Source organism: Polyodon spathula, chromosome 13 (assembly GCF_017654505.1).
Source record: "Polyodon spathula isolate WHYD16114869_AA chromosome 13, ASM1765450v1, whole genome shotgun sequence".
Taxonomy (NCBI): domain Eukaryota; kingdom Metazoa; phylum Chordata; class Actinopteri; order Acipenseriformes; family Polyodontidae; genus Polyodon; species Polyodon spathula.
Genome location: NC_054546.1, coordinates 27,546,865 through 27,691,043, shown reverse-complemented (window position 1 = coordinate 27,691,043; position 144,179 = coordinate 27,546,865). Strand labels below are relative to the sequence as shown.

The 144,179-nt window shown below is 41.8% G+C and overlaps 2 protein-coding genes across 5 annotated transcripts in view; both read right to left on the bottom strand.

Moving 5' to 3' along the window:
* LOC121325493 (DBH-like monooxygenase protein 2 homolog) overlaps window positions 1-44,900 on the bottom strand; it is a 44,958-nt gene extending 58 nt beyond the window's left edge. Inside the window, exons 1-14 of the mRNA XM_041268009.1 lie at window positions 44,680-44,900; window positions 27,118-27,455; window positions 26,737-26,883; window positions 16,287-16,445; window positions 15,150-15,233; window positions 14,086-14,256; window positions 13,398-13,500; window positions 12,681-12,847; window positions 11,031-11,122; window positions 7,814-7,910; window positions 7,387-7,446; window positions 7,110-7,240; window positions 1,205-1,313; window positions 1-660 (exon numbers count right to left, since the gene is read on the bottom strand). The exon at window positions 1-660 is cut by the window's left edge and continues 58 nt beyond it. Of these exons, the coding sequence (XP_041123943.1) occupies window positions 496-660; window positions 1,205-1,313; window positions 7,110-7,240; window positions 7,387-7,446; window positions 7,814-7,910; window positions 11,031-11,122; window positions 12,681-12,847; window positions 13,398-13,500; window positions 14,086-14,256; window positions 15,150-15,233; window positions 16,287-16,445; window positions 26,737-26,883; window positions 27,118-27,396 (1,764 nt within the window). The 5' untranslated portion in view covers window positions 27,397-27,455; window positions 44,680-44,900 and the 3' untranslated portion in view covers window positions 1-495. The remainder of the gene's footprint in view (window positions 661-1,204; window positions 1,314-7,109; window positions 7,241-7,386; window positions 7,447-7,813; window positions 7,911-11,030; window positions 11,123-12,680; window positions 12,848-13,397; window positions 13,501-14,085; window positions 14,257-15,149; window positions 15,234-16,286; window positions 16,446-26,736; window positions 26,884-27,117; window positions 27,456-44,679) is intronic.
* Window positions 44,901-57,663: 12,763 nt separating this feature from the next.
* LOC121326046 lies at window positions 57,664-118,987 on the bottom strand. Of its 4 annotated transcripts, XM_041269195.1 has the most exons (12): window positions 118,916-118,942; window positions 109,320-109,452; window positions 104,227-104,376; window positions 92,379-92,446; window positions 74,768-74,947; window positions 73,667-73,822; window positions 68,543-68,794; window positions 67,398-67,778; window positions 61,284-61,541; window positions 60,560-60,666; window positions 59,021-59,076; window positions 57,664-58,115 (listed from the first exon to the last, which is right to left on the bottom strand). In XM_041269195.1, the coding sequence occupies exons 4-12, from the start codon at window positions 92,431-92,433 to the stop codon at window positions 58,085-58,087; spliced, it is 1,476 nt and encodes a 491-aa protein (XP_041125129.1). In that variant the 5' UTR covers window positions 92,434-92,446; window positions 104,227-104,376; window positions 109,320-109,452; window positions 118,916-118,942; the 3' UTR covers window positions 57,664-58,084. The 4 variants fall into 4 exon arrangements, with proteins under 4 accessions (XP_041125129.1, XP_041125128.1, XP_041125130.1 ...); XM_041269194.1 differs by lacking the exon at window positions 109,320-109,452 and having other exon boundaries at window positions 118,916-118,987; XM_041269196.1 differs by lacking the exons at window positions 109,320-109,452; window positions 118,916-118,942 and adding an exon at window positions 106,750-106,827.
* Window positions 118,988-144,179: the final 25,192 nt, after the last annotated feature.

Sequence of the window (144,179 nt, the reverse complement as noted above, 5' to 3'; positions counted from 1 at the left end):
CCCAAAAAATTAGAGACTTAAATATTTTTTATTAATATTAGATTTGAAAAAAGATGTATCACTGAAGCCTTGTGTCACTAAAATAATAATAAACATACTAATTATGATAATAGTAATATCTTAACTTTTGACCCATCAGCTTAAGTGATGCAGTTTGAGCCTCACTACCATGCCTGTATAATAGTTTTGCCACAGTATTTTGCAGTGTTTTTGCAGTCTTCCCTCATTTCCTGTGATTATACATTAACCATTGGTTACTCTGGTTTGCCATGTTTATTCATATGCTTTACCATATCTCACTATTCTTTACAATGCTATTTATACTTCACCATGCTTTCACTGTGCTTTCTTACACTGCTGTGCTTTGACTGTGGGAAGCTAAGGGTGGAAATGATTAATAGTCTCAAGAGGCACTCATGTCAGCATGCCCTTGAGAAAGGCAGCGCTGGGCAGGGGAGAGGTGTCTCTCGATCCCCCACAGTGTCGCCTCCCAGTTCAAATGGCCCTGGTGAGACTAGTGAGCAGAGCAATGCAGAGCCCCAGCCCTGCAGTGACCGATGCACAGCTCCTTCCCCCACCGCTGAGGGGACGGATAGGGCAGGCAGTCACCGGGCTGGATTTGAACTCCTGGATGAAACCGAGGTCAACTATATATGTACCCTGGAAAACAAAAAGGAAAATCATGAGACATTGATATTCATACAGCCCTTATAACATTTTAAAATGGTACCTGTGCAGTTTTTCCCTCTGCTATTCCCATGGTTATACTATGCATTTACCATGGCTTGCTATGTCTTTTTGGGCTTTGCAATGTTTATCTATGTAGAGTGGCTCAGGGTGCAGAGCCACACAATGTGGGGTTAATTTAGCAGATGTAGAGTGCTGAATACAGGCCCAGGCACAGAACAGGCCATGGGTGCAACAATAAAACCTAAGCACTGCCCATATGGGGTGCTGTCTGTTGAAGCCCTCATGTTAATGTCGTCATCTGGTTAATGAACTGTGAACAGTTCTGAAGCTGTGTGAGAGTCTTCAGGTCATTCACTCAGCATTGCATCACTTGGTGATGTCACTAGGTGATGTCACATATTGATGTCGCTCAGAGTTCATTAACCAGGTGATGTGTGAGCTTCAGCACGGGGAGAGTCTATGGAGACCCCCCCCCCCCCCCCCCCCCCAGTTCTGTTCCTGTGTTTGTTCTCACATTGGACATGGACACTGCTGTGAGCTGAGGCAGACCGCGCACCGTACTCTCGAAGTTATCGACAGCAGTATCATTCCAGACAAAGGAGTTCATCAGCACAACCAGCTCACTGAAACAGAACAACAATCAAATAAATGAACAAACAATAAATCAACAAGCATGTTAATGACGATCACCTCATCAACGTAACAGTCAATACAAAACCAGAGCTGCCAGTAACACAAAGATCCTTCCCTTCACCACTCTATTTTTGCACAGTATTTTTGTAGTTCCCTTTCAATTCGAAAATAACCATCAAGGATGGGATATCGCCCCCAGGTGGTAGGATTTAGCTGAGCTTATGTCAAAGTTGCCGATAGGCTGGTGCATGCACTGACATCTAAGCCCGCCACCTCGTCAGCTTAGAATACCCAGTGCACGCAGCATCACGTTCTCCTTTGCTTTCAGCCAGGTAGGTATAAGTACGTAAGTATTTTTCTCTCTATCACTTACATTCTTGTATTACACTGTTGTATTCATTTTAGCTTTAAGCTTGGGAAGCTGGCTACTGCCCCTTCCCCGAGTTGATTCAGTGTTAGCTTGGTGAGCGATTTAAACAATTATGTTTTATACTTTTCACACTTGCTCTTACTAAGCGTTTCTATCCATGTTGGCCTTTGGCCGCCCATCTTTTTTGCATATTAATATTTTATTAATATTGCTGATATATTGGTTATTGTCGTGTTTTTTGATCTGTTCTCTCCGTATAGTAGAATAGATCTCAGTACGGGTATGCTGCACGTTCTGCCTACTAGGCCACGCAATTGCAGCCTCAGTCTTGAGTTTTTCAGCAGCCCAGGGTTGGAGCTTGCTTGTCAGCCAGCACAGTAATATCACCCACGGCTTATACTAACTCGCCGCGTGGTCGCTATTAGCTTAGCTATGCGTTATGCATTGGCTATAGTACCACTGCATTAAAAATAAATAAAAAGAAGAAAACTACCACAAACATATTTGTTGTATGTGTATATATTACTGTATTATTGCATTACCATACAGACAGGTCTGTAGCACCTTAGACCTTTTGGCCTGTGTTTTCAGAGCACTGTAGGTAAGTATAGTACCAGCACCCTTCAGACTTGCCTGTTGTACTTTTTAGCACCTGCACCATCTTGGAGTGTTTACATTCCTGAGCACATCACATCCAGCTATGTGCTCTATGCGGCACTTCGACGCTCGGTGCACACGCGCAGCGATTCGGCACTCAACGTTCGGTGCAAGCACCTTGGTGCACATGCTCGGCATTCGACACTCTGCACGCGCATCGGCCCGCGACACGGCACTTCGAGGCTTGGTGCACGCGCTCGCCGCTTCAGCGCACGACGTTTGTTGTACGCGCCTTGGTGCTCGGTGCACACGTTTGAAGCTTGGCACTCTGTTCTCGGCAGAGTGCTTCTACGTTCAGTGCACATGCTCACCGCTTTGAAACTCAGTGTCAGGTCCACGCGTCTTGATGCTCAGTACAGGTACATTGGTGCTTGAACGTACTCAGTGCTTCACACTCATCATACATAATGTCCGGCTTCCATAGATGCCTGACTTGCAACTCTAAGTTGTCAGCATCAGACTCACATGAGGACTGTGTGGCTAGCCTGGGGCTAGAGCATGCTGCGTCTGCCTTGGCAGACAAAACATACTGTTAACTGTACGCTAAATTTCAACTGCGCACTATCCGCCACAGGGCGAATGCTGCAGTTGGGGTTCATTCTCCCTCGTCTCAGGCATCTCACTCCAAGTCCGCCCCACCTTCGGGGTCGTGAACACCTCCACTCAGACTGCAGCTGTCACAGAGCCCGTCTTCCAAGTTAAATGCTAGCCAAAGATCTCCAGACACCAGACGTGCTCGGAAATGTTTCTCCAGCTCGTCTATGCAGCCACGGGGTTATTCTCCCTCTAGCAGAAAAAGCCCCCGCCATCATTTACCCTGTAGGGAAGAGGATCGCCCTAGATCCCACTCCTGGTCACCTTATCAAAGGGATTGATCTCGATCTCCTCATGGGGACAGGCGCCATAGGGACAGGTCGGGCGTGTCAGAGCTCACGTCCAAGATGTCCAAATTCATGGATGTCATGATGGGCCAGCAGTCTCTGCTCATGTCCTTGGTGCCAAATATCGCACCTCGACCCAGGGATGAACCAGTTGAGTCGCTTGCCTGCGGTTCCTCCACAGACTGTCGACTCCATCTGTACAACAGCAAGACCCACCCTTGGCGTCTTGAGATCTGGATGCGATATCTAGGGACGCATCAGACATGGAACCCCTCCTCTATGAGTCAACACAGAGCTGGTCTTGAGGCACTCTGAGCAGGAGCCTGTGTTGGAGGTGTTGGAGACAGGTGACCCTTTGTGTTCAGTAGTTGAGTGGCCAATCGTGCAAGAACCTAGACGGTCCCTTTTTGAATCACTGTCTGCACAGGTACATCATACCAGGATGCTTCCAGCATTCCCGGATTTTATCAAAGAGGTGCAGTCCACTTGGGGTGCTCCGGCCTCTTCTCCCGCCACATTGCGAAAAGCTTCCACTATTTAGGCAATGAAAGGGGCGGACGCAGTTAGGTTGGTGTCTTTTCCACCAGTAGACGTTGCTTTTGCCGTTCTGGTGAAGACCTAGACACTATCGAGGCTGACGATTGACAAAGGATCCTGCATGCCCTAACAGTCAATTCAGGACTACGGAGGTGCACCTCAAGAAAGGATATTTGGTGGCAGAGGCAGTCCGGTTATTTAATGTTGCTAGCCTGTTAACAGTGTATCAGGTGACGATTATTAGGACCTCCCAGAACGACCCTCGGCATTCCTTCAACAGAGTTGGGGTTAGTTGCCCAATTATTGGTGAAACTGGTCCATTTCAATGCTAGGGTACAGGAACGGAGCATAGTCTTGTTCGTGGTGGCTAGAAGGCAGCTCTGGCTATCGTAAATGAGAGTTCAGGAGCCTGATAAGGTTCCCCTGTTAGAGGTTCCTATTAAACTGGGGCACATGTTTGGCCCAGTGGTGGAAGACCTACTCTAATGATCTGCACAGGCCTGGGAGACTTCTAAAGAGATGGTGCAAATGTGGCCTCATTGGCTGCATTCAGCCAAAACGCCCAAAACAACAGCAGCAGTGGCGTAGGACACCACCACACCAGCCGGCTCGCCCAAGAGGTAGAAAGCCCTCACCTGTCAATACTGCAATGCACAGTCAGCCTGTTTTCACCAGACCGCAGCCGGGAGGTTGGCGTTCTAGAGGAGGCGGTAGACCACGTCCTCTTGGCCCCGCACAGACCTCTCAGGAACGACCATAAACCAAAAAGCCCTGAGACATCCAGGCAGCCTCCAACCCACCCCTACACCCCTCCACAGCTCCAATTCCTGCAACTATGCCTCCCTTTCTGGGAGTGATGGTGTCCACAGTGAAAGACTTCAACCAGTCTTCAGCCTTGAGTATGGAAAGCGCCGTGGACTTGAGGGATGCATACGTTCATGTCCCCATCTGTCCCGGTCACAGGAAGTACTTGCGTTTCACCTTTCAGGGTAAGGCATACAAGTTTCAAGTCCTTCCATTCGGCCTGTCACTCGCTCCTTGAACCTTTTCAAGGTGTATGGATGCCATTATGGCCCCTTTGCGGGTGCAGGGCATCTGACTGCTGAACTATCTGGACGACTGGCTCGTCTGTGCGCAGTCAAGGGAGCAGTTGGTAGAGCACACAGTGTGGGTCACAGACCACATCCAACGACTGGGTCTGCAGGTGAACTCAGACAAGAGTCGTTTCGTGCCTAGCCCACAGATCGAGTTTCAACGCCTCCAACAAAGGTTGGGGAGTGGTCTGGAATGGGAAAGGGACCTGTGGAGTGTGGGCAGGACCTTGATCAGCTCACATCAATGATCTGGAGCTCAGAGCGGTGGACCTCGCCCTACGGCATTTCTTGCCGGTGCTTTGAGGAAAGCACGTCTTAGTGCGGTCGAACAACACCATAGTTGTGGCGAATATCACCAGCCAGAGCAGGTTGTAGTCTAAAGAGCTTCACCAGATGGCAGCATGGTTATTGCTGTGGGCACAACCTCGACTAACCTCCATACGGGCAGTCTATTTGCCAGGCCGAGCCAATCACGCAGTGGATCTCCTTCACCCTCAAGTGGTAGCACGCATTTGGGAATGGTTCGGCAGAGCACAGGTGGATCTCTTTGTGTTGCGAGCATCCACGCACTGCCCGCTGTGGTTCTCCATAAAGGACCTCGACAGCCCCCTAGGAACCGCTGCACTGGCCCACGAGTGTATGACCCAATATCGTGCCCGATGGCAGTAATACTACAGTTCCTTCAGAAGCTTTTAGATGAAAGGAAATTTCACTCTACATTGAAGGTATATTTAGCCTCCATATCGGCTTGCCATGTACGTTTTGACGGGTTGTCAACAGGATGCCATTTTTTGGCATCTTGAGAGTGCAAGGCACTTGAGACCTCCAAAACGAACAAGCTTACCGTCGTGGAGCCTTGATGTGGTGGCTAGAAGCTCTTACCAAGACCCCATTTGAACCTCTCCACAATGTGGAGTTGAAGCTTCTGTCTATAAAACCATGTTTTTACTAGCTGTGGTTTCAGCTAAATGGGTGAATGAGTTACATGAATCAGTGTAATCAGTGCATCTCTCTTGTACTCGTTTCGCAGGAGATGGGTCTAGGGTCTCCGTGCGTCCTAATCCGGCAGAAGGTTATATCTCCCACCCATGTGAACCAGTCTGTGGAGTTAATGGCATTCCATCCTCCCCTTTTCCCTAGAGGAAGAATGGTTACATGCGCTCTGCCCAGTGAGGGTATTATGGTGTTATATTGATCGTACATGATGCGTGAGGCAGACACAGCAGTTGTTTGTGTGTCATGGTTCCAAGACCTTGGGGCAGGCGTTATCAAAGCAATGTCTTTCCCATTTGATAGTGGATGCTATTAAGTTAGCATATGAATCTGCACACCTTCTGTCACCAGGGCAGTTGAAGGCACATTCCACTAGGGAGTACCCATGTCTGAGATTTGCGCTGAGGCCAGTTGGGCTACACCACATACATTTACGAGGTTCTACAGGTTGAATGTGCTGGGTTCCTCTGCTCCACCTTTTGAAGCATCTGTGTTAGACTCTCTCATATCGCACGATATGGACATGTAGAACGATTAGTATTCTTGGTGGTGACAATTCTACCTTCGGACAGGTGTCATTTCTAGCACAGACGCTGAGGCGCTGCTCAGCACATGCGCAGATGGACGCCTAGGCAGTTGCGTTGTGATGCAAGACTGTTCTGCTGCCACGCTTTCTCCATCGCAAGGACTTGGGTACACTGTTTCCATACTTGATGGTTAATTTCGAATTGAAAGGGAATAATAGGTTGCGGATGCAACCCTGGTTCCCTGAAAGAGAAAATAACCATCAAGTCGCTAGGTCTTCAGACGCCTTCACGGCCTGAAGCAAAGGAGAACGTGATGCTACGTGCACTGGGTATTCTAAGCTGACGAGTGGGTAGGCTTAGACGTCAGTGCACGCACTAGCCTATTGGCAGCTTTAACATAAGCTCAGCCAAATCCTACTGCCTGGGGGCGATATGCCATACTTGAAGGGAACCAGGGTTGCATCCGCAACCTATCATTTTCCCCATGCTTTTCCCATGGTGTTTACCATAGTTTACTCTGGTTTGCAATGTCTATTAATATGCTTTACCATAACTTGCTATTCTTTACAATGCTTACCTCTACTTCACCATGCATTCACTATGCTTTATTACACACAGCAATACTTTTACTTTGGGAAACTTTTCTAAGGGTTCATTTCCTAATATTGTTTTATGTAAAATTAATGTTTGCATGGAGTTTGACTGATTTATTTTTTTTAAGGCTCACCTTGTGCCTTTCACTCCCAGTGAAGTGCTCATAGCTCTGGGCTCGGGAAGACTCCAGCAACTTGCCAGCTCTGTCCGAGGATAATACAACAGGAACGCCAGACACATCTCATTCGTAGTGCCCAGACCACCCTACGAACAACACACACTACCTGAAACTCACACTCACCATGAGAGACAAAGGGAATCGACTGGACAGATTCACTGCTATTAGCTTATATTAGTGAGGAGACAGAGAGTAGTCTTGTATAGGAGACATACAGTAGTCTTGTTCTTACCTGTGTGACTGTCTGGCGACTTTCTGTATTGTAAGTACATTCCACCAATATTTCATCACCCTGTAACAAATATGCGAGAACATTAGAATCATTCACATTACGAATGGTATTTTCATTTTTGTATATGCTTTAGCACACTTCTCTGGTCTTTACAATGCCTGCCTATGCTTTGCCATGCTTTCACTTTGCTTTATTACACTTTACTATGCTTTTACCATGGGAAATGTTATAAGGGTTAGTTTACCATACCCCTCCGTGATTTATCATGTTTTCACTGTGTTTCACACGTTGCTATGCTTTTAAAATGGGAGATTTTTAGAAGGGTAGCACAATACAAAAGTACACATTTAAAAATTCTTAAAATAATAGCTGGAGTGAGTGATTGTGAGTCTTGTTCTGTGGGGCCGTGTCCTCTCCAGTCACTCACCGCTTTCACCTGGGCCAGGCTCCCCAGGAACTCAGTCTCTTGCAGGTTGAAGTCATAATTTTCATTTTTCCCCAAGAAGCCGATCTGCTCTCCATTTCTGTTGAAATCAATAGCATGATGCAGGGAAGAGGGTGCTGTCCGATAAAAGCTAAGATACAACCCTGCACTACATTTAATAAGATATTCTTAAATAAGAACAATTAATAATATATATATATATATATAGACACACACACACACACACACACACACGGTGGCTTGCAAAAGTATTCAGACCCCTGATCAATTCTTTCATATTACTGAATTACAAATGGTACATTGAAATTTCGTTCTGTTCGATATTTTATTTTAAAACACTTAAACTCAAAATCAATTATTGTAAGGTGACATTGGTTTTATATTGGGAAATATTTTTAAGAAAAATAAAAAACTGAAATATCTTGCTTGCATAGGTATTCAACCCCTGTGCTGTGGAAGCTCCCACTTTGCACCGATGAAAGAAACTGAACCTGTGAACCATTAAAATTGCTGTCACATTTTCTGGATAAAAACCCCACTGTTGAAGGATCATTGGTAAGGCTTTGAATCTGAAGAAAAATGAAGATCAAAGAGCATTCTACAGAAGTTAGAGATACAGTAATACAAATGCATAGATTAGGGAAAGGGTACAAAATAATATCCAAGTGTTTGGATATCCCAGTGAGCACAGTTGGATCAATAATCAGGAAATAGAAGCTGCATCACACCACCCAGGCACTGCCAAGAAAAGGCCATCCCTCAAAACTCAGCGCTAAAACAAGAAAGAGACTTGTGAGAGAAGCCACAGAGAGGCCATCAATCACTTTGAAGGCACTACAGAGTTCAGTGGCTGGGAGTGGAGTAATGGTGCACCAGTCAGCCATATCAAGAGCTCTGCATAACACTGGCCTGTATGGGAGGGTGGCAAGAAAGAAGCCATTACTCAAAAAGTACCATCTGAAAGCACGTCTGGAGTTTGCCAGAAAGCATGAGCGTGACCCAGCTGCGATGTGGGAAAACGTTTTGTGGTCAAATGAGACCAAGATAGAGCTTTTTGGCCAAAACTCAAAGCGCTATGTATGGCACAAACCTAACAATGCCAATGCCTCAAGACACACCATCCCTACAGTGAAGTATGGTGGTGGCAGCCTCACGCTGTGGGGATGCTTCTCATCAGCAGGGACTGGGCATCTTGTTACAATTGAAGGAAGAATGGATGGAGCAAAATACAGGAAAATACTGCAAGAGAATCTGCTTCAGTTTGCTAAAAAACTGAAGTTTGGGATGAAATTCACCTTTCAGCAGGACAATGATCCCAAGCACAAAGCCAAAGCAACATTGGAGTGGCTCAAGAACAAAAAGGTGAATGTCCTACAGTGACCCAGTCAAAGTCCTGATCTCAATCCCATTGAGAAAATGCGGCATTATTTGAAAATTGCGGTCAACGAGTGTCGTCCAACCAACCTGAACAACCTGGAGCAAATCTGCCAAGAAGAAGGGCCAAAATCACTCTGACACTGTGCAAAGCTGGTACATACTTACCCCAAAAGACTTAAAGCTGTTATTGCAGCGAAAGATGGCTCTACCAAATATTAATGTGTGTGGGTTGAATACTTATGCAAGCAAGATATTTCAGTTTTTTTTATTTTTCTTAAAAATATTTCCCAACATAAAACGAATGTCACCTTACAATAATTCATTTTGAGTTTAAGTGTTTTAAAATAAAATATCGAACAGAACGAAATTTCAATGTACCATTTGTAATTCAGTAATATGAGAGAATCGGTCAGGGGTCTGAATACTTTTGCAAGGCACTGTGTGTGTGTGTGTGTGTGTGTGTGTGTGTGTGTGTGTGTGTGTGTGTGTGTGTGTGTGTGTGTGTGTGTGTGTGTGTGTGTGTGTGTGTATATATATATACATACAGTGGCTCTCAAAAGTATTCACCACCCTTGGAATATTCCACATTTTATTGTGTTACAACATGGAATCAAAATGGATTTAATTAGGAGTTTTCACCACTGATCAACACAAAAAATTCCATAATGTCAAAGTGAAAAATCTACAAATTGTTCTAAATTAATTACAAATAGAAAATAGAAAATAGAAAATAACTGATTGCATAAGTATTCACCCTCTTTGCTATGACACACCTAAATAAGCTCTGGTGCAACCAATTGTCTTTAGAAGTTACATAATTAGTAGAATGGAGTCCACCTGTGTAGAATTAAGGTGTTTCACATGATTTCAGGTTAAATACACCTGTCTCTGGGAGGTCCCACAGTTGGTTAGTACATTTCCTAACTAAAACTACATCATGAAGATGAAGGAACATTTAAAGCAAATCCTTTTGAAGGTTCTTCAAAAGCACCAATCAGGAGTAGGATTTATGAACATTTCCAAGGCACTGACTATCCCCCGGAGTACAAGGTTGTCCTGGAAGAAAACTTGCTTCCTTCTGCTCTGACAATGTTCCCCAACTCTGAGGTTTGGTTTTTCCAGCAGGACAATGCTCCATGCCACACAGCCAGGTCAATCAAGGTGTGGATGGAGGACCACCAGATCAATACCCTGTCATGGTCAGCCCAATCTCCAGACCTGAACCCCATTGAAAACCTCTGGAATGTGATCAAGAGGAAGATGGATGGTCACAAGCCATCAAACAAAGCCGAGCTGCTTGAATTTTTGCGCCAGGAGGGGCATAAATTCACCCAACATCAATGTGAAAGACTGGTGGAGAGCATGCCAAGACGCATGAAAGTTGTGCTTGAAAATCAGGGTTATTCCACCAAATATTGATTTCTGAACTCTTCCTAAGTTAAAACATTAGTATTGTGTTGCTTAAAAATGAATCTGAACCTATTTTCTTTGCATTATTCAAGGTCTGACAACACTGCATCTTTTTTGTTATTTTGACCAGTTGTCATTTTCTGCAAATAAATGCTCTAAATGACAATATTTTCATTTGGAATTTGGGAAAAATGTTGTCAGTAGTTTATAGAATAAAACAAAAATGTTCATTTTACCCAAACACATACCTATAAATAGTAAAACCAGAGAAACTGATAATTTTGCAATGGTCTCTTAATTTTTTCCAGAGCTGTATATATATATATATATATATATATATATATATATATAGCAAGAGAGAGAGAGATTGATTGGGATTGATAAAGAGAGGTATGGTCAGGTGTTTCCTCACCTGTAGTGTCCGACTCGCAACCCTCTCCCAGCCAGGTGAGTGTGCAGTAAAGAAGCAAACACGTTCAATACAGGAGGGTCTCCAGAGAATAACTGCACAGACAAACCAGAGACACTGAGATAGAGACAAAGCAACAGCAACACACATACACAGATTCTGAGACGCATCAACACACACACACTGACACTGAGACAGGCACAGCAATACACATGCACTGAGATAGAGACATAGCCACACACACACACACTAAAGTGGAAATACAGCAACACACACACAGAGACACAACAACACACACAATAAGACACACATACACAGAGACACAGCAACAGACACTGAGACAGCAACACACATGCTGAGACACACATACACTGTGTGACAAAGTGATTAAAAATCATTGTGAACCAGAGAACAGAGAGCTTTATTTCCTGTGTTTATATAATCTCCTGTTTTTCCCACTAGAGGCCACTGTTTGGTAGCTCTGCATGTGTAACTGATAAGAGTGGTTAAGGTTCTAAAGGGTCTGATCATATGTTGATAGAACCTTGTTGTCTTTTAAAGGGCTGTTAACATAACTGACACCTTATAAGATGAAGCTTGTCTGTGTGCTTCATTGAGGGTTGTAAGGTGAAGTGGAATAGTGATTATACATTGCCGAAGCCAACTGTGTGTGAGTTATAAAATACAATAAAATAGTGACCATCTCTGTTCTGAAGGCCAGTATTTACTGTGCATCATTCCATCTGTCATGGACACTGTATTTACCTGTACACTTAAACAATTACAGCATGTTTTTTTCATTATTAGGGAAACGGCTTAGCCGTCTGACACCGTAGTAAGGACCAGTGAGACAGACAGTGTCCAGTCCACTTTCAGTGAGATGAGATTAAAAGCTCTAAAACCACGGATACAAAGGAGCCCGAGACACACACTGAGATACACACACTGAGACACACACACACACATAATGACACCGAGACAGAGACACAGCAACTCACACAAACACATACATAATGACACCGAGACAGAGACACAACAGCACACAAACACACACTGATACACATACACACAGACACATACATAATGACACAAAGACAGAAAAGCAGCCACACACTCACACACACACTGAGACACACACACACACACATAATGACACTGAGACAGAGACACAGCAACACACACAAACACACACTGAGACACACACGCATACATAATGACACTGAGACAGACACAGCAACACACACACACACACACACACACTGAGACACACACAATGACACTGAGATAGAGACACAGCAACACACAAAAAAACACACACTGAGACACAAAGACAGAGAAGCAGCCACACACCCACACAGAGAGGCACATAAATACACACACCCAGCTAAGATGTAAACAAGACTCCTATTGCATAGCAATAATTTATTAAGACACCTGAGCTTGTTACCTATACACTGTGGTTAACCAAACTTGTAGTAAAACCTGGAATGGGTGCAACTGCTATACAATAGGAGTCTCAATTCCATCCCTGTATATACGAGTGTAGATTTCCTTCTAAACTCAGAGGATGGTAAACATTAAAAGGTAAGGGCAAACTCTGTAAGTGTGATTATTTGTTTACCCATTAAGAAGGAGGAAGGCAGCAGGGCTCACCTGAGAGAAGGTGGACGTATTGCACAGCCCGTAGGTTTTGAAAACCTTGGCATTTGGGGGGATCACATACGAGGGATCAACGATCAGACCTGTCTCCAACATCCCCACATCGTTAGCACGTAGCTCTGAGGTGTAGTGAAAAACCAGCCCTGAGCTGTCTACCAGACCTGGAAGAATGAATACAGGAACATGAACACAGAACCATTCAAATAGAATTCAAAAATATTTCAAGAAAAATTAATAAACAAGAAAAATAAAAAAATACACAGAATAATAATACAATTAAATAAAGATTGTTTTTATTTCTGAAAATATATAAAGAAAAATGTATAATAATAATAATAATAATAATAATAATAATAATAATAATAATACAAAAAAAAACCAATTAGTAAAGAAAAAAAATTCTGAAAATATGTACCAAAAAAATACCATATTTCTCTGGGCTTTACAATGTGTAACTGTGCTCTACCTTGCTTTCCCTGCTTTATTACACTCTGTTGAGCATTTAAAAGGGAAAACTTGTATAAAGTTGAGTTTAGCATAGTTTATTTATTTATTCATTTATTTATTTTATATGATTTACCATATCTCTTTGCTTGCCTGTGCTTTATCACACTGCATGCTGTGCTTTCACTGTGTTTTATCACACTGCATTCTGTGTTTTTACTATGGGATGTGTTTAGCAGGGTCCCCTGTGTCACTATGAATGCTCACCCTTGCTCAGTTTGCTGTTGCTGTAATGCATTTCCAGTCTGTAGAAGACGGGATCATCACTTGTCCCAATCGAAATCCCTGCATTTGGAGGCATCCAAACGTCCTGCAATAACACAGAGAAACCAGTCATAACAACAATCCCCCATTGCCACAGGCTGTGAATTCAAAATCATAGTGATCAGTGTGATGAAAAACTCAATGCGCTTGACTTATATCAACAGTATGTACAGAATACTATAGAGGGATGGAAATAAGACTCCTATTGCATAGTAGTTTAATCCATTCCACATTTAATACATGCTTGATTAGAGGCAGTGTATCAATAACAAGCACAAGTCCATCAAACTCATAGTAAAACCAGGAGTGGCTCAAACAGCTATGCAGTGGGAGTCTTATTTGTATCCCTGTTACAGAATAAGAATTAGCAATGCAATGTTTAATCACTATTTGATAAGTGATTCTCCAGATATATGCAAAAATGTGTGACTGGTACATTTAAGCAGTCAGATACCTTTATATAGCCCAGAATCTACTACTCTCAATAACTGAAGCTAAATATTGTTAATACCAAGTTTAATGACAAGTGGACAAGCTGCAATCTACAGTGTGGGGGTGTCAGGATGTGGGGTCCTAATCCTTGCTGCACAGGGAGAATGAATCTAGTGTGACAGATGAGATGAATACTCACTTGTCCTCCTACTGCCCAGCCTATCACCACCTGCTGACAGCTGGAGAACATATACATGCTTTCACCTGAGTAGCACTCCCCCTCAAGCTCCACACTCACTGTCGCAGGACAGGCGTACACCAGTATGTGATGAACCAGGTCCACATTCCCAGACTGGATCTTGGGCTCAATCTGAGAAGAAATAAAAAGAAAATAATCAATCCCTCAATCAATCAATGTATTAACTAATAACATACCACATAATATTGTATGAACCATTTTACAATTCTATTGTTATAGTAAGAAAGAATACATCCTTATCTTTCCCCTTGTAATCTCACAAGGCCCTGTTTGTCTGGAGAAACAGGATAAGATCTGGTTACTTTGAAGCTCAGTGTACCCTTTGAACTCGGGTGGAAGATCCTGGTTTTCAAAATGCTGTTTCCTCATATAGAGCGAATTTGGGCATAGGTGTTAAAAAAACCATCACGCCCGTCAGAGACAGGTTTCCAAAGACAAGCTGTCGGCCATCGGTTGGGGAAAGGAGGGGGGCTGATTTTGTTGGCTACTTAACCTCTTTCATCAAGCTCATCTGACGGCGCTGAAAGGTTCTGTAGGGTTAAACCTACAGTATGTTTTTAATATACTACTATACCTCTCCGAACTTTACAGTGCTCACCTGTGCCCTGTGCTTTACCACCATGCTATATTACACTTTGCTTTGCTTTTACTGTGGGGAACGTCTATAAGAGGAAGTCCTGGTGCTGGACCTGAACTTCTAAGTCAAGTTTATCCCTAGTGCAGTCTGGTATGACACAATCCCTGCCAGCCCCCGGGCAAGACTGACAGCTCTGTGCCAGCGGAATTCAAACCAGAGAGCTCCAGATTGCACTCTGTGCCTCTACTGGAGGAGACACTGCCTGGGGAGTCCTGAAAGAGTAACTCCTTCATCCAGTCCACACTCAGGAGTGGTCAGTCCCAAGGGGTGAGCTGGATCTCTTACAGAGTAACTGGAAAGGGAGGACTCCTTCACCCCGTACACACTGAGGACAAGTCAGTCCCTGGGGATGAGTCACATCTCTTACCCGATAAACATGCCGCTTCCCAGGGAGATCGGGCGATTTAATAATTCTGCAGTGGTAGTAAGTATCTCTCTCTGGAACTGCGAACTGGGAGAAAATAAAATGAATTACCTGGTGAGCATCCATTCAAAACAAAGAGGAAAAGGGACATTATGGGGGGGGGGGGGGGGTAGAGAGATCTGGGTCTAGAGTCTCAGAGTGGTGAAAGGGAGGGGGAATCCCTCCCCTTACACCTTTGAGGGACTCCCTCCCTGGAGGGGGGACCTCCCTTCCACAGGGATAGGAGATGGAGAGGGGGAGGTCAGGGTGAGAGAGGGGGGAATTGAGGACAGGGATAGGGAGAGGGAGGGGAGGTCAGGGTGAGGGAGAGAGGGAGGGGTAGGTAGATAGAGGCAGAGGGATGAGAGAGGGAGAGAGAGGAGAGAGGGAGAGGCAAGAGGGAGGGCGAGTTAGAGAGAGGCATAGGGTGAGAGGGAGGGGGAATTTGTACAAGGTGAGAGATGGGTAGATAGAGGCAGATGGGTGAAAGAGAGTGATTGAGGACATGGTGAGGGAGGGAAAGAGGGAGGGTGAGAGAGAGAGGAGGAAATAGGCTGGTGAGAGAGAGGTAAGGGGGTGAAAGAGGAGGAAAAAGGACGGGGATGGGGTAGAGAGAGGCAGAGGGGTGAGGGAGAGGGAATGAGGAGAGGGTGAGGGAGAGAGAGGGGATGAGAGAGGGGGATAAGAACATAGTGAGGGGGAGGTAGAGAGAGTGAGGAGAAAGGTGAAGAGGGAGAAGGAAGGAAAGTTAGAGAGAAGAGAGGGAATGAAATAGGTTGAGAGAGAGGGAGAAACAGTTCATCCCTAACTTCAAACATTAGTCACAAATTCTACTACAAAGTCAAGTAGGAGCCCAATGTTTTGGCTAGTGTCTTCATCAATGTCATTGAAACTAGAAGAAACTGAGTCAAGCAGACAATTATTGAGGCTGTAGTGCCCTCGTCAGTGTTATTGTAACAGGAAGTATCTGTTTATTCTAGTGTTTGCCAAGCGGATCACGCAACGACATAATGAAGGCACTGAAGTGTTGAAATGTTTGTCTGATTGACCGTATCTCTTCTGAGTTTGTTATACAGAACAAGGTCTCTCTCCAGTCATTACTGATTTGACTGTCATCTCAAGCTGCCCCACGGTGTCCTGGGAGGGCGTGGATCTCTGAGTGCTCTTCAGCAGGTTCACGCTCTTCGTTCCTCTGGCGTTGTTATGGTAGACAATGTTGTCATCCGCTCCATATGCGTAAATCAGCTTTATTGCACTTGTCTGAAAAAATTATATGTAACATTTCAGAAAGCAACCAATCAGTGAAGTATTTGCTAAAATTCCAACACATCTTATCCTGTGTACAGATTATGTCTCTTATACAATATAACAAAAACATTGTCAGTGTAAAAAGTTTAAAAACAGCCATTTAAAGTGGTGATATCAAACACAAAAGCCCAAGTTAGGAAAAAAAGGAGCCAAGTTAGAGTTGTGAATGTTGGGCCCCAATACCTTTCCAATTGTGCCTATTTGCTTGATGCTTGGCAAGGTTGCCCAAATTGCTTCTCCTAACTTGGGCTTTTGTGTTTGATGTCACCTTTTAAACTGCTGTTGCATTTTTCTAACTTTTTTTTTTACATTGACAATGTTTTTGTTATAGATATCACTTATTTTTTTACTTCATCAAATAATGAATAACATGAGGGAAAGCCATTCCAGAATGTATACGGTAAATAGACAAACAAGATGAGAGTAATAAGTAGAGTAATGTAAGAGAAATAAGAAAAGATTTGAAAATAAAATAATGGTAGAAGGGACTTTTGGACAGTATTGAAAGTGTAAACATTAAGAACATAAGAACATAAGAAAGTTTACAAACGAGAGGAGGCCATTCGGCCCATCTTGCGCGTTTGGTTGTTAGTAGCTTATTGATCCCAAAATCTCATCAAGCAGCTTCTTGAAGGATCCCAGGGTGTCAGCTTCAACAACATTACTGGGGAGTTGATTCCAGACCCTCACAATTCTCTGTGTAAAAAAGTGCCTCCTATTTTCTGTTCTGAATGCCCCTTTGTCTAATCTCCATTTGTGACCCCTGGTCCTTGTTTCTTTTTTCAGGCTGAAAAAGTCCCTTGGGTCGACACTGTCAATACCTTTTAGAATTTTGAATGCTTGAATTAGGTCGCCACGTAGTCTTCTTTGTTCAAGACTGAACAGATTCAATTCTTTTAGCCTGTCTGCATATGACATGCCTTTTAAGCCCGGAATAATTCTGGTCGCTCTTCTTTGCACTCTTTCTAGAGCAGCAATATCTTTTTTATAGCGAGGTGACCAGAACTGCACACAATATTCAAGATGAGGTCTTACAAGTGCATTGTACAGTTTTAACATTACTTCCCTTGATTTAAATTCAACACTTTTCACAATGTATCCGAGCATCTTGTTAGCCTTTTTTATAGCTTCCCCACATTGCCTAGATGAAGACATTTCTGAGTCAACAAAAACTCCTAGGTCTTTTTCATAGATTCCTTCTCCAATTTCAATATCTCCCATATGATATTTATAATGTACATTTTTATTTCCTGCGTGCAGTACCTTACACTTTTCTCTATTAAATGTCATTTGCCATGTGTCTGCCCAGTTCTGAATCTTGTCTAGATCATTTTGAATGACCTTTGCTGCTGCAACAGTGTTTGCCACTCCTCCTACTTTTGTGTCGTCTGCAAATTTAACAAGTTTGCTTACTATACCAGAATCTAAATCATTAATGTAGATTAGGAATAGCAGAGGACCTAATACTGATCCCTGTGGTACACCGCTGGTTACCACACTCCATTCTGAGGTTTTTCCTCTAATCAGTACTTTCTGTTTTCTACATGTTAACCACTCCCTAATCCATGTACATGTGTTTCCTTGATTCCCAACTGCGTTCAGTTTGAGAATTAATCTTTTGTGCGGGACTTTGTCAAAAGCTTTCTGGAAATCTAAATAAACCATGTCATATGCTTTGCAATTATCCATTATCGATGTTGCATCCTCAAAAAAATCAAGCAAGTTAGTTAGGCACGATCTCCCTTTCCTAAAACCATGTTGACTGTCTCCCAGTACCCTGTTACCATATAGGTAATTTTCCATTTTGGATCTTATTATAGTTTCCATAAGTTTGCATATAATAGAAGTCAGGCTTACTGGTCTGTAGTTACCTGGTTCAGTTTTGTTTCCCTTTTTGTGGATCGGTATTACGTTTGCAATTTTCCAGTCTGTCGGTACCACCCCTGTGTCAAGAGACTGCTGCATGATCTTGGTTAGCGGTTTGTAAATTACTTCTTTCATTTCTTTGAGTACTACTGGGAGGATCTCATCCGGCCCAGGGGATTTGTTTATTTTAAGAGCTCCTAGTCCCTTTAACACTTCTGCCTCAGTTATGCTAAAGTTATTTAAAACTGGATAGGAACTGGATGACATGTGGGGCATGTTGTCAGTATCTTCCTTTGTAAAAACTTGTGAAAAGTAATCATTTAACATATTTGCTATTTTTTTTTCTTCCTTTACGATTTTGCCATTTGTATCTCTTAAACATTTAATCTCCTCTTTGAATGTTCTCTTGCTGTTGTAATATTGGAAAAACATTTTGGAATTGGTTTTAGCTCCCTTAGCAATGTTTCATTTCTATTTCTCTCTTGGCCTTTCTAACTTCCTTTTTGACTTGCGTTTGCAGTTCCGTGTACTCTTTCTGCGTACTTTCTTTTTGGTCCTTTTTTAATGCTCTGTAAAGTGCCTTTTTTCGCTGAATATTTTTTTTAATTGATCTATTAAACCATTTTGGTAATTTAGTTTTACATTTAGATTTGTCTACTTTAGGGATGTAATTGTTTTGATGTAATCAAATGATGTAATTTTTGAAGAACAACCATCCTTCTTCTGTGGGTGTTTTCTCTATTTTACTCCAATCTACTTCTGTTAGTCTCTGTTTCATGCCTTCATAGTTTGCTTTTCTAAAATTGTAAACCTTAACTTTAGTCTTTACTTTTGGGGATTTAAAAAACACTTCAAATGAGACCATGTTGTGGTCTGAGTTTGCCAGTGGTTCTCTGACCTCTGTTTTAGTTATTCTATCTTCGTTATTTGAAAAGACTAAATCAAGGCATGCCTCCCCTCTAGTGGGTGCCTTCACAAATTGTGTTAGGAAGCAGTCATTTGTCATTTCCACCATTTCTATTTCATCCTTCGCGCTACCCACCGGGTTTTCCCATTTTATTTGGGGGACGTTGAAATCCCCCATTAGTATGGCTTCTCCTTTGCTACACACATTTCTAATGTCATTGTATAACAGATTATTATGCTCACCGTCTGAATCTGGCGGTCTATAGCATGCTCCTATTATTATGCCTTTTGAATTTTTGTCTGTTATTCTGACCCATATTGATTCGGTTTTATTTTCTTTGTCCAGGTTTAACACCTGGGCTTCAAGACTGTTTCTTATGTATAGCGCTACCCCTCCTCCTCTTCTGTCCTGCCTGTCTTTCCTATACAGTGTATACCCACAAATATTATATTCGTCCCCATCACTCTCAGATAACCACGTTTCTGTAACACCTATCACATCATAGTTACCTGTTAGTGCAGTAGCTTCAAGTTCTAGAATTTTGTTTCTGATACTTCTAGCATTTAGATAAATACATTTAATGGTTGTCTTACCTGAGTTGTTGTTCTTGTTTTGATGCGGTCTCCCTTCTGTTTTTTTGTTGATTTCTCCCCCCTTCCTTTCTAGTTTAAATGCTTCCGAACCTGCTCGAGGATCTTTTCTCCGAGTAGACTGGTTCCCTTGTTATTTAAATGCAGTCCATCCCGTCTATACAGATAGTCCTCGTTGTAGAATGTGGTCCAATGATCAAGATAGGTGAAGCCTTCCCGTGTGCACCACGTCTTCAGCCATTCGTTTTGATTAATTATTTCCAGCTGTCCATATGGTCCTTTGCAAGGTGCCGGTAGTATACCAGAAAATACCACAGTTTTGGTTTTCTCTTTTAATTTCCTTCCTAGCTCTCTGAATTTGTTTTGCAGGGATTTTGGTCTGTCTCTTCCAATGTTGTTTGTACCGATGTGGACGACTACTACCGGGTCGTCTCCTGTTCGTTCTAGGAGCCTGTCCACGTTCTCAGTGATGTGCTTGACCGAGGCTCCCGGAAGGCAGCACACTGTTGTAGTAAGGGGGTCCAAACTGCGAATTGAACTTGCTGTGTTTCTCAATATGGAGTCCCCAACAATCATGACCTCCCTTCTTTTTGCTGTCTGGTCACCACTGTCAATAGGGTCCTGGATGTTGTTCCTTTCATTCTCTTGTTGTTGGTTCTGCTCATCACAATTCTGAAGTGACTCAAATCTGTTGGTTGTTTTGATTTCTGGTGGTGGTGTTTGACGAAGTTTCTTTTTTTCCCTGCTTCTGCCTACCTGAACCCAGCTGTTCTGACCTTCTATCTCCCTGGTGGCTTTCAGTCTGTTAGGGGTGATGCAGACTTCCATGAATTGTGGGTGTGCCAGTTCCTCAAGATCCTGTTGCTGTCTCACTTCTTCCAGCTCCATTTCTAGCATACTTACTAGTTTATGCAAATCCTGGATCGCGCGGCACTTTACGCACACTTGGTTTAGCTCCGCTGGGTTTTCTCGGATTTCCCACATCAAGCAGGTGTCACAGATTACTGGCTTGAAGACCATGTTGAGGTTTTTTTTTTTGAAGTTTAGTTTCTTCTGCAGCCGTCAACCTGCTTTCAAACTGCTTCGAAACTGCTCTGTACTTTTCCACGCCTGTACTTCTCCCACTCGCTGTCGCTGGGAAGACTGCCTCGTTTAACTGCGTTGTTCTGCTGTGCTGTTGGCTCCTCCCCTCGCCCGTGTCTCAAAACGGCGCTGAATTTGAATCAGCTGCTCTGAGTTTCAGCTTGTTTGTTATCAGAAAAACACACGCGGCTGTTTGACTTTGAGCTGCTGCTGTGTTTCCCCAATGTCCTCTGTTTTCTGATTAAAGCAATTCAAGATGCAATTTCTCCTTTCTGCTTCGAAACTGCTCTGTACTTTTCCACGCCTGTACTTCTCCCACTCGCTGTCGCTTCCACTCGCTGTCGCTGGGAAGGACACACACACAGTCGGGCACACACACACACACAGTCGGGCTCTTCACTCAGCATTGTATTCTTTTAGTTGCAAATGTACATCCATGAGTGGTGAAAACAATATGTCTATATTGGTAGGTATAGATATATTGATATTTACATACTTACAAAACAACAATGTTATAAATGGTTAAAAAGGTACATATACATGTCAGTGCTAAAGGGTAGTACAATAACACATTTTAATGCTGAAAAAATACGTAATTCTCCTTGTGATAGAGGTGTTATGAACTCACGCCAATGTAAGGCATTTGAAAACATTCGATCTCTTCATAAAAGGCCGTATCCATGTCCTTTGCCTTTCTTGGCCATGGTTTGACTTCAATGAGTGTATCATTTGCTGCACCCATTTTCCAGTTCATCCACGACAAGAAGAGACAGAGACACACACACACACACACACACACACACACACACACACACACACACACACACACACACACATAAAGAACATGCTGTTCAGTGGCCACACCCCCCTGCTCGTGCCACAGTTGTGACTGAGGTCTCAGCTGTCAGTCACACATGCAGGAACACCCAGAGTGTGAGCGGAGTGAGCCATTTGTATATGGAGCAGGGGAGCGCAGCGTTGTAGTTCCTTCAGCAGACGTTTCTGGCCCACTCCTTTACAGTACTGAGAAGAACTGAGCACGGTGTTATTTTTCACAAATATATGTTCGGCAATGGATTTTGGACAAAAGAGTTAGAAAAAAAAGGTGACGAATACAGATGCAGTGACTTTGCAGTATTTTCCATAATGCCTGTGCATCATTTTCCAGTTTCAAACCGCAATTAGGCACTTTTATGTTTTGCAGACTTGAAAATTGCATTTAAAAAAAAAAAGCTTATTTTTCTTTTATATTCAATGTGATTGACGTGGCACTTTATTAATTATGATTGATATATATGATTGATGTATATATTATAGATACTAATGAGAGCAAAACAAATACAAAAGAAAAACAAGGGAAGCGCAGATTTTTTCAAGAAAACTGGGAGACTTTGTATAAATGGATTTTATATTTTTAAACACTGTAATAACAGTTCTGCTTGTGAAGCATCCAAACTATAATTTGACAGAACAGGTGATTTATTTGCACTGTGTAGAACCTTATTGGTGCTTGAGCCTCACAGCACTCATGGAATCATCGCTTGTGCACCTATTATCAGTGATTAAAGCTTGATTTTCAAACTAACTTATTATCACTCACCAATACTGTATTGGTATAAGAAAAGTGTGTTTTTAAAAAAGTAATTTCAGCTTTCAATCACTAAAAATATGCTGAAGATAATGTAAACAACACCAAGCTACAGACAGGGAGTCCCAAGCTTTAAACGTGTTACTGTTTAAAATAAGAACTCAGCTTTATTATGAATATTGTGTTATTATGTTTTAAGCAACACACTACAACAGTGTTCATTATGGTAATTATTTGTTTATTAGTTTTAAAATGTTTTTTGACCTCGTTAGTACAACCAGCCCCCTTTGCTAACAACATCTAAGTCAGGGTTGTAACCAAGTATAAATGTCCACATTTTTGTAAAATGACTTTACACTTACTTCTAAAGATGCAACGCGCTTCAGTAAATTAAAACAATACACTTCACATCCTGCGCAGAGAGAAAACACAAGCGTGTTGGATCGACGTATTGCATGACCTTTTAATGTTACTCTCCCCACTCGCTCCCGTTCTTTCACCCTGAACACACAACCCCAAAAGAGTGAATACATGCTGCTTTTATGCAGCTGTACAGAGACTCGATTGCTAATCAATCATACAATTGAAGTATCGGTACAACTGCACATGAATTAATCTAGTGCAATTTCCCGTGCTCACATATTGTTACATTGTACCTGCACGTGAAGTGCTGTGCAATCCTCATGCCTAAATACAAACATACATTTTAAATCACTCGTGTTACACAGACCCAATTATTTCCCGTGTATCAATGACTATACACCAACATTAACATACAACACGCAAAATATAACACAGAAATACACACAGGGGCAAGGCACATTGCCACAGGAGCACATGGTGGGGGATTGGGCGTGGTGAGTGCATGAGTAAATGAGAGGGGAATGAGCAGAGAGTCAGCAAGAGGGAGAAAGAAACCAGATGTGGTAGCCAGCTACAAAAGAGAAAGAGGTGGAGAGACGATAATAAAGAGAAAAAAGCGTGGAGGATTCTCTGCTCGAGAATCAAGTGTTTTCCTATTTCACCCCGACCTGGGAAGAAAGGGAATCTGGTTACAGAAAACGAAATGAAGAGGACAAAACAGAAAGTTAATTTGTTTGTTAGTAGAATGGAATACATTTTTTGTTAGTGTAGTTAGGGAACTTACCTTATTTTTGTAATCAAGACAGACCGATATAATTTTCTTCATCTTGTTGAAAAGGTGTCACATTGACGGTTGAGAGGTGACCCGGAACAATAACACACAGGACAGAGACGTGGAGTTTAGTGAATCTGAGCGCTTGCTTGTGCTCAGCATTCAGTAAATGAACAAGCAGAAAATAAAAAGTTGATCAAAAACAGTACACGTCACTTGAGGCCAAAATAAACAGACAAACAAAACAAATTAACACTAAACGAGACAGGCGCTAACAAACAGCGGACAGACAGACAAACACGGTGAGTTAAATGAACTATTTACTTCTCTTTTTGTTTTCTCCTTCTCCCCACCCATTCTCCACTCCCTGAACACACAACCCCTGGCCATAGAGGCGGCAGCGGGAGCTCCACTTCTCCCTCGTACCCTGGGAATGGAGGCTCCACCAGCGATGCGGAGCCACAGGCAACCCCAGGCAAAGTGAGGTTGACATCCTTGGGCGAAGCAAGGTAGGCATGCCTGGGCAGTGACGGAGTCAGGACCAGTCGTGGTGCTGTGGTTGGCCACTGTGGCAGTGGCTGCGGTGGTGCTAGCCCTCTTCATGCCTGCTGCGGCCAGGCTGTTTTCCACCCTGCTCCCCTCAGCAGACTATGCTGTGGCTGCTGAGGAATGCCAGCATCCTGGACATTCTGGTGAAGGGAGAGGGAGCTCCTGCTTCTCTATCCCTGGTGGTGATGGAGGCAGAGGCAGCTCCAGCTCTTCTCCTCATGATGGTGATGGTGGGGGAAGTGATACCAGCAGGCATTCACCCTCTGCTGGTGGACGGGGACACAGCAGGCATTCACCCTTACTTGCAGGGACTTGTACGACTCCCTCACTTGTAGGGGACTGGTGCGTCTCTCCTTCACTTGGAGGGGACTGGTGTGTCTCTTCCTCACTTGCAGTGGACTGGTGCGGCTCTCCCTCACTTGCAGGGAACAGCAGAACTTCTCCCTCTTGCTCTGGAGACAGTGGTGGGACCTCTCCTTCTGAAGGCGAAACCAGCAGACATTCTTCCTCTGCTGGGGGAAATGGGGACAACAGGCATTCTTCCTCTGCTGGTGGAGATGGGGACAGCAGGATTTTTTCTTCTGCTGGTGGAGGTGGAGACAGCAAGCATTCTTCCTCTGCTGGTGGAGGTGGGAAAGGCCAGCAGTCCTCGTCCCTTTTGGGCTGTGGATGCACAGACTCCTCTCTCTTGAGCGGTGAACACACAGACTCCTTCCCTTTTTTCTGTGGGCTGGTTTCCGGCGAAGCCGCTCCTCTACATTATCCACCCCGATCGAGGGCCTTCAAAAAGAGAGGGTCTTCATAGGGGCATACTTCCCGGAGGTGCCCATACTCCATGCAGGAGGCGCACCATGGAGCCCCTCCTTCCTTCAACTCCTCCAGGTGATTACGCCATGGCTGCATGTGAATTAATTAAGTGGAATTTCTCGTGCTCACATATTATTACATTTTACCTGCAAGTGAAGTGCTGTGCAATCCTCGTGCCTAAACACCAATATACATACAATACAATACAATATACAAGACATTTTTTTAAACTGCAACTGTGACTTCTGTTTTATTATTGTTATTGATGTTGGGATCCCTAGGTTTATTACGAGCTCTTAACAGGTAGTACCACAATTACTTTGTTATTTTTCATATTGTGTGTGTAATTTGAAAAAAGATAAACTAAAGGAACAATATTTTCTGGTTGCATGTAATTTGTTGAAAATATTTTATTGATTTCTACCTAATAAATTATTCCTTTATTTTTTATTTAACAAGGAATTAGAATTTATCAGAGATCAAAGATTTAGACAAGGAATCTACATGCCACTGTTGTGTACAATTCCATTCTATGGTATCTACCAAACAGAAAAGTAGATATTTTCAAACAGCAAATAGAGCGTTTCTAGAATTGAGCAGAACCTTCAGGTTTTCAGCAAAAGCTGGTCATGCATGGATGTAAGCTTAAAAAATTAATTCATTTCAACAACTGCTCAGTGGCGCAGCCAGCTAAAGTTAAGATGTCATGTTGCAAGTTCAAACCACGGTCATGTTTTTTTTTTTTTTTTTTTTTTTTTTTTTTTTTTTTTCTGCGATATGCGCTGTTTTAATTGTTTAATATAAATGGTGTGGATATCAAACTCCTTGCGATCCCTGGTTTATTTTGACATTGACCAGCACGTGGAATCACATGATTGGTAGATGTCCAGTTATTTAGCTTTTCTGTTGGAAAAGTCGTTACACACTCTTAAGAAAAGTAAACAGAAGAAGAATTTTACCTTAGTTTGACGACTTATATTTGTGTACAAGAGGTATTTCTGTTTTTTTTCACATTTGATGTAGAAAGTTTCAGACTTTTGATCCTGGTACAGATAACAATTCTAAGTTATTTAGTTTTGCCTCTGCAAAATGGTGAAAACGGAAAAACTCTTGGAGCTGTATAGAGAATTTCGGTAGTTTCAAATACGTTTTTCTAACTTGTATGAGGAACTACCATTCCTCTCAATAAGAGACACCATATACACAATGTATTAACTTAGAAATGGGATATTGTAATGCATCTCCTCCTAGCGTCTGTAATGGATTGCACTCCTTGCAGTTGATGAGTTACTGACATTGCATAAGAAACTTACCTCTAGACTACAGGACTTGCTCTTACACTAACCCTAACCCTTTCCATTTAATTCAGTGGGCTGAGATGCACATTACAATACTTTATATAAGTATGCAGTTTTCACTAAATATAAATATCTTCAACACAAGAAATGGTGTGTGTGTGTGATGGGGGGGGGGAGGGGGGGCAAGAGAATTTATATTAAAGGAGGTTAGCACTAGGGGCTGTGATACTGGTACTTGTGCTAATAGAGGGCGCTGACTCTTCCTGCAATAAAGACACTGGCTGATCTAGCCTGTTGCACGTGTTTGTAGCTAGCAGACAGAAATGAATAGTGGCTCTTGAACTCACAGTAAAAGCAAAACAACACAGACAGCACAAAAAACCATTAGAATTGACTCTGAGTTCTGATGATTTGACTCACTGAAATCTCCATATCATCTTTATCGCAGGTCTGGACTTTGCGGGAGAATTTCATTGTGGTTCCTGTAGAGTCTTCTTTCATGGAGAGGAGGGTGTAATCTTGGCTGCTATCCACCAGGGGGAGCTGGGCACCAACTGCGTGTCTGTCCTGTAAAGAAGTCAACCAATCACACGCTGAGTTGGAGAGATCATGGGGAGAGCAAACCTCTTAAATAGCGTGACTAATGCATTCTCCTGTCTGTTATTTAGATTCACTTTGTATGATTTTCTGGTTCAGCACCCCTGTGGCTCCAGCATGTTTTTTTTTTTTATTAATATACACTGTATAATATTCAAACTCAATACCTTGATAATAGACAGTTCACAGATGAATGACATGTACCGTGAAGTAGGTGGTCCCGTTGGGATTCACCCCCCCGAGGACAATATCCGCTCCGTCCATTTTCCCGCTGGGGCTGAGGCCGAATCCCACCCAGCCGCTGGTCTTGCAGGCCAGCTGGAAGGTGATGGTCTCCTGCTTGCTATCAAAGCCCCAGCGCAGGGACACACTGCCTGCCGAGTCCAGTGTCTCATTGAAGGGCATGTCTCCCGAGTCCTGACCCAAGACACTAGCCAGGCCAACGCAGAGGAGCAGTTCGCTGCACAAGCCAGGCACAAACATCGTCTACTGAGAGTGTGTGGAGTCTAACCACTACCTTAACCAAACAGGGGCCGATTCTCCTGAGAACACAAGAGTGCATCATGTATACTGAGCATTAACAGAAACAAATCACTTATATTTGAGCATCACAAGAAATGTATCACTTATATTTAATAAAATTCACTAGATCGAAAAATAACAAACTCTATATATCAACAATATGTACAGAATAGTAAAGAACTGGCAATGAAAATTGGATACATGATGTTGTAGACCTAGCAGTAAGCAAGGGGGGGTGGGGGATTATAATAACTCTGAAATTCCATGGAGGGGCTCCTGTGACATATAAATAGGGCTTCTGATTTTTGTTTTTAACTGATAAAAAATGATAAAACACCCCTGATACAAATACAATGAAATTGGTTTATAGCCAATAAACACCAGAAAAAACACTGGAAATGGTTACTCAATTCACGCTGACTTCACCCTTTCCCCATTTAAAAGAAAAAACCTACTACAAAAATACAAAAACAAGCTCCCTTTCCCAGTGAGTTGGGCAATGTCCCTCCTTCCTGACTAAATACTTTAAATCCACCCCAACTACTGAGTGCAGCATATGCCTTCATTTCTATTGGAAACGCTGCTTGAAAGATTTAAAACGAGATTACAATTAGAAGGCTTGTTTGTTGAATTTAAAGCTATATTTAGGCTTGCTACTGTTCGATATTTTTTTTTTTGCCATATCTTCAATTCATTAATTTGTATTAGAAAGAATTTACCATTTTTTCACTTTATTTTTTATTTCAAGCAGAGAATGGGTGAAATCGACCTTTGTGCTTTTAAAAAACAGACTTTTTATGCCGTTGAAAAACATCTCATTTAGTGAAACCCTTTATCATAGTCAACATGCAACAAAATGTTAGTTAGTTTACCTACGGTAAATCTGGTTCCCTGAAAGAGAAGATGGCCACCAAACACCGACCGAGACCATGATGACAATCGACACAATCTCACATTGGTGGCAATCTTCTCTTTCAGGAAACCAGGTTTATAGTAGGTAAACTAACTTTCCCTTTCAATTCGAAGATGGCCACCAAACATTGTTTATGTGAATACAAATACCAGAGCCGTTGCGAGGGAGGTAAGAACGGCAGCACACGAGGGACGCCTTAGCCCTGCCTCACCAAAGGTCAGCGGTGAGAGCATGCAACCTCAAGGACCCTTGTGCCCATTGAAGGCAATGAGGGATCTATCATGTTAAAGTGATAGAACCTGGAAAAAGAATGCGGCATAGCCCAGCTAGCAGCATCACAAATCTCAGCCATGCAGGCTCCTCTAAAGAGGGCCCATGACGTAGCCACAGCTCTTGTGGAATGTGCAGCTACCCACCCAGACGGGGGTCTGGGTGGCTACCCATCATCATACGCAGTCAACACTGTATCCACAATCCAATGTGACAGTTGTGGTGTTGAAAGGGGCTGTCCCAGGGTCTGTGTCCCCTGGCAGATGAAGAGCTGGTCAGAATGACAAAGCGCTCTCATCCTATTCATGTAACATCTCAATGCCCAAACCGGACAGAGGAAATTCAACCTCTTGTCCTCTTCTGAAGTAAACAGTGGTGGACCGAAGGTTCTAGTTCTACAGACTGATTCATGTGGAAGGCTGTAACCAACATGGGGAGGAAAGCAGGTTTTGCATGCAGTGATACTCTGCTACCATTGTCCCAAATACGCATACAGGAGCTATGCACAGACAGCGCCTGAAGCTCACTAACCCGCATTGCAGAGGTGATAGTCAAGAGGAAGGCTGTCTGCATAGACAGATACTTCAACTCAATGCAGTATATAGGCTCAAACGGGGCCTGCGTGAGAGCCTCCAGTACAACTTCAAGGCTCCATTCGGGGAGAGTACCTTCTTAGGAGGGCGCAACAACCAAGCGCCTCAGAGAAACCAGGTAGCCAAAAGATGTGCGTCCAGAGACACTGAGTCCTCGGGCTCATGACTACGTTGGTAACGGATCTGCTTCAGGCCTCGGTTCTCCAGACCAAAGTGGCAGCCATGCTGTGCAAGCGTGCCATTCGTCTCAAAGACCCCACCACTCATGGGGAGGGGTTCTACTCGAGATACTATCTGGTGCCAAAGAAGGATGGTGGCTTTCATCGCATCCTGGACCTGTGGTTCCTCAATCGGTTTTGAAACAGAGGAGGTTCCAAATGCTGACTCATTGTCACATACACCAGTCTGTCTGGCCAGGCGACTGGTTTACCACTGTGGACTTGCAGGACGCGAATTTTCATGTCCCCATTCGTCCAGAGCACAGGAAATATCTTTGCTTTGCCTTCAAGGCAGTGTTTATGAGTTTTCCGTGCTGCCGTACGGCCTCTCCCTGGCTCTCCGTACGTTCTCAAAGTGCGTAGACGATATCCTCGCCTCCTTGAGGCTGCAAAGGTTGATCTGTTCCCGAGGGAGGGAGAGATTGCCCACAAGACGCTGGTGACGGAGCATCTGGTGAGGCTGGGCCTCACCATCAATGATGCCAAGAGTCGGCTGACACCGGTGCAGTGCACAACGTAGTCATGAAGTATGGTTGTGAGGACCCACGCATCTGAGGTGCAAGTGCGCCAGCAGTGCAGCTGTTGTGCCATCAACTGGGTCCGAGGCCGCAAGTCTTCAGAGGAGGGGCTGGCTGAAGCTTCTAGGGTGCTGCTACGTGGAATGGCCACGGCCTGAGCGCCCTTCACGTTACGGGAGAACCCTGTCCCATGCCTGAGGTGTGGTCTGTAGGCAATGCCTAAGGTCACACAGCGGGGCTATGGGGACTGGCACCATCCTGGTGAACGTCCACGTTGGAGGTGCGTGCCAACGGCTCGACCTACCCCGCACCAGAGCGGGGGGAGGGAGCAATGCAGCCACCTGCCTAGACGCCATGCGATCTCGGAAAGATTGCTGTAGGATCTCCTGCACTGCTGGACAAAAGGTATGGCATGGTGATGTAGGCATGTCCAAAAGCACAGCCTTATCAGCATCAGGCACCCACGCCTGCAACAGCCACAGCTGTCTGCGGGTGCCACTAGACCAGCCAGGCTCAAGCCCACGGCCTGCCCTTGCAGGCCAGAGATCTGAAGCAAGGTGTGCAATAATAATTGCAACTCCATGGCCACCTGCAATCCAAAATGCCATACTGGATGTGTTCACCAGACGGTTCCTCTGGGCCCCCGACACGTAAGCCCTACGGACATGTGTCTCCGTAACCCTGCATTGCAGGTTAGGGCACATAGGGTCCTTGGGCAGACCTCCCACCGGTGGAGCCTTCACCAAGGCTGCGATGGTGGTCTACAGGGGGAAACCCCGCCAGGCCAAGCTTCTCCGCCCCTTCCAGCGAGGCCAGTTGAGGTGGTCCCAAGAGGAGTGCACCTCCTCCATGATGTCAGGGAAGGTGGAGAAGGGCTGGGGCTGAGGAGCCACGTCCTGCAGCTGAAAGACGGAGCGACGTGGCTCTTTCCCCCAAAAAAACAATTGCTAAAAATAAGCACTGAAAAATGAAATTAATAAAAACTGTAAAACAGAAACCCTTATGACAGACTGGGGTGTTTTGTTATTGTCCTTTCGGGTCTTGAACACAGTCTGTTGGGAACCAAGCACTCAGGACCACAGTATTTGGTTTTAAACAGGGCTCGGCCTGTATGTTTATTTTAGGCGGGTGCTCTCTTTATCCAGAGTCAGACAAATCAAATTCCAACAATGTAAACAAAATAAACAAAACAAAACCTAGCTCTTTATTACTGAGCGCTACCTAAACCTTATAGCTGTCTTTTAACTCTCCTTTCTACAAGTCAGACAGCTAAGCTGTTTACTGACTACCCAAAACATGCCTTAAACTAGGCAATAAATGTTTCCCCCTTAGGTAGAACACCAACCTTTTAATCTATTTCGGTCTTTCCGTCTGTCATCTCCTCTACACTCCTCGTGTTTGGAAAAACCATGCTCTTTTATGGCTGCCTAATTGGAGACAGGTGAAAACCCTTGTCTCAAAATGGTCGCCCCTGTGGAACTCTGGGAATTGTAGTCTTTTCTGACTTGGCAGTCAAAGACTGCAATTTACTTGTGTGACCCAAATTCAGTGGAGAGGATACAGGCTCATTGTCACTCTTGGACCAATATACACACCCTCCACCACTTTCCCATATATTTTATAGTTCACTTTGTCACACATCCTTCCCCCCAGCTCAGACCTACTGGGATGAGCGACCTTGGTGAACAAACAGTGAACACGTGACAACCCATCAGCATTTCCTTGCAAAAGGCCAGCCCTGTGTTCAATTGTAAAATTGAATGCCTGTAGGTTTAAAAACCACCTGGTTACCCTAGCATTTTTCTCTTTATTGTTCTTCATCCAAGTTAAGGGAGCATGGTCAGTAATTAGTTTAAACAGTCTGCCCAGTAAGTAATATTTAAATGTTTCCAGTGCCCATTTGATTGCTAAACATTCTTTTTCCACTATAGCGTATTTTTTCTCTTGTGGAGTGAGTTTCCTACTTAAAAACATTACAGGGTGCTCCTCGCCCTGTACCTGTTGGGAAAGCACTGCCCCTATCCCTACTTCAGAAGCATCAGTTTGTACCATGAATTCTTTATCAAAATGTGATGTAACTAATACTGGCTGTGTGCATAGAGCCGCTTTCAACCTCTGAAAGGCAGCCTCCGTTTCTGCAGTCCATTTTAACATTAGGTTTTTTCCACCTTTGGTAAGATCTGTTAGGGGTGCAGCTATTGAGGAAAAGTGGGGAATGAACCTCCTGTAGTAACCAGTTAATCCTAAGAATGCTCTGACCTGTTTTTTGCTAACTGGACGTGGCCATTTTTCTATTGCCTCCAGTTTATCAATTTGTGGTTTTACAACACCTCTTCCTACATTAAAACCCAAATATTTGGCTTCCTCCAGCCCTATTGTGCACTTAGTGGGGTTAGCAGTTAAACCAGAGCTTTTTATAGAATTAAGTACTGCTTCTACTCTCACCAAGTGGGTGTCCCAGTCAGTATTGTATATGACCACATCATCTAAATATGTGGCTGCATATTCCCTATGTGGTCTTAAAATCCTATCCATCATGCGCTGAAACGTAGCAGGAGCCCCATGCAAACCAAAAGGCAAAACTGTGTACTGGAATAAGCCTTCAGGTGTGGAAAACGTTGTCTTTTATTTGGCCTTGCTAGTTAGAGGGACCTGCCAATACCCTTTTGTTAGGTCGATGGTTGTTAAATAACGCGCTGGACCCAATCTCTCAATCAACTCATCAACTCTAGGCATTGGGTACGCATCAAATTTGGACACTTCATTCACCTTCCGATAATCATTACAAAAGCGAAGTGTCCCGTTAGGTTTTGGAACTAGCACTATAGGGGAGGACCATTCACTATGTGACTCCTCCATCACCCCAAGCTTAAGCATTTTCCTTACTTCTGCCTTTATGGCTTCCCTTCTAGCCTCAGGTATTCTGTAAGGTTTTACTTTTATTTTTTCTCCTGGTTTGGTCAATATTTCATGGTGTACTGTGTCGGTTCTGCCAGGTATGGCGGAGAACACATCCCTATTTCTTCGTACAAAGTCTCGTACCTCCTGCTTCTGTAGCTCTGATAAAGTATCGACTATTCTAACTTGTGGCTCAGGCTGAACTTCTTTAGAGTCTTCGAATGCACTATTGTCCATAGCCAATAGACCTTCCTTGTCTCTATTCTTTTAAGAGGTTGACATGGTATATTTGCTCCAACTTCTTCTCCCCAGCTGTCTCACTTTGTAATTTACCTCACCAACCTTTTCAATGATCTAATATGGGCCATGCCAGGTAGCCAAAAATGTACTCTCTACCGTCGGAACTAACTCCAGAACCCTGTCTCCGGGCTGAAAAACCCTGACCAATGCCTGTCGGTTATAACTGTGCTTCTGCTGGGCTTGAGCCTGCAGCATATGATCCTTCACAATAGGAATTACAGCAGCTATCCGGTCCTGCATCTGAGAGACATATTCAATAACGCTACGATACGGGGTGAGTTCTCGCTCCCAGACCTCTTTCGTTATGTCTAGAAGGCCCCGGGGATGTCTGCCATATAAAAACTTAAAATGTGAGAATCCTGTAGAAGCTTGGGGCACTTCTCTTACAGCGAACATTAAGTAAGGCAGCAAGAAATTCCAATTTTTACCGTCCCTATTAATTACCTTCCGTAGCATTGATTTAAGGGTCTTGTTGAAGCGTTCCACTAACCCATCCGTTTGAGAGTGGTAGTCTGAGGTTTTCAGGTGTCTAACTTTCAGTAATTTACACAGTTCCTTGGTAACCCCAGACATGAAAGGAGTGCCCTGGTCCGTAAGTATCTCTTTTGGGATTCCTACCCTGCTGAACACCACAAACAACTCTTTGGCAATAAGTTTAGCTGAGGTATTACGGAGGGAAATAGCCTCTGGATATCTCGTAGCATAATCTAGGATAACCAGAATATGCTGATGTCCACGGGCTGACCTATTTAGGGGACCTACTAAATCCATGGTTATGCGCTCAAGTGGAGTCTCTATTATTGGCAGTGGCACTAATGGGCTGTGGAACGTTTTAAAAGGGGCTGTACGCTGGCATTCAGGACAGGAGGTACAGTGTCGGGCTATATCAGCATGTATCCCAAGCCAGTAAAACCTACGAACGATACGTTCTGTAGTTTTCTCTACCCCTAAATATCCCCCTAGGGGATGTCCATGGGTTAAATCTAGCACCACCCTCCTAAATTGTTGGGGCACAATTAGCTGCTCCACAATCTCTTCCCCCCTCTTGTCTATGCGATATAACAAATCATTCTGCATAGAAAAGTGAAGATAGGTGAGAGGGATCTCAGGATTTGTTTAAACCTCATTTATCACTTTTATACTCTCCCTGACGGAAACTAAAGTGGGATCGCATAATTGGGAGGTTCCAAAATTTTCCGCATTTGTTCCCAAATCAGGTAAGTTTTGTTCTAGGTCTGGGACCTTACCCGAGAGGCTAGGACCTTCACGATCCCCATCCTCTCCTATCATTACACCCATTGGAAACTCTGGTTTACACTCCGTAACAATGTCACTCTCTAACACTGGAAGTAAGGGTTCTGGGCAGTTACTCTGTGGCTCCCTTCCTGCCACCTCAATTTCATCGGGCATATCCAATACACCCTGTTTTCCCCACAGTTTCGTAAAACTGGGAAAGTCCCGAGCCAATATTACTTGATACGGCAACGTCAGTACTACTCCCACTCTATAATTAAGAGACCCAGCACTCGTTGTAATACATATAATTGTCGTTGGGTAGTGGCACATATACCCGTGTATGCAAGTAATATTAAGGTCCTGGTCCTTGTCTAATTTTTGCGGGTCCACTAATTGCGCGGACACCAGGGTTACCATGCTTCCTGAATCAAGTAATGCTTTACCCTTAATTCCCTCTACAACCACTGGGCACATGTGTTTATTGCCATTTGGGTTCCCCATGGCTACAGACACTATAGTACAGGTATATAGAGAGCTGGGCTTAGGTTGTTCTCCCATGTTACACTGCATCGGCTCCTCATTTTCTGGACAGTTAGTCGCTCTTTGACCCTATTCAGTGCACCTAAAGCACCTTAAGGGCCTGCTAAATGACAGAACATTAAACCTTGAAACTCCCTTTTGTTTAAGCCCCAGGTCATGTTTACCCTCAGATACCCCACTATCAAAATGTCCCTTCGCAGACCTAGTCTGCTCTTCTGTTCCCCTTTCCCCAGGAACAGTCTTACCAGTTCCGCTGTAGTTCCAGACTTTCGGGATCGGGGAACGTTCTGTTCTGGTGGGTTGAAGCAGCGCTCCTGCTGCCATGTAGCGTTCGACCAGTGCTACTAGCTGATCTCCGTTAGATGGGTCTCCCCATCCAACCCATTTGCGCAGACCTGGTGGCAATCCTCGTAGGTATCTATCCATCACAACTCGCTCCACTATCTGGCCGTTGGTTAAAGCCTCCGGTTGGAGCCATTTCCTGGCTAGATGAATGAGGTTGAACATTTGGGACCTGGGTGCTTTATCCTCCTGGTACTTCCAGCCATGGAAGTTTTGGGGTCAAACTGCTGTAGTGACGTCAAGTAGGGCAAGGATCTCCACCTTTAGTTTGCCGTAATCGGCAGCCTCATCTTGTTCCAGGTCAAAGTACGCTTTTTGGGCATCCCCGGAAAGAAAAGGAGTGACCAGTCCAGCCCACTGGTCAATGGGCCACTTCTCTCTCTCGGCGGTGCGCTCGAAAGTTTTCAAATAAGCCTCAACATCATCGTTACTAGTCATTTTCTGTAAACAGTGAGTAGCACTTATGGGTTGAGAGCTAGGCAAAACCCTGTTAGCCAAATCATTGATTCGCTCTGCCAAGGTATGTATGTCCTTTTGCAGAGTTACACTGGCTCTCAGCTGTTCCTCTCACAGTCACTGATTGGTGTCCTGTTGGATCCGGTTGGTTTCCTGTTGGACTCTTATAGCTATCCTCCTTATAGCTATTTGTTGGGGAAGTGTCAATGACTTAACTTATTTATTTTTCCACAACGGGCGTAAGCAGGTTGCCCTCCTTCTCCACCACAGGTGACAGACTGGGGAGCTTTGTCAAAGCCGTCTTGTTTCAGGTCTTGCAACAAAGTCCACAGTATTTGGTTTTAAACAGGGCTCGGCCTGTATGTTTATTTCAGGCGGGTGCTCTCTTTATCCAGAGTCAAACAAATCAAATTCCAACAATGTAAACAAAATAAACAAAACAAAACCTAGCTCTTTATTACCGAGCGCTACCTAAACCTTATAGCTATCTTTTAACTCTCCTTTCTACAAGTCAGACAGCTAAGCTGTTTACTGACTAACCAAAACATGCCTTAAACTAGGCAATAAATGTTTCCCCCTTAGGTAGAACACCAACCTTTTTTAATCTATTTTGGCCTTTCTGTCTGTCATCTCCTCTACACTCCTCGCGTTTGGAAAAAACCATGCTCTTTTATGGCTGCCTAATTGGAGACAGGTGAAAACCCTTGTCTCAAAATGGTCGTCCCTGTGGAACTCTGGGAATTGTAGTCTTTTCTGACTTGGCAGTCAAAGACTGCAATTTACCTGTGTGACCCAAATTCAGTAGAGAGTATACAGGCTCATTGTCACTCTTGGACCAATATACACACCCTCCACCACTTTCCCATATATTTTATACTTCACTTTGTCACACCCTACATATAAACCACAAGAATGCTAGCCTCAAAACCTTTATTTATCAGGTTTACTAACTATTCCAGCACAAATCCTAAAGGGTACCATATTTTGGTATGGCAGCCTTGAGGAGTCTTTTAAGAAGCTGTTTTATTTCAAAACTGTGATGTCAGCAGAAACATCAGATATTATAGGTAGCTCGCTTTATGTACTCTCTATGTCAAACAAAAGTAAAGTCCAAAAATACCAGCCTGGGATCGCTGGTGTCCCGGTATATTCACCTTCAAAGGAACTCAAGGACAGACACCCAAGCTAACGTAAGGTTGCAGACCTTGAAAAGTGGACAACCCCGGTTCTCTGAAAGAAAATAGCCATCAACTAATGGGTATCGCCATCAGGTGATAGGATTATACTGAGCTTAATATAAAAGCTGCCTTTAGGCCTCCCTAGCTCTGATGTCAGCACCCAGCCCCTCAGGTGCTGAATAACTATTCAGTGCATAGGAAGCTCAGTCTTTATTGCTTCAGGCTGCAAGGGCTACTGAAGCGACCTTGCTGCTTGATGGCTATTTTCTCTTTCAGAGAACCGGGGTTGCATCCACAACCTTACATTCTCTTTCAATTCGAAAATAGCCATCAACTAATTGGTACTATGTACCAAAGCAGTCGCGAGGGAGACCATGCGGCAGAAGGACAAGATCGGTCCACATGTAAAAAATATACAGAACCGCCTCAGCGTCTGGTTCGAAAGACATATGTCCTAAAACTTTTCTATGAACAGAGGGTCTTTAACAGTACGAGATTATATCAGGATACTTTTACCACATGGGTAACGCTGGAGAGTGTACTCAGAGAATACAACAGTCTAATCCAGACTAACACTTTGTGTTCTCTTCCATTGGTGTAATAGAATCCAAGACCGATGCTCCAAAAAATGGAGCAGAGGAATTCAGTACATTCAGTCTGTACAACCTCATGAAAGTGTGTGGCATAGCCCAACTAGCCGCAGCACATATTTCTAACACTAGGACACCTTGAAAGAGGACACAGGACATCTCCATTTTTCAGCCTGCTGACTTGCTGGTTATTATTGAGAGCCTTTATATTTATTTAATTGTAATTAACATTTTTGTTTTCTTTCTTTCAGGAAGAAACACAGGGTGTGTGTGTGTGTTGGCCCTGGGCCTACCTTAAGCTACAGCAGCGGTCTTTATTAGACCTTAGCCTGCTCCAGACACAAGCTGCACACGGAGTTTCTGTAAACCCTGTGTGTTAGTTTAGATATCCTGATCTAAATTTTAATTAGGTTTTTGAAGAGATTATTCCCCAAATGTGTCTAACCACATCCTCGCAGTGACACGCGCACGTTCACACCCGTGGCCGTGCACACTCGTGCACACCCGTGCCCATGCATCCTGTGCACACCAGTGCCCCATGCACATCCATGCCCATGCACCCCGTGCACACCCATGCCCCGTGCGCTGCCATGCTCGTGCACCCCATGCACATCTCGCCCCATGCACACAAAACGTTCTGCACAATATGTGGGAAGTTCCAGAGGAGGGTCCTAAAGACAAGAGCCAACAGGACAGTGGGACTGGGATCTCCTTCCAGCAGGGGATCTCACTCTGAGTCTCCAGGTCACCCTCCCCGTCTCTCGGGCAACGCTCTCGCTCACCTACCAGGAGAGTGGGGCAGCTTCGGCGCTCCTCCTTAGAGGAAGGCTCACATCCTGCTAGGAACCTTTCCCCCGGTGGAGTCTACCATTGCGGCCCTTGAACAGGCGCTGGGCACTGGGCCGGCCAAGGACCTACAATGTCCGAATAGGCAATGTAGGACAACAGAGACGCACCTCAAGAAAGCTAATGCTGCTTGCTCTCAAGCAGCTAGGCTTTCTAACATTTCTAGCATGCTCTCTATTTATCAGACCACCCTTATGAAGGAGCTCCATGATATGATCACAGCAGTTCAGAGACAGAAGCTAAACCAGGTCTCTGATGCAGTCACCAGACTGGCCCAACTCACAGCCAGAGTGGAGGGCCGATGCTTTGTGGAGCTTGTGGTCACTACACATCAACTCTGGCTTTATCAGGCTAGAGCAAGGAGCAGGACAGGTCCTCTCTCATGGACGCCCCTATCACTCCTGGCCATACTTTTGGCCCTGCAGTGGAGGAGATGCTCCAGAGGAACCTTAAGACCAGGGAGGCTTCAAGGCAGTATGCCCAGCTGCTCCCACAGAAGCCCACCTTGCCCACTAGGGTTCCACCCTATCTTGGATCTGAGACTTCTGAACAAACACCTTTAGGTGTTACGTTTCAAATGCTCTCGCACCGCCAAGTTGTCCAGACCATTCGGCCGGACGATTGGTTTACATCCGTAAACCTGAAGGATGCATACTTTCACATACCCATCAGGCTCGGGCACTGGAAATATCTTCACTTCACGTTTCAGGGCAGGTTTTACGAGTACTGCATACTCCCTTTTGGCCTGTCCTTTGTTCCTCGCACTTTTTTTAAATGCATGGATGCCATTCTTGCCCCTCAGCAGGTTCAGGGCATTTGACTGATGAATAACACTATGTAACACAATTTTTGTTCCTGGGTAGTAAGTGTTATTTCCAAATTGCTTATGCCTCAAAAGTATAGAACATGGCTATTATTCCCCACAAACTTTGCTTTTGTGACCAGGACAGTGATATTTCAAAATATCACTATTTCCAATGGGAAAATGGGCAAATGTGTGTCTTTTCGTTCACATAAAGTCAGAAAAAAACAACATATGAATCCAAATTAACATGTATTTATACTAAAGTAATACAAAGATGACTACAAAAGATTTAGAAGTGAGTTGTTTTTCAAGATTTACAATTATACTGTATTTACAGTATAACTGTAAATCTCGAAAAATTACTCACTTCTACTATATGCAAACTTATGGAAACTATAATAAGATCCAAAATGGAAAATTACCTATATGGTAACGGGGTCCTGGGAGACAGTCAACATGGTTTTAGGAAAGGGAGATCGTGTCTAACTAACTTGCTTGATTTTTTTGAGGATGCAACATCGATAATGGATAATTGCAAAGCATATGACATGGTTTATTTAGATTTCTAAAAAGCTTTTGACAAAGTCCTGCACAAAAGATTAATTCTCAAACTGAACGCAGTTGGGATTCAAGGAAACACATGTACATGGATTAGGGAGTGGTTAACATGTAGAAAACAGAAAGTACTTATTAGAGGAAAAACCTCAGAATGGAGTGTGGTAACCAGTGGTGTACCACAGGGATCAGTATTAGGTCCTCTGCTATTCCTAATCTACATTAATGATTTAGATTCTGGTATAGTAAGCAAACTTGTTAAATTTGCAGACGACACAAAAGTAGGAGGAGTGGCAAACACTGTTGCAGCAGCAAAGGTCATTCAAAATGATCTAGACAAGATTCAGAACTGGGCAGACACATGGCAAATGACATTTAATAGAGAAAAGTGTAAGGTACTGCACGCAGGAAATAAAAATGTACATTATAAATATCATATGGGAGATACTGAAATTGGAGAAGGAATCTATGAAAAAGACCTAGGAGTTTTTGTTGACTCACAAATGTGTTCATCTAGACAATGTGGGGAAGCTATAAAAAAGGCTAACAAGATGCTCGGATACATTGTGAAAAGTGTTGAATTTAAATCAAGGGAAGTAATGTTAAAACTGTACAATGCACTAGTAAGACCTCATCTTGAATATTGTGTTCAGTTCTGGTCACCTCGCTATAAAAAAGATATTGCTGCTGTAGAAAGAGTGCAAAGAAGAGCGACCAGAATTATTCCGGGCTTAAAAGGCATGTCATATGCAGACAGGCTAAAAGAATTGAATCTGTTCAGTCTTGAACAAAGAAGACTACGTGGCGACCTAATTCAAGCATTCAAAATTCTAAAAGGTATTGACAGTGTCGACCCAAGGGACTTTTTCAGCCTGAAAAAAGAAACAAGGACCAGGGGTCACAAATGGAGTTCAGAAAAAGGGGCATTCAGAACAGAAAATAGGAGACGCTTTTTTACACAGAGAATTGTGAGGGTCTGGAATCAACTCCCCAGTAATGTTGTTGAAGCTGACACCCTGGGATCCTTCAAGAAGCTGCTTGATGAGATTTTGGGATCAATAAGCTACTAACAACCAAACGGGCCGAATGGCCTCCTCTCGTTTATAAACTTTCTTATGTTCTTATGTTCTATACTTTTGAAGCATAAGCAATTAGGAAATAACACTTACTACCCAGGAACAAATTTTTTTTTTTTTTGTTACACAGTGTTATCTAGGCTACGTCTGCGTTCAGTCACAGGAGCAAGCCCTGGCACATACAGCGTTTGCCACAGACCACCTCCAGCGGCTTGGTCTCAGGATGAACCTCCAGAAATCCCTCCTCACACCAAGCTAGCAATGGAATTTCCGGGGCCTCCACCTGGACTCGGTGTCTATGAAGGCCACATTAACAACTCAGAGAGTTACCGCAATAGTCTTGCTTTTCCCTATTCAGGTTGAGAGAGACCGAAATACTGGTGCTGTGTCAGCACATGCTGGGGTTGATGGCTGATGCCTCGCAGGTCCTTCCTTTGGGCCTTCTCCACCCAATGCCTTTCCAGGCCTGGTTTAACTCGTTTGCGCTTCACCCGCAATGAGACAGACAGGTTGGTGATATCACAGTCCTGCTGGAGAACCCTGCACTGGTTGCGTATCCCCTCCAACCTTTGTCAGGCGACATTGATGGGTCCCATCTTCCGGAGGGAAGTAATCACCACAGACGCCTCCAGCCATGGCTGGGGCACAGTCTGGAATGGTGTGGGGACTCAGGGAGTGTGGACGGGGCCTTGCCTCTCAGCCCACATCAATGCTCTGGAACTCAGAGCAGTAGATCTCGCCTTACAGCACTTTATTCCAGTGAACTTTATTCCGGAACACACTCGTGCTGGTGCGGTCAGACAACAACATGGTAGTGGCATATATTAACAGCCAGGGGGGCCTGAGATCTCCAAGCCTTCACAGCATGGCAGTTCGGCTGTTTCTGTGGTCGAAACCCCAGTTGGTTTCTCTTCAAGCAGTCCACTTATCAGGCCGGCTCAACCACACAGCAGATCTCCTCTCCAGGTCCTCTGGCCTCGGAATGGTGTCTCCACCCCAGGGCTGTAGAACACATCTGGGAGTGGTTCGGCAGAGCAGACGTAGATCTCTTTGCCTCACGGGAGAATACGCACTGCCCTCTTTGGTTCTCGATGAGAGACCTCGACAGTCCCTTAGGAGTCGACGACCTAGCCCACGAGTGGCCGGATTGTCTTCTATATGGCTTCCCTCCGATACCACTGCTCCCCGCCGTCCAAGAGAAGGTCAGGGTAGAGAAAGCTACAGTGCTTCTGGTAGCTCCTCGGTAGCCCTGAAAGACCTGGATCTTGACCCTGGTGCAATTACTGCATGGCCAGCTGAGGCAGATTTCCCTGCGGGTGGATCTCCTCTCTCAGCCTCAGGGCAATCTGTGGCAACTGAACCCCCAGCTGATGCAACTATGGGTCTGGCCTCTGAACAGGAACTCCTGTCAGCTCTAGGGCTGTCATCAGCAGTTATTGCCACTATTCAGAGAGCGAGAGCTCCCTCTACCAGGTAGTTACCTGCCCCATGGTAGTTAGCTTACAGTTTCTCCAGAAACAATTACATGACGAAAGGTCACCTTCCACATTGAAGGTGTACATAGCAGCCATATCTACTTGTCATGTATGCATAGATGGGAACTTCTTAAGGGTGCGTGGAGGATGCATCCTCCCAGGACATCGAGCCTCCCCTCGTGGCACCTTGATGTGATGCTGGAAGCCCTTACAAAAGTCCCCTTTCAGCCACTCCACACTGTGGATCTGAAGCTCATGTCTCTAAAGACTACATTTTTGCTGGCTATTGCTTCAGCAAAATGTGTGGGCGAGCTGCATGCACTTTCAGTGCACCCTTCTTGCACTTGCTTTGCTCAAGACAGGTCTAGAGTGTCCACTCGACCAAACTCGGCGTTTTCGCCTAAGGTAATATCCCAGTTCCAAGTGAACCAATCTGTGTAGTTGATGGCATTCCATCCTCCTCCCCCCTCTCCCCGGAGGAGAAACAGTTGCACATGCTTTGCCCGGTGTGAGCATTGAGGTGCTATATTGACTGTACAAGGGGTGTCAGTCCCAATTGAAGGCACATTCTACCAGGGTTATGGCGACGTCCTGTGTCCTCTTTCAAGGTGTCCTAGTGTTAGAAATATGTGCTGCGGCTAGCTGGGCTATGCCACACACTTTCATTAGGTTCTACAGACTGAATGTACTGGATTCCTCTGCTCCATTTTTTGGAGCATCGGTCTTGGATTCTTTTACACCAACGGAAGAGAACACAAAGTGTTAGTCTGGATTAGACTGTTGTACTCTCTGAGTACACTCTCCAGCGTTACCCATGTGGTAAAAGTATCCTGATATAATCTCGTACTGTTAAAGACCCTCTGTTCATAGAAAAGTTTTAGGACATATGTCTTTCGAACCAGACGCTGAGGCGGTTCTGTGTATTTTTTACATGTGGACCAATCTTGTCCTTCTGCCGCATGGTCTCCCTCGCCACTGCTTTGGTACACAGTACCAATTAGTTGATGTCTATTTTCGAATTGAAAGAGAACGTAAGGTTGTGGATGCAACCCCGGTTCTCTGAAAGAGAAAATAGCCATCAAGCAGCAAGGTCGCTTCAGTAGCCCTTGCAGCCTGAAGCAAAAAGGACTGAGCTTCCTACTCATCGAATAGTTATTCATCACCTGAGGGGCTGGGTGCTGACATCAGAGCTAGGGAGGCCTAAAGGCAGCTTTTATATTAAGCTCAGCATAATCCTATCACCTAACAGCGACACCCATTAGTAGATGGCTTTTTTCAAATTGAAAGAGAACTGGTTTTATATCGGTTTAGCAGGTTTTTTTTGTGTTGGATTCGGCAAACACCCTTCAAATTAAAGTTTAATTCACTCCTATTTTGTGAAAGGGAACAAAGAACAGTTAAATAAACCCTCTGATCAATGATCATTGTTGAACTAATAATAGGTCAACAAAAAGACGACAGGTACAAACCAGTTTCAAGACCACAATGAGCTGAATTCTGAAAGGTCTATACTCAATTATACTCCTTATCCCCAGGCTGTAATTCTATCTAGAGTTTCTGGTGACATAACTCACAAGACCGCTAACAGATCAAATAACTAGCTGTGTTTATCTTTTAACAATTAAAGTATTGAGAATAGCATTTTAACCCTTTTTTAAACTATTCATTTTAAACCAGTATTTTTCTCATTTTTTGGGCGACAAAACTATATGTTTATTACTAAGAATCTGAGTAGAAAATTGGTTTGGCTGTTTTGTATTTTTTGTCATTCAAGAACTTTTGCTTTCTGAGGGCCACCTGTCAATACACCTAACATCCATCATACACAAGACTGACATCACCACTGTGTAAATCCTTGATGTTTGTAAAATCATTGTTCACACCCAAAAAAAGTTATAAAACAAAAAAAAAATGTAACTGTTAAAAAAGTTTTTTTTTTTTTTTAATTCTGTTTTCCGATGTTATTCGCAACATTATTTCAAAATAAATAGTTATTTAACAATATCCGTCTGTCATTTAACAATGTATTTAAAAAAAAAAACTGCATAAAAGGGTCTGCTTAATTAAATCACTTATTGATTATTAATCTCCCAATTCCTTTAATTGTCTCAATTAGTCACTCTAGTAACGCGCATTGGTGTGTTGATTAGGCAGCAGCAGCAGCAGCTCCGGACATTTATTTAGTCAAGCATCCCTTTATTACTAATATGTCTTATTCAATATTATTTCTCAGAATGTGTCAATAAATCATTTAAAAGTTTCAGTTTACTAGAAGGAACTCATCATTTGTCAACAAAATATTTAAAAAAAACAGTATTGATTCCCAGAACAATTTATATAAAATACTGAAATCATAACATCAATGCTGTAACATATATATTACAAATAAAACATAATAATAATAATAATAATAATAATAATAATAGTTAACTTACCTGTGCTGTGTGTGTCTCTGTGTTGTCTTCACTGCACAGGATAAAGTGAGTAGTGTAACAGATAAACTTTAAATCCACCAACAAAGAGGAGTCCAACCTACTTCACACAGACACAGCCACTTCTCACGATATCATTACAACCTCCAGCAATCGAGGAATCTGCACCTTTTTTTTAATAAAAATGTATCATTTCTTAACATTGCATCTAATGAGTGCAATTCATCGACCATCCATTCAGTCCCAATATTATCACTGGCCCTCCCTTTAGAGGTGTGCTAACAAACTTTTAAATGCATTCTCTTACTTCTTATTAACCACTTCAACTCCAGATGTAAAAATGAAACCCCTTCCCAGGTATCAGATTTTGAAAATAATAATATTTTCAAACCTGTAATTGCTATAAAATGTTAACATATGATGAATAAAACACAAATAAATGACGTAAACTGTGTTTTCTGTACCCATGTTCAAAATAGAGTTAAAAAACAAGTTTTTGGGGGGTTTTTTGTGTTTTTTTTTTTTTAACAATGAAAGCAAAAATGCTGCTTAACAATAATGATCAGTAAACAGCAATTATCAAATAAAAATCAAACAACATCAAAATGTGTGTCATTATCGACTTGCTCTATTCCATTTATTGAAATGTTCAATACAACAGAAGCCAGGGTTGCTTTCGCAACCACTGCACATTTTTCGTGTATCCTTTCTTTTTTTTCATTTTCGTAGCAGACCCTGCACCTTTTTTGTGGTCTCTGCTTCCCTTGTGTTGGAGGGAAAGTCACAAATGCGTGTACAGGGCTACTTTGCGCAGGCATTGTGATGGATATGGCTGCCGCAGACGCCTGCTTCATTGCCTTGTACCCAGTATTGTATTTTGACAGTATTTTGTCACAGCACTGCCATTTCAGACCAACCAGCTTCCCGTTTGCAGCTGGCTTACCTGTAAAGTAGCTGCAAGCTCTTTTGTTTGTACAGTCACAAAGGTAAATGATTAGCTTTTCGGGAACAAAAGCCAAAAATCACTCCAATAGAGAACACAAACTCTCAATTTCCACGGCGGGGTGCACATCTGTGTAAACAGGTGCAAAATCAAATGATGGAGGACTGGCATCATGGTAGGGATCAGTAATAAACATCCAGTCCCCTGCTGTTCTTGGCTCCACATCCTCTTCATCATCATTGCTGAGTGATAAGTCAGCATTACTGGGGTGGTTTACATGCAAGTTTTATTCGCTCTACTATCTTGCATTCATGACGTGTCACACACGAATGACGCATTATTGTGCTCATTCCAAAAGTGTACTGCAAAAAAAGTGTGCGACTTAAGTGTCATTACACTTTGGCAAAGCATGGTAAAGTGCGCCTGTGGCAGGCTGGTGAGTGGATAGAGGCCCAGTCCTAATTTTATTATAAATAAACATAAAAATAAAGTGCACAAGGGCAAAATAAAAATCTTTAAACACAAAAAGAAAGACAGCAAAACTTACAAAAATTAAGGTTTCCAGGCTGGGCGGACCCTCGGCAACCCTAGAAAACAAAAAGGAGACACCAGCAGGACCAAGCGATGCGGAGCAACAGGCAACCCCAGGCGATGCGAAGCAGCAGGCAACCCCAGGCGATGCAAATGTGTCATCCCTGAGCGGAGCGGGCGTGGCATCCCTGGGCGGTGCAAGGCAGGCATCCTTGGGCCATAGCTCCTCCCCTCTGGGCTCTGAGAGCGGCGGCTCCTCCCTCTCTGGCTCTGGGAGCGGCTGATCCTCCCTCTCTGGATCTGGGAGCGGTGGCACCTCCCTCTCTAGCTCTGGGAGCGGCAGCGGCTTACCCCTCTCTGGCTCTCGGGAAGGCAGCTCACCCCTCCTTATTGGAGTGACCGTGGCATCTCCGATGTCTTACCACCATGAGGGCAACCTCTGGGAAGGACGCTGAGTGGTGTTGTTCCTCCCACTGTTCCCACCTCTCCCCATCTCGACGCCACAGCGTTTTGATAACTATGGGGAGATGGTGGACGAGGTCTGCCTCAGGGTGCATCAACCAGTCCGAGATCTCCTAGGACGGTGGTGAAGGTGGTGGTGCTGTTGGTAGTGGGGTGGCCTGATGTCCGGGGTGAATACTGCACCTCTTCCTGGACCTTGTTGTAGGGGCATCCTGCCCAGTTATGGCCGTCCTCCTCACACCGGCCACACCAGTTTGCCGGTGGCACATCTGGGCAGGACCGCCAACGATGGTCTTCCTTCCCCCACCAGGAACACCAAGGGAAGAGGCTGGCCGGGTCCTCCAGCGGTGGTTGCAGCAGCTTACATTTCTTCAGCTGCTGCTTGTCCTGCCTTTGCTGCTATCTGCTCTTCTTTCCCTTTTTTTATTTTTTCAAAAAAAAAAATAATCCCAAAAATTAAAAGAAATAATAATAATACTGCTCTGAGCCTCTAGGTGGTGCTATCCTGCTTCTGACACCAAATGTGGCAGGCTAGTGAGTGGATAAAGGCCCAGAGACAGACTGCAGTTCAAAAAATTTTTTTATAAATAAACACAAAAATAGAGTACACAAGGGCAAAATAAAAATCTTTAAACACAAAAAGAAAGACAACAAAACAAAACTTACAAAATTAAGGTTTCCAGGCTGGTCAATACCTTCACTGGATTCACAAATCACAAAAACCACAAACACCAACCTGCTTTCTCAGCTCCCTCCTCCCAAATGAGAAGCAGAGGCCTCCTTTTATGTCAGGTGGCTGGGCGTTGATTGATCGTTAATTAACCTAATCAACTAATCAACCCCAGCCACCTGAACATAATAAATCCAGGCAGGTAGGGGAAATTAACCCCATCCCTGCCAATTTAAAAAGGGCAGAGCTTCGCTTTGTCCTAATTGGCCTAATTAGTCCCATAGCAACAAACTCAACCGTCGTGCAAAATACTTCACGATAGACTTTCATGAAATACCACAATACCTCCTCCAACTCCCCTATATAAAAGAATGCTTTTCTTTGGGAAAGTTTTTTCCACCCTGTTGTTCTCCTCTGTAGCGTAAGATTTTCCTTATCCCAATCTTACTAATACCAATCAATTAATATCCATCCATCCATTATTATCAATCCACTGCTCCTGGTGACGATCGCAGCTAAATTATATATAAATTGTTGTCACAAAGACGGCTGTAGTGGGTGACGTCAGACCAGAACAAGGAACCAACAAATAAACAACAGAGAGATGGAGTTTGGTGAAGCGGAGCGATTGGTTTTGCTCAGCGTTTAATAATTGAACAGACAGAAATAAACGGTTGTAAAGACAAACAAAACACAGGACATGGCACTTTGGCCAAAATAAAGAGACAAGCAAAACAGACTACACAGACAAACACGGTGAGCTGATATTTTAACTATTCTTACTATTATTATCTCCGTCTCCAATCCCATTCTCCACTCACGGAATACACAACCCCGAGTGAGTGAAAACATGATGCTTTTATGCAGCTGTACCGAGACTCGATTGCTAATCAATCATTCAATTGGAGTCTCGGTACAACTGCATGTGAATTAATAAAGTGCAATTCCGGTGCTCGCTTATTATTACGTTTTACCTGCACTTAAACCAATGACTATACACCAACATTAACACACCACACGCAACATACAACACAGAAATACACAGAGGCAGGGCAATATTGCCACAATTGTATATAGAGATGTTGATTTATAACAGTATAATGATGTCATCAGTTTATAATAATATTTATTTATTTCAGTGTATTATGAAAGATGCATGAGAACTATTAGATCAATATTACCAGCATAAGAAGAAGAAGAAGAAGAAGAAGAAGAAGAAGAAGAAGAAGAAGAAGAAGAAGAAGAAGAAGAAGAAGAAGAAGAAGAAGAAGAATGTAGATTTTTTTCCTGAGGAACGTTTCAAGCTTCCACCCCTTCTGGCAGCATGCAACACCAGGTCCGCTGGATGGATGAGGAAACTCATTCCCTCCTCCAAATTATTGCTGACCTGGGGGTTATGGATGAACTGGATCGACCTCGCCAAAGAAATGCCACCATTTTCACCAGTATTACCCGTTGCTCTGGCTGAACTTGGTATAAACAAAATGCTCCTGCAGGTACGAGATCACTTCAAGAAACTGAAATATCGGTACCTGCAGGAGAGACAATGCCTGCAGTCCTCAGGTCAAAGTTTGCAGTCCCAATTTCGGTTCTGGGAGGAAATGCACCAGTTAATGTTTGACCGGCCAGTGGCAGTGGCATCGGACCATTTGCTGGAATTTTCATCCTCCCAGATGTCCTGTGAAATACCAGCCCCAGCAATGCAATATGGTAATTGCGTCAGCCATCATTTACTTTATAAAATATGCTACAATTGTAAAATACAGAAATCTATATGGGGGGGGGGGGGCAGTAATTGGAATATGGGTAGCATCTATTGCCCCCATTACCTGAGGCAGACCGTATGTATCATACACACGGCGAGCTATCATCTGACTCTTTTGTTAGGCATAACAATATAGGTAGACATATGTCTGCAAACAAGAGAGGGGCAGGAAATGTTCAAGCAGCGACAGTGGATTTGTATTTGTCCAAATACATTCCCGACAACTCTGTACTCTGTGGCCAGTTTGTACAGAGCAATACTCATTCGCTTCTGCAGCAACAAAGGTGTACGGACATGTATTGGAATGACAACCATTACCGAATGGGAAAGAGCCCTCTCTGACCGTCAATCACTGAGCATATATAAAAAATGCTGCCCTATCAGGGCCCTGCTGTGAGGGGGAAGTCCCTCCCACCTCCTGCTGAAGAGAGACGTCCTCATACTAACATATCACGATTTTCTCTCTCACTTCACTGAGACAGGTCACAGATTGCTTTGTGCTTTCTTGTCCGAATTTGGCTTATTTGTTGGTTTATACCTTCAAATTTTTTGAAATCCACGGTAAAAATCATGCTTTCAAGCATTATTAAGAGTGTTCTTGCCTGATTCTCCCATCAGTTTACTGACTAGAGCTGGTTTCGACCCCTCTTGTGAGATTGGCGAGCGGCCATTACTCTTTTCTACTACATGAGGCCTCGTGTAGTTTCAGATACCGTGTGCAGAGCTGTTCTGGTGCTGTAAGGAGACCCTGCAGGCTCGCGGCGCCGTCCTCTACATCAATTTAAACAGCCACAGCAATCAAAAAAAAAAAAACAGCTTGGGCCTAGAGCCCCTCTCAAGCCTCGGGATCACCTAATGCGGCTGCCCCCTCGGCAACCACGCTGACTGAATAGGCTGCATACCCCGGCATCGACCACGGTTTTCCCGCCGACCTTCAGGCTTGGAACAGTGCCTACCCGGCCCCAACTGAATTGGCACCAGGGAACCTCTTTGGAGCCATCTACAGCCCGGCAACGACCTCACTACCCATCTGCACTAACCTCAGCACCGATTGACTCGGCACCGAGCACTCGGCACTGACAGTGACGGGGTCTAAGAAAGAACCGCCCACTCCCAAGCCCAAGGGAGATCGCCATTGAGGGGCCCCCCTGCTGCCACCAACCCCCCCACAACTGGACTGACCAATAGCAACGACCCATGGCAAGGCTGCACCCAGGACTCCTGGGTGCTATCGACAATGAGACACGGATACGTTCTACAATTCCACTTAGGTCCACCACCCTTCAAGGATGTGCTCCTCACCACCTTTGAACCAACAAGTGCGATACTCCTGTAACAGGAGATTGCCAATCTTCAACAGAAGAAAGCAGTGCGCTTGGTAAGTCCAAGGGATGCCCTCAACGGCTTTTACTCCAGGTACTTCCTGGTGCCCAAAAGGGACAGCGGTTTCAGACCAATTCTGGACCTCGTGGTCCAACTGGGCGACTGGTTCACATCAATCAACCTGCAAGATGCCTACTTCTAAGTCCCGATCCACCCCGTGCACAGATAATATCTGCGCTTCGCCTTTCAAGGCAACGTGTTCGAATTCAGCATGCTGCCATTTGGCCTCTCGCTGGCACCCAACTCATTTTCTAAGTGTGTGGATGCAGCACTGGCTCCATTCATGCTGCGGGGTATTATCTGAACAATTGACTAGTTTGCACACGTTTCAAAGCTCGCACAGAGGTACACCCAAAACAGGTCATAGATCATGTGACGAAGTTAAGGCTCTCAACACATCAACAGAAGAGCAATTTCATATCGTCTCAGTCCACAGTGTTCCTGGGGATCAAACTGAACTCTGTGAGCATGCTTGCCTCACTGTCAGAAGACAGGATTCGGTCGTTGGAGGCCACACTCTCCCTATTCTTTCCCTCTCCCTATTCTCCTACATGTCAAAATATATCAAAGGTTGTTGGGGCTGATGGCAGCCACCTCGAGAATCGTTCCACTAGGGCTGCCTGCTTCAAGCCTGTGTAAATACTCTCAAGGTGCACCCGTTCTGAGATTGGTACTGAGCCTCGGATCTCTCCTTGGATCCCCTCACTGAAGGGAAATGGTCACTACAGACTCCTCCAGCGAGTGGTCTGGAATGGGAGAGGAATAAGAGGTCAGTGGAACGGACATTGGCAACAGGCGCACATAAATGCCCAAGAGCTGCAAGCAATGAACCTGATGTTATCTTATTTTTTTTCGCCAGCAATTAGCGCACAAACATGTGCTGGTCTGGACTTACAATACCATAGTGGTAGCCAACATAAACCACCAAGGCGGCTTACGCTCACCGGGCTTTCACCATGCAGCACATGGTCCTGGATGCACAGAAACTTGTATTCCATCAAGACAGTTCACCTCCCTGGTGTGGACAACAAGACAGCAGACCTCATGTCCAGAAGAGCTTCAGACAGATCGGAATGGAAACTGCATCCCCAAGTGGTGCAATAGATTTGAGAGAGGTTCCATATTGCACAGGTCGACCTCTTTACCACAGCCGAATCCACTCATTGCCCCCTATGGTTCTCCATGGAGAGAGACGGGGGACCCATGGGAGTAGACACGCTAACTCACCCCTGACAACAGGGGCTTTTCTATGCATTCCATCCACTACCATTAATACCCCTGAGACTAGAGAGGATCAGGGTGGAGAGAGCACAGGTTCTGCTGGTTGCACCCAGATAGCCGAGGCGCCCTTGATTTGCTCTCCTCCCCGACATGTTGTTGGGTCAATCATGGCAGCTCCCGCTGCGCAAGGATCTCCTCAGCCGAGTGGAGAGGCTATTATGGAACCCAAACCCAGCCCAGCTCCAACTCTGGGTCTGGCCGTTGAATGGAGCCATCTATTCAGACGAGGTTTGCCAGATGCAGTAGTAGAAACACTACAGTCTGCTAGGCCGCTGAGCACTAGAGCCCAGTACTGATACAAATGGAAGGTTTTCCAAGACTGGTGCATTGCCGAAGGTCACGATCCTGTGACTTGCCATATTGAGGCGATATTAACCTTCTAGCAACACCTGTTTGACGCAGGAAAATCAGCGTCCACTTTGAAGGTCTACCTGGCAGCAATATCAGTGTGCCACAACAAAATCGACTCGGTGTACCCTGAGGCACATTTCCTGGCAGTGCAATTTCTTAAAGGGGCTTGGAGGCTTCGTCCTCCCATGAAAAGTATGGTCCCCAGGTGGGATCTAGAACTGGTACTGCGGATCCTAACGGGTCCCCCATTCAAGCCCATGGCATCAGCAGAACTGCGCCCTGTTTCCTTGAAAGTGCCATTTTTAATAGCCATTAGTCTGCCAGATGAATAAGTGAGCTTCATGTGCTGTCCATCGATGACACATGTATGGCTTTCACTGGAAATGACTTGCGGGTAACATTAAGAAAAAACCCAGCCTTTTTGCCAAAGGTGGTCTCATTATTCCATATTAACCAACCAGTGGTTTTGGAAACTTTCAGACCTCCCCCACATGAGTCAATGGAGGACTGTAGAGAGCATGGCTTTGCCCGATCCGGGCTCTGCGCTGTTACCTTTAAAGGACAATGTCCTGGAGACAGTCCAACCAGCTTTTTGTCTGCTATGGGTCCCGCTCTAGAAGTCAGGCCCTATCGAAGCAACGTCTAGCACACTGGGTGGCAGATGCCATACGCTTGGCATATGAACAGACAGGCTTCCCCTTGCCAGGGGACATTACAGCCCATTCTACCAGGGGCCAAGAGACTTCGTGGGCTCTCTTTCATGGCGCCTCCTTAAATGAGCTTTGCAATGCTGCTACATGGACAGGTAGTCAGACATTTGTTCGTTTATACCTCCTTAATGTTGCAAACCAAGAGAGGCCCTCTCTGGACTCTAGGGTGTTGCAGGCGGCATGCCCTTAGGTGTCATGAGGCTATCGCCGTGAGGCTGTGCTGTCTGTAATCTGGAGCCACGACAGATTGGTACAGCTTCCCATTCGGTAATGGTTGTCATTCCACTTGAAAGGGAACGTTAACTCTTCAACAGGAGGTTGGAGGGACTTCCTCCTCACAGCAGGGCCCTGATAGGGCAGCTTTTTTATATATGCTCAGTGATTGACGGTCAGAGAGGGCTCTTCTCATTTGGAAACTGTTGTTATTATTTTCAGGGAACCATGGTTATGATAATAACCTAACGTTTTCTTTGGTGGAATGTAGAGGGACAGGCTATTGAGTAGCCTATCAGACAGTAATTTATATTGCGTAGCATAAATTAATATTAAATAGATATGCAATTGCATATTAAATTAATGTTACATTAATATTTAATAAATATGAAATAGCTGGTCTCTTGCTAAATGTTAACCAAATGTCGATTGAAAATGCAATGCATATCATGTACATTTATATTACGTTTTGTTATCCTTGAACATATGTAATAAATTCCTATTGTTTAGATGTCCTTATTGAAAATACAGTTAATCTGATTTTACATAAATTGAATATGCAATTGTATATCTATTAAATATTAATTTAACATTAATTTAACGTGCAATTGCATGTGTATTTAATATTAATTTATGCCACGCAATATAAAGCGTTACTGACATTTCTTATGATCGAGTACACTCACATGAGGAAATACGTCCACTTTGTCAGTCAGAAAGTGCAAATGTGGTAGCATTACATTGGTAAGTAGAAATCAGTATTTTAGAGATGATTTTTGTGAAGAGTCAGAATCGGATTAATTTGCTTCCCAAAGCAGATTTGTATTTGGTCTAGATGCTACAGCAGAGCTCCTTGTTGCTGTTTGACTTGATTTTGTTATATTTTTTTTATTTTCCTTTTACAATGGCTCGACTTGTACTTGTGAGGGGATGGCATAATACTCATACAATTGTCATATAATTTGTGACGCGCGTGGGGCCCCTTTAGGTGAGGAGCCCTAGGCCTCCGGCTTGCCCAAAGGACAGCCCTGACTGTACCTATGTTACACAAGTTCTTAGCTGGGGTTTAGTTACCCTTACACTAGGTAGAGGCATCGCTTTACACCAATTAATAATAGATTTAGAATCAGACAGACAGATAAGAGCTTGAAGAACACTTTCAGCTTGATAAAGAACTGAACTCAGGGCCCCGCCACTAATTATTGACTCAGATGAGATCAGACATATACATCCATAGAAGTTACACATACACTATAGTTTACCCTGGTTTGTCATGTTTATTAATATGTTTTACCATATCTCGTTATTCTTTATAATGCTTCCATACGCGTTATTACTCTTTGCTATGTTTCTACTAGGGGAAATATTTCAACGGTTTGCTTACCTAATGACATCTAGGTCTTAAAATGCCACTTATCCAGTTTTTATTAAACTATTTGCTATAGTCCGCTGTTTCATCGTACTGGGAGTTCTATTTTTAAATTTACAGCCATGGTGAGGGAGGTGTGTTATCCCTGTTCTTGTTAACTCTAGCAGTATTATCACAGCTCACTTTAAAGGGGGTTGTAGCTTGTATTGAAAATTTTACACTAAATAAACCCAACTTTTAATAACAGACTTATGTATTAATAAATAATTTTTATTTATATATATATATATATATATATATATATATATATATATATATATATATATATATATATATAATATTTATATATATCCCCCCCCGTGGCTCACCGAGTGACACATAACACATATCTAACTAAAGTAAAGCATATATAGTGAAGCAAAAATGTAACTTTCCGTGAATTAACCATGCATAAAGCACCATATCATCAATGCTATATTTTTTACAAAAGAAAAAAAGGTAGCATTCCCACTCATGGATCATTTTAATTAGCAGTTTTTAAACTATAAATAGCCTGGTTAAACGTCGGTCGAGAGTTCAGTTCGAAGCGACAGACAAGCAAACAAAGCGCGAGAAGGAAAAAGATGAAAATCTAATAGGTCTCTTTTTTTTCATTATAAAAAAAATTGCTGAATAAGATGTCTGTGTTATAAAGTAGCTGCACAGCTTTTCTTCAGTTCAGATACTGTATCAAAAAGGAGAGACAGAAATGGAAGTTAGACTGAGAAGTTTACAGTTTGAACACCGATACTGTAATTACTGTAGAAATATTGCATGAATCACTACTATATATATATATATAGTGCAGTGAAAAAGCATTTGCCCCATGTCTGATATTCTCCATTTTTGCACATTTTTCACATTGAATTTGGTCAGATCTTTTTGTGGGTTGTAGTAGTATATAGAGGGAGTCTGAGAGAAAAAAAAATGACACAAAAGTTTGGTGCTTCTTTCATTTGTTTGGTGTGCAAGGTAATCAAACATGCAATCTTCAGGTGTGAAAACGTTATTGCCCCCACCCCCCACCCCCCAGGTAACTCAACCCAATTAAAGGGATAATTAGGGTCATGTGCAATGTTGGGCTTTCTCCTGACGTAACACTTGGAATTTACACTGAAAAGTTAAATTTTTGTTTCATCTGACCACAAAACCCTTTTCCACATGTCTGCAGTATCATCTACATGCTTTTTCTCAAACTCCATACGTGCTTTAAGATGAGGCTTTTTGAGTAATGGATTCTTTTTTGCCACCAATCCATACAGGCCAGCTTTATGTAGGGACTGGCTTACTGTTAATGTGTGAACACTGACTCCCATCTCAAACACAGAACTTTGCAGATCTCTCAAGGTCATTGTTGGCTTCAGAGTGACATCCCGAAGCAGTTTCCTGCTTGACCTGCTGCTGATTTGGAAAGTGTCTGGGTGGTATGATGCATCGTCCACTTCTTAGAGAGATAGTCAGCACCTGTGGAAGGGTGTGGGTATTCACTGACATGAGAGACAGAAGGGTGTATTTGTAAGCACTGCAGGTGTCCGGTTTTATTTTTTGGGCAATGCTTTATTTTAGCCCGCAGAGGGCGCTGCTGTCTGTGGCCTGGATACTGACAACACTAAACAGGACCATGGCTTTACCAATCCAGGCACAGGGTCCAGTACACATGCAAGTGCCGAAATAATAATGAAAAGAAAAGGCAAAAGAAAAAGGGAAAATAAAACACAGTAATAAAACTACAAAACAAAAGTGCTGCACTCGGCAGCGTCACCCCAACCATAGCTATCCGCACAGCCCAGGTCTCTGTTCTACACTATTGTGTTCCCTCCACCTACACATGCTCGGGGTCTGCCCAGGAATTCCCCAATCTCTCCACTCTTTCTCTTTTTAAACTATTACTGGTTTTCAGGTTCATGTATTTATTTATTTTTTCGTCGGCCGTCCTTGGTCCGGCAGCCCAGCTTTCGCCAGCTGGCTCATTTTGTCTTAAAGGGGGCAGCCCGAGGGAACACAGAGTGTAAACTTTATAGGGCCATCAATCCCCCAAGACCCGCCTCTCAGAGAGAGGGAGAGCCACACTCCCTCTCTTCCACCTCTCCGTGTCACTGCCATGACCGACAAACGAATATTGCAAGGCTGCTGCCCTCTTCCTGCAGCACCATGAATGCGCCCGGAGAGTCAGCGCAGGTCTCCCCTGCTACAGAGCCTTTGAAATGTTCTTGTACCCTTCTCCTGCTCTGTGTCTCTCTACCACTTTATTCCTGACTTGTTTCAAAAGCTCCTTGGTCTTCATGGTTGCTTTGTTGAATCACTATGTGAGTTGCAGTTTGAAAATCTGAGGGAAATTATCTACAAGTTAAACCACTTTGAGTACACACAGGCTGAAACCATTTCACTAATTTTGTGCACGTGACTCGACTAAATTAGGTCATCGTTTCCCCAACTTTCAATACGTTTGCTCTACTTAGATTAATCTGTTTTACTCTTTAAATCTTACTTATTTAGTTTACGTGCAAATTTAACTTTATCAATATCAAATAGTTCTGTAGTAGATAACATTGTATAGTAAAGTATTTATTATATATATATATATATATATATATATATATATATATATATATATATATATATATATATATATATATATATATATATATATGATTTAAAGTAAGTTTACAGACAATGGAATTGAAACATTCAATCACAACAACAACATTCATGTAATCAGCAACTTCTATATAGTATTAAATCGAAGAGAGTCTCTCAAAATCACTTAGCAATAAAACTGTACATTAAATGCAATGGGGACTGTTTCCTAGCCTTCTATTAAAAAAACAAAACAAACTTAGCATCAGGTAAAAACGGGAAAGACTTCTTCAGTGAAAGTATTAATTCTTATCCTGCTATGTGTTGGTTCAGTCTGGTTCCTGGATAAATGACCTTGATCAAGGAAACCATTGCTCAGATTCTTGTATTGTTATGAAGGCAAAATGAGCTGAATATTCTAACCAAGGCATCTTTAAAATACATGTTCTTACCCTGCATTAGCACTGGAAACAGCATCATGGTGTCTATGACTCTGAAATGGAAGATGTTCCTACACCCTTTTAACAGTGCTATGGCAGATGAATCAGTCCCATGGTGTACACCCTAATGACAGTGCTGTGGCAGGTTAATCAGCCCCATTGTTACAGACAGATAGACAGTGCACTCCAACTGTACAAACTACCAATAATCATGAATTAAACTTTGAATACTGTATTTAATGAACGTAGTAAAGTATATTAAAATGCATCACATAACAAGCAATATATACATTTTATAAGATACAGCTGCACATCTGCACAAAGTCTGACAGACAGTAAGAAATGGTTAATATATCATTTGCCTCACAGTGAAGTAGAAATTGTTTGTAACGCATTTACACAGTCTCTCTCTCTCTCTCTCTCTCTCTCTCTCTCTCTCTCTCTCTCTCTCTCTCTCTCTCTCTCTCTCTCTCTCTCTCTCTCTCTCTCTCTCTCGTTAAGTAAAAGGAATTTTGTAAGTAAGAGCAATTATCATTGAAATCAGTTAATTAAAGTCTGGACAGGACAAGGTAAAAGCTGTCAGCAGGGGACCTGCTTGTTAATATTGTTAACAGTAATAACAATGAAATCCTGAATTCCTAGTCGCAGTGTGGGAAGTCCTGCTCTCCTGGGATTCAAGCTCGGTAGAACGCTTTTGGTTGGGGACTGAAAACAAAACAAAAACAAACAGCGAAATTCAATCATGTTCTTTGTTTTATTTTTTTATAGATTTTGGGACAGGGATGGAAATAAGACTCCCATTGCACAGCAGTTTGATCCATTCCTGGTTTTAACTATTGCAGTGCCACAGAGTTTTTGTTGACTCAGAAATGTCTTCATCTAGGCAATGTGGGGAAGCTATAAAAAAGGCTAACAAGATACTCGGATACATTGTGAAAAGTGTTGAATTTAAATCAAGGGAAGTAATGTTAAAACTGTACAATGCACTTGTAAGACCTCATCTTGAATATTGTGTGCAGTTCTGGTCACCTCGCTATAAAAAAGATATTGCTGCTCTAGAAAGAGTGCAAAGAAGAGCGACCAGAATTATTCCGGGCTTAAAAGGCATGTCATATGCAGACAGGCTAAAAGAATTGAATCTGTTCAGTCTTGAACAAAGAAGACTACGTGGCGACCTAATTCAAGCATTCAAAATTCTAAAAGGTATTGACAGTGTGGACGCAAGGGACTTTTTCAGCCTGAAAAAAGAAACAAGGACCAGGGGTCACAAATGGAGTTTAGAAAAAGGGGCATTCAGAACAGAAAATAGGAGACACTTTTTTACACAGAGAATTGTGAGGGTCTGGAATCAACTCCCCAGTAATGTTGTTGAAGCTGACACCCTGGGATCCTTCAAGAAGCTGCTTGATGAGATTTTGGGATCAATAAGCTACTAACAACCAAACGAGCAAGATGGGCCGAATGGCCTCCTCTCGTTTGTAAACTTTCTTATGTTCTTATGTTCTTATGTACTGTTTCCCTGTATGTTTCTACCAGCTATTGCAGTGGTTCATATACTCTGTAATTAACAAATAAACAAACAAGCAATCAAAGAAGTAAGAGCAACTCACTGCTTGCATTTACAATACTTTGTTCGGCCTCTTCTTGGTTTTCTGTGCATGGGGTTCTGAAACACAGAGAAGATCGGATCTCATGAGGACAGATAAAGCAAGCAGAACTGATTGATCAATAACACTAGAATATTGTTTTTAGGAGGCCCAGATTGTGTTTGTTGAAATGCTGTGTGGTGTGTTGACAGACAGACAGGCAGATGGACAGACAGACTCCATACACCTGCAGATTCTGATACTGTCAATAGCCTGTGCCAAAGACTGCCCTCAGCAAGATTCATCCTAACTAGATAGACAGTTCTGTAGATAAAGGGAAATGTAGGTGTGACAGGCAGGCTGACACAGGCGTCATCTGAAAACACAAACCCAGGTGTCATCTGAAAATACAATGTCCAGTTTAAACAGTGTAACACTATCTCCTGAGCATCTCCCCTGCCCAGTTACTTTCAGAGCAGTACACAATGATTCCTTACTGCACTGGACTGTCTCTGGTCTCTGAACAACAGCCTCTTTACAGACCAGCAGGTTGACTGTGAGCTGACAATCACTCCCTTTAGATGCACAAGGAGCCCTTGTAAAAGTTTACCAGGGGGTTTGTTTGCATGTAATTTTGCACTCTTCCTCATGCGTTTCCCCATTTCCAATAGTTTGCCATGTATTTTTTAATATGCTTTACCATACCTCTCTATGCTTTACCATGCTTTCACTCTACTTAATTATATTTCCTATGCTGTCACTGTGCTTTATTACACTTTATTACATTGTTTTTACTATAGGAAACCTTTATAAGGTACTGTGGTGCCACGTCCCTTTGTGTATTTTATGTTTATATGTTGCATGTGGTGTGTTAGTGTGGGGCTATGTGGAGCATGAGTGATTTTAAACGTATTTTTGTATTTAGACATCAGTATGGTACAATCACTTCATGTGCAGATTTTGTATGTGAGCACGGGGAAGTGCACAAAGTAGTTCATGTGCAGATGTACCGAGATTACAATTGAATGACTGATTAGCAATCCAATCTCTGTACAGCTGCATAAAAGGGTGAATGTTTCACTTACCTGGGTTGGGTGTTGAGAGAGAGAGAGAGAGAGAAAGAGAGAGAGAGGGAGAGAGAGGAGGAGAATTAAAACAATTAAAAATAACAATTGTGATACTTCTTGTGTGTTTAGTGTTCATCCCCTGTTGTTAGGGTCTGTCTGTTTGGCCAGCGTGCTGCCACAAAAACCTGGCGCCAGCTCTGAGCATAGATAAGCATTGTAATGCAGAGGGCTATGGTGAAGAATATTTAAATACATGACAAACCAGGGTAAACTATGGTAAATGCATAGTATAACCATGGGAAAACTGTAAAATTACTGTGCAAAATTACATTGGTAAACTTTGCAAAGGGGATTTGGAATCGATCCCCCATCAGTCAGTGTGAATCTGACTCCAACTCCAGACTGGTTTTACAGCAGGATATCACGTGGATCTGGGACCCGATCCCCAATCAGTCAGTGAGACTCTGCTCAGACGGTGTCGGTCGCACAAACTCACCGCGGGGCGCCTCCTGACGAAGCAGTAGATAAGCAGGACCAGGAGAGCGCAGAGCAGCACAGTGCCCCCTACCAGCAGAACCAACCACACGTCTACTGGGGGCCTCGCTGAGGACAGGAAGAGAGAAACAAACAGCATTCAGGATAATAACCAGCCTGGCATCACTGTCAGAATATAACACAGCCCCCATGGATTGAGAGCTCCCTTATAGAACACATACACGCGTGGATCGAGCACTCCCTTATAAGAGTTTACCACAGTAATTTTGCATGGTAATTTTTCAGTTTTACCATAATTTCCCTTGTGTGTATTAACCATAGTTTACCCTGGTTTGCCATGTTTATTAATATGCTTAACCATATCAGTATTCTTTACAATCCTTACCTATGCATTACCATGCTTTCACTATGCTTTATTACACTTTACAATGCTTTCATTGTGCTTAACTATACTTTGCTGTGCTTTCACTGTGCTTTGGTACACTTTGCTATGCTTTTGCTGTGCACTATGCTTTTGCTATGGTAAACTTTTGTGACTGAGCAGTTTCATTTTAAAGCAAAGAATAATATCTTGCAGGATCAATTGCACTTTAAACTGTGCTCATTTATACTGCCGTTTCCATGAATCAATGAGGTATAAACAGCACTCTGGTTTGAAAGAGCTGTATCTTTTCCTTCTTCTCTCTGCATGTTGGGTATCTGCAGTGTTTAGGACAGCCTCTCACCTGTAATGATCGTGTACTCCAGGCTGGTCTGCAGGTCTTCCTTGATAAACACGCTGCACTTCCACGGCCCTGCCTTTTCCTTCGTCAAGCTGTCCACTCGTAGCGCCAGTCCTCCAGCCACGGCGTGGGTGTGGACCTCTTGTGTGGGGCCCCTGGCTGCGCTCCACTCCACTCGGAACCCTGTGGCCTCTTTCCGGACTACGCAGGACAAGTTGACTCCCGTCCTCTCCACGATGGGGCCTTTGGGCTCAGAGATAACTACAGCATCAGGACAGGAGTTAGAAACAGGCTCTGCATGAGAATGAAACACACTCTCAACTTGATCAGAGGCAGCCACAAGACACTTAAACATTCATGAGGGAACACTTCAGTTAAAATAAACTGTGGTATTTCACCCCTGAACCAACCAGCTCTTTAAGAGACAGCGCTCCTTTTACCCTAGGATGCAGTTCAGGTTCAAAGAGACCCCCCATGATTTTTGTAGTGCAATCACTTTGTTATAGATGCATATTTTGCCATGACCCTTTTTCTATTAAATGATTGTGCGAATGTGATTTCCAAAATTATGTTGATTTACAAAATATTGTTAATATCTTAACAAGCAGTGCTTCTTCCGATTATTTGTTTTGTTTGCGTGGGAATTTAAAAGCAAATCCATGTTAATTGTCCCAATTTATCAGGAGTTAAATTTGTACTTGGAAAAAGAGGGTTTTAATTAATGAAAGAGTATATAATTCACCTTGAACAGACATTTAACAGACTGTTTCTAACGCAGACGATACAGACAGATAGTGTACAGGACCAGGTTTAATTTCTTACAGACTACCTCGATAATTAAATATTTGTAATTATGAAAACATGTTAGCCTTTTCTATGTTTGTGGTTATGAATGAGATTTGTTCACTTATTTTATCCATTTGTAACCTTAAGGAGCGTTTGTTGTATTGCTAAAATGATATACCGTTATTTGCACCCATATTTGTAATGTTGTCAGACTCACCCACACTTTATGCACAATGTGCACTTTCATCTTCACACATTTGTATGCACAGAAAATATTCTTATAACACTAAGTGTTCGTTGGCTACTTCTAATCATGTTGAGTTTATTTATCATGGAGGCGAGCAAAGAGTACCAAAGAAAATACATGATCAGAGCAACTAATTATAAACAATTGTGTATTGGGTTGGGGAGTTTTATTGTAATTTTAAAAGCTTAATAAATACATAATGAAGTGTTACATACATGGTATACATGTATAATATAGCTAACAACTAGAAACACCAATGGCACTTGAAACTTATTTATTTATAACCTACAATCATACATACTAAAATACAAATAAAAGTAGATGTCATCATAAGAAAATAAATTCCAATCAATATATATACAGCTCTGGAGAAAATTAAGAGACCACTGCAAATTTTTCTTAAATCAGCATCTCTACATGTATGGCAGCCATTCCATTCCAGTGTCTGTTGAATTCCAAAACAGGCACACCTCATTCTACTGAATGAGGTACTGATTAGGGGATCACCTGAACCAAATCTAATTTAACGAGGAAAAGTATAAAAACCACTCCTGTGATCATCACTATCCTCTTGCAATAGAACCAGCTGGATGGCAAAACAGTGCTAATAGTACCTCAAAAGTAATTGGAATCAAAAAATAACTATTGACCATGCCCAAAGAGTTGAAAAGGAAAGTTTTGACTGAGGAAAAGGAGGAGAAGGGTTCAAGTCTGGCTTTACTGGCAGAGGGATACAGTGAGTGTCAGTTGCTTCCATCCTTAAAATTTCAAAGACGGTGGTTCATAAGAACAAGGTCAAGCAGCACACATTGGGGACAACAAAGCTACAGACCGGCAAAGGGTGAAAACGACTCTCCACTGACCGGGATGACCGCCAACTCATTTGAATGTCACTCAGCAACCGTAGGATGACATCAAGTGACCTACAAAAAGAATGGCAAACGGCAGCTGGGGTGAAGTGCACGGCGAGGACAGTTCGAAACAGGCTCCTAGGGGCAGGACTGAAGTCGTGCAAAGCTATAAAAAAGCCCTTCATCAATGAGAAGAAAAGAAGAGTCAGGCTGACGTTTGCAAAAGACCATAAGGATTGGACCGTAAAGAGGACTGGAGTAAGGTCATCTTCTCCGATAAGTCCAATTGTCGGCTTTGCCCAACACCTGGTTGTCTAATGGTTAGACAGAGACCTGGAGAGGCCTACAAGCCACAGTGTCTCGCAGCCACTGTGAAATGTGGTGGAGGATCGGTGATGATCTGGGGGTGCTTCAGCAAGGCTGGAATCGGGCAGATTTGTCTTTGTGAAGGATGCATGAATCAATCCAAGTACAAGGTTGTCCTGGAAGAAAACTTGCTTCCTTCTGCTCTGACAATGTTCAGGATTGGTTTTTCCAGCAGGACAATGCTCCATGCCACACAGCCAGGTCAATCAAGGTGTGGATGGAGGACCACCAGATCAAGACCCTGTCATGGCCAGCCCAATCTCCAGACCTGAACCCCATTGAAAACCTCTGGAATGTCATCAAGAGGAAGATGGATGGTCACAAGCCATCAAACAAAGCTGAACTGCTTGACTTTTTGCGCCAGGAGTGGCATAAAGTCACCCAACATCAATGTGAAAGACTGATGGAGAGCATGCCAAGACGCATGAAAGCTGTGATTGAAAATCAGGATTATTCCACCAAATATTGATTTCTGAACTCTTCCTAAGTTAAAACATTAGTATTGTGTTGCTTAAAAATGAACATGAACTTATTTTCTTTGCATTACTCGAGGTCTGACAACACTGCATCTTTTTTGTTATTTTGACCAGTTGTCATTTTCTGCAAATAAACGCTCTAAATGACTATATTTTTATTTGAAATTTGGGAGAAATGTTGTCAGTAGTTTATAGAATGAAACAAAAATGTTCATTTTACCCAAACACATACCTATAAATAGTAAAACCAGAGAAACTGATAATTTTGCAGTGGTCTCAATTTTTTCCAGAGCTGTGTGTGTGTGTGTGTGTGTGTGTGTGTGTGTGTGTGTATATATATATATATATATATATATAATATATAATAGATGGCTTACAATATTTTTTTTCTTTTTAACCAAAAAAAAAAAAAAGTGCAAAATGCACATTAAGAGTTATATAGTAAGCTGTGGCAAAATACCCCCCAAATGAATAATGTAAATGACTAATGGGGTTTAATTTTTTTTTTCTTTTTTTTAATCCCTCCCGTCCGATTTTTTCCCACACACTAGATTATCATAAATCAGCATTTTATATGTGAAGTGTTCTAAATAAATGTACATTCTGAGTGACAAAATGCATGATTTTATATGAAATTATACACAAAATAGATATTCCAATTATTTTTTGTTTTCATTTGGCTGCTGCTCGCTGGTGCGACAGCCGTCTCCCTGTATGCAAGTAATTTCCATAACAGCGAATTATGCTTCCATTCATTTTTCTTGATCTCGTTAATATGCATTTTGATTACCAAGTTCCTCTTATCAGTCGTTGAGACAGAAAGTGATGTATGTGCCCTGAAATGCACTCATAACTCAATTTCAAAGCACTAACCAATTGACGACAAGAGGACTATAGACTTTCATCTGAAAAACAGACCACATGGCAGCTTTGATGAATATAGGATATTTCTCTTGCTAACTGCCATAAGAGGTTGATGCAGAAAACTCCTATTCTCTAGATGGGATTGCCTAGCCTGGTGAAGAAGTCCAGAGGAATCTGGGATTGAACACCATATTGCAATTGTGCAGTGAACTGAAACACAGGTAGCAACATAACAGATAATTTCTTCACAAGCATGTTCCTCGCTGATGCACTATTCGGGGAAGGACTGACACTTGTGGGGAACCTCTGCCAAAACAAGCCCGACATCCCTGCTGTGATAAAGGCTTTGAAGTTGAGTTCACAGTCGAGTTCATTTGGCAAGGCTGTAATTTTACTGAGCACAATGCATCACAAGTCAGTGGATGAAGAGAGCCAGAAAAATACATTTTAAGTATGTCATTAAGTACTACAGCAGGACAAAAGATGGCACCGACCTAATGGACCAGATGGTTTGGACATATTCCTGGAAGCGACAATCCAGAAGGTGGCCTATGGTCTTGTGGTACAATGTTCTGGATGTAGCTAGCCTGAAAATTATTGGCTATACACATCACAGCATCCAGAATACACAGAAGGGCGTACGCACAAGTGATGTTTATTCCTACAAAATCTTGTGAGGGAAATGGTCAGGTTGGAAGACAGTTCCCTGTTTCCTAAAATCCTAAAAATGGAGAAGTGTGTTGTAGGAATAGCCCTTTGAAGAAGAAATCCATGACATGCATCAAATGTGAACGCCATGTGTGCAAGGAGCACAGCCGCCTTGTGTGTCATTTCATGGGTCATTTGGTCTCTATTATATGGCAATGAGAAGAAGAAACCATACACACCATTATAGTGTTTAGAGCAGGGGTTCCCAAAGTTTTGATGGAGGGCCAGTTTCTGAAGGTTGCATGGGATGGGGGTCCGCACAAGAGAATGTACCACTCATGAAACCGAAATATGTCCCAAATCATACCTTTTTTTATTTCCTATACATTTTTGTATTTAAATTAGGAATGTATGTACTACCATTGCAACACCAGCAGCTTTGAACATTGTCCTGGTCACAACAATTAAAGAAGATAATACCGAAATAGGTGCTCTTCAAACTATACCAATTAAACTCTTTTGTGGGTTATTCTTCAGTAGTGAGGCAGAATGCATCTTGACTTGTACAACTAACCACTTCACCAAGAGCTGAATTTATGTACAGTGAACTCTGCTTAATTCAAATCTCTGGGGACCATACAAATAGTTTGAGATGTGCAAAATTCAAATTAAACAAATGATGTAAATTGCCCCATGGTGTGGACATTTAGAGCTATTTCTATAGTAAATGTGCAGAAATAAAACACAGACGTTGCTGTATTTCACCTTGATGTTTTTATTTATTTTTTCTTTCTGAAATCAACGAAAAATCACACATTTCTATTTAAAGTGCAGCATTAATTATTCATAAATGTTCTGCCATTACATTGGCGCTTTTTATGCAATTACATATGGTTGCTAAGTAACATCCTACTAGCTACTGTACTGTAGCCTAACTGTAGTCTTATTCAGAAACACTGTACAAAAAAGAAATGACAGTAACAATTTTAAACTGTAGCCGGGTGCTGTTACTACAGTAGTACTTTCCCTAACAAACGATCCAAGCTGAACACCAAAACTAAAATACTGTACAAAGAGCACTTTCCCGATGTAGTAGAAGCTGAATACAGTTTTGCTCTTAAAATAATAAAATAAAATCTACAACAGAAACAGTGCCTGTATCCTGAACCGTAACGTTTCTTGCAGTCGTTCTGTTAACATTACAGAAGCTAGCGAGCTACTTCAGCTGCATAAAGTAATCTAACGTTATTTGGATGGTACCTTCACGTCTTGATATCACAGTCTTTGAGCATCTTCCCCCGTGGAAAGCGACAGGAGACGACAAAATAATTAAGAAATGAAGAAGTGCTTTTTCTTTTCTTAAGAAATTCCATGTTATTTTCCTTCAGCACGGCAAATCTACTGTGCACTATAGGCTCCAGATTTGATACAAAACATGTAAAAAATGTATGTTAGGGAATTTGTATGAACTTTGATTACTCTGTATTATTTATTTCCCCCAAATTACATGCGCAAATTTTTAAGAACATTTTCAGAATTTAATAATAAAGTAAATGGTCAGAAAGGAGAAGGGTGGGGGTAGAGGGTAGGCTTCGGGGGACGCACCAAATGTCCTTGCAGGCCGCACTTTGGGAACCCCTGGTTTGGGGCGTTTGTATTATTGTAAATACATTGGTATTGTTTGCATAAATCACTTTGGTATACATTATTCAGGCTTTTGCATGACCTTATACAAGACATTGAACATCATATTATATAAAGGGATCAATAAGCCAGTTTTTTGAGCAAATACATATTATTGCTTGTACGTGTCTTTCAGACCTGACCACTGGAACAGTGTGAAATAGGGCTACATCCTAGAGTTAGGAATATTTTTTACCTTTCAGGATTTCCAGATGCACCACGGCCATCAAATTTTGTCCTTGGAATTGGACTTGGCACCGGTACTCCCCCTCGTCCGCTGGTCTGACTTCCGAAATGAGCAAAGAGAAGTTCATGGGGTTCCTCTCAGAGATGCTGGAACTGAACCTGTAGTTCTGCACCAGGATCGTCTTGAGGACGCCTGTCTCGGTCATGTTCAGAGACAATATTTTTCTCTCTTCGGCTATGTCTGGAATGAAGCTCCACTCCACCCCTCGCAGGCCAGCACTGATGACCTGGTCCCACTTCACTGTACCCATCACCTGGTCAATCAGGCAGGGCAGGAGCACGCTGGCTCGAGGACGGGTGTATCTAATTACAGGCTGCGGGTCGACGAAACCTGAATCATTGACGTGTGTCAGGAAGAGAAAAAAAATGGATAGAAGGTCAAAATGTCTGTAATTTTATTTACATTGAATACGCTAAGAAAGAGTTCTAGTGTAAACGTTTGTCATTGAATCTACATTGAAAGCACTGAGACAGATTTCTAGTGGAAACATGTCATAAAATTTACATTGAAGATACTGAGAAAGACTTTTAGTCGAATTGTTCGTCATTGAACTTACCATGCCTATAGGCTTCAGTGCATGCTAATATACTATAAAGCCATAAATATTTGCAAGCCTTTTATTATGGGATTTTCACTTATGAAAAATAAAATGCAAAAATTTTTGGCAAGAATATTAAATTCCACTAACAATACATACTCTGTACTGCAACAGGTCACCAACATTTCTGGAGCAAAATAGGTTTTATGGGAGTGATTCGCCAAATATTCTGGTCATAAATGTTTATGGCTTTACAGTACTTCCCCACCTGCTTTCTCCACAAAAGTACATTTCCACAGTAATTTTACCCTGCTTTTCCCATGGTTATACTATGAATTTACAGTAGTTTATCCTGTTTTTTTTTTTTTAATTCTTTACCATACCTCTCCGTGCTATACAGTGCTTACCTATGCTTTACTTTGCTTTGCTTTCACTGTGCTTATTACACTTTGCTGTACTTTTACTATGGTATACCTTTATAAGAGTTACAGATAACACACACACACAGTACGATATCACATGGAAATGGTATGAAAGACCTCTTTAACCTGCTCACCTATGACCACTATCCTGTATGTGGCCTCCACAATCTTGTTGTTGTATTCTACTCGGAATTTCCAGTCCCCGGAATTCTTCGCAGTTAACTTATTAAGCACCAGTTTATTTTCTTGCTTCCTTGAATCTGTCACCTGATTCCCTTTGGGGTCGAGCCAGCTGGTATTGATGGTCAAGCCAGAAGTGTCCCCGACATCGCAGGTCAGAGTCACATTCTGAGAGCTGAAGACAGGGCCGGATGGGTCTGCACGGACTAACGAGAAAACAGATCACTTAGCAAACAGGACATGAAGGAGCAGGGGTGTTGGATTTTTTAGTGTGTGTAACTGAAAACGCATGTGACTGAAGACAACCTGTGCTGCTAGTCGAAACAACATCGAAATAGGTAAGTGAATTACAATTAATTTCACAGTTTTAATCATTGATTGCAGTTAAAAATTGTAATTTAGTTTTCCTTAGTGTGCTGGGCTGTATTCAATTGTGCTGCTGATTAGAAACTTAAGTATACGGTTAAGTATATGGCTCTAGGCCTACAGGATAGTATAAACTGACAAACAGTGTCTTAGAGAGCCAGCCATCTAACGTCCACACGACCAAGGGCAGTCTGAGCTGTGGCAGTCCGAGCAAGGACATGTGTAACAAGGAATGTTTCCTAATCTCTCCCAATGGCTACCAGAGGTCTCATTCCCACCTTGAAACCCAATGTCTGGATCCCCTGGACACAACGTGCTCACTCTTTCTCCTCTCCCAGAATGAACACTGGTAAGTATTTGCTTCAGATACCGCTACTTACTCCCTCACCCCCTGTACTGCCTGTTACAAACTGTAAATTCTTCTTGCTAAATTGCCTTTCTCTGACTAATAAATCTCTGCTTCTCAACAAAATTAAAACGGATACTAACCTTGATCTTCGCTGTCTAGCACAGTGTTCTTAACTAATTTTCAGAGGGGGGCCACTTTTGCTGATAAGACATCAGTGTGAGGGCCGCCACACCGCCTTTTTTACATTTGAGTATTGTCATGGGCCACACGTCAGGGGCCGCATTAAAGTCCACCAGGGGCCGCCAGTGGCCCGCGGGCCTTTCAATGAAGAACACTGGTCTAGCAAAAACCTGACACTCTGTAAATGATAAGCACTTGCTACATCTATCCACCCAAATTGCTATTCACTCTTTGACAAGCCACGCCTTACTGGCAGATGTTGGGACACTGTTGTTATTGCTAACTCTGTGCTTGCCGTCTCAATTCTCTCTATGCCAGCCTTCTCTTAGTTTGAGCATCTTGCTATCAAACTCCCCTCTCCCATGTCCCTCACCCTTTCTGTTATCTATCGGCCACCAAAGAATAACTGCTTTTATTAGAGTTGTCGCAATGCCTGGCCCTAATCTGTACTTCAAAATTCATGTCGATATGTCTTCTTCCCCTCTAGTGACCAACTTTGTCATGCTGCTGGACTGTCTTGGACTCTGTCAATCAGTCAGTGTTCCCACTTACACCCGTGGACACACCCTGGATCTGCTCATCACCAAAGGTCTTGATATCGCCAATCTCTCAGTCACTGATATCTCGCTCTCTGACCATTTCTTAATCACTGCCAATATTAATCTTCCCACATTTTCAGCTATTACTCATACTGTTATTTCCATCCATCCCACAAATCTACTTAATCCTACAATACTATCGGAATGTGTCTCTTCTTCTCCTCTGACTGGTGCTCTTCCGTCTTCAGTTGATGATGTGGTGTCCCTCTACAATGCCATCCTTACTCACATCATCGACACAGTTGCCCCGCTTAAAACCAGAACACTGAAGAAATATTGCAACTGTCCATGGTATACCCTCGAACTTTGACTGCTTAAGTCTGCCTGCCACAAGTCGGAGAGCAATTGGAAGTAGTCTGAACTAATAGTTCACAGAGAGATTTGGACCGATCACCTCAGTAGCTACAGGCATGCGCTTGCTGCTGCCAAGGTGAAGTACTTCTCTAAAATCATATCCATGGGACACGGTAAACCAAATATTCTCTTCAAAACCATTGATCAAATCCTGTATCCAGCCAATGATAAATCCATCCCCCATTTATCCTCCTCTCTTACTTGCCATGATTTCCCCTCTTTCTTTTGTAACAAAATCGACACCATTTATTCTAAGCTCTCCTGCCACAAACCCAGTATAGTACTTGACCACCTTGACTCCACACCTATTGCCAGTCCTGCTCTCTCTTCCTTCTCTCCTCTCTCCATTACTGATTTCACCAGCCTGCTTTTGAAATCAACTACTACCACATGCCCCTTGGATCCCTGGTCAACAAATCTCATCCGTCTCTGTCCTTCAGACCTTGCTCCTTCCATTATGCACACTCTCAACCTGTCTTGGTTTCAGGCCAGGTTCCTACTGCCCTCAAGACTGCCCGAGTAATGCCAGTGCTCAAAAAACTCTCCTCGAACCGGCTATCTTATTCAACCTTCGTCCCATATCCAATCTTCCTTTTCTCTCCAAAACTCTTGAAAGAGCTGTAGACAGCCAGCTGACGAAACATCTCACAGATAACAAACTGCTTGAATCTCTGCATTCTGGCTTCCGGCCGCATCACAGTTCTGCAACTGCTCTGCTCCGGATTGTAAATGATCTCTTGTTCAATGCTGATGCTGCTGCTCCCTCTGTCCTTGTCCCCCTTGACATAACTGCTGCTTTTGATACCACAGATCACAGCATCCTTCTTGACTGCCTTCAGAAGTATGCTGGGATCTCTGGAACCTGTCTCTCCTGGCTGTCCTCTTACCTATCTCGACACATGCAGTCTGTTTTCTATGATGGATGCAATGCTGACACAAACCCGGTCACATGCGGTGTCCTTCAAGGGTCTGTTCTTGGGTCTCTTCTCTTCAATATCTACATGCTTCCCTTGGGTCACCTCATCCGCCAACATAGCCTCATGTTCACTCCTATGCAGATTACACACAGCACTACCTAAAACTAGACCCTGGATGTCTCTCTGCCATGGCCCAGCTCTCAGCTTGCATCCAAGACATCGAGGCCTGGATGTCTGCCAATTTCCTTCAGCTCAGCACCACCAAATCTGAAATTCTTCTAGTAGGATTGAAAACTCAACTCAAGAATCTCAATATTGCTGCCTTGGAAACTGTAACCCACCCCACCCCCCTTTGATGCCCAAATCTCCTCTGTAGTCAAGTCTCCTTCTACCACCACCAAAATAACTCAAAGGTCAATCCCTACTTTTCCTTCCTGTTGGAATTATTATTTTTTGTTTTATTATTAGTTTTACTTGTTTAGTTGTAGTTTATATAGTTTTTAGCGAAAGCTAACGTTCGTGGCCGGCAACAACGGGAGCGATGAAGATTTCTAAGTTGGTTCAGAGGATTTAGATACCAGCGACAGTGTTGCTGACTTATCACTCAGTGATGATGATGAAGAGGATGTGGAGCCAAGAACAGCAGGGGACTGGATGTTTATTACTGATCTCTACCATGATGCCTGTCCTCCATCATTTGATTTTGCACCTGTTTACACAAATGTGCACCCGCCATGGAATTTGAGAGTTTGTGTTCCCTATTGGAGTGCTTTTTGGCTTTCGTTCCCGAAAAGCTAATCACTTACCTTTGTGACTGTACAACCAAAAGAGCATGCAACTACTTTACAGGTAAGCCAGCTGCAAACGGGAAGTTGTTTGGTTTGAAATGGCAGTGCTGTGATGAAATACTGTCAAAATACAGTACTGGGTACAAGGCAATATAGCAGGCGTCTGCAGCAGCAATATCCATCACAGTGCCTGTGCAAAGTAGCCCTGTACACGCATTTGTGACTATCCCTCCAACACAAGGGAAGCAGAGACCGCAAAAAAGTTGGAGAGTCTGCTACGAAAATGAAAACAAAAGAAAGGACACAAGAGAAATGTTTTCTGCTGTATTGAACATTTCAATAAATGGCACAGAGCAAGTCGATAATGGCACAAGTTTTGATGTTGTTTGATTTTTATTTGATAATTACTGTTTACTGATTATTATTGTTATTAGCAGCATTTTTGTTTTCCTTTTTCAAACAAAAAAAAATTAAATTTAAAAAAAGTTTAGGTCATTTATTTGTTTTATTCATCATATGTTAACATTTTATAACAATTACAGTTTGAAAACTATTATTATTATTATTATTATTATTATTATTATTATTATTATTATTATTATTATTATTATTATTATTATTATCAAAATCTGGTTGAAGTGGTTAATGTATTTGCATTGTAATATGCCTGTATTTAATGTATTTGTATTGTTTTTTACTGTTTGTATTTAATGTACTATGCCCTGTATTTCACTGTATTAAATGTATTTGCATTGTTTCTCACTATCTTATAAAGCACTTTGTGATGGTGGTCCACCATGAAAGGCACTATATAAAACAAACAATTGATTGATCAATTGAATGTTTAGACTGGATCCCAATGGGAACCTCTGTAACCCAGTTCAAAAAGCATCCTTACTGCTTCATAATGCATCTGCATTATTACTGTGTGCATGGAGACGGAGTAGACACTGGATACAAATGCACTGACACATTATTATCATGCGACTTTTTATTACAAGATCAGGAAATGAAGGATCTTCATGTTGCTGATGGTATTGACTGCAGGGTTGATGACATCAGTGACATGTAAAGCTGCATGAAATGATTATTTGATTATTGGGATCGAGCTCTTAATAATCGATTTGTGCAGCTCCATTACCAATGCTATAACTGACCCATCTTTGACATGCATAAGTTTGACAGGAGGACCAATGAACTTTCACAGGCCACCCCTGCTCTTCCTGACAGCAAACTGTCTCTTCCATTGAAGCGACCCCTGGTTGTAGGGGGCTCTGTCTGGAGTGATGAGAAGAACTCTCATTACCCCCCCACCCCCCCACCCCACCCTGCCTGATTTCCCCTTTAACCCCACCAGAGACCAAAGGCCAGTGCAGACAGCACCCTCTTGGAGCATGAGCCAAGATCAACATTTCAAAGGGGATTTCAACCAAATGGCTGCACTCCTCACAGCAGAGCTGACAGCAAGGGAAAGACTGGGGCCCCGAGATGGGAGGGGATATCTAGAGCCTGGTGAAGCACTCACCTTTAAGCAGACGCAGCCTGTACTTGTGCTGTTTTCTACCGGTATCCCACGACAGCTCGCACTTGAAATAGCCTTCATCATCTGCTTTTGCAGGACTGATGATGAGGGAGTTTTCCTGATTACTCAGAGTTGATCTCTTGGCAATGTCACTCAAGTCTGGAAAACAAACATTATTTCAATATTCTTTTCACATTTTTTTTTATTGAAATTCAACTAAATTAATTTACATTTCATATGAAAATGAGCAGCATTATTATGGGACACTGTCTGTCTGTCTGTCGTCAGCTTTCATGAAACTAAACTCTGGGAGAATGTAGTAAACAAATACAGAAACCAAGAAGGAATTATATTTTGGTGTCAAACTTCGATTGTGGGGCGCTGTCTGTCTGTCTGTCTGCAGCTTTAATGAAATGATTTCTGGAAGGACGGACTAACACAGACACCAAGAAGGAATTAACCATATTACTTTGAATTTAAGACGCCCACAAATTTAAGATGCAGCCCAAATTTCCTATTGAGGAAAAAATAGAACAAAAAAACAACACAAAATAGAATAAAAATGTATTTACAAAGATAAAACCTCAATTACGCATATAAGTAAATGACATATGGAGGCAATTTGCGGCCGTCTGCTGTCACACAGAGCATCACAGTTATGCACTGCTTCTCATTTCCAGTTTTCATTACTCTCACCTATTTTCTCCCGTTTTGTGAACTGGTATTTCTTGGCATGATGAAGAATATGAGGGTCTGATCAACATTTCCAAGCTGGTACGGTAGTCAGGTCTTTTGTTGCCAATTTGAATACACGCATCACTATACTGTACGCGAATTTAAGATGCAGGCCATTTTAGCGAAGAAATTGGAATACGGTGTATTGTTGTGTCAAACTGAACAGGATTGTGGGCACTGTCTGTCTGTTTAACTGTTTGTCAGCAGCTTTCATGAAACTAAACATGGGGATAATGTAGTGAACTAACGCAGTCACCAAGGAGGAATTATATCATATTTTTCCTTAACTTTTAGCTGCGAGACAGTGTTTTTAGTAGAATACAAACGTGTGTAAAAAACAAACAAAAAAAAAAAACTCAATAAACTCACCTTTTCTCACACCTCCAATGTGAAATTGTTTGATAATGTTCTGTGATTGAATGTTCTCCTGTTTTCCGAAAGACCACACCACATTGAACTTTCTATCGGCCAAGGTCTCACAGGGTATCTCCACCTTCTCATCAACGACCCCAAACATATTCTCAGAGGCAGCCACGGCATCCAGGGCCACTGCAGAGAACAGGGACCTTTACACAGGAGCAGCAAATACAAACACACAGCCTGCCATCCACTACAGAGCACAGGGGCCTTTACACATGAGCAGCAAACACAAACACACAGCCTGCCATCCACTGCAGAGAAAAGGGGCCTTTACACAGGAGCAATAACAAACACAAACACACAGCCTGCCATCCACTGCAGAGAAAAGGGGCCTTTACACAGGAGCAGCAAATACAAACACACAGCCTGTCATCCACTGCAGAGCACAGGGACCTTTACACAGGAGCAGCAAATACAAACACACAGCCTGCCATCCACTGCAGAGCACAGGGGCCTTTACACAGGAGCAATAACAAACACAAACACACAGCCTGCCATCCACTGCAGAGAAAAGGGGCCTTTACACAGGATCAGCAAATACAAACACACAGCCTGCCATCCACTGCAGAGAACAGGGGCCTTTACACAGGAGCAGCAAATACAAACACACAGCCTGCCATCCACTGCAGAGAACAGGGGCCTTTACACAGGAGCAGCAAATACAAACACACAGCCTGCCATCCACTGCAGAGCACAGGGGCCTTTACACAGGAGCAGCAAACACAAACACACAGCCTGCCATCCACTGCAGAGAACAGGGACCATTACACAGGAGCAATAACAAACACAAACACACAGCCTGCCATCCACTGCAGAGCACACACACAGACGTGAATATAATGACAGCACTCTTTTAAATGTTTCCCACAGTCAAGGCATAGCAAAGACTGATAAAGCACAGTGAAAGTATGGCAAAGTGAGATAAAGCACAGTGAAAGCACAGTGAAAAATGTTGTCAGTAGTTTATAGAATAAAACAAAAATGTTCATTTTACCCAAACACATACCTATAAATAGTAAAACCAGAGAACCTTGCAGTGGTCCCATAATTTTTTCCAGAGCTGTATGTATATATATATATATATATATATATATATATATATATATATATATATATATATTTTCATCTCACAGTGCCTACTTTCTGATGTTCAATGTCCTTTGTCCTCAAAACACGATATACACCACATTAAATACAACTCAAATGATCGTTTCTTTCCATAACCTGCTATAGGCCAGGTTTCTAATTTAGTAAAATCTGACATATTCACTGAGCAAATCGGCGTGCAGTATCGCAGTCGTGTTACCCTGTTTGCAGCGCCCAGGAGGTATAGTAGTGTATTTAATCTTGTAAATTGTGATTTTACGATTAAATAATGAATAATTTTTAAAAAAATGCAAAAAAAGTCAATTTTCCAACAGGGTGTAGCAATGGTGAATAAGCATTCACAAATAATGCTTAGAAAACTGTCACTCAATTGGAACTGTGAAACCTCCCTTCATCTCAACATTGTTCAACATTTGTTTTTTCCCTCTGCACGGGATGCGAAGTGTATCGTTTTAATTTACTGAAACGCGTTGGCTCTTTAGAAGTGTAAAGTCATTTACAAAAATTTGGAGATTTATACTTGGTTACTATGGGGTGCCATGTGTGAAAAAAGCGTTAATATTTTAACATGTCTTTTTTCCCAGATTTAACATAAATCTTTTTTTAAATGTGTACATTCAGATATAATTTATAAATCTAATTACAAGATTTAACATTTAGCTAAATATTTAACTGGCTAGCTAAATCTCTAAAAAAAGATTTATTTTTTTTTAATATAAATTTAATTGTTGACAATTTTTTTTTTGATTATTATGATTTTCTCCCCAATTTAGTCGTGTCCAATTATTTTTGTGTTCAGCTCACTGCTACCACCCCTGTGCTGATTCAGGAGGGGTGAAGATGAACACACGCTGTCCTCTGAAGTGTGTGCTGTCAGCATCTTTACACACTGCAGACTCACCATGCAGCCACTCAGAGCTACAGTGTCAGAGAACAATGCAGCTCTGGGTAGCTCACAGGCCAGACCACAGAGGTTGCTGGCTGGTGTGTGGTGAGCTGAGGACAACCTGGCCAACCTAGCCCTGCCTCCCTGTGAGTGATGCTGGGTCAATTGTACGCCACCTCCTAGGAACGCCTGGTCACAGTCAGCAGTGACATTTGAACTTGCAACCTCCAGGCTATAGGGCACATCCACATTAAGCGCCTTTACTGGATGCACCACTTGGGAACCCCTTTCTAAAAAAAAAAGATTGAAAATTTAGCTAAATATTTAACTAAATCTTAAATCTAAACGATTTAACATTTAGCAAAATATTTAACTGGCCAGCTAAATCTGGAGTTTGTATGCAAATGAGCTCCACCCGCTTTGTGCTTCCACGTGATTTGATTGGCTCTTGTAATGCTAATCGGGGAATATGGACATTTCAGCATTACAAGACATTACGTTATTACCATAACCCTGGTTCCCTGAAAGAGAATGACAACCATTACTGAACGGGAAGAGCCTCTCTGACCGTCAGTCTCTGACCAAATATACAAGCTGCCCTATCAGGTAAGTCCCGCCCACCTCCTGCTGAAGAGGGACATCCTCACAGTAGCACATTGCCATTTTCTTTCGAAATCAGAGGTCAGCTGGGGACACGACCTTGAAGGGTAATGGTTGTCATTCTCTTTCAGGGAACCTGGGTTGAATGACAACCATTACCGAATGGGAAAGCTGTACAAAAGCTGTTTTGGCTCCAGATTACCGAAAGTACAGCCCCACGGCAATATCAACAGAGCCCACATGACTCTAGAGCCCAGAGAGGTTTGTCACATCAAGGCGGTAAAAATGCACAAATGTCTGACTACATGTCCATGTAGAAGCATTGCATAACTCATCTAAGGAGGTGCCATGAAGGAAAGCCCACGAAGTTGCCTGGCTTCTGGTAGAATGGGCCGTAATGTCCTCTTGTAACGGGCAGTCCATCTGTTCATACACCAAGCGTATCACATCTGTCACCCAGTGCATTAGATGTTGTTTCGATAGGGCCATGACTTCTAGAGCATGACCCATAGCAGACAAACAGCCGGTTGGATGTCAGTGCCGTTCTATCCAGATAACAGCGCAGAGCCCGAACTGGGCAGAGCGTGTGCTGTCTACGGTCCTCCTCTGACTTGTGTGGGGGAGGTCTGAAAGTTTCCAAAACCACTGATTGGTTAATATGGAAAGAGGATACCACCTTTGGCAAAAAAGATGGATTTGTTCTTAATGTTACCCGCGAGTCACTTCCAGTGAAAGCCATACATGTGTCATTGATGGACAGCGCATGAAACTCACTTACTTGTCTGGCAGATGTAATGGCTATTAAAAATGCCACTTTTAATGAAACAGAGCGCAGTTCTGCCGACGCCATGGGCTCAAATAGGGGACCCATAAGGGCCCGCAGTACCAGTTCTAGATCCCATTGGGGATCATACTTTTCATGGAAGGACGAAGCCTCCAAGCCCCTTTAAGAAACTGCACTGCCAGGAAATGTGCTCCAGGGGACCCCGAGTTAATTTTGTTGTGGCACACTGATATTGCTATCAGGTATACCTTCAAAGTGGACGCTGATTTTCCTGCATCAAACAGGTGTTGTAAGAAGGTTAATATCGTCTCAATTGGGCAAGTCACCGGATTGTGACCTTCGGCAAGGAACCAGTCTTGTTATATGAGTACTGGGCTCTAGTGCTTGCCGCCCTACTGCATCTGGGAAACCTCATCTGAATAGACGGCTCCATTCAATGGCCAGACCCAGAGTTGGAGCTGGGCTGGGTTCCGGTGCCATTATAGCCTTGCCTATGCCTTGCACAGCGGGAGCTGCCACGGCTGATACGGTAACAAGGGGTATCTCGGCCATCTGGGTGCAACCAGCAGAACCTGTGCTCTCTCCACCCTGATCCTCTCTTCCTCTCTAGTGTCAGGGGTATTAATGGTATTGGTGGGAACATATACAAGGCCCCCTGTGGCCAGGGGTGAGCTAGCACATCTACTCCTAGGGGACCCCCGTTTCTCTCCATGGAGAACCATAGAGGGCAATGAGTGGACTTGGCTGTGACTCATGCCGGTTGAAACCTCTCTGAAATCTGCTCCACCACCTGAAGATGCAGCCTCCACTCCAAGCTGTCTGCAGCTCCTCTGGACAGGAGGTCTGCTGCCTTGTTGTCCACATCGGGAAGGTGAACTGCCCTGATGGAACGCAAGTTTCTGTGTGTCCAGGACAGGAGTCCGTGCGCTGCGTGGTGAAGGGGGCGCATTCTCAGCAGCCCTAGTGGAAGGATTCTCAAGGCGGCTGCCATCAGCCCCAACAACTTTGATATAGTTTGACCTGTAGGAGAGCGTCCTCTCTGAATATGGAGAGTGTGTGTGGTCTCCAATGACCGAATCCTGTCTTCTGACAGTGAGGCAAGCATGCTCACAGAGTTCAGTTTGATCCCCAGGAACACTGTCGACTGAGACGGTATGAATGAAAGGCGAGGCTCAGATATTTTCTGTGCGCGGGACGGATCGGGACGTGAAAGTATGTGTCTTGCAGGTCGATCGATGTGAACCAGTCGCCCAGCTGGACGGACTGGAGGATACGCTGTGCTGTCAACATGTTTAACTTCCTTTGTTTCAGGAACAAGTTGAGGACCATGAGGTCCATAATTGGTCTGAAACTGCAGTCCCTTTTGGGCACCAGGAAGTACCTGCAGTAAAAGCCGCTGAGGTCATCTCTTGGACTTACCAAGTGTATAGTGTTTTTCCTTGGAAGATTGGTGATCTCCTGTTGAAGGAGTATCACCCTCGCTGGTTTGACAGTGATGAGGAGCACACCCTTGAAGGGTGGCGGACCTATGCGGAATTGTAAAGCGTATCCGTGTCTTATTGTCGATAGCACCCAGGAGTCCTGGGTGCAGCCTTGCCATGTGTTGTTGCCATTGGTCAGTCCGGTTGTGGGGGCATTTGGTGGCTGCTGGGTCCCCTCTGGGGTGGTCACCCTTGGGCTTGGGAGGGGGCGGGTCTTTCTTAGGCCCTGGCCTCAGTCTCCAGCCAGAGAACTGGCTACCCCTGGCCTGCGGTGGTCCCCTGCAGCTGGGCCTGCCTTTGCCTCTGACTGCTTGTCTATTCTGGGGTGGAGGGCAATATTCAGACCCTTTCACCCTGGCAGGCTGAGAATGCCACCTTGGATGCTGATGGTAAGCTGGAAGGTGCGAAAACTTGGAGGCGACCTCCGTGGCCTTGTGGGACCTCTCAAGGCTTACGTCCATCGTCCAGTAGCACCACCTTTTCGGACTCCATGACCTTGGCTTGTGTCAGCCACAAATGCTGGCAGGCGGCCACCAACGCCACCAGCGACCTCCCTGATGCCTGACCTAACTCCTCTATTAGGTCGGTCATCGCCTTAGCCACTGCCTGGAACTCCCCCGTGTCTGCCTGTGTAGCCCTCAACTGCAGCCTCTCTGCCAACTGATTCTGGTAGAGCGCCAGTATGGCCATGGCATTTGCTGCTCAGGTCGACAGCGCTGCCGATGCGTAAGATTTTTTTGAGCATTGCATCTGTCGTTCTGCAAGGCTTGGATGGACAGATTGGGTCTTTATCCCCCTTGGTGAAGGTGGAACCTTGCACCAAAACCGTGACCGTGTCCCCGATAGTGGGGAATATGCCTTGGCCCGCTTCTTGGGCTCCTGCAGTAAGCAGCAGAAACTCTGCTGTTCTTCAGGCTGAGGGTACAGACGCTGGGTTGCTCCAGGAGGAGCACGCTAGTTCCAGGAAGTCTTGGCATCTAGGGAGGGCATGCTGTGGATGCCCTTTCTGCTGGCTGAAGCAGTTCCCCTTTCCCTTTTGTTCTACCGGCCAGGGAACATCCGTGCTACAGCTGCACGCTGTATTAGGGCCCGGAACTCTTCCCTCTGCAACCGTGGCCTGCCCGATGGAGGTGGCTGGGTCCGAGATGTCCAATCTGGACACGGACAAGGATAGCTTGTCTGGGCTTGGGGGTCTAAGCAGAGGGGATGGGGAATGAGACAGTGGAGACTGGAGCTGCCCGGTGGTAGGGGGCAGCCTGCCCTGAGATTTCAATAGAGTCTCCAGCATGGTCTGCTGACCCCTTACAGTCTCTGCCAGCTCCACAAGGCGCCACTCGGCCGAGCTTGGGCGCCTTCGAGGCGACTGTGACGGTGCACGTCTGCGCCTGCGTGGAGAAGGGGAGTGGTGTCTGAGCCACGACCACCTGTCCCTTGGGAAAGGGGAGCGGTGCCTGCACGGCGACAGCCTGTCCCCTGGTGAGCGTCCCCTCGAGTGGTACCGCCTCGGCAGTGACCATCTCGCCTCCCTTGAGAGGTGTCTGCACGTCTGTACTGGTGGTGCGGTAGGGGAGGGTGACCCAGATGAGCGTGAGAGCAGGGGGTGTCCTGGATAACCTCTGTGGTGGCTCTTGGACCACTGATCTCATTCTCCCCTGGTTGGAAGAAAGACTCTGCTGGGGATAAGGCTGCTCTCCATCGCTTAGTTCTCCACGAGAACTTCCGACATGGAGAGCAGTCCAGCTCATCTGCCAGTGTCTTGGCCGCGTGTTCTGGCCCTAGGGACCTGGCGCAGGATCAATGTTCGTCCTGCCTGGTCAGCTTAGCAGAGCACCGGTCACACTGATGGAAGCCAGCTGAAGACCCAGTCGACTGCACTGACATGTTTGCAGTTGGGTTTTTATTGTTTTTTTTTTTTTTTTTTTAATAAACTGCTGTGCAGCCTGCAGATGCATTTTTTTTTTTTTTTTTTAAACGATCAGTCGGTTCCAAGATCATCGTTGAGGCGCACGCTGTTGGCGCCGAGGTCGACGTCAAGATGAGTGCGGTCGGTGCCAAGTGGGCGGAGCGGAGTCAATCGGCACTGATGTTGATGCCAACGTGTAGAGCAGTCGGAGCTGGGCTGTAGATGGCCTCGAAGCTATTCCCAGGTGCCGAAACAAACTGACGCAAGAATAAAGCAAGGGCACTCTTTTAGACACGCTTAAGCGTGATTTTTACCGTGAATTCATCTTTAATTTGCAGATAAATCCAACAAATTGGACAAATTCAGTACGTAAAAGCAAAAGCAATGTAAGGCATGTAGAGCGGTCAGTGTCGGGCTGTAGACGGCCTCGAAGAGGTTCGCCGGTGCCGAATCAATCGGTGCCGGGAACGGCGCCGAGAAACGCGCTGCCGATGCCGAGACAGTCGTGCCGAGTGGACCTGTTCCAAGGTCGGTGCTTATGGTAGGCACGGTCGGAGCCGAGCTGTATGCGGTGCTGAAGATGTTTACACCGGTGCTGAGTCAATCGGGACCGGGTAGGCGCTGTTTCTTCAACCTCGCGATCGGCGGGAAAAACCGCGGTCGATGCCGGGATATGCAACTGATTCAGTCGCCGTGGTCACCGAGGGCAAGCGCAGCCGCGCTAGGAAAGCCCGAGGATTGAAGGGGGAGCTAAGCCCAAGCTTTATTTTTTATTTTTTGGTCACTGTGATTAAATCGGTGTAGAGGACGATGCCGCGAGCCCACCGGGTATCCTTACAGCACCACAACAGCTCTCATACGGTGCATCAACTACACAAAGCCTCGTGTAGTGAGAGAGTAAAGGCCGCTCGCTAATCCCTGAAGAGGGGTCGAAACCAGCTCTAGCCAGAAAACTGACGTGGGAATATAGCGAGAGCAGTGTTACCAACACTCGAGAGCGTGATTACTGTGGATTTTTATTTAATTTATTTTGAAACCAAATAAATCTGTCAAATTCGGATCGCAAACACAGAAGCAATTTACGACCTGCCTCAGAGAGAAGAGAGAAATGGCGACGTGCTACTGTGAGAACGTCCCTCGTCCGCAGAAGGTGGGCGGGACTTCCCCCTCACACCCGGGCCCTGACAGGGCAGCTTTTGTATATTTGGTCAGAGATTGACGGTCAGAGAGGCTCTTCCCGTTCGGTAATGGTTGTCATTCGAATTGAAAGGGAACTCTTGTTACGAGAGTTAAGATTTGATTAAATATTTAGCTAAATCTTTCTTGTAACTAGATTTATAAATTATATCTGAAGGTACACACTTAAAAATATATTTATTTTCACAATATTTATAAATCTGAGGAAAAAATTCAAGATTTAATTTAAATCTGGAAAAATAGACATATAAAAATATTAACGCTTTTTTTTTTTACACTTGGCACCCAATAGTTACGAACCTGACTAAAGATGTCATGGGGCAAGTTGTACTAACGAGGTCAAACAATAGGTCATCTTTTACTAAACATTTTAAAACTAATAAAGAAACAATTACCATATTTAACACTATCGTAGTATGTTGCTTAAAACATAATAACACAATATTCATAATAAAGTTGAGTTCTTATCTATAAAGAGTAACATGTTTCAAGCTTGCACTGTAAAAAATAAAATATTAGCCTTTTTTAGGCAAATAATTCCTATTATTTTAGTGTTAAGATATTTTTACTTACTAAGCATTTTGTCTGTAAGAATATTTTGCTTGATATAAGAAAATAAGTCTTAACATATTTTACTTAGAAAATGTATCTTAATTTCAAGAATTTCATGAGTAATTTAAGCTTTTTTTCACTAAAAGAAAATCAAAGCTGCTAAATGGCTTTGGCATGAGAAATGACCAGATAAGTTTTCTTGTTTTAAGAATTTGACACATTGATGTTCTGAAAATAAGATAATTTGGTGTTAAGGGTTTTATCAAAATAAATGTCACTAATAATAAAGTCCTTCAATGCTCCAAACAACTGAGAACAAAAACTGGTTTAAATCTGTATGACCAAATGTACAGTGTGTAAAATCTTCTAAAATGAGTTCATATTGTTAAAAAATCCACTCAACAAAAGGCATGTCTGTTTTGATACAAACATTGGCAAGACATATCGATCAGCATACATTCTGATCTTTTAAATCAATGCAAACAAAGTGGGGTGCAATTCAAAATGAATGGCACCTTTTCATTTTGCTGTACAATTAAACTTGAGAAACTTGCTGTGGAATTTCAACATACATTTGCAAAAAAGTATTACATGATTGTGAAAAACCTTAGTTTTAACATTACCTAAAATCAATTTACTGGCACACTGCCACGCCAACCACATGCAGAGCAAATACGTTTGTTTCACTTAATTGGCTCAAGAAATCAGCAAACATATCAAATTCTTTTAAAACATTTATATGACATTTCACGCTTACATTCTTGTGCACATTTACCAGTCAGATAAAGAAAAATGTGGCATTACTGTGCCGTTCTAAACAGACACATGAACATTTACCAGTCAGAGAAGGGAAAACTAGGCAAGATTGGCCTAAATATTAGTAACATCAAATTATTAAAAAACACTGCTTTTCCTTTTTTAGAAATCATGTTAGATTCTTAGTTCATTTGAATGCATTGTCTAGCCATAAAGTTTATGTAATTTTTTTTTGCAGTGTATATCAAAACTAACTGATAAGATCTGATAACAAAAATTATGAAACTACCTAGCCCAGAATATGTAATTTATACAGACAGCGAGTTGGAGCAATGTAGGAAAGAGTTATTTTTTTTATTTTATTTTATTTTTTAATGAAGCGCAGATTAGTGAGAAACACCATAACCAATATGGTTTCAATATTGAGGGCAACAGCAGAAGACGACAGGTATCCCTCCAAACGTGAGATTACTTCAATGGCAAAGCGGCTGGTGGAATTCTATCCCATGCTGGGGGGGAGTTTTTGTGGCAGTCGGCCCGCTTTGGTAGGTATATTTTAACAAAATAAAATAAATGTTAACTAAAAGTTTACCTTTGTTTCTTGGTTTGAAAGGTGTATTTCTGACCTGCAAGTTAAAGCTTTGTAAAAATGTTATACCGTGAAGGTTATGTTCTTGTTAATTTGACTCTTCCTATTTACATGATTTAATCAACTATTCAAAACTAGGGGATCCCTGTGCTGCTTAAGTCTTATTTTCCTGTTTCAGTGGTACTTTGTGGTGTATTTTCATGTTTGATTTGGAACAAGTGCATAACGTACAACCCTTTATCTAATTCTAAGTACTTTGACACGAATATTTATTTTTTCTGTATGATTAGGATTTGCTCTCCAAGCAATTGATAAAGAAGATCCAGAACATTAGGACACCTCAGAAAATGCAGGGTCCTACACTTGTAAGGGGTTGAGGAAAGAAAAGGCTGAGAATGGATGCTGCGCCCACAAGTTATAAGAGCCTTTTGGCATCAGATGAGTATGACGAAGAGTCAGGTGCTTCAACTGTAATATTAGATCTCTAACCTGCAAGGAGCAGTACACCTGAAAGATCTACCAGTGGACATGGGAATGATACTGACACCAAAGAAGGTGAGAACACCACCTCACAGCATTTCTGAAATTTGCGGGGTAAACTGCAGATATTTAAACTAAAGCATTTTATTGTGCACTGCAGAAAATACTTTTTTTTTTCTTCTTCCAGGGACCTCAATGATGGATAGCCAACAGGCCCAAGCAAGGCACTATAATACACTCCGGGAAGTTTTAAACAGGCCCAAACCCAACAAAGAAGTCATAGCCCAGCTACTTAGAATTTGAAGCAAGAAGAGCATTTATTGACTCTGGTACCCTTAAGGACCCTTCAGGGATTTGGATCATGCAAGTTAATACCTATGAAACACCTTGATATTTCATACCAACCCATTAAAACATGTTAGTTTCCTTTTTATACCTTAAGAGGTAAATTGCATATTTCTTATTCTTAGGAGCATTTGTTTCTGATTTGTCAAAACAATTTCCAATGTTGAAATATTTCTCTAGTACTTGATGAGCAGCGTAGCAGTCATTGCCAGAGATAACCCAGACTACATTGTTGAAATAAAGAGAAGATGGTGTGCTTTCCAGGATCAGTTATTTTGCTTCGGTATGATGAAGAAAGTGCTCAAGCCACCAACAACTCTTGACTCGGGTAAGGTTTGACTCAATACCCATTAGTTCATAGTCAGTCGCATACTACTAACAGAAAATAATTCCCATTGTTATTCCTGTTTTCTCAAAGAGAAGAAAGGGCCATCGCCATCTTGAAGGCTTTGCCTGCCATGTTTCCATCTCCATCACTACCACCGAAGAAACTGGGAAATGGAAGTGAGGGAATTGCACATGTTTTTTACGGTAATGTGTGTTTTTTTTGCAGTCTTACATCAACTAGCTTGGACTGACTCCTGTCTGTTATACCTTCAGTTGTAAAACTGACACGTGTGACTTCTCTTTTCCTCCTCTCCTTTTTTCCTCCTATCAGCTCTTTTGGTCTTACATTCAGTTTTACTTCTTTTTTTTTTTTTAGCCTTCAGAGAATCCCGATGCATAGCTGAAGAAAATGTGATGGCTTACTATTATGTGCTTCACATGACCTACCCGAAATGCATGGCAGCAGTGCTAGCAGTGTTGCAGACTGAAGTTCTGCAAGATGCCACCCATGAGAGAGATGCAACAGGTGCAAAAAGGTGATTGGTGAGCTGAAAAAATGTCTTAAGTGAAGGCTGCAAAAAGAAAGCCACTTAACTCTTTTGTGATAATGATGGAGATGTAAACATGGCAAGCAAGGCGTGCACCACACCAGGAGCATTTTGTTAACAGGAAGTTATTTTTTGTCAAGAGGGATGACAGTCTTGACAACATTTGCTGTTTCATCTTACAACATAGACCAGCACTACTAGACTGTTCTTTGTTTTTGTGGTCAAACACATTTTTTGTTAAACAAAAGTTTACAGGTGTGGTCAAACAACTTGCAATACTACAGAGGTGGATGAAGTTGAGAGGGCTAGATGTAATGGCTGGATCACTTGATTTTCTGTTACTAATGTTTATAAGGTCAGAGTGATGCTTGGTTTTCACATCCCTGACATTGTGTAACAGTGAATAGCATTACTAGTTGTTTTGATTGTAATTGTATACAATGTTTTTATAATTTAGGCCAATGTACCTGCCAAATTTATTTTAGAATGGACTGAGCAGTTTATATGTACCAGAATCCAGACAATGTGGTTCCCTTGCACTCAATTGTTTGAAGATGTTGAACAGCTTACCTTGCTATTATGATTGTTTATAAAAAACGTTTGGTTCCTCTTTAGAAAAATCTTCCCAATTTCATCTGGTAACATTGAATAGTTGTTTGCTTAACTTTTGTCATTTAGGATGGGAATATGGAGTTTACGGCTCGGCAGAGTCATAATTTAAAGTTCAGATATTGATATTGGTAAGACATAATCAGATTTTTGAATGTTGTCAATGTTGTACTAGATGTAGTAGTTCTCTTGTCAGTTAGTTTTGGTATACACTGCAAAAAATGTCCATAAAGTTTATGGCGAGACAAAGCATTCAAATTATGTGCACATTAAATGTGATTTCTAAAAAAGAAAAAGCAGTATTTTTTGATAATTTGATGTTACTAATATTTAGGCCAGGCATGCCTCGTTTTCCCTTCTCTGACTGGTAAATGTTCATGTGCACAAGAATGTGAGTGTGAAATGTCAAATAAAGGTTTTAAAATTTGATATGTTTGCTTATTTCTTGTTCCAATCTATTTTAACCCTGTGATTGTTGCTTAAATGAATATTAAGCAAGGCTGTGCATCAGGTAAATTGATTTCTGCCTAGGTTTTAAGCAGTTGTTGTGGGACAAGCATCAATGTTTTAATTCAACATTGTTTTTGCTAAGTTGTTATTCTAGACATTTGCCTAAATTAAGTGATATAATACTAAGTTTGGGTAACATCACTTGAACAGAATGAGCATTGTTTTCTTGTTTTGTAATGTAGCTCAAGTAAAATGAGCGTAATTTTCTTGTTTTAAGGATTTTATGCGTTACAATCGTACTACGACAATTTACTTTTTCCTATATGAAGCAAAAAAGGCTTGTTTTTCTATCTTAGAATTCTGCTTTCATCAATGTAAATCTACTCAATTCTAGTCATGTAGCCTAGTAAAGTAAGTGTAATTTTCTTGTTTTAAAGATTTTGTGCCTTATAATCATACTATTACAATGGATTATAGTCCTAAATTGAGCAAAAAAAATAGTAATTTTTGATTGTTTTACTCTTTTTTTAAGATGTTGGTGGTTTTCTCTGAGCAAGCTAATTTTTCTTATTTTAAGACATTTTTTGAAATCTTACCAAGTCAAATTATCTCACCCCATTGACTGAAAATTTTGCTTATTTTAAGCCAATTTTTCTTAATTTTTTTTTACATTTTTTTTTTTTTTTTTTTTTTTTTTTTAAATGGATTTTTTACAGTGTGGGACTGTCTGTCTGTAGATCCAGGACTGGTGAAAATAATTTTCTGCACACAGTGCAAATAAATCACCTGTTCTGTCAGATTATAGTGTGGATGCTTCACAAGCAGGACTGTTATTGCAGCGTTTAAACATATAAAATCCATTTATACAAAGTCTCCCAGCTTTCTTGAAAAAATCTGCGGTTTGCTTGTTTTTCTTTTGTCCACTCAAGGAACAACACCACTCTGCTCCCCTGCTACATATACAAATGGCTCGCTCCACTACGCTCACACTCTGGGTGTTCCTGTGTGTGAAACTGACAGCAGAGACCTCAGTCAGAACTGTGGTGCAAGCAGGGGGGTGTGACCTCTGGACAACATGTTCTTTGTGTGTGTGTGTGTCTCTCTTCTTGCTGTGGGTGCTACTGGAAAATGGGTGGTTGCAAATGCTGCAGTCATTGAAGTCAAACCATGGCCAAGAAAAGCAAAGGAATGGATATGGCCTTTTATGAAGAGATTGAAGGCTTTACAAATGCCTTGCATTGGCCTAACTTCATAACACCTCTACAACAGGGAGAATGTTTTCTTTTCAGTATTAAAATGTGTTAGTATACTACCCTTTAGCACTGACATGCATATGTACCTTTTTAACCATTCATAACATTGTAGTTTTGTACCTATGTAAATATAAATATATTAATACCTACCAAAATAGACATATTGTTTTCACCACTGACGGATGTACATTTGCATCTAAAAGAATACAATGTTTACACTTTCAATAATGGCCAAAAGTCCTTTCTGGCATTATTTTACTTTCAAATCTTTTCTCATTTCTTGTATATTACTCTACTTATTACTGTCTTTATATCTTTCCCTCGCTTTATTCATTATTTGATGAAGTAAAAAAATAAGTGATACCTGTCATAAAAAAATTTGCAAATATAAAAAACAAGTTAGAAAAACGCAACAGCCATTTAAAGTGATGATATCAAACACAAAAGCCCAAATTAGGAGAAGCAATTGGGGCAACCTTGTCAAGCATCAAGCAAATAGGCCCAATTGGAAAGGTGCTGGGGCCCAACATTCACATAACTGTTGTTTCTAACTTGGCTTGTTAGACATAATAGACATATTTGACCTGAGATCTGATAGTGATGTTTTGAGCGGGACAATAATAAATGACGAGGTGTATGGCAGGTTTTTTTTTTTTTTTTTTTTTTTTTTTCTGGCAGACACTGCTAATTCTTATTTCACCACTGTTGATTTTGTTAACGTATTATTTCAACGTGGTGATGCTAAAGCCGTTGTTCCACAATCCTTGCTAGTGTTACACAAATTTGCTGTATATATTCCAAAACCGTTGATATGATCTAAGGGCAAAGAAGTCAGCTGGAAATAAACCTTTAGAAAGGCTATTGATTTTGTTACTCTTATTAGTATCTGGCAATGTACAGGCTAATCCTGGTCCGGTACCTGGTGTAAATAATTTGCAATGTCTTTCAATACCGGCCAATTTTGGGAATAGACATGGTCTTGGTTTCCTCCATATTAAAGCAAGGAGTCTACTTCGAAAATTGGACCTGTTGAAATCCTGGTTTATAGTTGCTAAACCTGATATTGTTGTAATTTCTAAAACTTGGTTAAATACCTCTGTTTCTCACAGTATTGTGCAAATAGATGGATACAATGTTTATAAATGTGATTGTAAGGGAAGAGCAGGAGGGGCTGCTATATTCATAACTCTTAAATTACATGCTTCAGTGTTAATTTCACAATCAGTGCCCCATCAATTTGAATTACTGGCTGTGCAGATTGGGCTTTCTGATGCTTCTCTGACTGTTATTGGTTGTTATAGGCCTCCCTCTGCAGTCAGTGAAACTATATGAACTTTATCAGAAATTTAATCTAAACTGATTCACACAGAGATCATTTTAATTGGTGATTTAAATTGGGACTGGCTAACTGTAAAATCAGAAGGGTTTAGAGAATTGTGTAATTCTTTACATTTGACCCAACTTGTCTATAAAGCTAGTAGCAATACCTTATTAGATGTTATGCTGACTAATTATGTACATGAATATTCCGCTACTGGAATCTTTCCTAACTATTTGAGCGATCGCTGTACTGTAGCATGTCTAAGAAGTACTAAAATTCCAAAATCCACTCCCTGTATTGTTTTTAAATGTTGTTTTAAACATTTTACTGAGCAGGCGTTTTTACATGATTTTTTAAGTCTTGATTGGGCTAGAATTGTATTAATCCCAACAGTTGAGGAGGCTGTGACATTCTTTCAACAGCAGTTCATAAAAATAGCTAATAAACATGCACCTATAAAGAAGTTCAAAGTGAAAGGTAGAGATAATCCTTGGTTTACTCAGGATCTTGCTGAACTTATACATCAAAGGAACAGATGTTGGGCTGTAGCTAGAAAGACCAAAAATACACAGGACTGGTGTGCATTTATAAAATTGAGAAATAAGTGTACTTTATTAACTAAGACATCTAAATCTGATTATTATCTGAAAGAATGACTGAAGAATATAGTAATCATACTCATTTCTGGAAAACTATAACATCTTTACAGCATAAAAATAATAATATTGTTTCTGATAAAACTAGCATGTTACATGCTTTTAATGAGCGTTTTTTCAAAGCAGGTCATATTTTTGAACAAAATAAAGAAGCCTCTAGTGTCAAGACCACATATAATTGAGAGAGTAACAGCCCTCCTGGTTTTGATAGTTTTCAGTTTCAGTTCAGTTACTAATTTACAATCTGATTTTGACTCCATTCAAAAAGCTTTAATTGATCTAAAGCTTCTTTTAAATTCCAGTAAGACTAAAGCTATGGTGTTCTCTGCTGCAAGGAAAACTGCTCCTGTGACGCTAACTTTAGTTACTTTAGATCACAAGGACATTGAGTTTGTTGATAAATACAAGTATTTAGGTATCTAGTTGGATAGGAATCTGAATTTTTAGGCTCATATTGAACATCTTGCAAAAAAAACTGAAATTTATGTTGGTTTTTTTGTACAGACTGAAATGTTGTTTTTTTCTATGGAAACAAAAAAGAGGCTTATTGCTTGTATGTTTTTGCCGTAAATTGACTATGGTGATGCAGTATATAGGTTTGCATCACCATCAACTTCAGGTAAACTGGACTCACTATATCATGCAGCATTGAGGTACAATACAAATGCAAGATTTAATACTCATCACTGTATATTATACGATTTGGTAGGCTGGACTTCTTTGGCTTTATGCAGGTTGAAGCACTGGTATATTCTGGTATATAAGACTATTCAATGTAAATTACCCTATTATTTAAATTAATACCTTCTAGCTTCCAATAGTAACCATAGCCTCAGATCTCATTCTTTTCTCAAATGAGGCTGGTAAAGGATCCTTTGCTTATTTTGCCCCATGGTCCTGGAATGAGTTCCAGTCCAAAGTAAAGATGCAGACCCAGATATATCTATTGCAATTTAAGAGTAAACTGCATGATTGTGACTGAGAGTTGTACTTGTTTTAAATAGTTGACTACTTTTGTGTATTTTGATTATGGTTTTAAATGTGATTTGCCTGTGTCTTAATTGTATTTTATTGTGTATTTGTTCTTGTTGTCTGATTGACTTGCTGCTACCTGCTTGAGTATGTCTCACTTGTAAAATAGGTTTTAATCTCAATGTGACTACCTAGTTAGATAGAGGATAAATAAAAAAAATACACCTGCCTCATTTAAAACACAATCAATTATTGATTAACTGGTCCTGCAATCAAGGTCCAGAGTTTCTTTAATTCTAGCCACATTCTCACATGGAAATGCAGTGCAGGCCTAACCTTACCCCATTGCTGGGTCCAATCAATATACACACTTAACAACAAACACTACTGAACATGTATTAAATAAACACATTAAAAAATGACAATAAAGATAATATTATTATTGATATTGCTAGTGGAATAATTCTGCACATTTATACTGCAGAATATGGATGTGCTGGTATAATATAGGTTACAGTGTTAACACAAAATAATCCAAGATAAACACTTTTTACAAGTGAGGGGTTTTCACCCTGTCACTCATGAAGATTAAATACACAGATCAACACAAGAGACTAGAACTCAACTAGGTTACAGTGTTAACAAAAAATAATCCAAAAGAAACACTTTTTACAAGTGAGGGGTTTTCACCCTGTCACTCATGAAGACTAAATACACAGATCAACACAAGAGACTGGAACTCACCTGTGCACCAGACCCACAGCGACACGAATACAGTCTTCCTCTCGTACAAACACATCTCTCCAGAACATCTGCACGAAACAAAACATACACAACAAAAAAATCACACCAGGGGAATTGAGTCTACACTGGCCTCGCAGTCCTGTCCTTCACCCCACTCTGGAGCCCTGGGTTCCAGTCTGGAGCGAAGCAAAAAGCCATGTTTCATTCTACAGCATTGTCTTTGAAATATCTGCTCATTCCCAAGTATATTATACAATATTATCAGAATATGTTTAAGAGACTGGATTCTAAAGCCTTAGTTAGGCTTACTTTCAGGGGAAGCAGTGGTAATGTTGCTAATGCTAATAAGTGATAGGACAAGGGTTTTAAAGAAGCCATGGTAAGCGTTCATTTAAATGGGGACAGTGACAGTATTGCTATGGAGGGAGAGAGGCAGGAAGGGAGGGAAGGAAGGAGGGAGGCACAATATGAAAGGCTCCTGCTAGCACAGTGGGCGAACCAGAAAGCCGTGTGAGCTAGCATAGAATCAACCACACACCCACTACCTGACATACTGCACACCACACATACACAGACACACACACACAGAGCACTGTGCCAGAGGTACTGCACACACCACACACACACACGCATACACACACAGACACACATACACAGAGCATTGTTCCAGAGGTGCTGCACACACACCACGCACACACACGCATACACACAGAGACAGACAGACAGACACACACACAGAGCACTGTACCAAAGATACTGCACACACACACACACACACACACACACACACACACACACACACACAGCACTGTACCAAAGATACTGCACACACCACACACACACACACAGACAGACAGACACATACACATAGCACTGTACCAAAGATACTGCACACACACACACACACACACACACACACAGTCACACACAGACTCACTGACACACTGGCACTGAATTAAGTAGAGGAGTACTTTGGCTAGTGCTTTCCTCAGACTGTAAGGGTCTCAGTATGCTAAGTATTATGCAGTGCATCATGATAAATGTGATGGTCCTGATAGGCTACTTGTATTATGCAGAACCAGATCAAATGATCATTTAATGACAGACCATTTTGTTAAAAGACAAGGTGGATATCCATTCAGGAACCGGTGCACTGCAATGAGCTGGGCTGTAGTGCTTGTGGTCTTGTGTATACAGCATTTTATGATTCAGACATTTATATATATATATATATATATATATATATATATATATATATATATATATATATATGAACAGAATTTAGATATTTTATTTAACATCATGTAACAAAGAAACTGCAAAATCGGAAAAGTTCACCGGAAGCCATAATTAGTAGCACAGAATTTAATGATAGATTTCGAAATGTCACATTTTTCAATTTGTCAGTTTTTCATTAAGTATTGTATATGGAAAACTACAAAGCGGTATGTAATTCAATATGTTAATGTAATTTTATTCAGCAGGTATCATTTGACTTTAGGAATCAAAATGAGTTCATTCTAGAGCTGTACACACCTCTATTAGGCTATATCTTGTAAAGAAAGTATCTTGATTAATCGCAAGGTGATGATTTCCTCTTGTGTTTGTTGAGTGGATCTGAGATGCTGTATGGCTTGGTTCATCCCAGACTGCAATAACTGAATCGGAAGGCAGATGTTTGAAAAGGTAAGATTATTCCGGGGGCCTGGCCCAGTGGCTGCAAGACACAAAAATGTGTAGCCATTCAATGAACGGCCTCTTGTAAGTGTAGTGGTCAATGAAGGCTAAACCAATATTGTGAGCAAAGTTGAGGTAAGCTGTTATCAACAGAGATGTCTTTCTCCTCAACACAAACTAAGTGCCACATTTGTTGTGTCTAATGCTATATGTGTGTATTTTTTTAAATATTGAAATCAATAAATAGAAATATACTAACATAGCAATTAGTAGTGTGCTCATTTGCACACATCAAATTAGTTCCTTACATAAGATTTGACCTCACATGATTGTTTTGTTGGGGTTTTCTTTTGGCAGGTGTGCATTAAGGGAAATTGCATGAACTCATTGTATGATTAGATATAGCAGCATTTAGGGGTATAAACTGAATGGAATGTTAATTAGAGAATACACTGAGTTTTACGGAGCCTGTGTAAATAGTTGCTGAATCTGCAAGGCACAGCCTCTAGTGCTGTGTGAAGCAGAACTCTTTGCTAAAATAATGATACGAAGCAAACGGAATGCAGAGACACAGTTCTTTCCGCGGGGAGAACCCGCCCAACGAGGAGTGCTGCTCTCAGTAATACGAGAGCGCTGATACCTTCCCTGCTTCAATAATTATTGGGTTGCAGCGAAACACAACTCAGATTTCCAATTTCTAATTTTCTCTGTGCTGAATCTGGTTCTACATATCTAGGAAATAATGCCCTTATAACATTTTCCATAACAAAGTATGGCAGAGTGTGATAAAGCACAGTGAAAGCATGGTAAAGCAAAGACAAGCATTGCAAAGCACAGAGAGGTATGTCAAAGCATGTTAAAAAAAAATGCCCCATAGTAAAAGCAGAGCAAAATGTAACAAAGCACAGTGAATACATTCTAAGGCACAGGTAAGCATTGTAGAGCACAGAGAGGTGTGGTAAAAGCATATTAAAGCATGGTAAACTATGGGCAAAGCATGGGGGAAAACTACAAAATTACCATGCAAATGTAATGTGATAAACTTAGAAGGGTAAATGCTTAGAATGTTTTGTTTCTTCACTGTTTTGTTTAAATTTTAAATACATTTATTTAGCTAAAACATGGTTAGCACTCCTTTAAAGGGAGGTAGTGATAGTGTTAATAAAGCTAATAAGTGAATGGGTTTTAAAGAAGATGTGGTTAGCACTGCTTTGATAATGCTGCCGTGCTGACAGGAGCTGAGAGAATGGCTTGGTGTGCATTCCTCTGAAGCAGCAGATATGAAGCTGGTTAAAGTGTTTTGAGGTGGGCTGTCGATATTTTTGTCTTCTGTCACTCTTTTCCCCCCTGCAGTGCCTTTGTTCTGCGAAATATATTTTTACAACCCCCTCCATGCCCAACTTCCTTCAGATTTCAAGATCTGAGCGAGACCACAGCAGCCACAGAGCGCTGCTTCATTCAACCATTTCTCACCCCCTCTTTGCAGGAACACAGAGACACCACACTCTCCAGACTTTACACTGAAAGGGACACTTTACACAGTGAACACTCCACATCTCACGATTCGATCACTAGAGGTGTCCTGATACTTGTATTGATCACTAGAGGAGTCCTCTTACTCGTATTGATCACTAGAGGTGTGCGATACTCGTACTGATCATTACAGGTGTGTGATACTTGTATTGATCACTAGAGGTGCCTTGAAACTCTTATTGATCACTAGAGGTGTGTAATACTCGTATTGATCACTAGAAGAGTCGTGTTATTCGTATTGATCACTGGAGGTGTGCAATACTGATCATTACAGGTGTGTGATACTTGTATTGATCACTAGAGGTGCCCTGAAACTCTTATTGATCACTAGAGGAGTCCTGATACTCTTATTGATCACTAGAGGTGTGTGGTACTCATATTGATCACAAGAGGTGTGTGATACTCGTATTGATCACTAGAGGTGTGTGGTGCTCATATTGATCATAAGAGGTGTGTGATACTCGTATTGATCATAACAGAGATGTGTGATACTCGTATTGAACACTAGTGGAGTCCTGACACTTGTATTGATCACAAAGATGTGTGATTCTTGTATTGATCGCTAGAAGTGTCCTGATACTCGTATTGATCTCAAGAGATGTGTGATACTTGTATTGGTCACTAGAGGTGTCCTGATACTCATATTAATAACTAGCCCTTCATGGTCCTATGTCGGACCAGGTCCGACATTATGCTTTTTCCTTTCCGGTCCGATGTCGGACCCTGTCCAACGTCATCAAAAAGCACAAGCACAGGTCCCTAGTCATTTTTTCTCTGGAAAAAGCAGAGAAAACATTTCAATGGCCGAGTGAGACCGATAGGAGCAGAGAGAAGCCAGAAAAAAAGGAGCAGATCTGAGCAATACACAGAGGCCCTGCACCACAGACCTAACACGGACATAAACAACAAGATAGCTGCTTCCGCATTGAGTGCTCAAAGAATATCACTGACACTTGCAGAGCTTGATGAGATGTTATAGTAATAAAATAATGACTTGGATCGCATTATTGAGGAGTTTGGTGATAAAATGAGTGATCAGGAGAGGAGTTAACAATATGCACGACTATGAAGAGGTATGTGATAAATACAGCAAACAATGGGTGGGGCTTGGCTGGAGATGCAGTACTGAGTGCAGGGCCTTTTAAACCTTTTTTTACTGTGAAAAAAAAAAAAGTTTTAAACAGCACATGTAAAATAAACAGTGTGTGAGAAAATAAATTGGACCTGGCGCACCTGACAGGCGCTGAATAAATGAACCGCTAAGGGCTAGAGGTGTGTGATACTCCTATTGATCACTAGAGGTGCCCTGATACTCGTATTGATCACTAGAGGTGCCCTGATACTCGTATTGATCTCTAGAGGTGCCCTGAAACTCATAATTTCCGAGTAATTACCTTTAAGAAATGTGATGTTGTTTGGCATTCATTATATGGAACAAAATGTGTTAACTACTCAACAGAGAATAATGCGGTCCCTCGATTGCCCTCGTTTACATAATTATTGGGTATTAATCAATACCAATCTGACATATTTAATATAAAACCTGTCGTGATTAAACAAACTAAATATCCCTTTCCTTAGTTTCCTTAGAAATGCATCACATCTGCAGTGGATTGTGGGATTGTAGTCCTGGGCAAGGTGTAATCTCTGATAAAACTCAGCAAAAAAAAAACTAATCCCAGTTTCCACAGCTGTTAGCTCTTGAGTTAGGTTTAAGGAAAGGTCATGACTATGTGAAGAATCAGTTGTCTTTGCTAATTTTGAAACATTTTCTTTGTCGGGGCAGTAAAATGTCAGCACCCCAGATGAAACAAAAATCCGCCTCCGATCAGCTTTTAAAAATTGCCGTTGATTGGTACTCAGTTGTAAAGATGAGGGAAGGCCAGCTTTTCCTGTTTTGAAATCAACACATTATTAAATATTTATGCTTAGATTTTTTTTTTTTTTAATACCACAAATGCGGTTATTCCACAGTTAATCAGAAACTAAAAGTACTGTTTTTTTTTTCACGTAAAAGAGCCCTTTGCTGATTCCCTGTTTTCAATACTTTGTGTTTCTTTGAGGTGCGAGTCAGACAGAGAAGTAAACAGGGAGCACTGAATCCACGCTTTCAGAACATGTATCTTTTCTCGTGTTTAATATCCTGTTACATGTGATCTGTGTGATTCTCTGTTTTGTTTCTGCACAGGCTGTTACTGACAAGGCACACTCAGTATTCGAGCAACACAGTAATCATCCACTTTTCAACCACTCCTAAAAGCTGAATTCATCTCTGAAGTGAGAAAGTGGTTTTATAAATGAACACTAGGGGGAGCATGAAGCTGCTGTAATTTCTGTCCTCCTTCCTGTAACTGCAGTGACTGCCCGACAGTAAATAGGGAAACTCTCATCACAACTGTCTGCTACACAACCCCCTACTGGTTATTTTACAGACTGCTTCAATTCAGAAACAACTAGTTCAGTTTTTACTGTAGAAATACCCCCACGTGGACCCCAAGTGGGCAAGACGAACTGGGCTAAAGGATATGTCCTGCACTGACCCTATGTGGGCAGTGTATGGGCTCTATGTGGTTTCAAATGTTTTAATGAGCCATCCAGTCTAGTACTAATAATAAATAATAATAATAATAATAATAAAATAATAATAATAATAATAATAATAATAATGAAGTCCAGATTCTAATGTTTCAGGTTTTAAACTTTATTTAATAAAAACAAGTGACTTTCTCCGGTACTTCCTGATCGATATATATATTTAATAATCTACTCGTGTTCGAGCACCAAGCAATGATTTAGTACCAAATCACAAATATATATATATATATATATATATATATATATATATATATATATATATATATATATATATATATATATATATATATATATACATATATGACAGTGATATGAATTTGGTATTTCAATGTGTTAATTAAAAGCAATAAAATGTATCCAAAGTGTACGTAAAATTCACATGGGAGCTCATAAAAGCACACATGTTCCATGTCCCACACAGCCCACATTTACACTGCTCAGCCTAACCACCTACTACTCACATGGGGCCGAGTTGGGTGTGCTGGCTAGCACCCGGTAAACAAGAACACATTAGAGATCAGAGCTGTAGATTTCTTTTTTTTTTTTTTTTTTTTTTTAGGTTGTGATATTATTACAGGTGCTGGTATCAAATTTCACAAATACAGTTAAACTTCAGTGTGATGCGCACTCGTGGAATATAGAAGATGCATCTGCTGTAGTCATTCTTTAGCACCACATTAATATAGAAAGTGCTTATTTGTAGCTCACATGTGGAGAATGACAGTGAGTGGGGTGGAACAGGAGTGAGAGGGGGGCTGCATTCCTGTACTGCGCATTTCAACTAGAATTATAATGCTCTATTATGATGTTTTTTACATTTGCTTCATTCTATATTTATGTATAATTATACTAATACACGTCATGTGATTAGTAGCCGCATTTTACAGCAGGCTACATTTTAAACGAAAACAAATTTACACATTTTAAATAGGCATCACTTTATATGAAAGTGTTGCTTATTAATGTTTCATAAATGTTTTATAAATATATAATATATGCTTAATAACTATGATATAGAGTGTTAGTGAAGCATTATAGATGATATTATAACTATGTAATATCCACAGACAGAATTATCTTTCTATTAAGGGGACAGTTTTTAGCCACCTATTGTACTTTGGGATGTTTAAACTGTAATTCCATCTATGGCTATTATGTAGTTCTAAATTACCTATAATGCTTTATTAATTCTCTATAACATAGTTATTAAGTATCTATTATATATTTATAAAACATTAGTAAGCAGCACCTTAACATAAAGTGTTACCGTAATAGGTCGCTTTTTAAAGTAGCAGCAGTTACAATGGACAGCATTCAAATGAATGTCAGTGTACTTTATTTGATTTACACATCCAGAACTCTCTCCCTTTTTATACAATAAATAATACACACTATTTATAATATACATTTACACAAAAAGCCCTCTACATGCGCATAGCTCCTGCCCTGCCACCGTGTTGTATACACTTCCATTAGTGTCTTGTAATCTACACAGCAAAAAAGAAGAGCCTGATCGTGGCGGATAAACAGATAGGATGGATATGTGACGGCTTTGAGGCCATGGCATTGCTGCTGTGGTTTTCTGAGGAAGGGGAGCACAGGGAGCATCAAGGGTTTTTTTTTTTCACTTTTTTTATCTGCGTTTGATCTGCTGACACCTGCACAGCGCCTCTCCTCGACATCAACAGTTAAAAAACCAGTAACCTAAAAACCTGTTTTCCTGTGATGATGAGAGAGAGAGAGAGAGAGAGAGAGAGAGCACAATGTTTGAAGTGAAAAAAGAATAATAATAGTAATATAATGAGAATGATACTGAGTGTCCTGCTACCTGCCCCACAGCAAAGCCAACACATGGAGGATTGCTGATCCCACAGCAAAGCCAACACATGGAGGATTGCTGATTTGTTCCGATTCACTGATCTGAATTTGTACCGTAATAAAAACTCCTTGTCCAGTCTTCATTCTAAATTGTTGATGCTTATATCTCATCAGAGGGTGTGGTTCAATTTAAATGAAAAATAAAACACTTTTAATCATAGAAAAACAAAAGCTGCCTAACAGGCTTTTAACATAACAGCTCACTGTAGCAGAGTGACAGCATACAGGGAGCCCAAAACAGACCTAACTGCAGCACAAAGGGCCAGGTTTAAATACAAGAGGGACAGGCTAAATTGGCAATCAATTAAGCAACCAGCCTGACCAGCTGCATTCGCAGGGTTAAATCTTTCTTCCAGTCAGCCTCTAATCCAGCCACATATTCACGAGGAAATGAACAGCTTCAGATAACATTTATATTACAAGCAACTGCTAACAATGAAAAGTCAGTTGACAACTTCGGTACGCCAGTATGGCAGTAACCATGTCAGTGCACCGGCTGAAAATATTCTTCAATCGGCTTTTAAAACAATCAATGCAGAAGTTAATTGCCATTGCTTGGTACTCTATTGTAAACATGAGGGAGGACAGCTTGTCTTGTTTTGAAATCAACACATAAATGAACGGATTTATTGAATACCTGCAGACAGATACATCCTAGACAATTCCAAAGCTGAGTAACAAGTTTCTGCACACCTCTAATATTTACATATAGAAATAAAGATAACACTGTTATTGAATGCATTTGGTGGAATAATGATATCCATATATAAACTGTAGAATGTGGAACTGAATGAAAAAAACAGATACTGACACAAAACAAAGTTATTTACATGATAAACCACAGAAATGAACACTATGTACTTGTGAGTGTTTTTTATCCTGTCACATGACTCCTCACATTGCAGCTTGGTTTCTGTACAGTTGCTGTTAGCCTGCATTGCACTGTGAGAGTAATGGGGTTCAGGTTACATGTTATAGTTCAGACTGGATTAGTGAGTCTGCTGTCAATAGAGAAACAGCAATGTGTGGTCACACGGAGACAGCGGCATACACAGGACTTCGAAGACACTACAGTCAAAACATTTCTCAAAGAATTTTACCCCTGAAGACACTGAGAAAACACTTCTCAAAGGAAACTGGTTCTAGTATTGCTGTGTTATTACGAGGTGAACACACTCAGAGATGTATTTGTTTTACATACTAGCGAGGTTCATTCACTATGTCCTCCAGCTGAGCTGTTAGTTTCAAGTTTTACAGTCTATCCTTGTCTCCATGGCCTGGGTTGTTATAATATAAAGTCAGATTCTGAGTCCCGTCAGTCTTTGGCGCTTAGTGACAGACTGCTGCTGTTTCTATGGAGCCTTTGTGATGAGCGTTTATCCAGACTAGTCAGTTTGGATTGGAAGAGAGATCCCACTTGAATGATAGTTAATACACATTGTCCAATGATAATGATAATTAATAAAGAAAGCCTTAACAAGACAGTTGCTAATCAGGATTATCAACCTCAAGTATTGTCACTGAGGACAGTGGGTTTGCTACATGCCCTAAAGCCTCAGAGTATGAAGGAGGCTTGGTGATCAGTTAGTTAAAGAAAGGGTCTTGCTACAAGGAGGTTTCTGGTTTTATCTCAGCCACTGACTCACTATGTGAAACTCACTTTCAACTGCAGCATAAAATATCCAGTCTACTACATCCTAAAAACACATTCAAAACCGTCCTCATAGACCCTAAATATGTTTTCAGTTGTAATAGCAATAATACCCACCTCAGTGGTCATTACCAGTATATATCAACCTTGTGTTCATTACAGACAATGGCGTCAGTTAAGAGCTGTTTCCCCAAATCAGACTGTCCTTCTCTCACGAAATGACCGCTCCAGTAGTGTATGGACGATATATAATGAATTATAAGTCCTATCCCCATTGGAATATTATAGCAGCAGCTACAGTTATAATGTCACTGAGAGTGTAGATCTCAATTACATTTATAATGTTACTGAGTGTAGATCTCAATCTCAGGATTGTCGATTTAAAAATGACTAAATATATTAATATATTAATATTTAGATGCAATTATTTATAATCTGAACGAAAGATACAACCCAGTCCGACGGAGATTAGTTCATCTCTCCTACACGAATGTGCTTTACTCTTATCATATATATATATATATATATATATATATATATATATATATATATATATATATATATATATATATATATATATATATATTTAGCTCAAAGAGCCAGCTGCCCAACGTTTCGATATGTTGTACATATCTTTCTCAAGGGAGCCTGTGTTTGAATCAAAACATTGGAGGTATTTATAGGTGTTTGACGGCATGACAACTACTTGTTATTGTTTATATTCAAATCCATGATTTATTCTTACATGATGTAATGGTGTTCTCTATATGTGACATCACTTTTACTTATATCTTTAAATCTATATTAATTCTAATTAACATTATTTTATATAAACTTATATTTATATTATCATGCAATGCTGGCTCTGAGGATCAGCCTTGATATGGTCTCCCCAGCGCATCAGCATGCAACACCTTTGAATTCATTTTGTTTATTTAATTATTTTTAACTTATATATATATATATATTGAAATTAATTAGTTCATTCTTTTCTGTTGAGTCCCGCTGGCATAACTGTGTTCAGTCTACTTTCTTTTATTCTTCTATATGTCGCATTGTCTAATTTTAGCTGTTCTAATACTACAAACTTTACATCATTTATGTCATGTCCTTGACTGGTGAAGTGCTGTACTATTGGTTCATTCATTTTTTTTTTTTTTATTTCTAATTAATGAAAGGTGGTTCTGAATTATTTTATATAAAGTTGTTCCAGTCTCTCCAACATATTTTATTTCATCACATTATATATTATATATATAGCACCGTGTAACAAATTTGTTTTGTTCCTGGGTAGTAAGTGTTATTTCCTAATTGCTTATGCCTCAAAAGTATAGAAAATGGCTATTATTCCCCACAAACTTTGCTTTTCTGTTTTTTTTTTAAATTTACACTATAATCGAGAACATGATGGGAGACTACATTTGGGGGCTGATTTGTGAAAGTGACTTACAGTATAATCGTAAATCTCGAAAAACTACTCACTTCGAAATCTTTTGTAGTCATTTTTGTATTACTTTAGAATAAATACATGCTAATTTGGATTCATATGTTGGTTTTTTCTGACTTTATGTGAACGAAAAGACACAAATGTGCCCGTTTTCCCACTGGAAATAGTGATATTTTGAAATATCACTGTCCTGGTCACAAAAGCAAAGTTTGTGGGGAATAATAGCCATTTTCTATACTTTTGAGGCATAAGCAATTAGGAAATAACACTTACTACCCAGGAACAAAAATTGTGTTACATAGTGTAATTGATGGCCCTATTGGAAGATGTTTCATTTTTAGTTAAATGTTGTAGAATTGTTGTGAGATTATCATGTGTGACAGCAGCATACCTGCACCCCATTGCCACAGCGGTAAATACAAAACTATAGTTATCAATATCACGAAAAAGAAGATTCTTGAATGCATGTTGACCTGCATGTAAAAATATAAGTGAGATTTATAGACGTATGGGCAGGTTCTCATCCTATACCCCCAGATTCCAACGCTGTCAGAATCGTATGCTAAAGAATGTCCTCACCAAGTTTCATCCCAGTCAGATAAGTGGTGCCATAGATGTACACAGAGCTCTCAAGTGATATGTTCGTACGGACTGGCGCCGCCACTGTATCAACTATACAAAGGATAAATAGAATTTGATACTGGGCCATGTACAAAAATAGCATCACTTTATCAATGGAATCCACAAGTCCTTTTTGAGTCTATCAGGTCAAGGTTCAAATAAATAAATAAAAATAAATGTAAAAGTGGTGCACCAAAACAATGCTTATTTGATCTAATTTTAATGCAGCACCAAAACTGTTTCTCTTCAAAATAAAATAACTATATAATAGCATTTTAAACATGAAACTAGGATGCAAAAACTCTATATAGAGTGTGATATGGATATAGAGTTAATACCAGCACTCTATTACCTACAGACTAAAATTTCGGCGAATGACTAGGTTGTCTATAGGCAGTGGTATTATACAATGTTAATTCAGGCGGGTATGGTATAGGCATACTTACCTACTCAGACGAACGCAGCTTTACTTCAAAGATCACACAGACCGCTTCAATCTCAACTGCCGTGGTGTCGGTAACCTTTCTGTAAACGTCTAAAAGTCTACAGCACTCGCGCTCCGATTGGCTGGAAAGAGTCCCTCGCTGTTTGATTGGCTGCAATTGACATGAAACAGACCCGAAAGGGAAAGGCGTGAACACTGGAAGGAAAAGAAAGGACGTCGGAAGCTTTAACATGTTTACCAATTTTCAATTTACAAACAAATAATAAAAAAAAATTATATATATATATATATATATATATATATATATATATATATATATATATATATATATATATATATATATACACACACACAAATGTAAAACCTGAGTAATGAATAGTATGAATGACATAAGGTTATGTACATTATTGTTCTTAATAAATCCACTGTAAAATCACTATGAAATAAATTATTCAATCTCACAGCATCAAATTGCATAGTTTATCTGAATTGTTTTAAATTCAGACTGTACTTTTAGACACACACAAAAATGGTGCTACCCATATACAAACATTGCCGTCTAAACCGTACACACACTGAAACGTGTTTAACAAATACATGTTCTAGATGATTTTGTTTAAGTCATATATTTGAATTGTCGGGTAGTGAAGCCTAAACAGAGCCCCTCGTGATAAACTAGAGAGTTTGGATTGGCTGGTGAATTTATTTTAATTTATTTTAGTCTGTTTTTGGGTTGGCGAAATTGACAGGTCATTTGCTTATCAGACCGGGTTTTAATGTCTCAAAATATACAAAACAGAGGCTTGCAATAGCTTTATGGTTATGGTAACATTTAGCCACTGATATAATAGAATTTATTACTAATAATATACAGTGTGTTACAGTTGGCGTGTCCTCCTTTTGCAAACCCACCAGCATTTCAATATTAGGTTTAATTGTTCTAAAATCCACAGTTAAAGCGCATATTTTATTTTTATTTGATTGTATTTAACAGAACACGACTATGCCTATACGCAACTCTTACCCTTTTATGTAACCTAGGCGATATGGTACTTTATGTACAACTTCTATTCTAACAGACACCAAAAGAAAATAAAAAATGAGATTGTAATATGTAATACACGAATAATTGTTTTATGTAACATGTGTTTATTTAATTTAAACGTACGTTCTCAATTACAGCATGGAGGTTCTATCAATGTTAGCATCATACGGGTTCCGGCAGAGCTTTCTGTTTAACATTTGTGTTCTATACATTGAACTACATAGAGCTCTAAAGAACGGGCTCGGTATTAAAGCAGCGGTCTGGAATACCATCGTTAGCGGTCCAGCAATTGGTTGTTGCATCAAGTTCTACTGGCTGTATAGAAACGTCGTTAAATACTGGGGAAGAAGATCAAGTGAATATCCATTGGTTTGACAAGGGGTCCGTGGATTTGAATCATTTTGAAGTGTGTGGTTTTTTATTATTATTATTATTATTATTATTATTATTATTATTATTATTATTATTATTATTATTATTATAAAGTACCCGAAGAGCAACCCTGGCATACACAGAACCCTTGTAAAAGCTAATGCGGTGAAGCAATGTAAAATCGGACTGTAAATGATTTGGCACTCAAACTGTGATGCAAGAGATTCGGAGAATATTTGAATAACCAGGCTTTTGTACTAGGTTTATTTGTACGTTTAAAGCATATTCTTAAACACAGAAAACCCGTTTATAAAACATCTTGCAAATTATGTATTTTTTAACATATTAAAACGTTTGGTTTTGCTTTGTGCTTGTACTGTGATTGAACACCGCAGTACACTTCATGACAGCGCCGCTACCCCAGTTTAACTAAACCAATGTCATATATTTCTCACATAAACATGCTGCAGCAATTCAATGGCTGAACAGCGATCACAAGCAACTTCAAAGCGCTCCATCCGAATAAGTAAACGCTCTATATATATATAATGTAGCATTTACAGAAATGCCATTGGTGGTAGCATTTCAATACCGTCTGATTAGGGTAGTATATTTTAAACACACTGTAAAAACATGTTTCAACGCAACCGGAATCAGCAGATTTGAAACACTTTCGGGTTACCTGAGAACTACTTTAGACACAGTTAAAAAAAAAAAAAAAAAAAAAACCACACACAAACGCCCTATTTTATTTTAAAAAGAAATGTCCTGAAATTTACAAAAAACAATAGTAAAAAAAAAAAAAAGTTGAAAATATAATATAGTAATCTGGTAAAGTACACACAATTAATTATTTACCTTGTGAAGTTGTAAATATACAACAGTTTTTTGATTAAATTTCAGTAATAAATATTATTATTATTATTATTATTATTATTATATTATTATTTATTATTATTATTATTATTGCGACTATATCGCTCTGCTGCGACGGTTGCCAATAGAAAATTTTACTACTATGATGATATAGATATATACATATATATTATATATATTTTATGCTGATATGACATATATATATTATATATATATATATATAGTGATCACAGTCTAAGTATTTGTTTCTTCTCGTGTTTGTTGAGTGGGTTAAACATATCGTTTTTACTGAAAGCAGAACTTCAAACAGGAATTAAGTAGCTGAAAAAATGTTTTTCACTTCTAAACATCTCTATCGAAATAGATACAAAGAAGTAACTGCTGTAGTTTTATGCTGATAGGACACTATCTGTGACATCATGAAGAAGGGCACTTTATTTAAAAGAATGCAATTTGTTCAATAATGATGAACTGGACCATCAAGAAGTCCTGCTGTATTGCTTTAGATCCTTCATGCTCTCTCATTCTTTCTGATAAAGGAGAGCGCACAAAAGTCTAAACTCAAGTGTAGTAAACGAACAGGAGCCGAGGACGGTTCATGTTGCCATGTCAAACTGTACGGGATTGAAGATCAATTTATTTGAAATTTTGTTAAAAACTAAATGCATAAATTAAAAAAAGAACCGTCAACAAGATCTAATGTGTTCTTTCTTTCTTTCTTTTTTTTTCTTTCTTTCTTTCTTTCTTTCTTTCTTTCTTTCTTTCTTTCTTTCTTTCTTTCTTTCTCTCTTTCTTTCTTTCTACGAGATGATGTTATAAACGCACCCACTGGTAGAAATCATATTAGGTTGTCATTACAAACAACATTGTGGGTGAAGCTGTATGATTCCATTATGAGGTTGCAGTGAGTGGCTGATTCACTGCGGGATCCCCGGCGATGACCCGGCTCAGAGGAACCCCCTGGCCAGCCTACTGGTTTTGGTGGAAGCACGGGGGAGACGGGGTGACAACAAACAAGATAAGACTTTTCATACCGAAAATTAATTCAAACCCCCCCCCCCACCCCCCCCCCCCCCCCCCCCCCCCCCCCCCCCAACATTTCACAAAAGAAGGGGGGAGAAGGGTGAGGTGTGACCGCTTAGGCAAATAGATGAATCATCAAAACACACACACACACACACACACACACACACACACACACACACACACAACAGTTTGTAGAAATGCTTGAGAGGCATCAGCTGTTGCATCAACTGGCATCAGAGTTGTGAAAGCTATGAGTGAACCTGGACATGCAGCCCCAGCACTGCAGGGGATTGTGATGTCACAGTGCTGCGAGTGAACCTGGACATGCAGCTCCAGCACTGCAGGGGATTGTGATGTCACAGTGCTGCGAGTGAACCTGGACATGCAGCCCCAGCACTGCAGGGGATTGTGATGTCACAGTGCTGCGAGTGAACCTGGACATGCAGCTCCAGCACTGCAGGGGATTGTGATGTCACAGTGCTGCGAGTGAACCTGGACATGCAGCCCCAGCACTGCAGGGGATTGTGATGTCACAGTGCTGCGAGTGAACCTGGACATGCAGCCCCAGCACTGCAGGGGATTGTGATGTCACAGTGCTGCGAGTGAACCTGGACATGCAGCCCCAGCACTGCAGGGGATTGTGATGTCACAGTGCTGCGAGTGAACCTGGACAAGCAGCTGGTATGTTCCAGAAAATAAATAAATAGGCCTACATGTAATCCAGCTCGCGAGAAACAATTTGCAATTTACAAATTACAATGGTGATACGATACGCCCTGAAAGAAAGAAAGAAAAAAACATTTTGGTCTGTTTTAAAGTAGGCTTTGTTTAGGCTAGATTTTCTCCCCGCGTTGGCTGAAGGTGTCATTATAAAGAACTGCTTGTGTTACTGGAAGGAGGCCGAATCAAGGGGGAAAAAGACATCAATTTCTGATATAGTTACTTTACAATTCCTGAATGAATTACAGACTTACAACCACTTTAAAAACCATCCCACTGTGTTTTATGTAGGCATTATATCATTAAAACTTCTGAGCAAGTAGATTCAAGTGTTATATTAATTTAAAGCTATGGCCAAAAGTTCTGCATCACTTAAACTATATAATTTTTTTATTTTTTTTTTTACCTTCATGTAATCAAAGAAACTAGAAAATGATGACAGAAAAGTCTACTGGAAGACATAATAGTAGCACAGTATCAGATTTTGAAATGTCACATATTTAATTTTTTGTCAGTTATTCATTAAGTAGCCTATATGGAAAACTACAAAGCAGTGTGTAATTCAATATGTTAAATTAACACTATCAAACAGGTTTCATTTAGATAATTCTATAGGGCTATGCAAAACTTTTGGACATAGCTATAATTTTTACATTTCATCAACATTATTGAGGGAAACCAGAAGAACTTTTAAAAAAAATTAAGCCAACAAGCATTTGAGCTCCAGTGCCTTCATCAGTATTATTGAAACTAGAAACTGAGTCAGACAAGCGTTTGTGCTAGTGCCTTCTTTAACAATGTTCAACGGTAAGTATTTTGGGATGCCCTGTAGCTGTTCAATCATAAACTGCACAGGGTAAACTACAAAAAAAAAAAAAAAAAAAGATGTGAATGGATTTAAAAGCTGAGGTGCTTACCTTCAACTATGTGATAGTGATGGAACAATGAAAGGGGATGTAATTAATGGGTGAGGGGATTTGAAAATATTTTCAATGCCCAGGTGGAAGAGAAATAGTCTGAAAATTCTTGAAAGAAACACAATAAAAGAGACCTACTAGGCTTTGTACTGAGCGCTCCAGCCTGTCGTGTGGTTAGTGTCGAACACCACAAGAATAACAAAGCTCCTTGACACAGTGCACCAACCCAGCTCAGCACACCAACTTTGAACTGGGAGTGCAAGAGAGTAACCTGCAACATGAACACACACATATATATCACTCACTGTGACCTACTTCCACAGTGTGCGTGTAACAAAGACAGACTGACAGACAGACATATTGACCCCCTACATCCCCAAATTCAGACACACTCAGTAACACTAAAGAATGGCCTAGCAAGTTTCATCACATTTGGATGCACAGTTCTCTGGATATGTGTGAACATGTATGTGTGAGATACAAACAGACAGATGGACAGCCAGGCAGAACCCCCTCCTTGATTCTGATACTTTCAATTCCTATCACAAGTGGACTAGCAGTTCTCTGTGCCTCTAAAGTGTGACACACGTGCAGTTAGTTATGTCATTTAGGGTCTGTCAGATTTACTGTCTGTCTGTTATATTGACCACCCCTTATCCCATTTGAAACTTGCTAAGAACATATTTAAGACAATTTCTTAGCTTTCAGGTATTGAGCCACACTGAGATGCCTCTTCAAGACGTTGAGCAATCTGGCTTGATATTTAGTTTTGGTAAGGGGGTGAATGAAACAATGTCTTACTGTCTCTCTTTCTCTGTATGTCTCTCAACTTCTCTCTCCATCTCTCGCTACCTCTCTCAAATTATTTTTCAAAGTTTAGAAATAGCACTTATTTTGATCTTGATCAGTAGTTGCCACAAGTCTTATCTTAGTAACCTAGAAAGCGATAGATCCTCCTTTACTTAAGAAACACAGCATGATATTCCCAAAGCATTTCCTCCTGAGAGTTGTTAAGAGAACTCAAAATATATAACTTAGCTATTTGGTTCTCGTTTTGTAAAATGAACAGGCGTTTTACTTTCAAAAGCTAGAAGTTAATTAAAGACTGGAATAAAAGTTTGAAACTATGGCCCATAGTATTTTGAAAATACCAGCTTTGAGACGCTAACGTTCAGATAGAAGGTAAATCTGAGTTACAGGAAGTAAGGCTGCACATGGTGGTGTAACAGATATAACATTATCACTTCCTGTGACAGTGGCATCTATACTCAAAAGTGTTAAGAGAGGGGAGAGAGTCCACAGAAACGTCCACAGGAACTAAAAGTTGGATGTATTATTATTATTATTATTAATTAGCGAGTTCAGCAGTAAATGGTTAGGCTCAGTCTTGTTTTATTGTAACACGATTACTTCTATTTTTCCATCACCAGCGCAGTTTCGGAGGAACCCCCTGTTCTCGCGAGCAGGTTCTCGTTTTTAGCAACAGAGCGGCTGGTTTCTGTTCTTCAGATGCAAACACATTCAGAACTCCCCCGACTGTTTCCACACAGCTCGCCCACAGACACGTCACCAGCTCATGGAAAACAGGAGAGCATTTCTCGTTAAAGGAGCGATAACCAAACTGCAACATCAGTGTCCCGGACACAGCAGCTGATGGACAGCACTTTGAACTGTTTGTATTATCTGAATTAATGTTTTTGTTTTAAAAAAATAAAGAAAATAAAGATTCTCAGAACTATAAGGGGAACCATTAGTAATGTTAGTAAATCTAACAGGAAGTCATAATGTTAACGCATTAAAAAAAAAAAAAAAAAAAAAAAAAAAAACATTGATCAGCACTCCTTGAAAGGGGCAGTCAGAATGTATAGTGCTAATAAGAGGTAAGAGAATGGATTTTAAACATGGTCAGCACTCCTTAAAAGGGAACAGTGAGAATGTCAATAAAGCTAATAATAATTTTAATAAAGCCTTGGTCTTTAAAGAGGGAACAAGTGTTAATGCTGCAAGTGCTAATAAGAGGTCAGGATTTTGAAGATGTTTCCCTCTGGTAATTTGTCTCAGGTTCTGTTTTCGAATGATTTTGGGAAAGCCCCCGTTTTCACTCAGAAGAGAGATCCTTGTTTATGGGATTTCCTTCTCCAGCACAGTTCAGTTCTCGATCTCAGTGTGAAGTGAAGAGGTAGGAGTTCTGCAAGTCAGATACTTTCACTCACTCAGAACACCTCCCAGTCCACACACACTGTTCTCATTCTTTCTCTCATGCAGATATATATATATATATATATATATATATATATATATATATATATATATATATATATATATATGTGTGTGTGTGTGTGTGTGTGTGTGTGTGTGTGTTGTATGCTCTGCTTCTCTCCCACAATAGAGAAGAGAAAGAGAAAGAGGGGGAGAGAGAGAGAGAGAGAGGGAGAGGGGAAGTAAAAAAACTGCTTATCCTTTTAGTTTTAAACGACTGCTGCTTGGATAATCTGCACATAGATAAATGAATACTTCATACTCCCGGAATTGCCATTGCTAACGCCATTGATAATATAATGCAACTCCCTTGCTTTCCCTTTGAGATGCAGTCTCTGAACTGGTGTGACTTTTTTAAAATGCACACAAGTGCAGAAACAGTAATGTGCCATGCTTAAGAAACATATAGGATACTAAACAGATACAATACTGAAATAATATTATACAGATTCAGAAAGTATAAAATATCCCTTTAAACACATACAATAAATACACCCATGTTGAATGAAACCTGTAAAAAAACAGTTTTTTATATTATTCTGCAGTGACTCCAACAGTGTTTCAGACAGCTCCCCTGAGTTTCAGTCTCCATGGTTTTATATATTATACAAAATATTTTGCATGTATTTTATGAGGAGGCGATTGCCTATTCAGGGTATTTAGTGAGAAAGAAAGGAACCATGGAATTATGCAAGGGCTCCGAGTAGTGGGGTTAAACAGTGGGGGCATCAAAAAAAACCCTGGCCCCCCACCCCCAGTCTGCACCCCTAAGCTTGTTGTGTCTGTATGCGCAAACTTATCTCACCAGAGCTCACTGGAAACTAAGCTGACATTTCTTTTAAGCTTGTTATGGTTATGAAACTGGTGGAAGTGAAGTTTTAAATTACATAAGAATTGCTTTTGAAAAGACCTCTAGCTCTGCTGTATATCAACGGCTCTGCGACATTGCAACACAAAACTGTGTCTATAGAAACGTTATCTGACAAAAAAAACTGTTTCACTTGTACAAAAGGTTTATAAATATAACAAAATTCAGACTATGCCAATCCTTACATACTACATACAATAAAAGCATAATGATGTAACAGTGGATTATGGCTTAACCTGTGCAAGACACACTAACACAGCCTCTCGTAACTCTATTTGGGCAGTGCACTCTTCAGACTCAGACAGGTTGGGTGTAGAGCACAGTGCCTAATAATAGTAGGGGTTTTCCATTTACAAATCATTTTGAATTAAAATTCAACTCAGCTTGTCAAAGCTCACCCTTATGAAAGTTTACCACAGTATTTTTGTGGGGAATTTTTGCACTTTTTCCTATTGTTATACTGTGCATTTATTATAGTGTACCCTGTTTTACCAAACCTCATTATTTTTACAATGCTTGCCTATAATTTACAGTGCTTTCACTGTGTGTTACTATATTTTGCTCTGCTTTTACTATGGGGACATTTATAAGAGTTAGTTTACCATGGTTTGCTTTGCCATACCTATCTGTGCTTTACAATGCTTCAGTGCTGGCTGGTATTAAGATCCGTCACTCTTCAGATTTATTGAATCTGTCCAATTAGCGAATATCCAACAGTGGCACTGGAAAAAATTTTAGAATGGAGGTGCTGAAAGCCATTGAACAAAACTATAACCCCTGTATATGATGGAAGCCATGCAAAACCAAAGGGTTCTGCTCCACCCCAGCACCCCTAGTTCCAGCGCCCTTGGTATCCAATAAACCACACAGACTAAGCCCTGGCCCTACAGCTGTCCTGTTCAAAGCATGTATTCATAGTAAAAGTAATTCTTAAATGATCCACTTTACTACAAGTTAAATAAGACACACCTGAGCTTGGTACCAATACACTGTAGCTAATCAAGCTTGTAGTAAAATCTGGAATGGGTGAAACTGCCATACAAAAGGAATCTTATTGCCCCCCCTGCACTCAGTGAGGTGCCGCAGTAAATCTATACTGTGCAACTTTGGTCCCTGAAACAGTCAAAAATTCTGCGACTCCGACACACACCTGAGGTGTAAACACTGATCACCGTGGTGAGATGATAAAGACAGGACTGGTTATTGATTATCAGCTTAACATTATCAAGAACATCCTGGTCACCTTCAATCAACTTTCAACTTTCAACTGATCGCCACTTGCTTATTTCTTTTTTCTTTCTAACTAGTAGCTCTCTCTCTCTCTCTCTCTCTCTCTCTCTCTCTCTCTCTCTCTTTCTCTCTCTCTCTCTCTCTCTCTCTCTCAGATTGAATTCAAGCCTTTCTTTCACTGGTAATTCGATTACCAGAATCAGTTTATGTACAAGTCTAGGACAAGTAGCTGTCAGAAACTCGATTAACAACGACATATCAATTTCAATTTTCACCACAAGAAATGATCAACAAGAATGATCTCTACCCGATATTGTCAGCAGGTTGTTCAACTGATTCTACTGCTGCACTAATAGAATAAGCTGTCCCACTGCTAAAGAACAGACCGCATAATAGGCTAATAAAACTATTAGGTTTTATTTCATGTGTTTAAAAATTTTACAGGACCTACAGGACAAAATTTAGATGAACACAAATAAATAATATTTATTTATTTATTTATTTATTTATTTATTTATCTAAAATGCATTACATTTACAACTGGAACTGCTACGATAAACATAGCAATAAGTTCAAAGTTCACAGTAAAAAAAAAACAAAACAAAAAAACGTTTTTTGTTTGACAGTAAAATCAAATAGATGACAACTTTTAAAAATCTAAATAAATAAACAAGCTATTCTGGTGTACAGTAATTTATTATATTAATATAGTAAATACTTTAAAATGATATCTGCCTTACAAGTAAATATGGTTGTTTTAAAACATGCATTAACATTGCTTATTTCAAAATGTAACTGACAGACCTATTTGAAAATAATTGATTTAAACATGATTTCTATTCCTGTTGTTGCTTCTCACCGTTTCCTCAGATTAGATTTTCTCAATGTGTTTGGTTTACATGTTCACTCTGCTCTCCTGCTTTCCACTCTCATTTCTATACTGTAAATACTAATGTCTGTTGGGGTGCACCGACTGACCCCCAAAACCCTGAAGTTCAGAGCCCTGCACTTCTCAAGGTACTGGTCAGCTGGTAATCGCAGTATGGGACTGGGAATAGGACCCCAGACTACTGGAAGCGCAGTGAAGATCAGACACAACTGCTTGCCATGTTCAAATAACGATTCCGCAGGTGTGGAGCTTTCTTAATTACAGAACTGAGCATGAAATCACTGATAATAAACAATGCAGCAACACCAAAGAAAGTGCTGAGAACACGAGGGATCCATTGTTTTATTATATATTATTGTTACTTTATTTTATTTTTTATTTTTTTACAACCTATCATGTTGAAACTAAAACTTAAGAAACTAGGGAGATGTTTCAACAGCAAAAAGTATAATCTGAGTGTTATTGTTTGAAAAAATTACATTTTTGTTATTATGGACTTTCAATGCTTAAAAACCTCCACAAACCCAAACTTATGCAGTTCGTATTTACTGCATGTTTCCCTCCTAAACGTGGAAGCGATATTGTGCTCTCTATTGCAAAATGATTCTTGGAATCCAGTCCACAGAATCAAAAGTCTCAACGGTTTGAATTATAAAACAAATCTGAAATGACGCGAAGTGTTCGACACTGTGCAATCATCTCGGGGTCTGAAGCTTCACTCTCGTTTTTTTTATTTCCCCATCAGACCCCCCTGATGGAATTATAACTGGGTTCAGATAAAGACATTTGATACCATTCTGGATTGTAATAACCAAGGTCATTCTTACAGTGTTTTTGGTAATGCTTTATCGTGAGTGTCACAAATAAGTATTTAATTTATATGCAGTTAACCATTCGCTGATGTTCAGTTTCATGTTTAGAAACAGTCAATAGATATGCCATGCATGTGTCTATCTATCATTAGACCGTCATTCAAGTTCATATTTCATATGTATGTTGAGCATGTTTTTGGATTTTCCTGCTCCAGTAAAATATAGACTGGTGTGTAGTGTTACCAATATTATCCTATAGCTATCCACACTGCCTAAATAATTTAAGTCAGTGCTCGAGTCAGTGTGAGTGCACTGTAATCACACAGCAAGGAGCACACGATGCTACACAGTAATACATTGTAAATGCACACGAGATCACACAGGCTCGAGTCAATGTGAGTGCACTGAAGTTACTGTACAATAACAATTCATGGAAAGTGATATTAATGTCCACTCTCCCCTCCTGAGACATGGTTACCTGTACAATATCGACTCCTTATAACTGAAGGAAGGATCTGTACTGAAAGAACAACAGCTTCCAAATGATTGCGGAGGCTCTGAACAGGAATGCACTGAGTTCATTTGGTTTGATGTTGGGGTTGTGAGTTTAGAATCACATTATTTTACATGTACTGCTACCTGAAATAAACCCCTTGTTCTACTGCCCTGAGGAACGATTCTCGCCGTGGTACTGGAAGCTAACTTTTGCAAGTTTCATTTCTTTTTGAATGCATGCAGTTTCTAGCCACGGTTGTTGCCCATAATTGTTTGATTTATCTGGGGCACTCTGGGGAAATCAAACAAGTTATGGTACCACTTTATATTAAGTGTCTCTAATTACTATGTATTTGCCTATCAGTTACTTAATAAATACATGTGTACTTGCACATTATGCATAGTTGCAATATACTTGTGTAATTTGTTTTGTCATCCCTTACCCTAATTTTAACCCTAACCCTAACCCTTTTCTGATATAATTGTATTCTTACACAAATCATGTAAAATGATGTACATGTTAAATACATTGTAACTATGCATAATAATAGCATTGCAATTATATGTAAGTACACATGTATTTACTAAGTAACTATGGTACTATGAAATATGCAGTAATTAGAGAAACAATGTAAAGTGTTACCAAGATTAATTACACTTTTTTTTTTTTTTTTACTGCTGGAAGAATTTTCTTCTGCAATGCAAACATACAGACAGTGCAATATAAAATACAGTCAAACTGCAATCCAACTTCAAAGGGACTGAAAATATTAGCAGAGTTCAGAGTTCCCCAATAGCCCAGCAGAATAATCATTTAAACAGAGGGGCTGAGCAATGCATTGATCACAGCCCAGCGCATTGACTAGCAAGCACAGAAAGAGATACTACACTATATTCTACATGTTCTAATGGTAATGCTTTACTATGAGTGTCACAAATAAGTATTTCATTAATATGTAATTAACCATTTGCTGAAGTTTAGTTACATGTTATTACACAGTGTGTATCTATCATTAGACTATCATTCAAGCTCATATTTCATGTGTACGTTGAGTGTCTGTTCTGATACTTGCTAGTTTCCTGCTTCAGTAAAAAAAGACTGGTATTAAAGCTACTAATATCCTATTCAAATGATCGTCACAGTACGAGAAAGTGACTGTGAATGGTAACAATGGGGTTTTAATTATTTAGGCAGTGTGGATAGCTATAGGACAATATCGGTAACACTACACCCCAGTCTATATTTTACTGGAGCAGGAAAATAAAAAAACACTCTCCACATACATATGAAATATGAGCTTGAATGACAGTCTAATGATAGATAGACACATGCATGGCATATCTATTGACTTTTTATAAACATGAAACTGAACTTCAGCGAATGGTTAACTGCATATGAATTAAATATTTATTCGTGACCCTCATAATAAAGCAATATCAAAAACACTGTATGAATAACCTTGGCTATTACTCACAATCCAGAATGGCATCAAATTTCTCTGTCTGAACCCAATTTGAAACCTTTTCTTCAAGCTTCAATCAGGTAATCACAGTTAAAACTCTACCCCTCAAGTGGTGATTGTGTTCTTTGTGTTATTCTACTATTTACAGACTATGTTATAAAGCAGTGTGTTATAACTACGTATTATAATTCCATCAAGGGGGTCTGATGGAAAATAAAAAACAGTGAAGGTGGTGACCCCAAGATGATCACACATTATTACACAGAGTCTCTCAAAATAAAGTGTGACTGTTGTAATTTGTTATTCCACTATGTAGATGTTGATCAGATGCTAAACTAGTTTTGCACTGTATCCACTTCATACAGTATGCCTAATGTAATTTGTATTTGTAGTGTAATGTAGTGTATACTGTATGCAATGTAATGTATGATATAATGTAACGTAAGGTAATGTATAAAGTATATCATGTCATGTAATGTATCTTGTGCACTTTGCACTGCATGGAGGAGAACACGTATCATATTTTCAAAGCGCATATACAGTATTTTCAAAATCGAATATACAGTACCTCTTATTCCATGGAACTTGCATCATACCAATCCAACACAATTCAATACAATCCAACACAATTCAACACTGCACGCTGTCTGTCTGCTGATATACCAAACTGCCCATTCTTGTGATTTTTCTTCCCAAAATTATATTAGGAGAAGTGAGAACCAATTCTCTGTGCGATGAAAATAATAAACGTGATCTTCAATGTGGTGGGAATAAGTTGAGTGATGCTGGCATATAGAAGTGAGATTAAACTCTGTTAGACTGGGTGTATATTCCCGCTAGGGTACAATCAATTTAGAGGCAAACATCCCATTGTTTGTATTAGTTCCTGTAACAGTTTCATTTATAAAGGATTTCTACAAAATTGAAAAGCTATCCTGCAAAGGAAACCATTGCGTCAATGAGATCTTAAATAAATACTGCACAGAAGAGAGTTTGTGTCTCTCCTGTGCTCAGGAAGGAGTTTGAGGAGGTGCTGCTTGATTTATTTCACTGCTATTTCTTCGCTGGAATATAGTGGGTACTAATTATATGTTGAATTCAGCTGTTTAAAATGAAAGAATGTTTGTTTGAATTCTGAAAGAATGTTCACACATGAAAACCCCATAATAATCCTAAAACGAATGCTTATAGATTTATAGTTTTGTGCAAAAAAAAAGATATCTGAATATTCGACTGAAGTTTTTAAACAAGACAAATCAGGCATGGCCCCAACATTCAAAAAACAGAAAACAATTAAGAAAAAAAAAATGATTAAAACATTGACAAACTGCTATGGAAATAATTTTGATATGTTTTTTCCAATTTTCTTATTACATAATTAAGACAGAGACCTGAGTATTGTACGTTTAAACCAGCTCTATGCTACCAATACGTCGCTATGCTCTGTAAGACAAGACTGTTATTAGCAAAAGGCAATTTTACAAAAATCCACTTTCTAGTGCTATTAATATCTTGTCACAATATTCCGACCCCACATTTAGCTTTTTTCCATATTTAAAAACTTTTTTGAATAAATACCTGTGACATTTTTATATAAAATACAATAAAACATGTTTTTAAAAATAAAAAAAAAAAGAGAGAAATTATGGCTGTCCAAAGTGGTTAAGATATTTTAAAGAATGAAATGAAGAGATAATGCATTCAGCTGTCTTTCTTACCTTGCGGCAGTGTTGATTCAAGTCTTCAGAGCTGGCATCTGCAGCACGGAGGCCTGCATGTTATACACAGACACAGACTCGCAGGAAATTTCACTCGCTGCAGCACAGGAAGCAGTGACACAGACGCAACCTGGAGCGGTTAGCTGTCTTCATACGGCAGGGCACAGGGAAGGCAATGAGACTCCCATTGCCCAGCAGTCTGAGCCATTCCTAGTTTTACTAGGAGTCTAATAAGAAACACCTGAGCTTGTTGCAGTACACGCTGTCGCTAATCAAGTAATGAAACCTGGAATGGGTGAAACTGCTGTGCAAAAGGAGTCTTATTTACTTCCATGCAATAATAATGCTGGTTATCATCACAGAAATGGAAAAAATCTCCCATTGCATAGCAGTTTGAGCCATTCTTGGTTTTCTCTATGAGTGTAATAAGGCACACCTGAGCTTGTTACCTATACACTGGGGCTAATAAAGCTCATAGCAAAACTTGGAATGGGTGAAGCTGCTATGCAATAGGAGCCTTATTTCCATCCCTAGGGTATACAATGTGTTACCCCCTGCGGCAGTATAAGGTGTTACTTTGTACTCCCCCTCCAAATGGACAGGCCAAGCAACCGTGTGGAAATATGTGTGTGTTTGAACGGAGGGCCTGGCCTTAAAAACCTGATTTGAATGTGGTCAGGCTAGATTGGAGAACTAAGTGCCAGTTTAGCCGTACCACAGGTACAGCATATAAGGAGAATGCTTGCTCTCTTGGTGGGCCAGTGATACTATCGGAGTGGTTTGTGTGTGTGTGTGGGTGGGGGGGGGGGGGGGGGGGGGGGGGGGGGGGGGGGGGGGGGGGTCTCTTAATGTTTAGACTTTCTTTCTTTCTTTCTTTCTTGCATTCTTGCTTGAATTCAAGGACAGCTAGACCAATTAATTTGGTAAAGTTGCTCCGCATGGAGTGCAAGATGCAACCTATAGCCTGGACTCAAACCGGCAATGTCCAGGCTATTCCACTGTTGACCGGGGACGGGAGCTCCCAGGGGGCAGCCAGGGTGTCCTAGGCTCACTGCACACCAGCTGCCCCTGCAGACTGGCTGGGTGCCTGCGGGCTTGCCTGTAAGCTGCCCAGAGCTGCTTTGCCCTCCGACGCTGTAGCTCTGAGGTGGCTGCATGGCGGGTCTGCAGTGTGAAAAGAAGTGGTCGGCTGACGGCACACGCTTCGCAGGACAGCGTGTGTTCGTCTTCTCCACTCTCGAGTCAGCACGGGGGTGGTAGCATTGAGCTGAGCCTAAAAATAATTGGATATTCTAAATTGGGAGAAAATTCTAAAAGAAAAACAACAATTGGTGACTACTAAATTAAAAAATAAAAAACATGTCAGTTTTAGAGAGGATGATTATGAAATCATTCTGGGGGGTGAAGGTTGGGGCTCCACTATAGAATCTGATGGGATTAAACTTGTATATATAGAACAATAAAATAGATACAATGAATATGGAACTGAATGCATTGTACTGATGATGTTTAAATTTAACAAAAACTATGTTATTTTGATTCTTGAACCCTTGCATGTATAGACGTTATGCTTCGGGCACCCTCTACTGCAGCAAACCACAACTCAACTCCTTCTATTTATTACCAAAATACCAGAATGAATTGGGTTGCGAGTTGAAAAGCCTGAACTATCCCAAACTATCGTTGAACACGGAGCCATATAGTCACCTTAACTAAGATGGGCCAATCATAGAGCAAACATACCGCAATTTACATTTTCGTTGCGCCAATTCACAAAGTATACATTTTGTCAAATGTACTAAGAGAAAATATCTTAATGAAAAGAGTTTAAAAACAATACAATAAAATTGGACACTGATACATTTATAGTTCTTGATGTATTTAAAATATCAATTATTGCGCTGAAATAACACTAATGTGTTTTGGGTAGGCTACACATTGCATTGTGTAAAAATATAAATCTGTACAGTAGGCCTATACAGTATACAGTGCATTAGTAAAATCAAATGAATCCCTAGTGCATTTTTTTTTACTTTAGCCTGCTGGTAACACAAAATAAATCATGCTGCTGCATTGTACACATTGGTGTACAATGCAAATAAAAGATTATTTGAAATTGAAACTAATTTTGTTTATTTTATTATTATTATTATTATTATTATTATTATTATTATTATTATTATTATTATTATTATTATTATTATTAACACACAATAGATCATGGTCCTATACCGATACTCAGAATGAGCTGGAAGGGTTAGCAGCACATGTGTGCAGTCTATTGCTCACAACACGCTGGGAAAACCAGAAATGTCATAGAAATTTGTTTTCAAGTCTTGTAAGTACACCCTGACTTAAGTGAAAATTAGGTACTTGGGTGTTCGTCTCAAATGCATTGAGCACAACTGGCAGCACACGAGAAAAAGCGGACTGGGACATGCCAGCTACAATTGTGACTGTTTAAAACATGCTTTCAAAAACTCTGAACAAATTGTAAGTGTCGCAATTGTCGGCAGCTTTAGTACATCTCATCATAATATTTGAGAACCCTCTTTTGCACTCCTCCACCCCCTTTTTGCAACTTTATGTAGGAACACCCATAATCGCATATTCATCTAAGGTTGAACCACAAAGAAAAACTGCTGCCGCAAAGCATTCCTTAAAAAGTCGCTCACAGCATTGTGCATGTTTAGTACATTTTACCCTAGACTCAACTGGTTTGCGACTATTGTGACAGGCGCCACACTTTAGTACATCTATCCCTTAGTATTTAATTATAATTGCTCACAGTGAACCAAAAAAGATAACGAACTTGTGTTTTTTTTTTTTTTTTTTTGTTTTTTTTTTACTATGTTTTAATAAAGCTTATTGCACGTTTGTTTAATAACAACTATTTTCTTGCCTTCAGTTAACCCTTAAAGGAGCTTCAACCACACTTTGCACTTTGGTCTCCTTGACTTTTAGTTGTTTTTATTATATATAAATATATATACACACACACACACACACACACACACACACACACACACACAGTGCCTATAGAAAGTTTATACCCCTGTGAACTTTTTGCACATTTTGTTGTGTCAGTGCCTTAGTTTCATGCATTTAAATGAGGATTTTTTTTTCCACTTATTTACACACCATACTCCACACTGTTAAGGGAAAAAAGTTTTTATTGAGAAAAATATAGATATTAAAAATACAAAACTGAAAGATCATAATTGGATAAGTCTCCACCCCCCTGAGTTAATATTTGGTGGAAGTACCTTTGGCAGCAATTACAGCTGTGAGTCTGTTGGAATAGGAGTCTACCAACTTTGCACACCTAGATTTGGCAATATTTGAACATTCTTCTTTACAAAACTGTTCAAGCTCTGTCAAGTTCTTTGGGGAGCTTTGATGGAGAGCAATCTTCAAGTCATGCCACAAATTTTCGATTGGATTTAGGTCGGGGCTCTGACTGGACCACTCAAGGACATTTAACTTTTTGTTCCTTAGCCACTCCAGTATAGCTTTGGCTGTGTGCTTTGGGTCATTGTCTTGCTGAAAGGTGAACTTCCGTCCCAGTTTCAGCTTTCTTGCAGAGGGCAGCAGGTTTTCCTCAAGGACGACTCTATACTTTGCTCCATTCATTTTCCCTTCTATCCTAACAAGTGCCCCAGTCCCTGCCGATGAGAAACATCCCCATAACATGATTCTACCACCACCATGCTTCACAGTAGGGATAGTGTTCTTTGGGTGATGTGTTGTGTTTGGTTTGCGCCAAACATAACGCTTTGCATTTAGGCCAAAAAGTTCCATTTTAGTTTTGTCAGACCACAAAACTTTTTGCAACATGGCTACAGAATCTTATCAGTGTTTTTTTGCATACTTCAAACAGAATTCAAGGTTGGCTTCATTGAGTAATGGCTTCCTTCCTGCCACTGTACCATACAGGCCAGATTTGTGGAGTGCTTGGGATATTGCTGTCACATGCACACTTTGACCAGTCTTGGCCATAAAAGACTGTAGCTCTTGTAAAGTTGCCTTTGGCCTCTTGGTACACTCTCTGATCATTCTCCTTCTTGATCAGTCATCCAGTTTGGAAGAACGGCCTAACCTAGGCAGGGTCTTGGTGGTGCCATACACCTTCCACTTCTAAATAATCGTCTTGACCCTGCTCCAAGGCATATTCAAGGCCTTTGATATCTTTTTAATACCCATAGAGGCCACTTAACTTGGTGTGTGATTTTGAAGGCAATTGGTTACACCTGAGCTAATTTAGGATTGCAATAACAAGGGGGTGGAACACTTATCCAACCAAGCTATTTCAGTTTTTATTTTTAATTTATTTTCTACAAATTTGTAGAATATTTTTTTCACTTGGAAGTTGTGGGGTAGAATGTGTAGCTAAATGAAAAAAAAAAACTATGTTAATGCATTTTAATTACGTGCTATAAGGCAACAAAAGGTAAAAATTTTGAAAGGTGGTGTATACTTTCTAAAAGCATGATAGATAGATAGATAGATAGATAGATAGATAGATAGATAGATAGATAGATAGATAGATAGATAGATAGATAGATAGATAAACATGGGCAGATATACAACTGTAGTCAGAGGTTTATATACTTCAATGGAAATTTATAATTTCTAGAAATTTCTTGAAAAAAAATAATTGTAGGAAAAATATTTTGTAGCAAAAGTTTTGCTTTGGTGAATGAGGAAAAATAGTTACAAAAATAGATGTCTACAATTATTTATTTGAGCAATTGTTTTGCAAAACTCCAAAAATACTAATTCATAAGTATTCATACCCTGACAAGGAAAAATAAATTAATAGCTAGTTGAGGCACCTTTAGCAGTAATAAATTATTTTAAATGATTAGGATATTTGTCAGTGAGCTTTTGTCATGACTATAATGATTTCCAACCATTCTTCAACACAAAACTGTTTCAGATCATTTAAATTCTGAGGACTTCTCTTGTGCACAGTCTTCTTCAACTCATACCAAAGATTTTCAATCAGATTTAGATCAGGACTTTGACTAGGCCATTCCAGAACCTTGATTTGATTCTTTAACCATTCTGAAGTAGATTTTGATGTGTGCTTTGGATCGTTGTTGTGTTGGAACATTCAGTTTCGCTTTAAACCAAGTTCTTTTTTCCTTGGCCTGTGACCATTGAGACCTTCACCATGCAATGCTCGACCTGGTTGAAATGGAAACCCCAGTCTCACTTGCAGCCAACTCACTTTGAATATCTTTGCCAGTCAATCTTGGATTGTTTTTAACCTTTCTCACAATGCTTCTACTTGTTCTTGGACTGAGGGAGTGTTGTGACAGCACCATGAGTCTTGAATTTCATGGTAATAGAAGCAGTAGCTGAAACTGGGATATCAAATGCTTGGAAATCTTCTTGTATCCTTCATCAGATTTATGACAATAAATGATTTTCAGATACCTCTTTATTTTATCTCATAATGACTTATTAGTAATGACAGCAATCATCCCATGCCTAACCCTTTTGTACTTTCTAAGAATGTTCACCTACAATCCAGCATTTTCTAGTCTTTTCTAGAATGATCTATTTCTTGTAACTTGTTTTTCCTCATTCACAAAAACAATATTTTTTCTACAAAAGATTTTTTCTGTAATTCTTTGTTTTCGAGAAATTTCTAGAAATTATACATTTCCACTGGGAACTGTAGATATAAATGTATCTGTCTATCTACAGTGTTTTATAGTTCTATAGTTGTGGATGTTTTATAAAGAAATGTAAAAAGCTCTGATTGTGTTCAGTTCTGCTGCTTCAAAGTAACCAGAGCTGCAGTGCACCGTGCACAGATTCAAACCCCATCTCTGCTTGGTTTTTCCTTGAAAATCTCCTGTGTGCTTCCTGTGAGCCCCTCTCTCCGGCACCCACACATCACCACATCCCTCCCGCAGACACACACACACACACACACACACACACACACACACACACACACACACACACACACACACACACAGCACCCACACATACAAACACACACAAGCACCCAGCCCCACACACACACACACACACACACACACACACACACACACACACACACACACACACACACACACACACACACACACACACACACACACACACACAACACACACAACACACACACACACACAACACACACACACACACACACACACACACACACACACACACACACACACACACACACACACACACACACACACACACACTCACACACACAAGCCCACCCAGCCCCCCCACATACACACACACACACACACAACACGACACACACCCACACACACACAAACACACACACACACACACACACACACACACACACACACACACACACACACACACACACACACACACACAAATACACACACACACACACACACAAATACAAATACGAGCACTAATATCTTATTAATATATTTGTGCTGGACCATATATTCGACTGTTAAACCAATCGCTGCTTGCACAGTTTTTCAGAAGCTGTTTTTTGCTGGACTAGTTAAAAACACAGTTAAAACTAGATAATTAAATAGGTCTGAAATTAAAAATTCTATAATGTCCATGATATTAATAAATATGCATAGTGCATATATATGCAAACGTGTGCATAGTGATAAAAGCAAATTTAAGATCTGTGTTGATTTTAGATTTTTTTATTTTGAGGTTGACTCTCTTGGTGGCAGACAGAATCTCAGTGTACATTACCTCCTGTCATTGTAGTGGTGAAGGGAGCTGAGCTGCTCGACACACCGACACGAGGCGCCCAATTCACAGAAACAGGGAACTTGCGGCTTGTCAGTTAAGGGTCTTGATTCCTGGCCCACCTCACTGTGGTTTCTTAAAGCCCCCACTGTTTCCTCCGAGAGCTGAGATTAAACATAAGAAGACAAGGGGAAGCAAAACTAAAACAAACCAGCAATAAAAACAAGTTCCTCATCAGCGTTATTGAAACTGGAAGAGACTGAGTTAAGCAGACACATGTTTGTGCTCTAATGCCTTCATCAGTGTTATTGAAACTAGAAGAGACTATGTCAAGCAGACAAGTGTTTGGGCTCTAGTGCCTTCATCAGTGTTATTGAGGGAAAACTAGGTCAAACTTTTAGTTGAATGTAATTGTGGCAGAGCAAAGCTCTGCCCTTTTAAATTGGCAGGGATGGGGTTAACTTCCCCTACCTGCCTGGGTTTATTATGTTCAGGTGGCTGGGGTTGATTAGTTGATTAGGTTGATTAACGATCAATCAGCGCCCAGCCACCTGATATAAAAGGAGGCCTCCGCTTCTCATTGGGGGAGAGGGAGCTGAGGAAGCAGGTTGGTGTTTGTTTTGTGGTTTTTGAATTTTCTAAATCCAGTGAAGGCATTGCCCAGCCTGGAAATTTTATTTTTGTGAGTTTTGTTTTTGCTTTATTTGTGTTTGAGTATCTGTTATTTTGCCCTTGTGCACTTTATTTTTGTTTATTTATAATAAAATAGTTATTTTTTTGAACTGCAGTCTGTCTCTGGGCCTCTATCCACTCGCCAGCCTGCCACATTTGGTGTCAGAAGTGGGATAGCGCCACCTAGAGGCTCAGAGCAGTATTTTTGTTTTGTTTTGTGGAATTTTTGGGATAATTTTTTTTTTTTTTTTTTTTTTTTTTTTGAAAAAAAAAAAAACAAAATGGGAAAGAAGAGCAGACAGCGGCAAAGGCAGGAAAAGCAGCAGCAGCTGAAGAAATGTAAGCTGCTGCAGCCACCGCTGGAGGACCCGGCCAGCCTCTTCCCCTGGTGTTCCTGGTGCGGGAAGGAGGACCATCGTTGGCGGTCCTGCCCAGACGTGCCACCGGCAAACTGGTGTGGCCGGTGTGAGGAGGACGGCCACAACTGGGCAGGATGCCCCTACAACCAGGCCCAGGAAGAGGTGCAGTGTTCACCCCGGGCATCAGGGGCCACCCCACTACCTCCAGCACCACCACCTTCACCACCGTCCCAGGAGATCTGGGACTGGTTGATGCACCCTGAGGCAGACCTCGTCCACGATCTCCCCATAGTTATCAACACGCTGTGGCGTCGAGATGGGGAGAGGTGGGAACAGTGGGAGGAACAACACCACCCAATGTCCTTCCCAGAGGTTGCTCTCATGGTGGTTAATTACCTGGCGGTAGACATGGGAGATGCCCCGGTCACTCCAATAAAGAGGGGTGAGCCGCCTTCCCGAGAGCCAGAGAGGGGTGAGCCGCCTCGCTCCCAGAGCCAGAGAGGGGTGAGGAGCTCCGTCGCTCCCAGAGCCAGAGAGGGGTGAGGAGCTGCCGTCGCTCCCAGAGCCAGAGAGGGGTGAGGAGCTGCCGTCGCTCCCAGAGCCAGAGAGGGGTGAGGAGCCTCCGTCGCTCCCAGAGCCAGAGAGGGAGGAGGAGCTGCCGTCGCTCCCAGAGCCAGAGAGGGGTGAGGAGCTGCCGTCGCTCCCAGAGCCAGAGAGGGGTGAGGAGGCCTGCCGTCGCTCCCAGAGCCAGAGAGGGAGGAGGATCTGCCGTCGCTCCCAGAGCCAGAGAGGGAGGAGGATCTGCCGTCGCTCCCAGAGCCAGAGAGGGAGTGAGGAGCTGCCGTCGCTCCCAGAGCCAGAGAGGGGTGAGGAGCTGCCGTCGCTCCCAGAGCCAGAGAGGGGTGAGGAGCTGCCGTCGCTCCCAGAGCCAGAGAGGGGTGAGGATCTGCCGTCGCTCCCAGAGCCAGAGAGGGAGGAGGATCTGCCGTCGCTCCCAGAGCCAGAGAGGGAGGAGGATCTGCCGTCGCTCCCAGAGCCAGAGAGGGATGAGGAGCTGCCGTCGCTCCCAGAGCCAGAGAGGGGTGAGGATCTGCCGTCGCTCCCAGAGCCAGAGAGGGGTGAGGAGCTGCCGTCGCTCCCAGAGCCAGAGAGGGGTGAGGAGCTGCCGTCGCTCCCAGAGCCAGAGAGGGAGGAGGAGCTGCCGTCGCTCCCAGAGCCAGAGAGGGAGGAGGAGCTGCCGTCGCTCCCAGAGCCAGAGAGGGAGGAGGATCTGCTGTCGCTCCCAGAGCCAGAGAGGGAGGAGGATCTGCCGTCGCTCCCAGAGCCAGAGAGGGAGGAGGAGCCTGCCGTCGCTCCCAGAGCCAGAGAGGAGTGAGGAGCCGCCGTCGCTCCCAGAGCCAGAGAGGGAGTGAGGAGCTGCCGTTCGCTCCCAGAGCCAGAGAGGGAGGAGGCCGCCGCCGCTCCCAGAGCCAGAGAGGGAGGAAGCCGCCGCCGCTCTCAGAGCCAGAGAGAGGGAGCCGGGCCGCCGCTCTCCGAGCCAGAGAGGGAGCCGCCGCCGCCGCTCTCCGCCCCCAGAGGGAGCCGGGCCGCCGCCGCCTCCGCCACCAGAGGGAGCCGGGCCGCCGCCTCCGCCACCAGAGGGAGCCGGCCGCCGCCTCCGCCACCAGAGGGAGCCGGGCCGCCGCCTCCGCCACCAGAGGGAGCCGGGCCGCCGCCGCCGCCTCCGCCACCAGAGGGAGCCGGGCCGCCGCCGCCGCCTCCGCCACCAGAGGCTCGGCCCGGACGGCGGCTGCGGAGGCCATGTGCTAATCCTCCTGCGGCCCGCCGTCCTGCTAAGCGGTGTCTCCCTCGCCCCGGTCGGCCGGCGGGAGGCATGTGGTTTCTGCCCTTCAGGCCCGGGTCGGCGGCTGAGCGGGTCTCCCCGCGCCGGCGTCACGGCGGTAGTTGGTGGTACAGAATTCGGCCGCCGGCGTCCGCCCCGCAGGGTTTCTTGCGAACCCACCGACTAGTTTGGGCGGGCGGTGTCCGTATTGTTCGAGGTGTTCGGTGGGAGTACCCATGAGACCCCCCACTCCCGGCACCCATACTCCCACGAGGTGAGAGTCCTCTAACCCTCTAACGGCCGGAGACCACCCGCCGCCGCCTCCGCCCACCAGAGGGAGCCGGGCCGCCGCCGCCGCCTCCGCCACCAGAGGGAGCCGGGCCGCCGCCGCCGCCTCCGCCACCAGAGGGAGCCGGGCCGCCGTCGCCATGCTACCTTGGACAATCGGGGCCCCCTCAACCAAAGAAGGCTTGGGGGCTCCGACATCAACCCCGCCCACCACCACCCACCATAACAGCCCACCCAAGGGACATAATTGGACTCTTGGGGGGAGGGGGGTGGGGAGGGTGGGGGGAAGGGGGGAGTTGGCCGATTGCGGCCGGTGTACGTTGTACATGGGGGGAGGTGTGTGGCAGAGCAAAGCTCTGCCCTTTTAAATTGGCAGGGATGGGGTTAACTTCCCCTACCTGCCTGGGTTTATTATGTTCAGGTGGCTGGGGTTGATTAGTTGATTAGGTTGATTAACGATCAATCAGCGCCCAGCCACCTGATATAAAAGGAGGCCTCCGCTTCTCATTGGGGGAGAGGGAGCTGAGGAAGCAGGTTGGTGTTTTGTTTGTATGTTTGAATTTTCTAAATCCAGTGAAGGCATTGCCCAGCCTGGAAACTTTATTTTTGTGAGTTTTGTTTTTGCTTTATTTGTGTTTGAGTAAGTTATTTTGCCCTTGTGCACTTTATTTTTGTTTATTTATAATAAAATAGTTATTTTTTTGAACTGCAGTCTGTCTCTGGGCCTCTATCCACTCGCCAGCCTGCCACAGTAATTTTATTAAATCTAGACTAGTGATCTTAAACTGCAGTTTCAATGTAATTCCAGTCCAGTCTAGTCTAGTGATCTTAAACTGCAGTTTCAATGTAATTCCAGTCCAGTCTAGTCTAATGATCTTAAACTGCAGTTTCAAAGTAATTCCAGTCCAGTCTAGTATAATGATCTTAAACTGCAGTTTCAAAGTAATTCCAGTCCAGTGTAGTCTAATGATCTTAAACTGCAGTTTCAATGTAATTCCAGTACAGCTAGTCTAGTGATCTTAAGGTCCTTTCACACTGGTTATGTTTTACCTGTAATTCGGTACGTTTGCATTCAGTGTGAATGCTCCAAACATTCCTGGATACGATTAGGGAGGTAGTATCGGTATGGTTGCCTCCACTCTCAGGTATGATTAGGGAGGTAGTATCGGTACGGTTGCCTCCACTCTCAGGTATGATTAGGGAGGTAGTATCGGTACGGTTGCCTCCACTCTCAGGTATGATTAGGGAGGTAGTGTCGGTATGGTTGCCTCCACTCTCAGGTATGATTAGGGAGGTAGTATCGGTACGGTTGCCTCCACTCTCAGGTATGATTAGGGAGGTAGTGTCGGTATGGTTGCCTCCACTCTCAGGTATGATTAGGGAGGTAGTGTCGGTACGGTTGCCTCCACTCTCAGGTATGATTAGGGAGGTAGTATCGGTACGGTTGCCTTCACTCTCAGGTACGATTAGGGAGGTAGTATCGGTACGGTTGCCTCCACTCTCAGTACGGTTCACTTATTTTTGCTTCAGCTGTGAAGGTCTCTAACTGTCAAGTGCACCAAATAGGGTCAGACTCCCTGAAGCTGTTGTTACATAAGAGTGGTAAATCCATGAGAGGTAAAGAGTTTTCTGAGTGGCTGAAAGCTACACAACAGTGCTGTTCATACATGAAAACCAGAGACATACTGCAGAGGATGGGGAGTCCTTACAAGTAAAATCAAAATGCCTTTAATATGACCAGATAGGTATGATCTTGGCCACTCACCCATCTTCCAGTTAGCAGATTGCTGTGCAGAATAAATTCAGAGACATGTTATGTGATAAAACTCACTGCTTTTTGCTTTTTGTTCTCTCTACTCTTGCTGATGTGTAGTGTGAAAGAGAAATGTTCTCAGTACACTTGTAAAGACAGAAGTATGCTTAGTACATTTCCAAGTGTACCCAGTGTGAAAGGGCCCTTAAACTGCAGCTACAATATAATTCTAGTCCAGTCCAGTCTAGTGATCTTAAACTGTAGTTACAATGTAATTCTAGCAGTCTAGTCTAGTGATCTTAAACTGCAGTTACAATGTAATTCTAGTACAGTCTAGTCTAGTGATCTTAAACTGCAGTTACAATGTAATTCCAGTACAGTCTAGTCTAGTGATCTTAAACTGCAGTTACAATGTAATTCCGGTACAGTCTAGTCTAGTGATCTTAAACTGCAGTTACAATGTAATTCCAGTGCAGTCTAGCCTAGCAATGTCAAACAACATTAATATCTAGTACAGTATGTTGTTTTTGTTTTTTGACGGAAATATGTTTTCTGAACACCTGCAAGTGATGCTGCACTAAATACATGCGTCTTGCTGACCTGCAACATTGTCTTGTGTTGGATCAGTGACACACCTGCTGCTATATACATTATGCTGGCATCCCCATTGCAGGTGTAGAGTACAACATTGTACAGTACTGCATCTGTCTGTATTGAGATTCATAACATACTAACGCTATCCAGCATAATTCAGCATATGTTATTCAGTGTCACATTCTGGGGGATATGTGGGTTGCGCCCACCTGTGTCACATTTTACATTTTAAAGTACAATCTAAAGTATAACTTAGCATAATCTACATTATACTGTATATTTCATTTAACAGGGTAACTGTCTGTCACACATAACATTGTGAACACAATAACCTTGCGCCAATCTTCATGAAACTTGTATTTTAATATTTAATCCTAGCCTCCTATACAGATATGTTTTGGGTTGCATTTGACTGTAGTCTTTTACTCACTGTGCATTATTATAAAATCCCTGTACATTCATATAGGGTAAGAGCTGCAGATGCCAGAATAAATGATTATTATGCTACGCTGTTCAGTACACGCTGTCGATATACGTCGGGGTCATGAAAGGGTTACAGCAATAAGCAACTTCTTTCAGGAGAAATAACACGTATAGCTGAGTCTCCTTTGTGAAATGTGAATGTGTTTTGTGTTGTATTTATAAGAAAATAAAATATAAATTAACACAAAAACATACACATTAGACAAGGCCAGGTTAGGGAGAATTGCTGAGAAGAATCCATCAGTTCTAAATAGTGCTGGATTTACAAATACTAAAGAAATTTCACATTGCCCACACTTCTAGTTTAATTTATTAAGGTTTTTTTTTAGTTTTTCTATATATGAGAATGTGGACATTTTTTAAATAAATGGGGCTGTATGTACTAATGTTACATCTTCGTAACTTATGTATTAAGCAGCTCTTTTTCGTGAACAACTACCAGAATATCACTGCAAGTTTACAAACAGTATCAATTACTGCTCATTATGCAGGAGAGATCGGAACTTGCATATCATTATATAAGATTTAGAACTTCCTACTGGCAAAGATAAGTGTGTGGTATAAACAGAAAGAAGTAGTGGGCAAATATATTGTAATAGAATGGAGCTGTGGCTTCTGCAGACTCCAACCTTGATGCAACCATTGCACTGGCCAAAAAGTAAAGGAAAACAAACTTCCACAAAGACGACATTTACTTGTTAGAATAAAATGGAGAAAAAAAAATCAGGAAATATTATTTAACACTAACAGAGCTAAAAAAAAAAATATTTAAAACAAAACAAGGAAAGAAATAACTAACAAAATGTATTCTCTGGAATCAGTGCCGGAGTAACGCCAGAAAATGCATCTCCGTCAGAAAAGGCATCCAGGTTGCATTTTCTGAAGTTGCTGTAGCCCTATATCAAATTTTGCACCCCCATCAGAAAATGCATCCAACGTTTACATGGAAATTTGCAACCCTGCAATAACAAATCATTTGCAAAATATATCATTCAAAATATTAAAATAGTATAAAGTTCATTCTTTTAAGAGCTGATCAGCAAAAGAGATACCAGTAGTTGCTATACAATTTTAATGCTACACAAATGCTAATGATTAAAAAAAACACTTTGAATACCCAAACAAATCCCCCAATTAAACCAGTTAAAAAAATATATTAGTTTACTTAAATGGTAAAAAAAGAGTCTGTTTTCTAATATATGACTTAATACCGACTGTAATAGGGGAGAACTGTGCTGACTGTCTGTAACAGGGGAGATCTGTGCTGACTGTCTGGCACATGCGTGGTTCTGCAGGACGAGGGCAGTAGCCCCATAAGATCAGCCTGTCAGTCGTGGCGATGACACAAGGAGGTGGGGAAGCGGTGAAGAGAGGACGAAACAGGCAAGGACGGCTGAGGAAGACAGCCTGTCTTAAACAAATAAAACAAGAATTAAAATAAATTATTATATATCCAAAGTGATGTGTATAGATATATAGGGAACTCTGGTCACCCCAGTGTATAGAGAATAGCCAAGCGTAGGACGGAGACCCCAGCTGAATGGCATAACAGCAGTGGGGGCACAACATAAGCACCACTTTTTTTATAGTTTTATTACTGTATTTTGTTTTCCCTTTTCATTTCGCCTTGGTTTTCATTATTATTTTTGAGCACATGTGAGTGCGCTTGTGTATATCTGTGTTGGTACCCCTGTGGTCCTGATTACCGTTGCCAGTATACAGGCCACAGATAACAGCGCCCTCTGTGGACTAAAACAAATAAAAAAGAAAATAAATAAAACTGGGCATCTGTGCAGTGTTTTCAAATACCATCTTCTGTCTCCCATGTCAGTGAATACCCCCACCCTTCCACATGTGGTGTCAGGGTGGGATTCACTGTCACTGCCCAAACACAGCAGTGCAAAACCAGGGAGCAGAATGGATCCCCAGCAATTCACCACCCTAGGTGATCTCCAGCAGGAAACCCTTACTACAGTGGAGCAGGGGAGTGCAAGAGCTGCAGGGCCCGAGAGCAGTGGGCTAGCTGCCTCCTGCCACAGCTGACGGGGGAGGCACAGCCAGCCGTGAGGACCCTGGATTTCAGGGCAATGACAGACTACCCCATGCTGAAGGCGGCTATCCTCAACCTTGTGGAGGCAACTCGCAGCAACTCTGCGGAGGGGTATCGCCGCAAATTCCAGGAGGAGAGCTTTGCAGGGGAGAAACACCCCAGGGCCATTGCTCACCACTTGCAGGATTACCCCCGGGGATGGTTGAACCTGAGAGCAACCACCACTGCCAGGCTGGTGGAGATTATCGTATTTGAGCAGTTCCTGCTGTGCTTGGCTCCGGGGCCACGCTTGTAAGTGCAAAGGCAGGCACCCCCCCCACCCTGGATTGGGCGATACAACTGGCAGAGTAGTACCAGGCAGCAGAACCAATGCCAGCTACACTGCCTGGAAACAGCGCTACTCCAGCATCATCCCCTCTACTGGCCTCAGGGAAGGTGAATGGACTGGAGGGGAGGGATAGCCAGGTCTTTGGACAGAGTGTGGCGGCAAGAGCTCCCGGCCCGAAAACTGAGGCTGGGTGGAGTCACCTACGGGCTGCTGTGATGTTGGACCGGGGTCTAGCATGGCCACCCTACTGTCGAGCACCTTTGATGGTTCCTGTGTTTCAGTCACATGCTGAAGTTTCATGGCGAGAAACCAGTAGGGATGTGACCTCATCCGATCGGATAAGACTTAGATTCAGGGTGTAGTCAGTCCCTAATACAAGAGAGCTTAATCTCACCAGGGCATAAGCAAATAACGGGACAGGTGCATATTAAATGTATTCAAGGGGATGTGCGCACTTATCCCAAAATGTATGTGAATTTGAAAGTTGGCCAGCAGGTGACACAAGTACAATTGGGTTTGTGTCCACGATTGCCAGTGCCTGTAGTTCTGGGATGGGACTGCCAGCAGTTCAAAGATTGGTTGACTGCATTGATGGCCCCTTTTTTCCTATTGGATAAAAAAGAGGAAGAAATTGTTCCCTTTCGTGACCCAGCATGGTATTGCCATAGATTTAGACACTGCAAAACTAAACGGGAGTGCCGGGCCAATAAGAATGAGGGCTGGCAATGGGCGGAATGGTGCCTTTCTGAGGGGACGATATGTAACAGAGGATTGTCTGGTGCATGCGTGGTTCTGCAGAAAGAGGGCAGCATCTGTCAGTCATGGCGATGACACAGAGAGGTGGGGAAGAGGGTGTGTTGACTTTCCCTCTCTCTCAGTGGTTGAGAGGCGGGCCTTGGGGGATTGCTTGGCCCATAAGTACTGCACTTGGCTATGCATTTGGTTGGCCAAAAATAGGATAACATGTGATGCTGGCGGAAGATGCCATAGTAAACAAAGACCAGACAGCGAATGCCAGCGGTTGAAGAGAGGACAGAACAGGCAAGAACGGCTGAGGAATACAGCCCGCATTAAACAAATAAAACAAGAATTTGTTTAAGAGAGGCCCACCTTCACCAGTGCAGTGGAGCCAAACATGGGCGAGACACCGTGGATGCAAGTGGAATGCATTGAGCCACGCTTGCAAAGAGCACATGCAAAGTAAGCCCAGCTCGATGGCTGATACGGCTGCGGCCATCAGACCCAACAATTTCTGGCACAGCACCAAGGTAACTCTCGATCCCTGCCGAAACAGGGAGAGGCAATTCTAGATAGCTGCTACCCTGTTGTCCGGCAGTTAGATGTGCATCATACTGGAGTCAAGCCAGTGTCCCAAGTACGTTGTGTACTACACCAGTGCATCCCGACTCTTTGCATCGTTGAGGGTCATGTGGGCCACTGCTCCCTTTCACAACTGAGAACAAATCAACCAGTTGTCAAGGTAGTGCAATTCTCTAATCCCCTGCAACTGCAAGGGTGCCAGGATAGCGTCTCTGCACGTTGAAAATGTATGAGGAGCTAAGGAGAGGCCGAACGGCAGCACGGAAAACTCATAAACTTTGCCCTGAAAGGAGAAATGGAGGTAATTCCTGTGCCCGGGACAAATGAGAATGTTGAAGTACGCGTCCCATAAGTCCAAGGATCTAAATCAGTCACCCAGTCAGATGGACTGGTGAATGTGACGATGAGTCAGCACTTGGAACTTCTTCTCCTTGAAAAACTTGAGGATTGTCAGGTCTAGAAAGCTGCCATCGTTCTTGGGTACCAGGAAGTATCTCAAGTAGAACCCTCTCTCCATGGGAGATAGAGTCTACGAGACTAATGGCTTACTTGCGCAGCAAGACGGCCACTTGCTGCTGAAGTACTGAGACATAGAGGGTCTGTCACAGATGTATTTGTGACCCCTCAGAATGGAGGAGGCCCCATGATGAACTGTAGCGCGTAACTGTTGTACGCGATGGTGAGCACCCAGGTGTCTGAGGTGCAAGTGAGCCAATATTGCAGCTGGTGTGTTGTGAAGGGATGGGTCTGAGGCCACAAGCCTTCAGGGCTCCTGCTGGGACTTCTGATGTTGGGGCAGAGCACTGAGGCTGCTGCCTAGGGCGACGTCCTTGAAACTGCCTTATGTAACGCTTCTATGTGGACGCGCCACACCCTGCATTCCCCCTGCCTTGTGGGAGGGCCCCCAACCGGCAGAGCCTTGACTAAGGTTGCAATAGTGGAATCCACTGCAGGAAAACCTGCCAGGCCCAGCTTCTTGGTGTCTTTCAAGGAAGCAATCAAGGCCGCTTGCTTCAGCACACTCAACACTGAGGCCGGATAATCCCAGGAGGAACGCACCTCCTCCATGAAATCCGGGAACGATGGATAGGGCTGAGGGCAGAGAGTCGGAGCCTGCGTCTGGAACACGGACCAGCATGGCTCAGCTGCTGTCATCCAAAGGACCTGCAAAAATGTTGCAGTGTGTTCCATCAGTGCCGACATGGAGCTTGAAAGCGGGGGCACGCTAGCCTTCGAGGCAACCTCAGAGCTAGGTTCTGACTCAGCAGAGAGTGTAGGCTCCTCTCCTTCCTCCATCTCGGTGGGAAAGAGTCCTTGCCCAAGGAGGCTGCTATCAAAAGCGTGTCTTCCTCCTCTGCCATCCGTGCAAGCGATTTCAGCTCCCCCTGATCTACCCTGGGGAAGACAGGAACTGGTACTGGGGCTGACACTGACAGAACCGCTGCAGCATTCAGAGCAGTTGCAGCCTGCCTCAGTCCATTATGTCCCTCGCCTGCTTCGAGTGCTTATCCCGCTTCGCTGTATATGAGGGACTCTGGGCCTATTACGAAGGACCAGGGGCTGAAAAGCTGTGCGGACATCACACAGTCTCATCCAGGGGCCGAAGTGGCATGCTGGACACCCAAGCACCGTGAACTCCGCTGGAGTATTTAAAACCTAGGCGCTGCACATCATCCTGCACGGAGTGCAAGGCATGGGAGCACTTAAGCACCACGTGCACTGAGGCACCGAAGTACTGCATCGACCAACCCCTATCACTGTGCACCGAGTATAGCGAGCTTTGTCCTTACAGAGGTACCGAAGTACCAAGGGATGAGCGTGGATCGAGGTACCAAAGCACTGGGGAGCAGCTAATGCAACAGTGCTTACCGTGTCCGTGTGTAGTCACACACCTGGTCAGCGCGCAGCAAACACCAGGAGAGACAAACAGGATGAAGAGGAGCAAGAGTTCGGTACAGTTAGTGAAGAAGAATAAAAAAAAGAATAAAAAGGGGAGAACACAGTTTTTTTTTTTGAAGGCCCGATGCACCGAGGTGGACAGGCCACGGCAGCCGACGAGGTCTACTCAACAGCGGGACAGGTAGATACACATCCCTGGTGGAGGAAGTACATGGCTTTCTGGCTGTTGTTGTCTTTTTTTTTTTTTTTTTTTTTGCAACTTACCAAAAATACACAACACAAACAGGCAAAGCAGGGTTGTATGATAGTCAACACACAGGTGGACACACAACAACAACACACACAATAATATTTATTTTTATTTTTATTTTGCCCAAGCTGTGTGAACGGCAGCTGGCGGAGTCACTTAACTGCAGGAATACGGCAAAGCCTAGCCCTGATGGAGAAATGGTGTTCTCCCTGAGACCGTAGGCTGAAAGACAACACACACACACACACACACACACACACACACACACACACACACACACACACACACACACTTTAACCCTTAGCGGTCTTTAAGCTTTAAACCTTTATCCAGTGTTTGTCAGGCATGTCAGGTCCAATTTATTTTCACACAAGCTGTCTAATTATTATTTTTTTTCATAGTAAAATAGGTTTAAAAGGCACTGCATAGCAAAAGGACACTCAGTACTGCATCTCCAACCAAGTCCCATCCCTTGCTCGCTGTATTTTTAACATACATTTTCATAGTCGTGCATTTTGATAAATCCTCTGCTGATCACTCAAATTCCTCAATAATGCAATCCAAGTTATTATTTTATTACTATCATTGGAAAAAGCTCTGCAAATGTCTGTGATATTCTTTGAGCACTGGATGCAGAAGCAGATATCTTCTTTGTTTGTGTCTGTGTTATCTCTGTGGTGCAGGGCTGTGTGTATTGCTCAGATATGCACCTTTTTTCTGCTTCTCTTGGCTCCTATCGATCTCTCTCAACCATTGAAAGGTTTTCTCTGCTTTTTTATGGGAAAAAAAGACTATAAACTTGTGCTTGACGTCTTTTTGATGACGTCGGACAGGGTCCGACATCAGACCGGAAAGTGAAAATTGTAATGTCGGACCTGGTCAAACATAGGTCAGCAAAGACTTAATCAAATACTGCACAGGCAGTCACTCACACACGACAGACAGTCTGTGACGCAAGAGAAGCAGGCCGTGAAAGAAAGAAGCAAGATTCCACTAAAGCGGCAAAGCCAGCTCTAGCATGAATGCAGGGGATCTGAAGTCGACTCTTAAAAACACATTCAGGTTTACTAACATAGACACTTACCTTACCGTAGGTAAGAGGCAAAAGAGGAAATGGTCTCCACGGGTTGACTGTTTAATCCCTCTGTAGGCGGGACTGAGGACATCACCGCACAGAGTAGCCTATTGGCAGTTATGACATAAAAAGCTCAGTGAGTACCACCCCGTTCACACTTGAAGTTTAGGCTGGCCCACGGCCACCTTATCTCATGTGTGAATGCTCGAAAAATGAAAAGGCGGCCCTGGGGTGGGTGAAATTTATACCAGCTTTTTGATGTGGCCTAAAGTAGACCAATGCAGACTCAGGGCCAGCCTATCTGCCTGTGTGAACCCAATGCAGGCCCTGGGCTGGCCTTAACGCATTAGTGCGGTGACGTTGCTCAAACCACTCCCCTACTAGGTCGAGCGTAGTAGATCAAAACAATGTCGGTTTTAAGGGGTAGCAGCATCTCCAGCCAAGCCCCACCCCCTTGTTTGCTGTATTTTTTACATACCTCTTTAGACGTAGATACTCTCCCGATCACTCGTTTTATCACCAAACACCAAAGTCATTATTTTATTACTATAACATCTCCAAAATGCTCTGAAAATGTCCATCCTATTCTTTGAGCACTGGATGCAAAAGCAGCTATCTCCTTTATGTCTGTGTTATCTCTGGTGAAAACCTGCAAGTTTGTTCGAGAACTCTCAGAAATACTGAGCAGCAGGTCAGAAATAAACCCACCACGGATCTTGAATTTTCTGGAACCTACGGCGATCTCCAGCCCATTAAATAGCAGTGGGGAATGCACTGAATACACCGACACTTTTGACGATGATGATGCTGGGTCAGTCATGAATGGTAAGTATTTCTTCACCGTACAGCTTTCATTAAAACGATAAAACTTGCGCTCTCTCGTGCTGTATGTGTGAGTGAGTGTGTGTGTATGTGTGTGTATATACACATACACACCTTTCAGATTGTAGCTAAGATTGTAAATCTAATATTGATAAGTAATGCATAATATGTTGCATATTCAGTCACCATTAATATAATAATCTGTATTGTGACTAATGTAATGTACACATCCTTGTTTGCTGCATTTACGCATGATCCAACACGATCGCTTCTTTCCACAGTAACCGACTGCACTGTCAACTCACGCCTTTATCGTATCTTATGCAAAAAGTACAGTACCAACCGTGTTGCAAAAAATAAGATTGACATATTTACATCTGCAAATTTCCCAGCTCAATTTCTTATGTTGACTTCCAGGAATGTAGTGTTTACGTCACTGTTTACATTCCCGACAACCACTTCGCCACAATTTAGGCTTCCTTTTCAGCCATATATGTGAACGCACTTAGGCCTCCTAAAACCTCAACTGTGAATGGAAATTTTGAGGCGGCCCAGAGACTGCCCAAGGCCGACTGAATGGGGTGTACCTGACCTGGCAGGCCTATCCCAAAAGTAATGCTGGTGGTCGTCATCGAATTGAAAGGGAACCACTGAACCTTCTGAATCATTTGGTTCGCAAAAAGATTCACTGAGCTGAAGCACATGAAGCGCTTCATGGTCTTTGATGCCATCTCTTGATAGTTCTGCACAACTCAATGCTTTGAGAGTAAAGACAGCCCCCTATCTCCAGAGAGGGCATTTAGTAAAGTGAATGGGTACTAATACTGAAAGAAGGCAGTGTGTTACATAGTGACGTTCCATACACTTTTGACATACAATATCAAGCAATTTCTCGGTTAAGTGGCCATCTATAATTTAAACAATTGTTGCTGTGTAAAGGAATATTTCAGTGCCTTTTCTAAAGACAGAGCTCGGTTATTGCTTTTTTAAAAATTGCCTGGAATGTTTATTTTGCATATCAACCACACATGTGATTAACCAAGAAAACCTTAAATAATCATACTAGAAATATAAGTGTTGTCCAATCGAAAACAAACTGTTGTTGCTTGAAATAAAAGATAGCGCAATCTGATTAATATTTTGATTCATGCTTGCAAGCAGATTCTTCAGTGGCATATCTAGTATAACTAACTGATAAAGTAGAGAGGTGGAAAATAGTGGGTTTGAATCCCTGCCATTTCCATTTTTTACTTTTTTTTTGTTAACTAATAATGTTCATAAAGAGCTCTGTTTGTACACATGTAATGTTTTTTTGTTTATGAAATATAAAACAAAAAGCAGCATCTTGATTTAAAAACAAAATGTGTCTTTCAGGTTAACTGAAACACCACACTGTGAGTACTGTTGGCAAAAAGAGTACGTATTGGGTAAAAAAAAAAAAAAACACATAAACCTTTTCTTTGTAACACTGTTTGCTTCATTTGGTTCATGCGGGGTCGAATGAGGCTTCAGTCCCATCACTATTAATTAAAGAACTCTGCAATGATTGGTTTCCATGCTTCCCCTCATTAATAAAGCACCTTAACATATAAAAGAAACCTAAACAAAATGTATTTATTGGGATTGATATTTAAACTATTAATAAATAAATGCATACGCAGGGGCGTAGCTCCTGAATGTTGAATGTTTTATTTTGTTTCTTCTTTATACATGTGTTTTTAACTATGAAGCCTAACCTTTATTCTTCTTCCTTTGAGAATATGAATAAACGTGATAATAATTTGGATTGTTAGGTTTCTTTTTGTCTTATAACAAATATACATTTATGGTTGATTTGAAATACTTAAACATACATAATATTAATTGTTAATCCTTTTCATCATGAATCTAGGGATAATTAAGCTAGAATCACTAGTTCTTATTGAGGTATTGTGTTTATTATGGTTAATAATTGCATTATGAGCTATAATGGGTATTTTCTTTAATGGTGATTGGCGAGGACACAGTTGTGACATAAACCCTAGACATACCTAAATATGCACGACAGATATAAAGAGCGGCCCACCACACAAGTGGGGAGACCGCTGAAAGACAGAAAGGCAAAAAGGACTTGGTCTTTTTTAAGTCGTTTATTCCAGGAAAATGGCAAGCTGGCTTTCAGCACGAATACAAGGGAAATACAACTGACTAGAAAAGACTCGAGGAGCTCATGTCTATCAGTACGCTCAGCTCAACACAGAGGTCTTACCGTACCATCTCGAGAGGGAAAAAGAGGAGGATCTTCCTACGAGTGATGGTGCCCTGCAAAAGTTACCGAATTACAGCTGGTACATTGAAATTTTGTTCTGTTTGATATTTTATTTTTAAACACTGAAACTCAGAATCAATTATTGCAAGGTGACATTGGTTTTTATGTTGGGAAATATTTTTAAGAAAAATAAAAAACTGAAATATCTTGCTTGCATAAGTATTCAACCCCTGTGCTGTGGAAGCTCCCAGTTTGCACCGATGAAAGAAATTGCCCTAACGATGACACAATTACCTTGCCATTGGCCTCCACCTGTGAACTATTAAAGTTGCTGTCACATTTTCTGGATAAAAAACCCACTTTTGAAGGATCATTGGTAAGGCTGTGAATCTGAAGGAAAATGAAGACCAAAGAGCATTCTACAGTAGTTAGAGATAAAGTAATACGAATGCATAGATTAGGGAAAGGGTACAAAATAATATCCAAGTGTTTGGATATCCCAGTGAGCACAGTTGGATCAATAATCAGGAAGTGGAAGCTGCATCACACCACCCAGGCACTGCCAAGAAAAGGCCGTCCCTCAAAACTCAGCGCTCAAACAAGAAGGAGACTTGTGAGAGAAGCCACAGAGAGGCCAACAATCACTTTGAAGGAGCTACAGAGTTCATTGGCTGGTAGTGGACTAATGGTGCACCAGTCAACCATATCAAGAGCTCTGCATAACACTGGCCTGTATGGGAGGGTGGCAAGAAAGAAGCCGTTACTCAAAAAGCACCATCTGAAAGCATGTCTGGAGTTTGCCAGAAAGCATGAGAGTGACCCAGCTGCGATGTGGGAAAAGGTTTTATGGTCAGATGAGACCAAGATAGAGCTTTTTGGCCAAAACTCAAAGCGCTATGTGTGGCGCAAACCTAACACTGCCCATGCCTCAAGTCACACCATCCCTACAGTGAAGTATGGTGGTGGCAGCATCATGCTCTGGGGATGCTTCTCATCAGCAGGGACTGGGCATCTTGTTACAATTGAAGGAAGAATGGATGGAGCAAAATACAGGAAAATACTGCAAGAGAATCTGCTTCAGTCCGCTTAAAACTGAAGTTTGGGAGGAAATTCACCTTTCAGCAGGACAATGATCCCAAGCACAAGGCCAAAGCAACATTGGAGTGGCTCAAGAACAAAAAGGTGAATGTCCTACACTGGCCAGTCAAAGTCCTGATCTCAATCCCGTTGAGAATCTGTGGCATTATTTGAAAATTGCAGTCCACAAGCGTCGTCCAACCAACCTGAACAACCTGGAGCAAATCTGTCAAGAAGAATGGGCCAAAATCACTCCGACACTGTGTGCAAAGCTGGTACATACTTACCCCAAAAGACTTAAAGCTGTTATTGCAGCAAAAGTGGCTCTACCAAATATTAATGTGTTGGGGATGAATACTTATGCAAGCAAGATATTTCAGTTTTATCTTTTTCTTAAAAATATTTTCCAATATAAAACCAATATCACCTTACAATAATTAATTTTGAGTTTAAATGTTTTAAAATAAAATATCGAACAAAATGACATTTCTGTGTACCATTTGTAATTCAGTAATATGAGAGAATTGGTCAGTGGTCTGAATGCTTTTGCAAGCCACTGTATATATAGTTCTAATAATAGATAAAGATAACCTGACTAAATAAATGACACAAAAACATGATACTTTTTCAACATTTACTTATTCATAAATGATTCAACATTCAATATCCATGTGTGTAAAAGTATGTGAACCTTTAGATTCAGTAAAGGTGGCACCCCCTTGATCAGCAATGACTTCAACTAAGTGTTTCCTATAACTGTTGGTCAGTCTTTCACATCAGTTTTCAGTAAATTTGGCCCATTCCTCCTTACAGAACTGCTTCAACTCAATGACATTTGAGGGCTTCCTTGCATAGATAGCTCTCTTCGGTCCTCCCACAACATTTCGATGGGATTTAGGTCCAGACTTTGACTAGACCATTTTAAAACACAGAATTTCTTCTTCTGAAGCCATTGTTTTGTAGATCTGCTTGTATGTTTAGGATCATTGCCTTGCTGCATGAACCACTTTTGGTTCAGCTTAGGCTCACAGGCGGTTGGCCTGACATTCTCCTCTAGAATCTTCTGATACAATGCTGAATTCATGACTGTGTCAATGATGGCAAGCCATCCAGGTCCTGAGGCAGCAAAGCAGCCCCAAACCATTACACTTCTACCACCATGCTTGACGGTTGGGAGGAAGTTCTTCTGTTTGAATGCAGTGTTTGGATTTTACTCTGGGGTTCTTCGTGACTTTCTTGATGATTTTCTGATTTGTTCTTGGAGAGATTTTGGTAGGACGATCACTCCTGCATAGAGTGACTGTGGTCTTGAACTTTCTCCATTTGACTGTATGACAGTGGATTGGTGCAGCCTCAAAGACATAGAAATGGTTTTGTAACCCTTTCTAGACTGATGAGCATCAATTACTGCTTTTGTGAGGTCCTCAGATTTCTTTTGATCGTGGCAATACATGTTTCCACACACTTGTATGGTGAAGACAAAACTGACAAAGCTTCTGATCTTTAT

Coding starts and splice junctions, on each gene's coding strand:
- LOC121326046 (XM_041269194.1), bottom strand. CDS start 92,433: ATGTGTTTGTACGAGAGGAAGACTGTATTCGTGTCGCTGTGGGTCTGG. Junction 67,779..68,542: donor ATACAGGATAGTGGTCATAG/GTGAGCAGGTTA, acceptor TCAATGATTCAG/GTTTCGTCGACCCGCAGCCT. Junction 59,077..60,559: donor TCGTCAGGAGGCGCCCCGCG/GTGAGTTTGTGC, acceptor TCTGTGTTTCAG/AACCCCATGCACAGAAAACC.